Source organism: Hyla sarda, chromosome 1 (genome assembly GCF_029499605.1).
Source record: "Hyla sarda isolate aHylSar1 chromosome 1, aHylSar1.hap1, whole genome shotgun sequence".
In the NCBI taxonomy this organism is placed as follows: domain Eukaryota; kingdom Metazoa; phylum Chordata; class Amphibia; order Anura; family Hylidae; genus Hyla; species Hyla sarda.
The window spans coordinates 511,112,317-511,234,864 of NC_079189.1; the positions used below are offsets into that span (position 1 = coordinate 511,112,317).

A 122,548-nucleotide genomic window follows, 5' to 3' on the forward strand; every position below is an offset into this window, starting at 1 on the left:
GTCTGTAGTTTTATTGGTATAATTTTTGTTTTGATTGGACTTTGTGATCACTTTTTTTCTGGTATATGAAGAGACCAGAAATCAGCAATTATGGACTTAGGTATTTTTTTATGTTTACACCTTTTACCACGCAGTTTCATTAACTATATATTTTAATAGTTCTGTCATTTCCACATGCGGCGATACCAAATATGTTTATTTTTGTTTACACTTTTATTAGGGGAGGGATGTGATCACTGATGTCCGGCATTAGCAGTAAATGAAGAGCGCTCAGCTTGTAAGTGCACTTTATACACCCAGGCTATTACCACGGCATACATGTACACCCTGTTTTGCCAAGGTGTCAATGGTGCCTACACTAACCCCTCTTCCTGACTGCACACACAGCCTTCCTCCCACAGTCCTGACAGATCCCTATCCCTTGAATCCCCTGCTCCCTGAAGGTACCGGTGATGAGAAGCCTGTATTGTCATGCAAAATTGAGTGACCCTGTCCCTTTTAGTCCCTCACCTTTTCTGGCTCTGCCTTTTTCCAAAGCCACACTCAGTTACAATGCTATCCCCCCAGATTTGTGCAGCTTCCTACGCCCCTGCATCACACATGCACACAGTGCCTCCAGCAGCTTCACACACACACACACAGTGCCCCCAGCAGCCTCACACGCGCACACAATGCCCCAGCAGCATCACACATGCACACAGTGCCTCCAGTAGCCTCACACACACACACACACACAAAATGCCCCAAGCAGCCTCACACACACACACAATGCCCCCAGCAGCCTCACACACACACAATGCCCCCAGCAGCTTCACACACACACACACACACAGTGCCCCCAGCAGCCTCACACACACACACACACACACACACAATGCCCCCAGCATCACACACACACACACAATGCCCCCAGCAGCATCACACACACACAATGCCCCCAGCAGCATCACACACACACACACAATGCCCCCAGCAGCATCACACATGGACACAGTGTCTCCAGTAGCCTCACACACACACACACACACACACACACAATGCCCCAAGCAGCCTCACACACACACACACACAATGCCCCCAGCAGCCTCACACACACACACAATGCCCCCAGCAGCATCACACACACACACACACAGTGCCTCCAGTAGCCTCACACACACACACACACACACTCACAAAATGCCCCAAGCAGCCTGACACATGCACACAATGCCCCAGCAGCCTCTCTCTCTCTCTCTCTCTCTCTCTCTCACACACACACAATGCCCCCAGCAGCCTTACACATGCACACAATGCCCCCATCTTCCATATTTATGCACTGAGTAGCATTGCATCAAATTCTGATACATGTGCTATTAGTCTTTATATACATATCTTTTGGAATACAGTATCTCTTGTGGTTTCTTTCCCAATTACCTAGGTTTCCTTTGTGACCTTATCTCGCTGTGTTTGCCCTTTGTCACAGCATGATGTCCTGTAGTAAGCACTTTCCATTGCTCTCAGTTAAATGGCCCATAGAACACTGAACAAACAAAGGCAGATTGGTTGCTATGAATGAGAAGGCTAAAGTTTTCTTTCTAACTGCTTCCTGTTTGCAGGAGCTATAGGCAAGAAGCAATATAAGCTGCTGTTAAAATCATATTCATTTCCAGATTTGGCATTTATGTCTCATTTATACACATTTCTAATGTATCTTGTTATGGCCATATATAATCACATTACATTTTATTGTGCGTACGAACGTCAGCATTCCAGGAACTAAATTTATCTACTGTGATGCAGCAAATGGATATCAGGTCAAACTGCTCTAAAAACTATCACAGTAACCTAGACCACTGTTATAGTCAGTACCCAGAAATCACTGTGATGTTCATCACAGCCTCTTCATTGGGCAAACAGTGCACATATGCAGAAGCCTCAGTTCTTAGTATCAATATATAATTAAAGTTATTGAAAATCTAAAGTTTATTTATTCAACCTGTATTGTCTGTTCAATGTGATATTTTATTTAGTGCAGCTCCAGAGCGATATACAGTAAATATTTTGCAAAATATCATGCTAATATTCTGTGTGTTCAGGTCTATATTGTTACGCTGAGCGCTCCGGGTCCCCGCTCCTCCCCGGAGCGCTCGCTACACTCTTCCCGCTGCAGCGCTCCGGTCAGATCCACTGACCCGGGGCGCTGCGATTCCGCTTCCAGCCGGGGTGCGATTCGCGATGCGGGTAGCGCCCGCTCGCGATGCGCACCCCGGCTCCCGTACCTGACTCGCTCTCCCTCGGTCCTGTCCCGGCGCGCGCGGCCCCGCTCCCTAGGGCGCGCGCGCCCCGGGTCTTTGCGATTTAAAGGGCCACTGCGCCGCTGATTGGCGCAGTGATTCCAATTAGTGTCTTCACCTGTGCACTTCCCTATATCACCTCACTTCCCCTGCACTTCCTTGCCGGATCTTGTTGCCATTGTGCCAGTGAAAGCGTTTCCTTGTGTGTTCCTAGCCTGTGTTCCAGACCTCCTGCCGTTGCCCCTGACTACGATCCTTGCTGCCTGCCCCGACCTTCTGCTACGTCCGACCTTGCTTCTGTCTACTCCCTTGTACCGCGCCTATCTTCAGCAGCCAGAGAGGTGAGCCGTTGCTAGTGGATACGACCTGGTCACTACCGCCGCAGCAAGACCATCCCGCTTTGCGGCGGGCTCTGGTGAAAACCAGTAGTGGCTTAGAACCGATCCACTAGCACGGTCCACGCCAATCCCTCTCTGGCACAGAGGATCCACTACCTGCCAGCCGGCATCGTGACAGTAGATCCGGCCATGGATCCCGCTGAAGTTCCTCTGCCAGTTGTCGCTGACCTTACCACGGTGGTCGCCCAGCAGTCATCTCCTCCGCCAGCTCCTGCACCTCCTCCGCAGCGAGTGGCCGCTCCTGGTCTACGCCTATCCTTGCCGGATAAATTTGATGGGGACTCTAAGTTTTGCCGTGGCTTTCTTTCCCAATGTTCCCTGCATCTGGAGATGATGTCGGACCTGTTTCCCACTGAAAGGTCTAAGGTGGCTTTCGTAGTCAGCCTTCTCTCTGGAAAAGCCCTGTCTTGGGCCACACCGCTCTGGGACCGCAATGACCCCGTCACTGCCTCTGTACACTCCTTCTTCTCGGAAATCCGAAGTGTCTTTGAGGAACCTGCCTGAGCCTCTTCTGCTGAGACTGCCCTGTTGAACCTGGTCCAGGGTAATTCTTCCGTTGGCGAGTATGCCGTACAATTCCGTACTCTTGCTTCAGAATTATCCTGGAATAATGAGGCCCTCTGCGCGACCTTTAAAAAAGGCCTATCCAGCAACATTAAAGATGTTCTGGCCGCACGAGAAATTCCTGCTAATCTACATGAACTTATTCACCTAGCCACTCGCATTGACATGCGTTTTTCCGAAAGGCGTCAGGAGCTCCGCCAAGATATGGACTCTGTTCGCACGAGGCGTTTCTTCTCCTCGGCTCCTCTCTCCTCTGGTCCTCTGCAATCCGTTCCTGTGCCTCCCGCCGTGGAGGCTATGCAGGTCGACCGGTCTCGCCTGACACCTCAAGAGAGGACACGACGCCGCATGGAGAACCTCTGCCTGTACTGTGCTAGTACCGAACACTTCCTGAGGGATTGTCCTATCCGTCCTCCCCGCCTGGAAAGACGTACGCTGACTCCGCACAAAGGTGAGACAGTCCTTGATGTCTACTCTGCTTCTCCACGTCTTACTGTGCCTGTGCGGATGTCTGCCTCTGCCTTCTCCTTCTCTACTGTGGCCTTCTTGGACTCTGGATCTGCAGGAAATTTTATTTTGGCCTCTCTCGTCAACAGGTTCAACATCCCAGTGACCAGTCTCGCCAGACCCCTTTACATCAATTGTGTAAACAATGAAAGATTGGACTGTACCATACGTTTCCGCACGGAGCCCCTTCTTATGAGCATCGGATCTCATCACGAGAGGATTGAACTTTTGGTCCTCCCCAATTGCACCTCGGAAATTCTCCTTGGACTTCCCTGGCTTCAACTTCATTCCCCAACCCTGGATTGGTCCACTGGGGAGATCAAGAGTTGGGGGCCCTCTTGTTCCAAGGACTGTCTAAAACCGGTTCCCAGTAACCCTTGCCGTGACTCTGTGGTTCCTCCAGTAACCGGTCTCCCTAAGGCCTATATGGACTTCGCGGATGTTTTCTGCAAAAAACAAGCTGAGACTCTACCTCCTCACAGGCCTTATGATTGTCCTATCGACCTCCTCCCGGGCACTACTCCACCCCGGGGCAGAATTTATCCTCTCTCTGCCCCAGAGACTCTTGCCATGTCGGAATACGTCCAGGAAAATTTAAAAAAGGGCTTTATCCGTAAATCCTCCTCTCCTGCCGGAGCCGGATTTTTCTTTGTGTCCAAAAAAGATGGCTCCCTACGTCCTTGCATTGACTACCGCGGTCTTAATAAAATCACGGTTAAGAACCGCTACCCCCTACCCCTCATCTCTGAACTCTTTGATCGCCTCCAAGGTGCCCGCATCTTTACTAAATTGGACTTAAGAGGCGCCTATAACCTCATCCGCATCAGAGAGGGGGATGAGTGGAAAACGGCATTTAACACCAGGGATGGACACTTTGAGTATCTGGTCATGCCCTTTGGCCTGTGCAACGCCCCTGCTGTCTTCCAAGACTTTGTTAATGAAATTTTTCGTGATCTGTTATACTCCTGTGTTGTTGTATATCTGGACGATATCCTAATTTTTTCTGCCAATCTAGAAGAACACCGCCAGCATGTCCGTATGGTTCTTCAGAGACTTCGTGACAATCAACTCTATGCCAAAATTGAGAAATGTCTGTTTGAATGCCAATCTCTTCCTTTTCTAGGATATTTGGTCTCTGGCCAGGGACTACAAATGGATCCAGACAAACTCTCTGCCGTCTTAGATTGGCCACGCCCCTCTGGACTCCGTGCTATCCAACGCTTTTTGGGGTTCGCCAATTATTACAGGCAATTTATTCCACATTTTTCTACCGTTGTGGCTCCTATCGTGGCTTTAACCAAAAAAAATGCCGATCCCAAGTCTTGGCCTCCTCAAGCGGAAGACGCCTTTAAACGACTCAAGTCTGCCTTTTCTTCGGCTCCCGTGCTCTCCAGACCTGACCCTTCCAAACCCTTCCTATTGGAGGTTGATGCCTCCTCAGTGGGAGCTGGAGCTGTTCTTCTACAAAAAAATTCTTCCGGGCATGCTGTCACTTGTGGGTTTTTTTCTAGGACCTTCTCTCCGGCGGAGAGGAACTACTCCATCGGGGATCGAGAGCTTCTAGCCATTAAATTAGCACTTGAGGAATGGAGGCATCTGCTGGAGGGATCAAGATTTCCAGTTATTATTTACACCGATCACAAGAACCTCTCATACCTCCAGTCTGCCCAACGGCTGAATCCTCGCCAGGCCCGGTGGTCTCTGTTCTTTGCCCGATTTAATTTTGAGATTCACTTTCGTCCTGCCGATAAGAACATTAGGGCCGATGCTCTCTCTCGTTCCTCGGATGCCTCAGAAGTTGAACTCTCTCCGCAACACATCATTCCACCTGACTGCCTGATCTCCACTTCTCCTGCCTCCATCAGACAAACTCCTCCAGGAAAGACCTTTGTTTCTCCACGCCAACGCCTCGGAATCCTCAAATGGGGTCACTCCTCCCATCTCGCAGGTCATGTGGGCATCAAGAAATCTGTGCAACTCATCTCCCGCTTCTATTGGTGGCCGACTCTGGAGACGGATGTTGTGGACTTTGTGCGAGCCTGCACTATCTGTGCCCGGGATAAGACTCCTCGCCAGAAGCCCGCTGGTTTTCTTCATCCCCTGCCTGTCCCCGAACAGCCTTGGTCTCTGATTGGTATGGATTTTATTACTGATTTACCCCCTTCCCGTGGCAACACTGTTATTTGGGTGGTCGTTGATCGATTCTCCAAAATGGCACATTTCATCCCTCTTCCTGGTCTTCCTTCAGCGCCTCAGTTGGCTAAACAATTTTTTGTACACATTTTTCGTCTTCACGGGTTGCCTACGCAGATCGTCTCGGATAGAGGCGTCCAATTCGTGTCTAAATTCTGGAGGGCTCTCTGTAAACAACTCAAGATTAAATTAAATTTTTCTTCTGCATATCATCCCCAGTCCAATGGACAAGTAGAAAGAATTAACCAGGTCTTGGGTGATTATTTGCGACATTTTGTTTCCTCCCGCCAGGATGACTGGGCAGATCTCCTTCCATGGGCCGAATTCTCGTACAACTTCAGAGTCTCTGAATCTTCCTCCAAATCCCCATTTTTCGTGGTGTACGGCCGTCACCCTCTTCCCCCCCTCCCTACCCCCTTGCCCTCTGGTCTGCCCGCTGTGGATGAAATTTCTCGTGACCTTTCCACCATATGGAGAGAGACCCAAAATTCTCTCTTACAGGCTTCATCACGCATGAAGAAGTTCGCGGATAAGAAAAGAAGAGCTCCTCCCGTTTTTTCCCCTGGAGACAAGGTATGGCTCTCCGCTAAATATGTCCGCTTCCGTGTCCCTAGCTACAAGTTGGGACCACGCTATCTTGGTCCTTTCAAAATTTTGTGTCAAATTAATCCTGTCTCTTACAAACTTCTTCTTCCTCCTTCTCTTCGTATCCCTAATGCCTTTCACGTCTCTCTTCTTAAACCACTCATCCTCAACCGTTTTTCTCCCAAATCTGTTCCTCCCACTCCTGTTTCCGGCTCCTCGGACATCTTTTCTGTCAAAGAGATCTTAGCTTCTAAAAAGGTCAGAGGGAAAACTTTTTTTTTAGTGGACTGGGAGGGTTGTGGTCCTGAAGAGAGATCCTGGGAACCTGAGGACAACATCCTAGACAAAAGTCTGCTCCTCAGGTTCTCAGGCTCTAAGAAGAGGGGGAGACCCAAGGGGGGGGTACTGTTACGCTGAGCGCTCCGGGTCCCCGCTCCTCCCCGGAGCGCTCGCTACACTCTTCCCGCTGCAGCGCTCCGGTCAGATCCACTGACCCGGGGCGCTGCGATTCCGCTTCCAGCCGGGGTGCGATTCGCGATGCGGGTAGCGCCCGCTCGCGATGCGCACCCCGGCTCCCGTACCTGACTCGCTCTCCCTCGGTCCTGTCCCGGCGCGCGCGGCCCCGCTCCCTAGGGCGCGCGCGCGCCGGGTCTTTGCGATTTAAAGGGCCACTGCGCCGCTGATTGGCGCAGTGATTCCAATTAGTGTCTTCACCTGTGCACTTCCCTATATCACCTCACTTCCCCTGCACTTCCTTGCCGGATCTTGTTGCCATTGTGCCAGTGAAAGCGTTTCCTTGTGTGTTCCTAGCCTGTGTTCCAGACCTCCTGCCGTTGCCCCTGACTACGATCCTTGCTGCCTGCCCCGACCTTCTGCTACGTCCGACCTTGCTTCTGTCTACTCCCTTGTACCGCGCCTATCTTCAGCAGCCAGAGAGGTGAGCCGTTGCTAGTGGATACGACCTGGTCACTACCGCCGCAGCAAGACCATCCCGCTTTGCGGCGGGCTCTGGTGAAAACCAGTAGTGGCTTAGAACCGATCCACTAGCACGGTCCACGCCAATCCCTCTCTGGCACAGAGGATCCACTACCTGCCAGCCGGCATCGTGACATATATTTTGTCCAAAGGTACTACCTAATGGTAGCTAGTTCTACTGTAAACAGAATTTCTTAACTTGGTCAAGTCAACAGCTCAGTATGCTTGAAGCTGTCATGAAAAAGTCTGTTCCTCATGAGGAAGCATACTTTCTTTGTTTTACAAAAGCATACTTTCTCTGTCCGAGTCATGTGATGACAATGCATCAATGCGGACAGCAGCATCTAGATAATTAAAAACCACATCAGGAGACAGTAATGAGTTTTCTTGTGAACTCACAAGAAATTTGTTCCAGCAAAAAACAAACCCTCAAAAATGAGTTATGTCTAGGGGGAAAAAATGCCAGCACTAACCTGTTGGTACAAGCAGATAACGCGGGTGACACTGATAATAACCATACTTACCTGTCCTCGTTCTGTGGTCCCGTTATCTTTCTCTGTTTCTTTCGTTCGGGCAGCAGGTTTAGGGCACAGGCGGAGCTTCCTGATGTCACCGTTGCTGTTTCCCCAAGCCTGCTCACAGACGGACCCAGCAGAGAAGCAGAAGTGGTGATGTCAGGAAGCTCCGCCCATGCCCCAAGCCTGCCAATCGAACAGAGAAGTATAACTGAAGAATGGGACCACAGATCGGGGACAGATAAGTAAGATTATCGCTCAGCCACCATATCTGGAGGCCAGGACTTGTGGTACCGTGAATGATGCATTTGGGATAACATTTCATGTTTGGGATACAATTGCCTGAATGTATCGTGTCTTTTCATGGTTGCGCCTTTGTGCTTTATATGTTATCCCAGTTAGTGAACACGATCATGTAGGGTGTCCATGGGCCTTATATTAATCTTAAAAAATAATTACGCCGTCTTTTTGTATTTATTTAACTGGCTGTGATTTATTATCTTTTGAATGTAGTCTATCTATTACTTGTCTCCTGATGAGGCCAGGGTGACCCTGGTGGAAACACGTTGAGACTTATTGTCATATTGTGACACTTGGAGGATTTGTCATGGTTATATACCTATCCATCCATTAGGTTTTACACAACACAAGATAGACTACTTATTGTTATTGGTAACGATACTTATTTGTAGCGACACCACTGGTCCACAGCACCCAGACACAATTACCTTTGCACATACAGGGTGGTGCATTGCATTTGCTCATTTCCCTGTAGGAGTTTCTGCCCCCTTGGGGTTATATATGTGTGGTACAGATTTTTTCTTTTTTCGATAATTATCTTTTAAATATCTTAAGTAAAAGTTATATTTTAGCCACATCTGTCTTTATTATCATCAGGTTACCAACAGGTTAGTGTGGTGACACTGATGACAGTTTTCCTTTAAAGTTTTAAAGCGTAAGTGTTATTAATATAAACTTTTGACATGTTGTCCAGACATGTCAAAAGCTTAGATCTCACTAAGTCTCAGTGCTAAACCCGCAATAATCGCCAACTATGGGGCTCTCTCACTCTAAAGACTAATGCAATGAAAAAAAGTTAGATTTGACTGACAGCCGGGGAGTGAAGAGCGATGTCTATTATTTAATCGTCCATGCAAGAATTGACCATGGAGGTTGCACATGTAGGTGTCATAATATAAATTCCGGCCATGTAGAGACAGGTCTTCCAGATGACCACTCATGAATTTCTCATTGCACAAGTCTCTGCCTGTGACGCAGAAGTAACCCATTACATTACCTGCTTCAGATGTCAGTGAACAAATAATTGGAATGGAAACCGTGACATCATGTATGTGTAAAGAATACAGTATGACTCAGACTGTATATAGGAACGGTCGAATGTGCTCTGGATCCCTGCTCACTGACCCTTGCCTTCCTATAAGCCTGGAATCCAAAAATGCATATTGTGATCTGTGATGTTTCAGTTAGGGGCTTGACTAAGGGCTGGCCTCACTTACATAGAATATACCCTACTTCTAAACCTTGCAATATTCCTCACAAGTACAAGCATTTGACTGGAACATTGCAAATATTTTAGATCCAAGGTTTGTTAATAAACCACCAGAGCAAGCAGCTGCAGCCGCCTGATGGAGTTTGAGGCGATTCCTATGCTGTCCAGTGCTCTGGTGCTGAAATAGCTCTGCTTGCACAGCCAGATGGACTTATCATATGCTATTATCCAGTGTTTGCCAACCAGTGTGGGCATGCTGTCCGGGCATGCTGAGAGTTGTAGTTTTGCAACAGCTGGAGGCGCACTGCTTGGAAAACACTGCTATAGTCAACAAACCTGACACTAAACCTGAAGTCTGTCTTATCTACATTACTTTTCCAGTTAAATACAATCTATTGTTCCATGGTATTAGCCATTTTCTCCCAGGGACAGATTGACTATGGGTTGACTAGGTGTCCTTATAGGAGATTAGTGATGAGTAGTCAAAAAAAACATGTCTGACATAATGGTTGCTCCTTTCTCTCCCTTATCTCAGAGCCTCCATATACATTCCATGTATATGTGTGTGAATGACATCAGCAGCTCCTATTGTACAATCTTCAAGCCGTGTTCACACGTTCAGGTTTTTTCATTGCAATTATTGAATTCAATGGCATCAGCAGCTTCTCTTGCAGAAACTCTAGACTATGTTCACACGTTCAGGTTTTCTCATTGCAATTATTGAATAATAACACCAATACACACACATTTAGTAGACATTTATTGGTTATTTCATTCTGGCATTTGAGGCTGTGTGCATTGTCAGGCTGTGTTCACACATTACACATTATTTTAACCATGATTTTGGTCATTCACTAAAAGTAAAAAACAAAAAGAGTAGTACTGCAACACAGTAATGTAACATGTGAACAAAGCCTTAAAGGGGTACTGCAGACAGAATTAACTTCTTCCCTAGGGGATAAGTTGCTGACCGCCATCTCAGTCAAGAGCGCGTGCCGTATACCTCTAGATGGAATACACTCCATTAATTTTAATTAAGCGTATGCTGTCTAGAGGTAGATGACACGCGCTTCTTACTGAGCGGGACAGGAGGGGGAGCAGTGGTCAGACCCCCGCAATCAGCTACTTATCCCTTATGCTGTTGATAGGGGCTAAGTTAATTCTGGCGGCAGTACCCCTTTAAAGGAGTACTCCGGCGTGCACTTTTTTCCTTTTATCCCGTCCGGGCTGCAAAATAAAAGAAAACACACTTTCTCTTACCTGCCAACGAGCCCCCGGAGCTCCGGTACACTCCGGTACAGGTGTTCGGTCCCCAGGCTGTATTCTTCTTACTTCCTGTTAGCCCGGCACGTCACACGGAGCTTCAGCCTATCACCGGCCGCAGCGATGTCCCGCCTCAGCCAGTGATAGGCTGAAGCTCCGTGTGATGTTCCGGGCTAACAGGAAGTAAGAAGAATACAGCCTGGGGACCGAACACCTGTACCGGAGTGTACCGGAGCTCCGGGAGCTCGTTGGCAGGTAAGAGAAAGTGTGTTTTCTTTTATTTTGTAGCCCGGACGGGACAAAAGGAAAAAAGTGCGCGCCGGAGTACTCCTTTAATGAATTATGATAATGCTAATGGAACATAGAGTACAGAGATACATTTAGCAGATATAACAGAGCTAAGTCTGTAATTTGGAAAACCCTTTGTGATGTCACAATGTGTTATAAATAAGACTGCAATGCAATGCCAAAGAACTCAATCAATGACAAATGTTCGGTGACACTACAAATAATGCATTGTATTATGGGGATGAGTTATGGAATTGTATAGATAATGCATGATATCAAAGAATATTACATGGAAAATTATTCACATCTATCTAAATTATTCACATCCTTCTATCTCTATCTATCTATCTATCATCTATCTATCTGTCTATCATCTATCTATCTATCTATCTATCTATCATCTATCTATCTATCTGTCTATCATCTATCTATCTATCTATCTATCATCTATCTATCTGTCTATCATCTATCTATCTATCTATCTATCTATCTGTCATATATCTAATCTATATATCTATGTACCATATGTATCACATAACTCCTGATACCATATATCTCTTATCTCTCCATATATACATATACATAAATGTATTGAATTTAATTTTTTGTGATCCTGGGCTGTTAGTCATATGACATACTAATTGTATTAAATTTGATTTCTCGAGAAATCAGTAGATATGTATTAAAGTAGATATTTCTTATATATCTAATCAATATATTTATGTACCATATACTGTATCTCATATCTTTCCATATATTCATATACACAAGTGTTGTATTGCATTTTATTTCTCGTGATCCTGGGCTGTTAGTCATATGACATGGTAGTGTAGACTCATGTAGAAAAACATACAGTTGTCTGTGCCAGTGGAGCTTTCTATTGACACTCAGTGGAAGCAGCTGATCTGGAGCCTGTTTGAGCATGATATTGCTGTTTCCTTCAGTCAGTGTGGGCGTCTCCTTGTCTAATTACACGGACTGATCTCTCCGTGGGCAGTGGAGCTACGTGAATCCCTGCTTCCTATTTTAGCATCTCTCCTCCCTTGGGAATACCGTATAGATTTAAGACGCTGCAAGTGTGCTTGACGTAGTTTTGACGTGTAAATACTCATTTCCATTGACTGTGGAGAAAGGTTCTTGTTGGTTGTTTTTTTTTTCCAGCCACAGACTCCACACGAGAAACCTGCTCCTGACATCTGCTCACTAGGCAACAAGGCGAAAGCGAAGGGTTTTATATTTAATACAGGTTTAAAGAGCAGTAATATCCTTGGTGAATATTGCACAGATACGTGTTGAAATGGAAGGAGGATGCTGGCCTTACAAGTGCATTGCTGTGGTGTCTATCTTCTCGTCATGCTGCTTACTATTCGTGTCTGGCGTAGAGAGACGATATGTGAATGAATGGGCGGCAGAGATCCCGGGTGGTCCAGAAGAAGCAGAGTTGCTAGCAAAAGAACTGGGCTATGAATTACTTGGTCCGGTAAGCCAAAACATTTTTCTATATTGATTATTCTGTTACTGTATACATGCTGTAGAAATTCATATAAGCTGGTGACGGTCAGTGGGGGAGTGCTTGCTATTAGTTTGCCATGTTCTTCCAAATGTTACCTGGCACATCCCACCTGTACTGTGCTCTCATTGTATTAAATTGTCTCTCCACTTTACCTAAACAGATGTTTACAGCCTTGCAGAAAATGGCATCATTCATTCATAAATACTGCACTCATGACTAGCACCTTGTTCCCCCTCTGTGCTTACATCACTCTTAGGAGTGCAATATACTGCATATCAGCTTAACTGTATGTAATATTTACACTAAACTATATGACTTTTCAAATGGTAACCTCATATAATATTCGGATTCTTATTATGCAGTTTGTGACATGTGATTTCTGTAACCACACATTTCTGAAAACAATATGAACTCCAAAGGTTTATCTGCATGAGACTGACTGACTGCCAATACACCCATTTCCCTTAGTATCTCCTTTCATGCAGTGCATGCATTGAAGGGGTTAAATGATGCAAACAGGTTTCCATTGTAAGGGCAAAGTCAAATGTTTAACCTCCTGGATAAGATTGGGATATTTCGTCATAGATTCATCATGAGGATTTAGGCATCTGCATGTAATACTGATGCTGGCAGATGAGAGAATGGATTTGGTAATGTGAGTCATACAGTTACCGAGCTGCCACTGGAAATCACAATCTTTTTATTGCGTATGTTGGGTAGGGGGTTCAGTCAGGTGGCATCACAGCTCCTTATACTCACTGCTTTCCAGCCACATTATAAAGAGAATTACAATATGAGAGCCCACAGCTTACAAGACACACATCAGTATCATTAACATTATTCTCTGGAGAAGTATTTATCACATTTTATTTCTCTATTTTCAATATGGCTGTTGCTTTTTTACCAGCATCTGTTAGCTAGAGCCACTGAACTGTGTCACACATAAGCCTTATGACATCTAGGCACCAACACAATGGGCTTACATTATATAACCCGTCATCTGTCCAAGGCATTCTGTTAAACCAGAATGTTGACTACACACAATTTATCTTTTTTAAGTATAGAGTCAGCATCAAAAATAACTTTTATAAACAATACATAAACAAATAAATAAATAACATTAATACAACAAACAGAAGATGATTGAAATCAGGTCTGTTTGTCCAACAATTAGGCTATCACTTCACTGACAGGACATAAAAAAGATGTTTTGATTTAAGGTCCCCATACACTTTAGCGAAATTCAGCCGACCCATCAATTACAGCAGGGCCAGTAGACTCTCTAATGTAAAGAGTAGGGTCGACCATGTTGGATTTAATTGCCCGACTCTCTGTCTAGCAATAGCTTATATCACCTCTTCTCTGTTGGCTGAATGAACACTTGGCCAACAGGTATTGGAAGCTGCATGGGCACCTTAGTGTTTTAAGGCAGACCTGTCAGAAGGAAAACATGGGTGTAAGTTGGCACAAAGCAAGATATGGCTAGTCATAGATATAAGCCTTTTTGTTATGATGTCTGGCATTTCTCTTTCTCTAGTGTAGAAGTAGAAAAAAGAGAGACTGATACCGGCACCTCGTGTATTACCCTCAATAGCACCACAAATTGAGCACAGGGAGTACCCGTGTTTGCTGGTGAATGGCCACTCACCTCAAGTTAGTAGAAAAAGAGCCTATCACCCCAATAATGGGGTACAGATGCCCTGGAACTGTTGCCATGCCAACGGGTTACAGGAAGCAAGAACACCTTGTCCTGGGAAACATGAAGATGTTGTATAGGAAAGAACCCTTTGGTGTCAGGCGCTGCAGACTCTGAGACATCAAATGGAGAATGGAGCCAGAGGTGGTATCAGAGATCCTCAGCAGGACCGTTTATTAAATATAAAAATAATAAAAATAGTTCAAACCAAGAAAGGCTATGGCACAGCAGGTGTAATGAATTACTCGGGAGATAGCCTCAGGGTCGGCGTCTGTGGGTGGCGGGGTGCTGACTCTATATGAAAACCATGTAGTACGAGAATATATCAATCACAAGAAGAAAAGAACAGAGTCGCAACTCACCGCACTGTACTGTAAAACTTCAGGCTTTAATGCAACATGCCACAGGGTCCATAAACAAAGACGTCCGACCTCGGGAGAAGACGGGGAGGGTGCAGGGGAAAAACAGAGTAGACAACAGACTGTTTCACATCCAGTGATGCTTCATCCAGTCTCTAAAACTCAGGTGATCCTGTGTGTTTAAATCACCTGAAGTCACGTGATACAGGTAAAACAAATATACAGCATATGTATATATATTAAACACAAACCTTTCCAAAAACACTCAAATAGTGAAAATAAGGTAAAAAATAGGATCTAACCTAGCGTAAATGCGATTATATGAACGGTGAAAGGTCATTCCTTTCATTAAGTCCCATTGGACCTATTTCGTTCAGTCTACTTATCCAGTAGATTTCTCGCTGTGCGAGCCGTAGCTCCTTATTCACATCGCTCATATTGTCATATATGCATTCTATGCCCGCAAAGTGAAGTGCTCTCGGGTCATTATTGTGTACAGTACGCATGTGTGCAATAAAACGGGATGCTCCTACTCCTGTTTTTAGAGAGTACAGGTGTTCTCTAATACGTTTAAACAAATGTCTTTTTGTTTTACCCACGTAGTATAACCCGCAGTTGCATATTATGCAGTATACCACGTGGGTGCTGCGGCAAGTTATAAACTGCTTTACATAAATATTATAACCACCTAGATTGAATGTACTTTTAGCTAAATTAAGGTTACATTGGGAACAATTTCTGCATGGGTAGTTACCATTTGGGGCTATATTGCTCAACCAATTCTTTTTTTTTCCAATCATTATTTCTTTGTCTTCTTTTAATAAAACCTCCTATAGTGTTGTTACTTTTATAGGTAACAATAGGTTTGCGCTCAGCTACTTCTTGTAAATCTACATCATGTTCCAACAAAAACCAGTTTTTATGTATAGCATTACGAATCGCATTGTTCATGTTGGTATTCTGAAAAGAGAAGATACATTTTTTATTTTCTACAGTATTAATGGCTTTTTTCTTTGGGCTTTTTAAAATGTCTTCTCTACTTTTGTTATTAACCTTTTCCATGGCACTTTAAAGAACTTTTTCTGGATACCCCCTAGCTCTAAAATCTTTGAGCATGGTCTCTGCTTGGTTTTTAAACTTGATGGGATCATTATTAATTCTTTTCAGACGCATTTACGCTAGGTTAGATCCTATTTTTTACCTTATTTTCACTATTTGGGTGTTTTTGGAAAGGTTTGTGTTTAATATATATACATATGCTGTATATTTGTTTTACCTATATCACGTGACTTCAGGTGATTTAAGCACACAGGATCACCTGAGTTTTAGAGACCGGATGAAGCATCACTGGATGTGAAACAGTCTGTTGTCTACTCTGTTTTTCCCCTGCACCCTCCCCGTCTTCTTCCGAGGTCGGACGTCTTTGTTTATGGACCCTGTTGCATGTTGCATTAAAGCCTGAAGTTTTACAGTACAGTGCGGTGAGTTGCGACTCTGTTCTTTTCTTCTTGTGATAAAAATAATAAAAAGATTGCCCTCCCTTCCCTTCCTCAGATCAGTATATCAGTATTTCTCTAGTGGCTGTCGGTCACAATGAGGAAGCAAGTAGTAAGATGCAAGTGGGCCAGTGGGTGGTAATAAAGCAGACATGGGCCACAATTTGGTTGTCAGGTCTTTTCTGTCGGATTTCCATTCTGCGTGGAAAAAGAGGTAAGAGCTTGGGAGAAAGATCTGATGTTGTTAACAAAAGATTGCAGGATGCTTCTCCATGTAAAGTTGCTGATGGCAGGCAGTTCTTAACAGTCAAAATTGTACTTTCACATTCATATAATAGCCACAGCCTTAGTTAGTGGAAAAGGGGCAATGGGCCCTGTCTGTTTCAATAGATGGAATTTCAATGATGGGACACCTACTTATATTAGACTGTTGATATGACATATGTCTAGGTTGGGAAGACCCCTTATCTATGGAATGATTCAAAACCTGAGAATTGTTTATAACATATTGACAGCATAACATTATTAAACAGCCCCATTATTTCATAGGCAGGTACAAGAAAATGTAATATACCTCTGAGGACTCAACTACACATCTTCATCTATCCATTTCAGTGTAAAATGATGGAGTGTGTAGGTTGAGTGAAGTAGGGCCCTCACAATCCTCCAACACTCATGCCCACTCGGTTCTGCTGAGTTTGCCAGTACTCTGAATGGGCATAAAGGAAAAGCTACTGCCAGACACCTCTGGGGGCAACTTACTTCCCCTAATACAAAAGGATTGGTCATGATGAAATCTAACATGGTCAACTGTTCCATGACATCTGCCATCGTGGAGACTCAGGCGGCCCTATACATCCTAAACAATGGCATCTTCAGTAGTGTTGAGCGGCATAGGCCATATTCGAATTCGCGAATATTTGCGAATATATGGACGAATATTTGTCATATATTCGATAAATTCGCATATTCGTAATCTTCTTGTTTTATTTTCGCATATGTGAAAATTCACGTATGCGAAAATTAACATATGTAAAAATTAGCATATACAAAAATTAGCATAAGCGTAAATTCGCATATGCGAAAATTAGCATATGCAAATTTTCGCACACGACAGTCTCACACAGTAGTATTAGAGCCTTCTTTACACCACACAAGCTGGAAGCAGAGAGGAGTGATGTGTACTGTGAAAAAAAAATGAATATTCGTAATTACGAATATATAGTGCTATATTTGTGAATATTTGCGAATTTGCGAATATGCGATATTCGCGAATAAAATTTGCATTGCGAATATTCACGAGCAACACTAATCTTCAGCAGAATTTAATCTTATGTATATAGCCAGCCAAGGGCTCAAATACTTGACACAAAATATTTAATTTATCTGTATTTCTACTTGTCTATAGGTTTGGGAGTTAGTTCATATGGATTTGAAAACTCACACAGATAGTGTGTTATTTGCAAACTTGCCATTTATCCGGTCACTTTGTTACACTTGAGTGCACATTAAATTCTAAGTGAAGATAAACAGGAGAGGCAACAATACATATTTACTTTATAACACTGAAAAATACTGTAACTTATTGTAATTTCTGACAATGGAGACTGATTAGCTGGAGGCTTATCTTGTGAAAAAATATTATTAATCTATACACAGTAGAATAGATACTATAAATACATCATAGTTAAATTGTTCATGCAAATACAGGTGTGTGACAACATCACAAAGCCGTCTTTCCCTGAAATCTAGATCCTTCAGCCGATTACAGTCTCCTGGTTATGGCAGAATGTAATCTGTCAATATACGGATATAATCTCTTAGGTTTGACAACAACCTTTATAATACAATTATATAATAATGTAACAAACAAGCAATGTTCCAGCAACTAAACATTGCATTTAACTTAAGAATGCTTAACCATAATTTTAGTAAAACTACATAACTAGTACTAGTTATGTCTTTTTCATATTGCTATAACAAAATTATTATTATTATTGTTTGTTGCTATTAATATTACGAATAATAAATAGTCAAATCTGCACATATACATTATATTGGTAGAATTTAATGGTCCTAAAATTTAGAAAGGGAAAAATGAAAAAAACTGCAACATATGTAAATGTTACCATATATTAATGGAACCATAGGTGTTTTACTATTGCTGTTTGTGTGTTTATGTTTGTAATAAACAACTACAGCAAACAGAGCAGCAAAGTAATTGGAAGACTGCAATATATAATGCCTTATACACGTAGTAGAGCTATATGCATGGAACCTGTACAGTGTCATAATTGATGTCCGCAATTCTGCGCATTGAAAAAATAAACCCTTCATATGACACTGTAGTATAGATACTATGGGGGACTTTATCATTGTAGGTGACACATTTTTGTACACCTTTATTTTGTGTGCTGTTAATGTGTAGGTGCACTAAATTTATTAACTGGTCGCAGGGCATTTGATAATTTTGTACAGATACATTTCCCGACATTTACGTTTTTCTCTGGTTTACTCGTGCATAATTTTGGGACTTTTCTACACACACACACACCAAAAAGCTAAGCCATGTCTGGATTGGTGTATATTTGCAACTTTATGGAGGTGTTTGCACAAAAATTTGCAACATTTTTAAAAAATTGCAGTTGATAAATTAATTGACACTGCAAAAGTCAAAATCAAAACATTGTACAACACAGACATTTGGGAAAACATGTGGACCCACAAAAGCTGCAAGAAAAAAAACTTCCACGTGCAGCAGTGCGCCTAAATAGCAACCGGTATACACCTAAAAACAACTCCAAAGCCAATGATAAACCTTCCCGTATATTCTTTCTTAATTATTCTCAATGGCTTCAGGTTACAGTCAGTCAGTCTGGATCCATGGCATGTGTAAAAACCAACCAGAGTAGGCATTTTAGGGAGGGAAGCACCTGTATTACTGAAGTGCATGCACTGACTGGCTTTCTAGTAGAACCTTTCTACAGTATAATGAGGTATTTTACTGCTCCTTACCAGTGCCAGGATGAGCTGCTGTTTTGGACAATATGAGAGGGCAGTTCCATTTAATTAACTAGTACTCTGTGTTGTGTTCTGTTCATGACCCTAGAATAGTGCCTGTCCTCTACACAGCTTCCAGAGGCTCTTTCTGATGTTTATGTAAAGACTTTGTTTATTTATGTTAGTTTTCTGGTTAATGTCTACTTTTTCTTATTTTGTTTTATTTTGTGGGCTTTAATAAATATAATAGTGTATGTAATAGTTTCAACTTAACAATTAATAGTGTATTTTGAGGGACCAACAAGGGTTTAAGGAGCATGGTTGCAGGGGGTGCGCCTGCAACTGTGCCGATGGGGGGGGGGGGGTCTAGAGATATGGGACACCTGTCATTGATCTCTGGCTGAGCACAGATATCAACTGCATTTGTAAAGTGTAAGCAACAGTATAAAGCCAGTGGCCCCCTGCTCTGTCACTTAACAGGAGGAAGCAAGGATTTCTTATCCAACCAGATTTTAGTTATTCCCCTGTGGACCACTGTGAATTTTATGATGCCTAAGAGTTCTTATGCTGCCTGAATAATAAGTCATTAGGGCAGTCCCCTGTGGTTTTCTTGTGCCCTTCCATCCTTCATTTATAGATTTCTTCTTGTTTGGGTATAGGGAGAGGTCTATCAATCAAGGCTGGTGGGCAGGCAGAAAGCATTGGGCACCTCCCTGATGCCTCAGGCATCATGAAAGTGTTAACAGATTCCCTAAATAAGTCTAAATCATTGTAAAAAAAAAAGAGTTTACTAAGCAGACAATTCAGAGCAAGACTTGTGGTCCTAGAACAGCAAAGCTAATGCAGGAACAGAAGTCTTAGATTTGTAGTTCTGGAAATGGAGGTTTCAGGTTAATACCCTAAAATGACCCTTTCCTTCAACTAAGCACCTAAGAATGAGTTGGAATTTACATGTAAAAGTTAATGGCTCTGGTACAGGTTTCGGGACGCAAACTCAGATTTAGGGTTCAGAATACAGGTATAGGATTTACGGAGCAGGCTCAGATTAGAGTTTAGGGTCGAGTGCAGTTCAGACAAACACCTGTGTGGCTACCATTACCTCGACCCAGACTGGGGGGTTAGGAGAGATCATTACACCTATTTTTCTAGTCTCCAATAAAATCTGCCTAGCAACGGTGAAATTATAGAGCAAGTGGTGCCTGAGATGTTTGTCAATTGCTATTCTCTCATCATTATATTAATGTAACTTTAGCCAAACCAAGTGTATGTCTAGGACTCCCAAATCTTTTAGCATGGGAAGGTCTCTGACATTTCCTTCAAATTATCTAGATTTTTTTCCATTTTATTTTGGAGTCTGTATAAAGGACCGAAGACAGTATATGGGGGGAGCATTATAGTAGTTATATTCTTGTATATAAGAAAGAGTGTTATAATAGGGGGCAGTTAAAGTTTTATATATACAGGAGGCAATATTTTGAAGATATATATATATATATATATATATATCTAAAGTGGACACATAGATGTTACCTTTCCTGTACTGTATCAGTGTAAAATGACAGGTTTTACCATGTCCGATGTATTCTCCATTGTTTTCTTGTATAGTTCATTCAAGTATCTAAATCATCCATATTCAGAAATGATGAAATTTCTGAATATGGATTATAGTAATAATATTTAGTTTACATTCAAATTTTGGTGGTTGTGAGGTCTCAGTCACACTAGTAAATAGCATTACAATTCTTTATATATTTTATATCCAAGATTAAAACTATACAAGTATACTTTTGAGGGAGAGGGTAATTTAGGAACAATACTGTTTCAGTATAATGCATTTTTAAAATCAATTGTTCATTCTAAATTACATTTATAGTAAATTCACTTTGGTTGATCTGACCCCTTAAATATCCAGTTTATGCAGCAAATGCAGGGAACCAAACCTTTTAAAACTAACTTTGATGTCACTTGATGATTTTGGAATTGAATAATCCTTATTATGAATTTTGTCTATTGTTGTGATATCTGTATAAGATTATATCACTGTGCCCTGTCAGAGCTTACAAATATAAAGGGTCTATTGCAGTAATTCCCAACCAGTGTGCCTCCAGATGTTGCAAAACTACAACTTCCATCATGCTTGGACAGTCAAAGTTGGAGGCCCACTGGTTGGGAAACACTGGTCTACTGCAATCCAGGTCGCCTAAATAATTGACAGGTGATAAAGGTCTACAGTAGTCAGACCTTTTATGTCCAGACCTGTGCCCATGCCTATAGGATCCTGTGGTAATGGTCCATGTTTAGATTTGAGAGAGTTATGGATTTGGATAGGAATATTAGTAAAATATTGCACTTAAATGGGCACTGTCAGATCCAAAACCTTTTTTATGTTGTACATCTTCGCAAAACATTAACCTTTCTAATATACTACATAAGAAAATTTTCTTTCCTTTTTTTATAGAAATCATGGCTTATAAAATCATGGCTTTGTCCAAGCTGAAGCACAGGCATGGACAAAGGCCAGTAAGTGAGGGTGGGCTAGCACTCCTCTGTGCTCTCTCCTGTCTGATAGTACTCCTCTGTGCTCTGTCCTGTCTGATCGTACTCCTCTGTGCTCTTTCCTGTCTGATAGTACTCCCCTGTGCTCTCTTCTGTCTGATAGTACTCCTATGTGCTCCCTCCTGTCTGATAGTACTTGTCACGATTCGGCAGGCTGGATGTGGATCCTCTGTGCCAGAGAGGGATAGGCGTGGACCGTGCTAGTGGACCGGTTCTAAGCTGCTACTGGTTTTCACCAGAGCCCGCCGCAAAGCGGGATGGTCTTGCAGCGGCGGTAGCAACCAGGTCGTATCCACTAGCAACGGCTCAACCTCTCTGACTGCTGAAGATAGGCGCGGTACAAGGGAGTAGACAAGAGCAAGGTCGGACGTAGCAGAAGGTCGGGGCAGGCAGCAAGAATCGTAGTCAATAAAGCAATAGCAGGAGGTCAAGTACACAGTAAGGACAAACACAGTAACGCTTTCACTAGGCACTAAGGCAACAAGATCCGGCAGGGGAGTGCAGGGGCAGTGATCAGATATAGCCAGGGAGCAGGTGGAAGCCAATTAAGCTAATTGGGCCAGGCACCAATCATTGGTGCACTGGCCCTTTAAGTCTCAGAGAGCTGGCGCGCGCGCGCCCTAGAGAGCGGAGCCGCGCGCGCCAGCACATGACAGCAGGGGACCGGGACGGGTAAGTGACTTGGGATGCGATTCGCGAGCGGGCGCGTCCCGCTATGCGAATCGCATCCCCGCCAGCAATGTCAGTGCAGCGCTCCCGGTCAGCGGGTCCGACCGGGGCGCTGCAGGGAGAGAAACGCCGCGAGCGCTTCGGGGAGGAGCAGGGACCCGGAGCGCTCAGCGTAACAGTACTCCTCTGTGCTCTTTCCTGTTTGATAGCACTCCTCTGTGCTCTTTCCTGTCTGATAGTACTCCTCTGTGCTCTCTTCTGTCTGATAGTACTCCTATGTGCTCCCTCCTGTCTGATAGTACTCCTCTGTGCTCTCTCCTGTCTGATAGCACTCCTCTGTGCTCTCCTGTCTGATAGCACTCCTCTGTGCTCTCTTCTGTCTGATAGCACTCCTCTGTGCTCTCTCCTGTCTGATAACACTCCTCTGTGCTCTCTCCTGTCTGATAGCACTCCTCTGTGCTCTCTCCTGTCTGATAGGACTCCTCTGTGCTCTCTCCTGTCCTATCAGACAGCAGAGTGCTAGCCCACCCTCACTCACTGGACTTTGTCCATGCCTGTGCTTCAGCTTGGACAAAGCTATGATTTTATAAGCCATGATTTTATGAAAAAGGAAATAAAATGTTCTTATGAAGTATATTAGAAAGGTTAATGTCTTGACCCCTTAAAGGAGTACTCCGGGATAAGAAAACATATCCTCTATCCTAAGGATAGGGGATAAGTTTCAGATCGTGGGTACTCCTTTAACCCCTTCCCTTTTTTGGGGATGTTTACATTTATGCACTTTAGTTTTTTCCTCCTCACCTTCTAAAAATCATAACACTTTCAATTTTCCACATCCATATAAGGACTTGTTCTTTGTGTCAACAATTTTACTTTGTAATACTATTAATAATTTTACCGCAAAATCTACGGCGAAACCAGAAAAAAAATATTTGTGTGGCATTTGTTTATTCTGTAGGTCCATACGGTCGCAAGGATACCAAATTTATATAGGTTTAATTTTATTTTACTACGAAAAAAAAAAAAATAGATCTTTGTGGGGCAAAATTGAAAAAAATAAATGCCATTTTGTAACTTTGGGGGGCTTCCGATTCTACACAGTGCCCTTTTCGGTAGGTCTGTAGGTGAATACTTAAAAAAATAATATATATAACTTTTTTTTCTTACATGTACTGCATGGAGTTTTCCTGCATCTTTGCGTAGATTTCCTCCCACACTTTATAGACCATAGTAAGGTTAACAGGCTTCCTATGACATTAGCCATAGATTGAGATCATTTATTTGTATGCGTATGTATGTGCGTATGTACTTGAGATAGGAAAATCACATTTCAAGCCTCATCACACATTGGATTCAAACCTAATCAATTAGTTTGCAGAATTCTGTGATCTTAATACAGAATATATATTTATCTCTTATTATATTTAAATGTATATAATAATAATTATATATATACATATACATTTATCATTGTAAAATTTACCACTGTACCTGAGGTTGCTAAAGAAGTAGGGACGTGGGCAGATTTTAACAGATGTATGTTTATCTCACATCATTTTACATTTCTCAGCTTGCAGTTATGTTATTTTACTATTTGAGTGAGGAATGAAGTGTTTGCTTTTGCATACATTCATCTAGTGCCAACACACATTGATAAACCATACCATGAAATCCACCTGCCTAATATTGGATAGGTCCCTTTATGTCACCAGAAGGCTTTTTTTCAGGCTTTTTTTTTTTTTAAACTGCAACTGCACGTTTTGAGCCAATGCCAGAAGTGTATTCAAAAGAAACAGGAAATATAAATGAAGGACGTATACTTCTCTTTCCTACTGGATCCACTTTTGACTTTGGCACAAAAACTGCAGGGGCAGTTTTGCAAAAAAACGGCAGAAAAAACCCTGTGTGGAAACCTAGCCGAACAGTTCTGTCTTGTCCTATGATATCTGACAATACGACATTAGCAGTAGATTCTTAGGGCTAGGTTTCCACACAGGTCAGAAGTGGATACAGCAGAAAGCCCTTCCTTTATATTTCCCATTCCTTTTCATTACACTTCTGGCTTTGGCCAAAATTGCATTGGCAATTTTCCAAAAAACGCCAGAAAAAAACCTGTGTGGAAACTTAACCTATAGGGGTAATCCAGGATTAGAAAAACAGAGCTGATTGTTACAACAATTAGCACCACACTTGTCCTCAGGTTGTGTGTGATATTGCAGCTCAGTTCTCTTGATATGAATGGAGCTAAGTTATAATACCATACACAGCCAGGTGTGATTCTGTGTTTGGAAGAAATGAACTATGTTTTTTTTTTTTTCTTAATAACCCCTTAGGTCCTATAGGTTGTGAGGTGTACCATCCTGGTACCAGCTCTACCTTAGGTAGGCAATGCACAAGCTACTTGCCGTCCACATGATGTAAAAGTAAATGTGATTCATCAGACCAGGCCGACTTCTTCCACTTTGCCATGCTATAGTTCTGTTTTACACTTCCGTTTGGTAGGAGCTTTCACCAATGAATTGGCATCAGCATTGGCATTCTAACTGGTCTGCAGCTAAGCAGCCCCATATATAGAAAGTTACTATGTACTGTCTTCTAACACCAATGTATCTACACTGCTCAAAAAAAGAAGGGAACACTAAGATAACACACCAATTTTGGTGTTCTCTGGCAAATGCCAAACGTCCTGCGCGGTGTTGGGCTGTAAGCACAACCCCCACCTGTGGACGTCGGGCCCTCATACCACCCTCATGGAGTCTGTTTCTTACCGTTTGAGTAGCCACATGCACATTTGTGGCCTGCTGGAGGTCATTTTGCAGGGCTCTGGCAGTGCTTCTCCTTGCACAAAAGCGGAGGTAGCGGTCCTGCTACTGGGTTGTTGCCTCCTCCACGTCTCCTGATGTACTGGCCTGTCTCCTGGTAGCGCCTTTATGCTCTGGACACAACGCTGACAGACACAGCAAACCTTCTTGCCACAGTTCCCATTGATGTGCCATCCTCGATGAGCTGCACTACCTGAGCCACTTGCGTGGGTTGTGGACTCCATCATCCTGCTACCACTAGAGTGAAAGCACCGCCAGCATTCAAAAGTGACCAAATTATTCTTGGGCACTTTTGATTCTGTTGCCAGTTCCCCTGTTGTCCTTCTTGCACCACTTTTGGTAGGTACTATCCACTGTATCCTGGGAACATCCCTCAAGACCTTCCATTTTGGAGAGACACTGACCCTGTCATCTAGCCATCATAACTGGCCTTTGTCAAAATCTCTTAGTTACTACGAACGACCATTTTTCTTGCTTCTAACACATGAACTTCAAGAACTAACTGTACACTTATTATATGGGCAGCACAGTGGCGAAGTGGTTAGCACTGATGCCTGGCAGCTCTGGGTCCTGTCTTCAAATCTTACCATGGGCAACATCTATAAGGAGTTTGTATGTTCTTCCCATGTTTGCATAGACTTTCTCTAGGTACTCTAGTATCCGCCAGCACTCCAAAAACATACTAATAGATTAATTTGGAATTTAAATTGTGAGCCCCACTGGAATATGAGCCAATGACAAGCTCTGTACAACACTGCAGAATATGTTAGTGCTTTATAAAAAAAAAAAAAAAAGGAATTTTATTGTGTGCTATTCACCTTGACAAGCAATATAGTTATGAGATAATGTTACAGATATGGCCTTTCTTATTGTTACTCTTGGCATGACATATCCTGGGATTAATGGCACAAGATGACCTGCTTAAAAAAACATAGCTTCACCATAGGAGGTGTATATGCTATATGTGTCTATATGTTGCTATCCAATAGTTAAGATGTGAATTGCAGATTGTAGACCATTATGTATCGCCGCCCATGTAAAACTGGACTGTATTGCAACTCCCCGCTTCATGTGGGTGTGATGGCTGCAGAATGGAAGTTTTATCTGCATTGTTAGGTCATCTTGATAGCTGAAGCTATTCGTTCTTTCTTTCTTATAAAAATACACATAAACATCATGCATCAATTTCATACACATACACAGTACCACCATATGACACACATTACAGTTATAGTACTACTATATAAGACATATTACACCTATATACACGGGACAAGTGGAGTAGCGATGATACCTTTATTGGCTAACTGAGAGGATATAGATTGCAAGCTTTCAAGACCTCTTAGGTCCCTTCATGAGGCATGTGCCTTGTCCCCTGATGGAGTGCATGTTACAAGGGACATGCCTCATGAAGGGACCTAACGCTGTCCTGTGGGCTGCGGATCTTCCCGTGCAGGTCTGCTGCACTTGTGTTGGGCCCATTGTTGCATTGTTTATCATGTTCATGCACTTTATCATATTCACTGTGTTCGCTTCATTCCTTATGTTCTTTATGTACTGTAACTTTGAGAGAGAGAGGTGCAGTAGTAACCAGGTGACCCTGTCTGTCCAATGGGAACCCACAAATTGTCCTGTATATAGTTAAGGGGGGAGGAGTGGCCCCAGTCTAGTTGAGGTCTGGACTAGTTCCAGTTAAGACCTGTTCCTGAGCAGAGTTACATGTGAGCTGCAGTGTGAGAAAAGAGTTGGAAGTTTGAGGTGGATCCAGAGGGAAGCCTGAAGAAAATATCTTCTCAAGTCAGCCCCGCCATTCTGCAAGTGTTCCCCTGTACAGAAGTTGGTGAGTCATACTCTGGCGGTGATAGTAATTGGACCTTACCAGAACCCTAGTCAGCATCGGATATCTTCAAGTCTCAAATCTCAAGTCTAAATCATTCAATGGGTGAAAAGCACCATAAGTCCTGGCAAGGCAATACTGCGTGTGTTGTACCAACTACACCAGCCTCAGTAAAAGACTGTAACCCGTAACCCAGCGCCGGTTTGATAAATGCCCCGTGCCTGGCCCAGGAGAAGCTGTCTCCACAGACATACATTACACACACATCCAGACCACATTATACACACATTCATATACACGTTACACAAAATAAACATATGCATACAGGTTACATACACATACAATTTCACACACATTGCATACATAATCCTTACATACATATACACGCACATTACAAATACATACATTACCATTACATACTCATTGTCCCACACATAACACATACTCACCATTCCTGCAGTTTGTTGTCCCAGTTGAGAGAGAGCTGTAATGATCAGGGCAGAACATGTCTTTTGCTCAACTGTCTGTCCTAACTGAGCCGCATAGACCAGGTTACAACCGTCAGTAAGAAGATGCCGCTATTGGAACTTAAAGCAGCAGAAAAACAAAAGGGAATGGGAGACTTCTTGAGACCCATGCCCTGTGCCCCTCTCCATATCTCTACTTGAGTGTTCCAGAGCCCTAGCTCCTTCCCCATAGATATACCTCTGACTCTTGTGATGACTCTTTGTGATAATGCTAGAGATGTATATGTCCTTAGTAAATTAAGCTATAAAGTAACAAAATATTGTAATAAGCAAATAAAAAAATATATATATCTCCCAAGGCTTTATCCATATGATATATAAAGCATAATAAATATATGAGATTCTGGTTCTATGTTCTAGGCTAGATTATGTGTTCTTTCCATTATCCTAATTGTCTTAAGCTACCTCTTCTCTTTCCCTCTGCTTTTAAACCACATTTGTTCTCGTCTGATGTATTTGCTCCAGTCTTTTGTCAATATAGACTGAAAACAGAGTTATTGAAAGACATGGTAAACATGCTTGAACTTTGCCCATGGGAGGACACATGAGCAGGAATAATGTTCATTGGTGCAAATTTATAATACTGTTCGTGAAAAAGCTAGAAAATAGAATATTTTTTGTGTACCTAACTCTATTCTTTATATGTCACATGCAGATTTTTAGATTGTACATTTATAGCTCATATGATCCAAATGATTAAATAAAACATATTATTATTAGTAATGCTATACATATCTATCCCTACCAGTGTGTATTTATAAATTTACTCTGGGTTAATTCTCAAATTTTTGAATGATAAGACAAAAATAAAGTTTCCGAATAGCAAAACAAAGTTTTAGAAATCCCCATGAGGGTCCAATGACACTTCTTTGGATGTCACATTGAAGATGGGGCTGCACCATGGATGACTGTGGTAGTAGTTCCTACAGGGTACTTCCTGTATAGGGTCTCCTGGCTGGTTTAAAATAGGGTACTCTGTGTTAATGTCCCTTTCTTGGCATTTACAATGCAATATGGAGCAACATTCCAAAATTGGGTTTGCTGAGCTGGAGCAAAGGATCAGAATTTCACACAGGCCCGGCGCTATAATAAGGCAAGCCAAGGGGCTGCTTTGGAGCACAAAGATTACAGAGCCATGGGAGGGGCTGGGAGGGGTTTAAAAATGAAGCTTTGCTTGTGTAAGCAGAAATCCTTGCACCCGCCCTGGTTTCACAGCCTTTTCAAATTGTACTTTTATTCTCTGTGAAGTTTTCCTAGACTGTATGATTTATAGTCTATATACAGGATAGGCCATCAATCATCGCTTCTCTGCTTTTTGGCTAAGATTAAGTGTAGTATCTGTTCTTATCAGTTTAATATCTGATACATCCCCTATCTGGGGACCATATGTTAAATGGATTTTTGAGAAGGGGGACCGATTTCAAAGCTTGCTTCTATCGCCCTATGCATTGACCCGATATGGCAGGTGGTGTTACTGATATCTTGCACCCTTACCAATCAGCGATATGGTGCCCCACAATGACGTGAATAGAAGCTGAGCTGCAGGTACTCAGCAGGACCACTATGGAATGAACAGTGCACAATTTCAGGCCCCATTCACTGTTTAGTGTGAAGTGTCAAACAGCTAATATATGGTTCCCAGCAATTGGATAGGCCATCAAGCATATACCGTAGTTCTGGAAAATCCCTAAAAAGGCATTAGGTTCTACAAATTAGGTTCATTCAAATGCTTGAAGGGGTACTCCGGTGAAAAACTTTTTTTTTATTACTATTATTTTTTTTAATCAACTGGTGCCAGAAAGTTAAACAGATTTGTATATTACTTCTATTAAAAAATCTTAATCCTTCCTGTACTTATTAGCTGCTGAATACTACAGCGGAAATAATTTTCTTTTTGAAGTGATTTCCCCTGTCTGCCCAGAACAGCATATGTTTGCTATAGGGATATCCTTTTACGCTGGCAGTTCCTAAAATGGACAGAGATGTCAGCAGAGAGCACTGTGCTCATGATGTCAGCAGACAGCTCTGTGTTTCAAACGGAAAAGAATTTCCACTGTAGTATTCAGCAGCTAATAAGTACAGGAAGGATTAAGATTTTTTAATAGAAGTAATTTACAAATCTGTTTAACTTTCTGGCACCAGTGTGTAATTAAGGGGAGGGAGGGTGGGGAAGGAGGGGGGTGTAATTAAGGGGGGGTATAATTGGGGGAGGGAGTGGGGTGTAATTATGGGGGGGTGCGGGTGTGGGGTGTAATTAAGGAGGGGTGTGGGTGGGGGGTGCCAAACAAAGGGCCCACCCCGGGTGCCAAATTCTCAAGGTACGCCCCTGCTCCTCTGTGCTCTCTTCTGTCTGATAGTACTTCTCTGTGATCTCTCCTGTCTGATAGTACTCCTCTGTGCTCTCTCCTGTCTGATAGCACTCCTCTGTGATCTGTACTGTCTTATAGTACTCATCTGTGCTCTCTCCTGTCTGATAGTACTCATCTGTGCTCTCTCCTGTCTCATAGTACTCCTCTGTGCTCTCTCCTGTCTGATGGTACTCCACTGTGCTCTCTCCTGTCTGATAGGACTCCTCTGTGCTCTCTCTTGTCTGATAGCACTCCTCTGTGTTCACTCCTGTCTGATAACACTCCTCTGTGATCTGTCCTGTCTGATAGTACTCATCTGTGCTCTCTCCTGCCTGATAGGGCTCCTCTGTGCACTCTACTGTCTGATTGTACTCCTCTGTGCTCTCTCTCCTGTCTGATAGTACTCATATGTGCTCTCTCCTGTCTGATAGCACTCCCCTGTACTCTCTCCTGTCTGATAATACTCCTCTGTGATCTCTCCCGTCTGATAGTACTCCCCTGTTTTCTCTCCTGTCTGATAGTGCTCCTCTGTGATTGGTATTGGCATTTGAGCATTTACATGCTTTTTACCTGTCGAACCTAATACATTTTTAGTGATTTTCTGGAACTATATCATAGATGGCCTAACCAATTGCTGATCGGCCACTAATCAGCTATGGTAGCCCACCCTAACTTACTGGACTTTGTCCATGCCTGTGCTTCAGCTTGGACAAAGCCATGATTTTTTAAGCCATGATTTCTGTAAAAATAAAATAACATTTTCTTATGAAGTATATTAGAAAGGTTAATGTTTTGCCAAGATGTACAACATGTAAAAAGTTTTTGTATCTGACAGTGCCCATTTAAGCACAATTTTTCAGATGTGGGGTGCAATTCTGCCAGGTGTAGATCTTCCTCAGAGACAGCAGGAAAGACTGCCTAAGACGGCCTAAGTTGCATTGATATTAAAGCTTTTATAAATGGATGGTTCTAAATAATGCTAACGTAAGTCAATGGTCATGTTACCACATACATTTTTTTATAGCGAAAGCTTTCATATTAAGGTCAGTAGGAAAGAGGTTACGAATGTTTAAATATGTCATATGCACTTAAAAAAGCAGCAAGCCTCAAAACAATGCATTTTCAGCCACATTATGAAAATATGACTGCAGAGTGCACATTAGTGGGGTTACACATTATATGGGGAATTTGTAGTGAAAATGTTTTTTTATCTTAGGCTACTTTTTTCAACATAAAAACCTATTGTGAAACTAATTTTTCTGTGTTATTGCTTCATCAATTATTGCAAAAATCAATCATTTTCTAACAGGCTGCAGTAAACATTGCGCTCCCCTAAATGAGATTTACAATTTCCTATATACTCTAGTGATGAAGTTGCCAAATCTCAGGGATTCTCCTGTACAGAGGTGCCATCTGTTTTAGAAACCTACATGTAAATACATAGTCTGTGGGCAGATTGCATGTAATAGAGAGTGTACTAATCAAAGTCTGACAGTGGGTACTGTATGTGTGTACTCTGCATTGTGATCACTTAACACTGTACTTGCTCTAAGCCTGTGGATGAACTTAGAGCAAATTGATAAAGCAACAAAAAAAATACTGACCTACTTAAATTTTTGGACATTGCTAAAATAAAAAAAAATAAAAATAAAAAAACGTAAAATTATGAAAGTGTTTAGTAGACAAATTATATAAACATTCTACATTAAATTGATCTGGCTGTATTTATACCAATCCGGTGTGATTCTGATCTGTATAAGTGGAACCATTGTGTGATTTCTAGATGTAATTTACATAATTAGGATTTTGAATACACCGAGCCTGTCAGCCACTGTTCAGTAGAAGTGGAATCGTGATTTAAAGAAATTAGCTTTTTGTTAGGCTGGCATGAGTCAGAGAGTGAACGGCAGTCATCCATTGTGTAGTAATGTATCCTTTCCATGAAATGATTCTCCTCTCATAAACTCATGACGTCAGTGCAGTTCCGAATGACTAATTGGCTTTATGTAAATATGAGGGCAATATCACTTTGCTTGGAGATAACTGACTGTATTATTTATGAGCATTCTTTGCCTGTAGCTAGCAAAAAAAAGAATGAACCCATGGAAACAGATACGGATAGAGGTCATGCAATGCAACCAACATTATCCATTTAATGACGCTTTACAGGTGTTTACCATTTTATTATGGCATATATAATGCTTAAAGTTAGAGTTATTATAGGTAATGGTGCACTCTGGATTATTTATTACAATCAATCAATTTACATCATAATGCAAAGGGAATCTGTCAGCTATAGAATATGCTCAGAGCTCAAGTGTCACAGAAGCTGTGCTGAGCCGCAGAATGCCCACCCCCACTCCCTGTCTTACATGATTGACCTGCAGAGCCTAGTGATGGAAGACAAGCCCTGTACATCATTCAGTCAGGACTGAGGGGTTGGGGGAAGAGAAAGAATGTATGCTGCAGCTCGGCACAGCTTCTTTGACACTTGAGCCTAAGCATGATCAAGAGCTGACAGATTCTTTTTAAATATTACAGTCTGGTAGATATCTTGGTCGGCACAGCTTATCTAGCAGTACACACCTGAATGGATCGTAGGTGCCTCAGCTTGTTATCTACAGCATTCCTTGGTCCAGCTGAACGGTGCTCTGCGGCAATAGCACAAAAAGAAGTCCATAGCATACACTTGCACATAGAGCAAAGAAAGCCAAGCACTCGGAATGCTGGAAATCTTCTTATCTTTATTAGTTCATGGGTATACATGGACACCGGGAGTGAAGACGGAAGGATGGGACGACAGTCAAGACAGCCTGATTCTCAGATTAAACCCCTGGCAGAAATGATGGAATCTCTACACTTAGAATATGATAACCCAGCTACCAGCCTCCCCATTATCTAGAGGGCAGGATCTGGTGTAGACCAGTTTGTCAGTTTCTGCCAGCACCCAAGGCTGAGAAGTTTTAAGTTAATAAGTACCTGCCAGCTCTGGCTGTGCAGATGTAGTCTTGCTGAGCTTTCATAGCTAGGCCTAAAGAAACTTAATCCAGGAGTGCATGGAAATAACTCACAAACCCTTGTGAAGTATCTATTCCTAGTGAACTTTTCAGTCCTATCTAAAGGTATTTTAAGATACTTTCCCTGCCTCTGAAAAGGCATATTTAGTCACAAGCACCTCTTTGCATTCCTGGTCCCTGCGCAGGCTACAGGCTGGGGCCAGGGCTTTGTGTCATGCTATGTACAGACCTACATCCAGTGATAGGACACTGCAGCTCAACCTTCCTAAGTATTACTGTAAATTCATATACAATTCACCCATTGGGGGCCAACCAGTAAAGATCCATGTAGTGAAGCTTTTCAGCAAAGTTTTTTTTCTTATATCTGCACCAAATTTAGAGGTGAAAATTATCTTAATTATATTCCCCACACATGCCTGCCTGTACTATGGCTAGTAAGGGGTACTTCATCATATGCTCCATTACACTACTGTATACAAATGACTGTTTCTACAAAAGCTTGAGAAGGATTTCTACTGACATGTTTAGCTCAGTACAGAACTGTTATGTTATTTCGTTAAACCTGTGTCTGGTTATATAGATAAAATACCAGCACTATGTAGTTAATAAATATATTTTATTCAAAGACAAGGGAATAGCAACAGGAAGGGTTGATGTAGGGCTCGCTTGGCCAGTGATACTCCAATTGGTGATAGAAGTGTAGCTATAAAAAATAATAAGGGATTGTATAAATATGCAGCATGGTAAAAATAGATATAATACTATGTAGCTATAAGGGTATGTGTTACATACCTATTGAGATGATGAACTCTTGTGAATGCTGTTGTCCCTATCAAGGATGCTGTATATAGGAGGAAGGTGCAAAAATAGAACAAACCTGGATAGAGAAATAAATAGATATAAATATGCACTATTCACCTAATATTATAGGCAAGAGAAAAAAAATTAAGAATATATTTTAAAATTGTCAACCCAAGACTGCAAACCGTACCTGTTGCTGTCGCTAGAAGATAGGACAACAACAGAAACAGCCCCTCTCCGATTTTTAGTAGTTGCGATGTTCTGCAATGGGTTTGTTCATAAATAACATTGGATTTTTAGATGTTTAGATTTTTAAATAAAATATAGAAAAATAGGGAGTTAGAGAATACTTCCCAATAGAGATGTACTGTGACTCCAATAATTATCCAGCTCACCCAATGTTATTTAGCAGTATGTGGATAAATTTCCAGATTAAGTTCCTTTCAATAAGGTGCAATGTGCTGCTGACTGTGCTTTTGAAAGTACAAGATAAAGGAATACAATAAAAAATTGGTAGTTATTTGGTTATATGCTTGCTGAACACGTGTAGTTTTTGCACTGTGGGTGTAATAGTCTGCCGTAATGCAGTTTTTTCCCAGTAAGCATGCCTCTCCACTGGTTGCTATAGATGCGTGCGGCTCACTGCTATGGCTCACCGTTACTTGCTGTATATGCGCGTGGCTCGCTCCCGATCGCAATATTAGAATAGAGGTACCTGTTGTTAGGGATTTTTGTCCCGGAATATCCTCAGTGGGGTCATGGACCTCTGTTCTCTCGGTGTGGAGCGGTCAGGGAGATAGCCCTGGCCAGTGGCGTCTCTACCAAAGACCGTTCCTGCTATTTAGTATGGACGAGGTGATCAAATGTGCGCGGTGTCAGTGACGTCACTACACGTGCAAAAATGGACCAAAAAGCTCCTGGTTATATCATTGCACCTTGAACACAGTGGGCACCCCATCTATCATCCACCAGACAAATCTACACAGGGTGCACCCTGGAGGGAGAGAAACTATCACTACCAGTGCAACCCCAATTATCAGAGCTGTGTCAGAATAGTGTACTCAGGTCAGAGGTTTAAGGCTGGGTTCACATATATCAGGCATCTGGTATAGTTTCCCTAAGATGCACGCCTGAAACTGATGCTAGAACTGATCCCATTCATTTGAATGGGACATTTCACAATCATCCAGCTTCTCAATTTTGACACTGGATGGTTGGACACACCGGAGAGCACCGGAAAGGGAAATAATGGACGCCGGATGCCATACAACTGATGACAACTTGTCATCAGTTGTGTCATCAGTTGAGTCCAGATCTAGGCTGAGCGCCAGACCTATGTGAACCCAGCATAACTCCTGTCATTGTGATAAGATTTGGGGTGAGGGAAAGCTCTACAACTACCAGCAAACTTTTATAATGCACTAGCCCCAGGGTCACCACACTATCCAGGTTGCATCTATATCTATATCTATCTATCTATCTATCTGTCTGTCTCACACAAATAAACATTTCTTGCATTATATATTTTTCACAGATTGGATCTCTTGAACATCATTATTTATTCAGACTCTCATCACATCCAAGGAGAATGCGGAGGAGCATCCCACACATAACAAAGCGGCTTACGGATGATGACCGGGTAAGTTATCGTGTTATGAAAAGTGTATTTTTTGTTTGTATGTATGATTGCCTACAGACTATGGCAGTTTAGGAATATAGAGATACATGTCTTCAAAATATAGTCATAATAATAAAAATAGTCATTATAGTGAAGTTTATTTTCCAAATTTACCCAGTTACTTTCTTTAGCCAACCTGTATTAATCCTATATTGATCAGGTCTAATTTGGCCATAAAGTGATACACCAACCAAAAGATTTTTCCTCCTCCCAGCATAAGCATGAAGATGGTAATGGCTGCTCTGCTCCTCCTTTTAGCAGGTGGCTCAGCTTCCCTGATTTGACTCCGGTTCCAGACCTCAGAGCTCCCAAATAGACTAGCCAATTCCCCAAGCGCTTGTCTCTACCGATTATGTACATGAGCCTGATTATTTGTTAAAAGGTTAAAGTAATTGTTTACAATGGAGAAGGGTACCCATAAATTAGCTGATAGCAGGGTGCTCTGATATAGGGTCCCTGGGAATCTATCTACAGTGGCACCTGGCAGCAGTCATTCAGTTCCCTAGCTGCCCCACACCAGGGAGAGCTTTATCTGCTGCCTATCTATATACTATCTGTGCCATCCAAAGAAAAAAGAGAAAGAGAGAGTGAAAGCAATGTTAGAAGCCATAGTTAACTGGCACACAAACATAAGTCCCAAATCTCTTCTATACTGCCTCTTCTCCATTAAAGGGGTACTCCGGTGAAAAAGTATTTTTTTTTCTTTCTAATCAATTGGTGCCAGAAAGTTAAAAAGATTTGTAAATGACTTTTATTTAAAAATAATCCTTCCAGTACTTATCTGCTGCTGTATAATCCAGAGGAAGTTGTATAGTTCTTTTCAGTTTGACCACAGTGCTCTCTGCTAACACCTCTGTCCATGTCAGGAACTGTCCAAAGCAGGAGAGGTTTGGTATGGGGAATTGCTCTTGCTCTGGACAGTTCCTGACGTGGACAGAGGTGTCAGCAGAGAGCACTGTTGTCAAAGAGAAAATAACTATACAACTTCCTCTGAAGCATATCACAGCTGATAAGTACTGGAAGGATTAGGATGTTTAAATAGAAGTAATTTACAAGTCTGTTTAACTTTTCTGCACCCGTTGATAGTACGCCTTTAACTAACTACCCTTCATAATTTGAGTTTTTTTTTTTAGACTAAACAACCCATTAAAGCAACTAGAATCTTATTTTTGGCCAGTGGGAGCTGCAGAGATTTTTAGACAAATATTACAAAATAGTAAATTACCATAAACATTTGGAATTTTGTGTCTGGCCTAATTTTAGTTTGCATGAATGGGTTTAATATGGGTGTTTAGTTCCAAACGTTGAATGGTATCTGTCTGATATCCTGACCTTACAGAAAATAGTGCAGAGAAGGTTGAAAAATCTGCCAATAATATAGATGTCACATGATGCATTTCTGTCTAATATCCCTAGGTATCATGGGCAGAACAACAATACATTAAAGAGAGGAATAAGCGCTCTGTTCTCAAACCAAACACGGAGGATCTTTTCGATGATCCTATGTGGAATCAGCAGTGGTATTTGGTAAGTAAATTGAACATTGCATTACAGCAACGGTACAGAAAAGCAGTTAGGCTAAGTTTTGGGGGGGGGGGGGGGGGGGGGGGGCGGGGGGGGGACGCCAAGAATAAGCCAATTCTGACGCTTTGTTTTTTTTCTGCCAAAAAACGCTGCGGACAGATGTTAGCTGTAAATCAATCACTAAATTCTTTTTCCACTTTGCGTTTTTCAGTTTGGTGTTGTTTTTTTTATCCTTTTGGCAATTTTTCACAATTTTTTGGCATTTTTCAGCTCCTTGGTGGTTTTGCAAAGTCGCAGCATGTTGAGGCTATGGTGTTTTTTCCCCTGAAATTGTGGCGTTTTTCTCCCATAAAAGTCTATAGCAGTAAAAAAAAAAATGGCAAGAAAAACGACTTGTGGGCTTTTATTCTTTTTTGGACTTTGGCGATCCAAAAAAGAGATACCTTTTATAATAACATTTCGTAAGGTACCATTAAAAAAGATACAGTAGTGATGGAAAAAATAGTATTTAACAAAATTTATCTTTATTATAACAAAATTTTTATTCATTTTTAATCAGGGATCAATTTATGTAAGCGGGCAGGGCACTAAAAATGTAGCCGACAATAATAAAAATGTAGTGTGTGTGTGTTTTTCACTTAAAAAAATTTTTTTTTTTAGATAGTACTACTACTCCCAGCATGGAACACACTGTTCCATGATGGGTGTAGTAGTACCTGTACTAATTGACAGATCGCCGATGTCACTTCTGACCCGTTGCGATCCTCCTGTATAATGTATAGATGCCGCCGGCAACTCTTCTATGGTCTCCTGCACTGCCGTATGTATACACCTATTCATGTTTCCCACAGAGAGCTGTGATTGGCCAGATGGTTCCAGCCAATCACAACTCTCTGTGGGAAATATGTATAGGTGTATATATACGTCAGTGCATCTATACATTATACAGGACGATCTCATTGGGTGTCAGAAGTGACACTTGCTGAGATCTGTCTATTAATGCAGGTACTACAGCTCCCAGCATGGAGCAGAGTGTGCCACCATCCAGCTAATCCCCACTCTGGGTGGAAAATATGAATGAGTGATGTGAATTTCTATTCACATCACTGGCCGGAGTATAGTGCATAGATGCGGGCGCTGTATAGAGCCGCACCGCATCTCTGCTATATTATGGACGATCGCATCGGGTGTCAGGAGTGACTCCCGGGCGATCTGTCTTTTAGTACAGGAACTACAACTCCCATCATGGAACAGTGTGTTTCATGCTGGGAGTAGTAGTACTACCTAATAAATATTTAAAAAAAAAGAAAAAAAAGTGAAAACACACACACACTAAATTTTTATTATTGTCGTCTACATTTTTAGTGCCCTACCCACCCACATAAATTGATCCCTGTTTAAAAAATTTATAAAAAGTTTGCTATAAAAAATATTAATTTCATTAAATAATTTTTTTTCCATCACCACTGCATCTTTTTTTTTTTGGTACCCAACAAATGTTGAAAAAAACGCCAAAGGGGACAAAAATGCAATTTCCACACAAGTGTGAAAAAACGCTTTTTCACATAAAAAAAACGCAGGGAAAAAAAACAAGTGGAAACTTAGCCTAAATCAGGTAACATTCTCCTGGCATTCTCCAAACCCAGACTTGCCCATTAGAGAGCAGATAGTATAGTATAGTACATAGAAGTTGCCAATGCTCTACTAACTCAATAACTCAGTGGCCTCAAACTGTGGCCCCCCAGATATTGCAAAACTTCAACTCCCAGCATGCCTAGACAGCCGTCGGCAGTACGGGCATGCTGGGAGTTGACGTTTTGCAATATCTGGAGAAACATCCATATAGTGCCCATATAGTGTATCAGAAAGAAACGCATTTGAAATTAAATGATCATTAAAGGGGTACTCCGGTGCAAAAACTTTTATCCCCTATCAAAAGGATAGGGGATAAGATGTTAAATCTCCGGGCCAGCAGCAGCGGCGTCCGGAACACGGGAGCGTGGAGCTCCTGTGTTCATGACTTCACGCCACGCTCCCTCCATTCATGTCTATGGGAGGGGGCGTGACGTCTAGTTGGTAGCTGTCACGCCTCCTCCCATAGACCGGAATGAAGGGCGATCGCAGGGGTCACCAGCGGCGGGATCCCTGCGATCTAACATCTTATTCCCTATCCTTTTGATAGGGAATAAGATGTTTTACGCCGGAGTACCCCTTTAAATCTCTCAATATAGCACAAAAGACACAAATATTTCTGACACTTTTTTCGCAGACCTTAGACGTCAAATATTCAGTTTGAGAGATGACATGTGCATCCAGGCTTATGTTTTTTTTTTATTCTCAGCAAGACACAAGAGTGAACCCTTCAATGCCAAAGCTGGACCTCCATGTCATTCCAGTATGGCGGAAAGGAATAACAGGAAAAGGAGTCGTTATCACTGTGTTGGATGATGGATTGGAATGGAATCATACAGACATCTATGCAAATTACGTAAGTATAAGGTTTAGTATTCAGACAAATTAATGATAAATTGTGGATGTTGTTACAGTACATGTGTCTTTAACGTGCACTTGTCATTATTTAAGAATAAAAACAAAACAAAAAAAACCTTTTAACATGTCCTAGGGATACGTCAAAGGCTTTTACTGGTCGGGGTATAAGAAGCGAGTGACACTGAGTCGGGAGAGAAAGGGTTAAGTGCGCATCTCTCCTGACTTGTTTTATGGATTGGTAGTGTGTCAACCACTGCGTGTTAATAGACGTACCTGATCACTTTGAGAAGCCAGGGCACCGTTTATCCGATCCACAGTCCGAAGGTGGGAAGCAGTCTTCCTGAGCCAGACACAATGAGTCAATAAACGCACCGACGTCAGGTTACGGTTAACTGCTTTTACCGAGCTTGTGATGTTGGTATAACACAAACAGCTGGACTTGGTATGAGAGTGCAGCATACCCCTTGCTAGCCTTGTTGCCATTCTGAGATTTGTGGTGCTTTTCACCGAACGGAATTGTAGAATTTGTGATTCTGGTAGCTTGGGTCCTTCCAAGGCACTGTAGACTATTCTGCAGGGACATGAATCTTCCCCGCTAGTGATACTTGTAGGATGACCAGGAACGGAGTGTAGTAGGCCTCTGCTTAGGACACACGACACAGCACACCTGAGCTTAGCTGTTGCTCAGGAGCATAATCTAGGGTGAACTAGCATGAACTAGCCACTAGAATGAACTGACTAACTCCTCCCCTGTACCTTACTATACAGAGGGGACTTTTGGGGTCTCATTGGCTCACATGGTCACAAGGGGCTCACTGCTCACATTTTTAAAGGCACAGTAATACATTAAACTTACATACATGGAACAATAACAAAATGAATTTAAAGAAAATATATTACTCTTATTTTACAATATTCACATAATTACTATACTAAAGAATGTCAGTGGCCCCAACACTCTGTGCTGACAGGCTGCCCAAGTCAATCCTCAACAACGGGACAGCCAATTGTGCTGGAACACCACAGTAGGCATTTGCCTTTATGACATATCAAATGTTTTTTTTTTTTATTATTATTATTATGACAGTGCCCATTTAAATAGTAACACAAATTAATGTTGTTTCTGCTTTTTTAGGATCCAGAAGCAAGTTATGACTTTAATGATAATGATAAAGACCCTTTTCCACGATATGACATCACAAATGAGAACAAGTAAGTATGTAACACACCACTCTTTCTATGTAGCATAGTCTTATGGCATAGTCTTTTTCACAGATATAGCTGCTCCCACCTACATTGAAAGGATGCTACAAGGATGTGTCAAGTTGTGCCATGCTAAGGGTATAACGTGCATTGGAAACTACATACAGGAGCAAGGACTCCTGTCTTTGACAGGAATCCCTGCTCCTGTAGGCACTTTGGGGGAGATTTATTAAAACCTGGGCATTGTTAAAGTTCACCAGTTGCCATAGCAACCAATCAGATTGCATCTTGAATTTGCCAGATGCCTTTTTAAAAATGAAAGAAGTGATCTGATTGGTAGCTATGGTCCACCAATAAATGTTTTCCACAGCACAGGTTTTATTAAATCTCCCCCTTTCTGTGGTGCTTTTTTGGCATAAGGTGCCACAAAAAGTATAAATAGGAGTCCCTGCTCCTGTAGATACTTTCTGTGATGCTCCAATATAATGGCATAAGGTGACACAAAAAAGTATATACAGAAGTCCCTGAGCTGGTAGGTGCTGCAGTAGCGGATCCAGAGGGGGGAGGGGGGGTGGAATGGGGCAATTTTCCCCCATGCAAATACAGCCTGATGGTGCCCCTCCCAAGATTAGACTTTGGATCCGCCCCTGAGGTGCTGAATGGTGAAGCATACTCTGCTGTGCCATGGTATTTGTTCTAAGTTTTCCCATTTAAGGTGCAGCAAATTGCAATAGCAAAACATTGATACATTCTGAATAAAGTTATATAATTTTTGAGAATAATTTCCTTCAGTATACATGTGATAACTGATCTTCATTTCTTTACTGGTGACTCAGTATCTTGGAGTTCATGATCATTTAGGAAGTTGAGCAGCCCATCTGTGCACAACCTAAGGACATATGTGGTGCTGTTTTTAAAGAAATATGCATTTTTATTTTTAACTAGGATAACCCCTTTAAACTTAGAATAATTTTACTATACATATTTTAGACTTTAATGCTATTATAGCATCTGATGCTTCCATAAACTTGTTGTGGAAGGAAAGATCAGGAGTCTTATCAACTTCTTCAACTATTAGAAATGCATGAGTTCTATACATTGCCTTGGAAATATATTTGGTTATTAACATTTTACTTTGTGTGGCAGACACGGCACCAGATGTGCAGGAGAAGTTGCAATGGTTGCAAACAACAAAAAATGTGGAGTTGGAGTAGCATATAATTCTAAAATAGGAGGTAAAAGAGGAAATTGTGTTAATTTATTGGTTTCTGTATTAAATTGTGATATATCGATGATTATATACAGTATTTGAATTTTGTCCTGCTTCACTAAAGGGCACTCTTGCTGGGGGTGTGAGAAGTCAGTTATGGGGGTGTTGGGTTCTCATACATTTAAACTTGTTGGTTTATTGTCCGTTCCTCTATTTTGAGAAACAGTGGAAATATGGTACACTGTTGTTATGCTGTTACAGCCTCAATATTAATAAACTGAGAACTAAACATACCGTATATATTGACTTATAGTTAAAATTTAAGGACATATTCAGAAACTAGTGAATTTTATAATAATACTAGCTGAGTACCCAGTGTTGCCCGGTTTTTCCTTCCTAATCCTTGTTGGGGAGGAAAATAAAGAAAGGAGGAAGCTTTTGACTTCATATCCGTCCTCATATATTGTTGTCATATCCCAACGCCATATCCTGTCCTCATATCCCGACTTCCTATCCCGACCTCCTATCCCGTCCTCTTATCTCAACCTCCTATCCCGTCCTCCTATCCTGTCCTTCCTATCCCGTCCTCCTATCATCATATCTCGACCTCATATCCCGTCCTCATATTCCAACCTCCTATCCCGTCCTCCTATCCCGTCCTCCTATTTTGACCTCCTATCCCTACCTCCTATCCCGTCCTCCTATCGCGACCTCCTATCCCGACCTCCTATCCCATCATCCTATCCCGACCTCCTATCACGTCCTCATATCCCGTCCTCATATCCTGTCCTCCTATCCCATCCTCCTATCCCGACCTCCTATCCCGGTCCTCCTATCCTGGTCCCCCTATCTTGACCTCTTATCCCGTCCCCCTAACCCGTCCTCCTATCCCATCCTCCTATCCCGTCCATCTATCCCACACCTCCTATCGAGTCCTCCTATCCGTCCTCCGGTTTTTCCTTCCTAATCCTTGCTGGGGAGCAAAATAAACAAAGGAGGAAGCTTTTGACTTCATATCCCGTCCTCATATATTGTTGTCATATCCCAACCCCATATCCCGTCCTCATACACCGACCTCCTATCCTGACCTCCTATCCCGTCATCATATCTCGACCTCATATCCCATCCTCACATCCAATCCTCATTTCCCGACCTCCTATCCCGGCCTCCTATCCCATTCTCCTATACCATCCTCCTATCCCGACCTCCTATCCCGACCTCCTGTCTCGACCTCTTATCTCGACCTCCTATCTCGACCTCCTATCTTGACCTCCTATCACGACCTCCTATCCTGACCTCCTTTCCTATCCTCCTATCTCGACCTCCTATCCATACCTCCTATCCCGACCTCCTATCCTGACAACTTATCTTGACCTCTTATCCTGACCTCCTATCTCGACCTCCTATCTTGAACCTCCTATCCTGACCTCCTATCCCGACCTCCTATCCCGTCCTCCTATCTCGACCTCCTATCTCGACCTCCTATAACAACCTCCTATCCTGACCTCCTATCCCGTCCTCCTATCTCAACCTCCTATCCCATCCTCCTATCCCATCCTCCTATCCCATCCTCCTATCTTGACCTCCTGTCCCAACCTCCTATCCTGACCTCCTATCCCATCCTCCTATCTCAACCTCCTATCCATACCTCCTATCCTGACCTCCTATCCCGACATATTATCTTGACCTCCTATCCTGACCTCCTATCCCGACCTCCTATCCCATCCTCCTATCTCGATCTCCTATCTCGACCTCCTATCACAACCTCCTATCCTGACCTCCTATCCCGTCCTCCTATCTCAACCTCCTATCCCGTCCTACTATCCCATCCTCCTATCTTGACCTCCTGTCCCAGCCTCCTATCCAGTCCATCTATCCCAACCTCCTATCTCGACCTCCTATCCCGTCCTCCTATCCCGTCCTCATATCCCGTTCTCATATCCTGTTCTCATATCTTGACCTCCTCTCCCGCCCTCCTATCCCGTCCTCCTATCCCATCCTCCTATCCCGACCACCTATCCCGACCTCCTATCCAGACCTCCTATCCCGTCCTCCTATCCCGGTCCTCCTATCCCGGTCCTCATATCCTGTCCTCCTATCCCGTCCTCCTATCCTATCCTCCTATCCCGACCTCATATCCCGTCCTCCTATCCCGTCCTCCTATCCCGTCCTCCTATCCCGTCCTCATTTCCCGTCCTCCTTTCCCGTCCTCCTTTCCCGTCCTCATATCTCTACCTCCTTTCCCATCCTCCTATCTCGACCTCCTTTCCCGTCCTCCTATCTCAACCTCCTTTCCCATCCTCCTTTCCTGTCCTCCTATCCCGCCCTCCTATCCCGTCCTCCTATCCCGTCTATCTATCCCATCCTCCTATCCTGTCCTCCTATCCTGTCCTCCTATCCCGTCCTCCTTTCCCATCCTCCTTTCCCATCTTCATATCTCGACCTCCTTTCCCGTCCTCCTTTTCCGTCCACCTATCTCGTACTCCTATCCCATCCTCCAATCCTGACCTCCTATCCCGACCTCCTATCCCGTCCTCCTATCCCGTCCTCCTATCCCGGTGCTCCTATCCCGTCCTCCTATCCCATCCTCCTATCCCGACCTCCTATCCCGACCTCCTATCCCGTCCTCCTATCCCGACCTCCTATGTCGACCTCCTATCCCGATGTGTACCAGTTATTGAAATATCTCCAGCTGTACGGAAGTTATGTGGGAACATACATTTCCCATTGATTTGCATGGGACTTTAAACAAAAACCCCGACCCTCACAAATGGGGGTAGTTAAGGGTTAAATTAACTATCCTATATTTTAAGTGGATATATAAGTAACATGTGACCAAGTATTATCTAAATATCTCTAGCCGTTTGGAAGTTATGCAGTAACATATATTTCCCATTGACTTGTATGGGACTTTAAACATAAACCCCGCCCCTGGCACATGGTGGTGAGTAAGGGTTAAATCACCTATGTTGACATATGAGTAACATGTGTGCCATCTTCATGTTAATATCTTTAGCCGTTTGGACGTGATGCTGGAACATACACACATACATACATACACACACGTTGAGTTTTATATATATATATATAGATAATGTCAGGGTTATTTTATATATATATATATATATATATATATATATATATATATATATATGTATTTTTAAAGGTTTCTGTAGTAGCTTGAAAAAATCAAAAGTGCAAAAATGAAAAATCTCTGCATCCATAAGGAATTAGAGATTACTACAGTGCAAATCTGTCCATGTAACAAGAGGTAGTCAGAGTCATGTTGATGGGAGAGAGAAAAAATGGGAAGAACCGTTATTGTTAATGAGTTTCAATAATCCAGACTTTAAAAAGGTTGGAAACAATATTACACATATGATAGATTCTACAATTCTTGACTAAATAGCCAGTGTCAGTACGTTCCTTTACATACTGTAATTTACCTGAAACTTGAATTTAATTCAGACATATGAACCAGTGATGCTGATAAACTGGAGGACCAAGGTCAAAAATGCTGGGCTTTTTTCTGTGGGATCTGGGCAAGGAAAATATTGAGACGAGAAGAATTCCACAAGACACCAAGTCCAGCCAAGAATGAGCTTGTGTTTTGCAGATAAGTGATACTGGATAACAATATTTATTAGGGTTCAATTTATTCAAGAGGAGGATAAAGTACACCATCTGCCCATAGCACTAAAATGTGCTTAATATTCATTGAAGGCCTGAATGCATTACTCAAGAACACTCAAAGACAAATCATGTATACATTTATGGGATATGGCAAATGATAAGGTTTCTTCATGATTATCTTGCCTGCTGTGTTCTCTATATATAATGTTAAATTATGTCTATTTTAGGGATTCGGATGCTAGATGGTCTTGTGACTGATGCCATTGAAGCAAGTTCTATTGGGTATAATCCTCAGCATGTGGACATTTACAGTGCCAGCTGGGGGCCTAATGATGATGGGAAAACTGTTGAAGGCCCTGGGAGACTGGCCCAAAAGGCCTTTGAGTATGGTATTAAACAGGTAAGAAACTGTAAAGATGAATAATCATCTGGGATTTTCCAAGTTACTATACTAAAAGTGTTTTTTGACAAAAAAGGATTAATGTCTGCAGGGCTGATCGGAACTACGATGTGAATGGGGCCAGAATCAGTTGACTCTGTTCACTGCATGGTGGCTGTTCCTGTAGGTCAGTTTCCATTGAAGTGAACGAGAGCTGAGCTGCAGTTTTCAGGCATGTTCCATTTGCAGCCTACCCACTGAGCTCGCTGGAGTGTTGCAGTTTTTTCTCTACACTATCTAACACAGCTCCATTGTCTTCTATAAAGTTCTATAATTCTATTGACTATTCCATAGATAGCTAACCTATGTTAAATCCTGGAAAAACACTGAAGAGAGACTAATGGACCAATATTTATGTCACAGTCTATTTTGGCCGTTCCTAATCTGGTGATCAGACATTTTCTAACATCTAGCGATTCATACATAATTTCATCATAATTGGTAGCATACCCTTATGTATTGCTATAGATGCCTGGGTTCATAATATAATACCTTCTGCACCTCTACTCCTTACTAACCCTTCCCTTGGTTTTGACAAAAGTAAATATTGCTGCCAGCCTGATCTTTTCTTTTTTTCTGGATAACAAATCACAAAAATCACAGCAGCCAGCATTTTCTACGGACACATTGGAAAACCATAATAATTCATAAAGGTCATAAATGATATATTACTTTAGCTCTGATACAAAAAAACAAAAAAAACATTAAGACATCCATTTTATTATGGTCAGTAGGATAAAATCCTAACTTTACAGACTAAAGACAAATTTACTCATGGTTGGCAACCTTGTCACTAGTCAAAGGATGTTGGTGCAGAAGGCAAATGAGAGTGCAGTCGGGAATATATGTCTCATACACATAGAAGGGTATAATTATAGACAAATACTGAAAATGTATGCGAAAAATGGTTATCATCGAAAATGGTGATTATTTTAAATCAGTTAATGTACACAAAATATACCTATACTGAAAGCCATAAAAAATATGGTCTAGATTGGAGAAGGGCTGCTAATCTCCAAGAAATGGTTTTTTGGAAAGGTTTTATGTTATACCCCATCCATGTATAAGACACTAGGGAATAAAAAAAAATTAAAGTTGATTCATGATCATATTTATATTTCGGCCTGATCTAAGATCTCCAGGTATCCTACAGTACATTCATAAAACAACATTTTGACCCAACTTTGTGATCTCAACACAACAAGTCCGCGATATGGATGTATATGAAGAAATAGCATTGGGGTACATTTTAGTCAGTTTAAGTATTTTAGTAAATCAACATAATGCACTTAATATAAATACAGTTTTGGAAAATGTTAACTGTAAAATGCACATTGTCTGCAGTTGAAAAATTGAATTTCCTAAGCAGGGAAATTAGATATATCAATGAAAACTGTGCCGTTGAAATACACTATTGAGATTCAAGAGAGTATGATATAAAAGCAAGAGCCTCTATGAAAAAAAACTCAATAAATGGAGCATAAAAAGGAAATTATGACATAAAGCAGTGGGAAGGATAAGAACAAGATGACACAAAGACCTTCTACTAACCCAATTATAAGAAAAATAATGGTGAGCAGAATAGGCCTCTGAAGCGAGAAGAAGTAAAAAGCACTTGGGCAGCTGGGTGATGTTGTGTAATATACTTCAATTAATAAGAGCAGAATTAACCAGGTCACAGCAAGGTTTGCAGTTACTCCAGCATTGCCTGCAAGAATATATATATATATATATATATATATATATATATATATATATATATATAATACAAGAATATGGGTGCACTACTGTGGTAGATGTAAACAATACATTGGCTATCCCTCAACACTGATGTTAAAATTGAGACATTCGCCAGTGTATCCTTATATGAAGGACACACCAGAGCCCGCACACCAACGCCAAGGTTTCTCAATTTGGTGCGAGACCTAACGCTAATCCTACCTGTGCTTGATAAACAGAACAGGGGCCAGTGGGCAATTACGGCAGCATTCGGCTGGCTCACAACTTCCTTCCAGATACACTCCAGTCAGGGGCGGACACAGACAGCAGAGGGCCCCTGTGCAAAGAGTGTGCCTGGGCCCCCCCCCCACAGCACTGTGCCCCCTCATGTACCTAGACCCCACCGGAGGGCCTCCACTTACCCCGCGCGTGTAGTGTCGCCACTTGCCTATTTCACCACAGGTGGATGGAACGGCTCCTGAGGTGGGCTCCGGGTGGCCCCTGTCCCTCTCAGTGTGCGGCCCAGTGAGTACTCCCCCGGGTCAGCCTGACCCGTATCTAGCTGGGAGGCAGAGGGCAGTCCTCCCCTTTATATTCGCACCCCTGGACTTAGCACGACACCCCTTGGCAACCCCATGTTCCTTGGCTTCTTATCCTTAGTGATAGAAGTGACTTACAGGCAGGGCCAGACTGGGACCAAAAATAGGCCCAGGCATTTTAAAATAAACAGTCCATTTTTTATGGTGGGGGTCTGACTCATGGGACCCCCACCAATCACCTTGGTTCAAGTGGCTCCCCAGATGTTGGAAAGCTGCAACTCCCATCATGTCTGAAGTGACTACAGCTGATGGGACAGTCAGGAGACTACACAATGATATCAGTGACTACAGCTCTGATGGGACAGTTAGGAAAATACACAATGATATCACTGACCTGAGTGACGTCTTCTCTGTTGTCTTTACTTTTCTTCTTCATCTGGTCCAGACACCAGGATTTCTTCCATCTTCTCTGCAGAGTCTGACACCTGGACATCATTGGTTCCTTAATTTGTCAGTAGATCCTCATCCTCTGTATGATGACAATAATCATTATAACCTTGCCAAATACTGTACCCCCTGAATATAATACTGCCAACCACTGTACCCCCTGAATACTGCCAACCACTGTACCCCTGAATATAATACTGCCAACCACTGTACCCCCGAATATAGTACTGCCAAATACTGTACCCCTGAATATAACACTGCCAACCACTGTACTCTATTAATATAATACTGCCAACCACTGTACCCCCGAATATAGTACTGCCAAATACTTTACCCCTGAATATAATACTGCCAACCACTGTACCCCCAAATATAGTACTGCCAAATACTGTACCCCTGAATATAATACTGCCAACCACTGTACCCCTGAATATAATACTGCCAACCACTGTACCCCTGAATATAATACTGCCAACCACTGTACCCCCGAATATAATACTGCCAAATACTGTACCCCTGAATATAATACTGCCAACCACTGTACTCTATTAATATAATACTGCCAACCACTATACACCACTGAATCACCCCATACACCCCACGCACTCCATCCTCAGTCTCCTCATCACCCCATACACCCCACGCAACCCATCCTCAGTCTCCTCATCTCCCCCATACACCTCACGCACCCCATCCTCAGTCTCATCCCCCCATACACCCCACACAACCCATCCTTAGTCTAATCATCACCCCCATACACCCCACGCACCCCATCCTCAGTCTCATCACCCCATACACCCCACACAACCCATCCTCGGTCTTCTCATCACCCCATACACCCCACACACTCCATCCTCGGTCTCCTCATCACCCCATGCACCCCACGCACCCCATCCTCAGTCTCATCACCCCCATACACCCCACACAACCTATCCTCGGTCTCCTCATCACCCCATACACCCCACGCACTCCATCCTCAGTCTCCTCATCACCCCATACACCCCACGCAACCCATCCTCAGTCTCCTCATCTCCCCCATACACCCCACGCACCCCATCCTCAGTCTCATCCCCCCATACACCCCACACCACCCATCCTTAGTCTAATCATCACCCCCATACACCCCACGCACCCCATCCTCAGTCTCATCACCCCATACACCCCACACAACCCATCCTCGGTCTTCTCATCACCCCATACACCCCACACACTCCATCCTCGGTCTCCTCATCACCCCATGCACCCCACGCACCCCATCCTCAGTCTCATCACCCCCATACACCCCACACAACCCATCCTCAGTCTCCTCATCACCCCATGCACTCCATCTTCAGTCTCCTAATCACCCCATGCACTCCATCTTCAGTCTCCTAATCACCCCATGCACTCCATCCTCAGTCTCCTCATCACCCCATACACCCCATGCACTCCATCCTCATCACCCCATACAACCCATGCACTCCATCCTCAGTCTCCTCATCACCCCATGCACTCCATCCTCAGTCTCCTCATCACCCCCATACACCCCACGCACTCCATCCTCAGTCTCCTCATCAACCCATACACCCCATGCACTCCATCCTCAGTCTCCTCATCACCCCATGCACTCCACCCTCAGTCTCCTCATCACCCCATACACCCCATCCTCATCACCCCATACAACCCCATGCACTCCATCCTCAGTCTCCTCATCACCCCATACACCCCATGCACTCCATCCTCAGTCTCCTCATCACCCCATACACCCCATGCACTCCATCCTCAGTCTCCTCATCACCCCATACACCCCATGCACTCCATCCTCAGTCTCCTCATCACCCCCATACACCCCATGCACTCCATCCTCAGTCTCCTCATCACCCCATACACCCCATGCACTCCATCCTCAGTCTCCTCATCACCCCCATACACCCCATGCACTCCATCCTCAGTCTCCTCATCACCCCCATACACCCCATGCACTCAATCCTCAGTCTCCTCATCACCCCATACACCCCATGCACTCCATCCTCAGTCTCCTCATCACCCCATGCACTCCATCCTCAGTCTCTTCATCACCCCATGCACTCCATCCTCAGTCTCCTCATCACCCCATACACCCCATGCACTCCATCCTCGGTCTCCTCATCACCCCATGCACCCCACGCACCCCATCCTCAGTCTCATCACCCCCATACACCCCACACAACCCATCCTCAGTCTCCTCATCACCCCATGCACTCCATTTTCAGTCTCCTCATCACCCCATGCACTCAATCCTCAGTCTCCTCATCACCCCATGCACTCCATCTTTAGTCTCCTCATCACCCCATACACCCCATGCACTCCATCCTCAGTCTCCTCATCACCCCATACACCCCATGCACTCAATCCTCATCACCCCATACAACCCATGCACTCCATCCTCAGTCTCCTCATCACCCCATGCACTCCATCCTCAGTCTCCTCATCACCCCATGCACCCCACACACTCCATCCTCAGTCTCCTCATCACCCCATACACCCCATCCTCAGTCTCCTCATCACCCCCATACACCCCATGCACTCCATCCTCAGTCTCCTCATCACCCCATACACCCCATGCACTCCATCCTCAGTCTCCTCATCACCCCCATACACCCCATGCACTCCATCCTCAGTCTCCTCATCACCCCCATACACCCCATGCACTCCATCCTCAGTCTCCTCATCACCCCATACACCCCATGCACTCCATCCTCAGTCTCTTCATCACCCCATGCACTCCATCTTCAGTCTCCTCATCACCCCATACACCCCATGCACTCCATCCTCAGTCTCCTCATCACCCCATACACCCCATGCACTCAATCCTCAGTCTCCTCATCACCCCCATACACCCCAAGCACTCCATCCTCAGTCTCTTCATCACCCCATGCACTCCATCTTCAGTCTCCTCATCACCGCATACACCTTAAGCACCTCATCAGTATTACACAGCTGACACCCCCCCCCCCAGTCCTTCTCATCAACATTAAACCCCCTAATCACTACACCCCTGACCCCCCCCCCTCTGGTCCTCCTTATCAACACTACGCTCTCCCAGACCCCCAATCCTCCTTATCATTACACCACCAACCTCTTCAACACCCCTCCTGTCCTCTTCATCATCATTACAATCCCTCCCTCCCTCCCCCACTGCCCTGCACCCGACCGTCGCTCTCCTCACCTTATCTGCTCAGCGATGCGGCCGTGTGAGGCGGGAGGGTTTGCTGCTCCTGTCGCTTCTGCCGGGGTCAGAGGCCATGACGAGTGATGTCAGGGGCTTGGAACAGACGTGCGTGCCTGCGCGGGGCACGTCTGTTCCCATCAGCCCCTGGCCTGTCCTCTCGCCCGGTCGGTTTAAAGGTAAATTACTGCTGTCAGCGGCAGGTCCGGGACCTGTTGCTGCAGCATTTAGTAAGAAGTACTGGCAGGGGACCAGACTGTGAGGCCCAGGCTGTGACCTGGGCCACTAGGTGGGCCCCCTAACACACTGGGCCCCTGTGCAGCCGAACCGGCTGAACAAGTGATATGTCCGCCCCTGCCTCCAGTGTTACTACGCACACATGCAATGGGAGGAGGGAGGCAAGCTGCAAGCCCCACCTGAGTTGGCTATTATGGGTGCCTGGCCTCACAGGTGCTACCTTAATGCTGCCTGGTAGATATTCAAGGCGCATTAATGTTGGAGTTTACACACCTCCAAATTTAAAATTTAAACAAACAACAAAAAACGTGGTCTCAAATGGCTGGAAGTGCTCAACCCCAAATGCGGTTGTGCATTTATACTGGGGGAGCAGATCCTGCCCTTGTAGTCCGTTGCTAGGGGCGATCCCCAGCATAAAAATGCATACAATGGAGGATGCCTGCAGCGGACTACAAGTGCCACAATAGAATCCTACACCAGATAAACGGTGTGGATATGTAACAATTAGAATACAATACAAGAATATGGGTGCACTACTGTGGTAGATGTAAACAATACATTGGCTATCCCTCAACACTGATGTTAAAATTGAGACATTCGCCAGTGTATCCTTATATGAAGGACACACCAGAGCCCGCACACCAACGCCAAGGTTTCTCAATTTGGTGCGAGACCTAACGCTAGTCCTACCTGTGCTTGATAAACAGAACAGGGGCCAGTGGGCAATTACGGCAGCATTCGGCTGGCTCACAACTTCCTTCCAGATACCCTCCAGTGTTACTACGCACACATGCAATGGGAGGAGGGAGGCAAGCTGCAAGCCCCACCTGAGTTGGCTATTATGGGTGCCTGGCCTCACAGGTGCTACCTTAATGCTGCCTGGTAGATATTCAAGGCGCATTAATGTTGGAGTTTACACACCTCCAAATTTAAAATTTAAACAAACAACAAAAAACGTGGTCTCAAATGGCTGGAAGTGCTCAACCCCAAATGCGGTTGTGCATTTATACTGGGGGAGCAGATCCTGCCCTTGTAGTCCGTTATATATTTCTAAGAAAAGCAATGGCACAGCACTCCAAAAATGGTGAAAAAAAAGTGGATTTATTGGCTGACATCACAGCCAATAAAGTGAGCCAGCTGTAATGTGAGCCAATAAATCCTTTATTTTTTCACCATTTTTGGAGTGCTGCGGCATCGTTTTTCTTATGTTGGATAGACTTTGATTGAGTCTGGGCCACTGGCACCAAGCATGGACTTGGATGAGTCCCTAGATGAAGGAATATTTAAACTAAGGGTACAGATACCCACTGATACTTGGATAGGAAGTGTGTCTTGATAAGCTGTAATTTGGAAAGAAAAATGTATTCCTACATAATCGTAGAGGATTGTGGAAATGTTGGATAGCAGCAGCTTTTTTTGTCACTTTAAAGATATTTTTCCACGGAGACATATTAGGGGATTTGGATGTCATCAGAGAGGAGTCCCCATCTGAAACTACCTTATGTAGACAGAATTCGGAGCTGTTATGTGAGAGCAGCTTCCATCCTTGGCTAAACCAGCCTATTCACACAATTGACACTATTACACATTTGACCATTGTTTAGAGAATAGATTGTCTTTATGTAAAAGCCACTTGAAATTTAAATAGATGTTTTGGGTCATATATGAAATAATGTCAGTGATGCAAACTACTGTAAGTTTTCAAAAATGAGTCATATGTTAAAATGAAAAGAGAGAAGCCCTGAAAAATGTAAAATGTTTTGAAAATGTTTTTATAGTAATGGGAAAAGATAGCTAACAGACTAGCTATAATTTTTTATTTGTAAGAAGCCTTTAGGTGTTTCACAGGAATGGCAGCAAAGTGATGGAGAAAATTCAAAATCTTCGTTTTTTACACTCACATGTTCTTGTAGACCCAGTTTTTTTTTATTTATTTTTTTACAAGGGGTAAAAGGAGAGAAATCCCCCTAAAATTTGTAACCTGATTTCTCTTGAGTAAGGAAATACCTCATATGTGGATGTCAGGTACTCTGAGTGTGCACTAGAGGGCTCAGAAGGGAAGGAGCGACAATGGGATTTTGGAGATTGAGTTTTTCTGAAATGGTTTTTGGGGGAAGTGTGACATTTAGGAAGCCCCTATGGTGCCAGAACAGAAAAAAATATCCCACATGGCATACTATTTGGGAGACAACACCCCTCAAGGAACGTAACAAAGGGTACAGTGAGCCTTAACACCCCGCTGGAGTTTGACAAATTTCCGCTAAAGTTGGATGTGAAAATTAAAAATTTGTTTTTTTTCACTAAAATGCTGGTGTTACCCCAAATTTTTCAGGAATTCAGTGCCTGCACTTCAGGAACACAGGGGTTTTACTAGTAAAATGCCCATTCTGATTGGTCAGTTCTTTCAGCCATTGACATCGTTCACAGATCTGGACTGTCCGTAGCATTGTATGTTGAGTCTGGTTTCAAGTTACAATGGTTCAGAACAGACCATTGTATGTTGAAAATATTGTATGTTGAGGCCTTTGTAAGTTTAGGGATCACTGTATATGTGTCACGATTCGGCTAGCTGGATGTGGATCCTCTGTGTCAGCGAGGGATTGGCGTGGACCGTGTCGGTGGACCAGTTCTAAGATGCTACTGGTATTCACCAGAGCCCGCCGCAAAGCGGGATGGTCTTGCTGCGGCGGTAGCAACCAGGTCGTATCCACCGGAAATGGCTCAACCTCGCTGACTGCTGAGAAGGCGTGGGACAGAAGGACTAGGCAGAGGCAAGGTCAGACGTAGCAGAAGGTCGGGGCAGGCGGCAAGGTTCGTAGTCAATGTGGATAGCAGAAGATCTGGAACACAGGCTTTGGACAACTCTAAACGCTTTCACTGGCACAAGGCAACAAGATCCGGCAAGGAAGTGCAGGGGAAGTGAGGTAATATTGCCAGGGAGCAGGTGGAAGCTAATTAGGCAGATTGGGCTAGGCACCAATCATTGGTGCACTGGCCCTTTAAATCTTAGAGAGCTGGCGCGCGCGCGCCCTAAGGAGCGGAGCCGCGCGTGCCAGGACATGACAGCCGGGGGCTGGGACAGGTGAGTGACTTGGGATGCGATTCACGAGCGGGCGCATCCCGCTATGCGAATCGCATCCCCGCCGGCAGTGTCAGTGCAGCGCTCCCGGTCAGCGGGTCTGACCGGGGCGCTGCAGAGAGAGAAACGCCGCGAGCGCTCCGGGGAGGAGCAGGGACCCGGAACGCTCGGCGTAACAGTACCCCCCCCCCTTAGGTCTCCCCCTTTTTTTGTCCGGCAATTGCTTCACGTGGGACGAGGACACTGGGAGCGATTGTAGGGTTTCCTCATCAAATGCAGGCAGTTCAGCAGGAGTGGGAATGGGGAGGGAGGGCAGAGGGTGAAGCTTGGCACGGGGCAGAGTGTTACCAGGACAGGGGCTATGAGGAGGCAAAGCATAGTCCTGATAGGCTTTGGGGAGACCAGGTGTAGGAGGAGGCACCGAGGCTTGCCTGACGGGACTGGGAGGAGACGTGAGGCATTTATTGCGGCAAGCAGGGCCCCAATTCTTGATCTTCCCGGTGGTCCAGTCAAGGGTGGGAGAATGATGCTCGAGCCATGGCAGACCCAGGAGGACTTCAGAGGTACAGTTGGGAAGGACGAACAATTCAATCTTTTCGTGATGGGGTCCAATGCACATTAAGAGGGGTTCTGTGCGGTAACGCACGGTGCAGTCCAATTTAACTCCGTTGACCGAGGAAATGTAGAGCGGCTTGACGAGACGGGTCACCGGGATGCAGAACTTATTCACCAAAGATTCCAGAATAAAATTTCCAGAGGCAGCAGAGTCCAAGCAGGCCACGGCTGAGAGGGAGGAGTTGGCAGAAGGAGAAATCCGCACGGGCACCGTAAGACGTGGAGAAGCAGACTTCGTACCAAGTGATGCCACACCCACGTGAGCTGGGTGCGTGCGTGCGTTTCCCAGACGTGGAGGACGAATAGGGCAATCCACCAAGAAATGTTCGGTACTAGCGCAGTACAGACAAAGATTTTTTTCCCTACGGCGAGTCCTCTCTTCCTGGGTCAGGCGAGACCGATCCACTTGCATAGCCTCCTCGGCGGGAGGCACAGGGATAGATTGCAAAGGATACTGTGGGAGAGGTGCCCAGAGATCAAGGTCTTTTTGCTGGCGGAGCTCCTGGTGTCTCTCAGAAAAACGCATGTCAATGCGGGTGGCCAAATGGATAAGTTCTTGCAGGTTGGCAGGAATCTCTCGTGCGGCCAGCACATCCTTGATGTTACTGGATAGGAATTTCCAGAAACAAGACTCACTACGAACGCCACCTTAGACCGTTCTGTGGCAAATTGGTCCGACAACATCTCCATATGTAGGGAACATTGAGACAGAAAGTCACGGCAGAGTCTAGAGTCCCCATCAAATTTGTCCGGCAGGGACAAGCGGAGGCTAGGAGCGGCCAGTCGCTGCAGAGGAGGTGCAGGATCTGGCGAAGGAGATGGTTGCTGCTGTAGCAGTGGCAGAAGTTGCTGTAACGTGGCGGTCAACTGCGACAGCTTGTTACGCCGAGCGCTCCGGGTCCCCGCTCCTCCCCGGAGCGCTCGCAACATTCTCGCAATTGCAGCGCCCCGGTCAGACCTGCTGACCGGGTGCGCTGCGATACCTCTCCCAGCCGGGATGCGATTTGCTATGCGGCAGGCGCCCGCTCGCGATGCGCATCCCGGCTCCCGTACCTGACTCGCTCTCCGTCGGTCTTGTCCCGGCGCGCGCGGCCCCGCTCCCTAGGCGCGCGCGCGCGCCGGGTCTCTGCGATTTAAAGGGCCAGTGTGCCGCTGATTGGCGCCTGGTTCTAATTAGTGAATTCACCTGTGCACTTCCCTATATAACCTCACTTCCCCTTCCCTTCCTTGCCGGATCTTGTTGCCATCGTGCCAGTGAAAGCGTTTCCCAGTGTGTTCCTAGCCTGTGTTCCAGACCTCCTGCCGTTGCCCCTGACTACGATCCTTGCTGCCTGCCCCGACCTTCTGCTACGTCCGACCTTGCTCTTGTCTACTCCCTTGTACCGCGCCTATCTTCAGCAGTCAGAGAGGTTGAGCCGTTGCTAGTGGATACGACCTGGTTGCTACCGCCGCTGCAAGACCATCCCGCTTTGCGGCGGGCTCTGGTGAAAACCAGTAGCAACTTAGAACCGGTCCACTAGCACGGTCCACGCCAATCCCTCTCTGGCACAGAGGATCCACCTCCTGCCAGCCGAACCGTGACAGTAGATCCGGCCATGGATCCCGCTGAAGTTCCACTGCCAGTTGTCGCCGACCTCACCACTGTGGTCGCCCAGCAGTCACAACAGATAGCGCAACAAGGCCACCAGCTGTCTCAACTGACCGTGATGCTACAGCAGCTACTACCACAGCTTCAGCAATCATCTCCTCCGCCAGCTCCTGCACCTCCTCCGCAGCGAGTGGCCGCTTCCGGCCTACGACTTTCCTTGCCGGATAAATTTGATGGGGACTCTAACTTTTGCCGTGGCTTTCTTTCACAATGTTCCCTGCACTTGGAGATGATGTCGGACCAGTTTCCTACTGAAAAGTCTAAGGTGGCTTTCGTAGTCAGCCTTCTGTCTGGGAAAGCTCTGTCATGGGCCACACCGCTCTGGGTCCGCAATGACCCCGTCACTGCCTCTGTACACTCCTTCTTCTCGGAAATTCGAAGTGTCTTTGAGGAACCTGCCCGAGCCTCTTCTGCTGAGACTGCCCTGCTGAACCTGGTCCAGGGTAATTCTTCCGTTGGCGAGTACGCCATTCAATTCCGTACTCTTGCTTCCGAATTATCCTGGAATAATGAGGCCCTCTGCGCGACCTTTAAAAAAGGCCTATCCAGCAACATTAAAGATGTTCTGGCCGCACGAGAAATTCCTGCTAACCTGCATGAACTCATTCATCTTGCCACTCGCATTGACATGCGTTTTTCCGAAAGGCGTCAGGAGCTCCGCCAGGATATGGACTTTGTTCGCACGAGGCGTTTTTTCTCCCCGGCTCCTCTCTCCTCTGGTCCTCTGCAATCCGTTCCTGTGCCTCCCGCCGTGGAGGCTATGCAAGTTGACCGGTCTCGCTTGACACCTCAAGAGAGGACACGACGCCGCATGGAGAATCTTTGCCTGTACTGTGTCGGTACCGAACACTTCCTGAAGGATTGTCCTATCCGTCCTCCCCGCCTGGAAAGACGTACGCTGACTCCGCACAAAGGTGAGACAGTTCTTGATGTCAACTCTGCTTCTCCACGCCTTACTGTGCCTGTGCGGATATCTGCCTCTACCTTCACCTTCTCTACTAAGGCCTTCTTGGATTCCGGATCTGCAGAAAATTTTATTTTGGCCTCTCTCATCAACAGGTTCAACATCCCAGTGACCAGTCTCGCCAGACCCCTCTACATCAATTGTGTTAACAATGAAAGATTGGACTGTGCCGTGCGTTACCGCACGGAACCCCTCCTAATGTGCATCGGACCTCATCACGAAAAAATTTAGTTTTTGGTCCTCTCCAATTGCACTTCCGAAATTCTCCTTGGACTACCGTGGCTTCAACGCCATTCCCCAACCCTTGATTGGTCCACAGGAGAGATCAAGAGCTGGGGTACTTCTTGTTTCAAGGACTGTCTTAAACCGGTTCCCAGTACTCCCTGCCGTGACCCTGTGGTTCCCCCTGTAACCGGTCTCCCTAAGGCTTATATGGACTATGCTGACGTATTTTGCAAAAAGCAAGCTGAGACTTTACCCCCTCACAGGCCTTTTGACTGTCCTATTGACCTCCTCCCGGGCACTACTCCACCCCGGGGCAGAATTTATCCTCTGTCCGCCCCAGAGACTCTTGCTATGTCTGAATACATCCAGGAAAATTTAAAAAAGGGGTTTATCCGCAAATCCTCCTCTCCTGCCGGAGCTGGATTCAAGGTGCCCACATCTTTACCAAACTGGACTTAAGAGGTGCATATAATCTCATCCGCATCAGGGAGGGGGACGAATGGAAAACTGCATTTAACACCAGAGATGGACACTTTGAGTATCTGGTCATGCCCTTTGGCCTGTGCAACGCCCCTGCCGTCTTCCAAGACTTTGTTAATGAAATTTTTCGTGATCTCTTATATTCCTGTGTTGTTGTGTATCTGGACGATATTCTGATTTTTTCTGCCAACTTAGAAGAACATCGCCAGCATGTCCGCATGGTTCTTCAGAGACTTCGAGACAATCAACTTTATGCCAAAATGGAGAAATTTCTGTTTGAATGTCAATCTCTTCCTTTCCTAGGATACTTGGTCTCTGGCCAGGGACTACAAATGGACCCAGATAAACTCTCTGCCGTCTTAGATTGGCCACGCCCCTCCGGACTCCGTGCTATCCAACGTTTTTTGGGGTTCGCCAATTATTACAGACAATTCATTCCACATTTTTCCACTATTGTGGCTCCTATCGTGGCTTTAACCAAGAAGAATGCCAATCCTAAGTCCTGGTCTCCCCAAGCGGAAGACGCATTTAAACGGCTCAAGTCTGCCTTTTCTTCTGCTCCCGTGCTCTCCAGACCTGACCCATCTTAACCCTTCCTATTGGAGGTTGATGCCTCCTCAGTGGGAGCTGGAGCGGTCCTTCTACAAAAAAATTCTTCTGGGCATGCTGTTACTTGTGGTTTTTTTTCTAGGACCTTCTCTCCGGCGGAGAGGAACTACTCCATCGGGGATCGAGAACTACTGGCCATTAAATTGGCACTTGAGGAATGGAGGCATCTGCTGGAGGGATCAAAATTTCCAGTTATCATTTACACCGATCACAAGAATCTCTCCTATCTCCAGTCTGCCCAACGGCTGAATCCTCGCCAGGCCAGGTGGTCGTTGTTCTTTGCCCGTTTTAACTTTGAAATTCATTTTCGCCCTGCCGACAAGAACATTAGGGCCGATGCTCTCTCTCGTTCCTCGGATGCCTCGGAAGTAGAGGTCTCTCCGCAACACATCATTCCTCCTGACTGTCTGATCTCCACTTCTCCAGTCTCCATCAGGCAAACTCCTCCAGGGAAGACCTTCGTTTCTCCACGCCATCGTCTCGGGATTCTCAAATGGGGTCACTCCTCAGGCCATGCGGGCATCAAGAAGTCCTTGCAACTCATCTCTCGTTTCTATTGGTGGCCGACTCTGGAGACGGATGTTGTTGATTTTGTGCGGGCCTGTACTGTCTGTGCCCGGGATAAGACTCCTCGCCAGAAGCCTGCTGGTCTCCTTCATCCTCTGCCTGTCCCCGAACAGCCTTGGTCTCTGATTGGTATGGACTTTATTACAGACTTACCCCCATCCCGTGGCAACACTGTTGTTTGGGTGGTCGTTGATCGATTCTCCAAGATGGCACATTTCATCCCGCTTCCTGGTCTTCCTTCAGCGCCTCAGTTGGCAAAACAATTTTTTGTACACATTTTTCGTCTTCACGGTTTGCCCACACAGATCGTCTCGGATAGAGGCGTCTAATTCGTGTCTAAATTCTGGAGGGCCCTCTGTAAACAGCTCAAGATTAAATTAAATTTCTCTTCTTCTTATCATCCCCAATCCAATGGGCAAGTAGAAAGAATTAACCAGGTCCTGGGTGACTATTTACGGCATTTTGTTTCCTCCCGCCAGGATGACTGGGCAGATCTTCTACCATGGGCCGAATTTTCATACAACTTCAGAGTTTCAGAATCTTCTGCTAAGTCCCCATTTTTCGTGGTGTACGGCCGTCACCCTCTTCCCCCCCTCCCTACTCCCTTGCCCTCTGGTTTGCCCGCTGTGGATGAAGTGACTCGTGATCTTTCCACCATATGGAAAGAGACCCAAAATTCTCTTTTACAGGCTTCATCCCACATGAAAAGGTTTGCCGATAAGAAAAGAAGAACTCCCCCCATTTTTGCTCCCGGAGACAAGGTATGGCTCTCCGCTAAATATGTCCGCTTTCGTGTCCCCAGTTACAAACTGGGACCACGCTATCTTGGTCCTTTCAAAGTCTTGTGCCAGATTAATCCTGTCTCTTACAAACTCCTTCTTCCTCCTTCTCTCCGTATTCCCAATGCCTTCCATGTCTCTCTCCTTAAACCACTCATCATTAATCGCTTCTCTCCCAAATTTGTTTCTCCCACTCCTGTTTCCGGCTCTTCTGACGTCTTCTCCGTGAAGGAGATTCTGGCCTCCAAGACGGTCAGAGGAAAAAAAATTTTCCTGGTGGATTGGGAGGGCTGTGGTCCTGAAGAGAGATCCTGGGAACCTGAGGACAACATCCTAGACAAAAGTCTTGTCCTCAGGTTCTCAGGCTCCAAGAGGAGGGGGAGACCCAAGGGGGGGGGTACTGTTACGCCGAGCGCTCCGGGTCCCCGCTCCTCCCCGGAGCGCTCGCAACATTCTCGCAATTGCAGCGCCCCGGTCAGACCTGCTGACCGGGTGCGCTGCGATACCTCTCCCAGCCGGGATGCGATTCGCTATGCGGCAGGCGCCCGCTCGCGATGCGCATCCCGGCTCCCGTACCTGACTCGCTCTCCGTCGGTCTTGTCCCGGCGCGCGCGGCCCCGCTCCCTAGGGCGCGCGCGCGCCGGGTCTCTGCGATTTAAAGGGCCAGTGTGCCGCTGATTGGCGCCTGGTTCTAATTAGTGAATTCACCTGTGCACTTCCCTATATAACCTCACTTCCCCTTCCCTTCCTTGCCGGATCTTGTTGCCATCGTGCCAGTGAAAGCGTTTCCCAGTGTGTTCCTAGCCTGTGTTCCAGACCTCCTGCCGTTGCCCCTGACTACGATCCTTGCTGCCTGCCCCGACCTTCTGCTACGTCCGACCTTGCTCTTGTCTACTCCCTTGTACCGCGCCTATCTTCAGCAGTCAGAGAGGTTGAGCCGTTGCTAGTGGATACGACCTGGTTGCTACCGCCGCTGCAAGACCATCCCGCTTTGCGGCGGGCTCTGGTGAAAACCAGTAGCAACTTAGAACCGGTCCACTAGCACGGTCCACGCCAATCCCTCTCTGGCACAGAGGATCCACCTCCTGCCAGCCGAACCGTGACACAGCTGCTGTCCTTGTTGGGCAATTTGCTGCGATTGCTGAGCGACCACCGTGGATAGGTCAGCGAGACTCGGCAGCGGCACCTCAGCGGGATCCATGGCCGGATCTACTGTCACGATTCGGCTAGCTGGATGTGGATCCTCTGTGTCAGCGAGGGATTGGCGTGGACCGTGTCGGTGGACCGGTTCTAAGATGCTACTGGTATTCACCAGAGCCCGCCGCAAAGCGGGATGGTCTTGCTGCGGCGGTAGCAACCAGGTCGTATCCACCGGAAACGGCTCAACCTCGCTGACTGCTGAGAAGGCGTGGGACAGAAGGACTAGGCAGAGGCAAGGTCAGACGAAGCAGAAGGTCGGGGCAGGCGGCAAGGTTCGTAGTCAATGTGGATAGCAGAAGATCTGGAACACAGGCTTTGGACAACACTAAACGCTTTCACTGGCACAAGGCAACAAGATCCGGCAAGGAAGTGCAGGGGAAGTGAGGTAATATAGCCAGGGAGCAGGTGGAAGCTAATTAGGCAGATTGGGCCAGGCACCAATCATTGGTGCACTGGCCCTTTAAATCTTAGAGAGCTGGCACGCGCGCGCCCTAAGGAGCGGAGCCGCGCGCGCCAGGACATGACAGCCGGGGGCTGGGACAGGTGAGTAACTTGGGATGCGATTCGCGAGCGGGCGCGTCCCGAAATGCAAATCGCATCCCCGCCGGCAGTGTCAGTGCAGCGCTCCCAGTCAGCGGGTCTGACCGGGGCGCTGCAGAGAGAGAAACGCCGCGAGCGCTCCGGGGAGGAGCAGGGACCCGGAGCGCTCGGTGTAACAATATTATGACTTTGGCCTTAGTCTCATCTCTAACCCCAAATTTAACATTTAACATATTCCTCATATACGGAATGTGTTTATTTTAAAATTTTACATTAATGTGCATTTTAATGTTAAAAAGCATTTTTACCTGACCCGAAGTATATTCTTGGTAGATAAAGTTGTTCATTATTTCCTTTAGCACTATGCATGCATGCAGAAAGTACACACAAACTAGTCAGGTAACCTGTATTTGTCATGCTCATTTCAATGTTTTCACATACTCAATAGAAGACAATCCTGTTGTATGTCCTGAAAGATCCTGGTTATATGTCTTTAAGGCCTGATATAATGTATGTCTTAAAGGCCTGAGATAATGTATATCTTAAGGGCCTGACATATTTGTTTACAATGCATAATGCATAAGAACATCTTATTTAGATATAACCACAATATATAATTTATGACTATCAGGGTATAATGTGGTGCAATGTTTGTATTGAAAGGGACGAAATGGAAAAGGTTCCATCTACGTCTGGGCTTCTGGTAATGGTGGCCGTCAAGGGGATAACTGTGATTGTGATGGATACACAGACAGCATCTACACCATTTCGATCAGCAGTGCCTCCCAACAAGGGCGGTCACCCTGGTATGCAGAGAAGTGCTCCTCCACATTAGCAGCATCCTATAGTAGTGGGGACTACAAAGATCAGAGAATTGTAAGTAAAGAAAAAATATAACATTATTCCTACAATAAGCAAATAGGAACAAATATCTATTTATTTTTTAATGCATGGATAAAAATGGGTCTGTTTCTGGTCCTTTATTAAGCTAGTTTTTATACATAGCAGTTTTGGTTTACCAACTTACAATACATCTCCTTTACACCAAGTAATCAGAATAAAATATTTCTTCTCCAATCATACAGTTTGTCATAAAAAAAAAGCATTAGGAATAAAAATAGAAGTGCTGTTCTCAATTTTTTTCAATATTTTCTCATTAATTAAATATTGACACGTCCTCATATTGGATCTCACATTTAATTTGTATAAACTGAGATACATATTTTGTATTCCATTTAGGTGTAAATATTTAAAGAGGTACTCCACTGGAAAAGATTTTTTTTTTTTTATCAACTGGTGCCAGAAAGTTAAACAGATTTGTAAATTACTTCTATTAAAAAATCTTAATCCTTCTCGTATTTATAAGCTGCTGTTATGGTCCACAGGAAGTTCTTTTCTTTTTGAATTTCCTTTCTCTCTGACCCCAGTGATCTCTGCTAACACCTCTGTCCACGTCAGGAACTGTCCAGAGCAGGAGAGGTTTGCTATGGAGATTTGCTCCTGCTCTGGACAGTTCTTGACATGGACAGAGGTGTCAGCAGAGAGCACTGTCGTCAGACAAAAAGGAAATTCAAAAAGAAAATAATTTCCTGTGGATTATAACAGCAGCTGATAAGTACTGGATGTATTAAGATTTTTTTAATGGAAGTCATTTACAAATCTGTTTAACTTTCTGGCACCAGTTGATTTAAAAAAATGTTTTTCCACCAGAGTACCCCTTATAATGTGTTACTATGTTGCTTTTTCTTTTGTCACACTTTAGATAAGTGCAGATCTACATAACGATTGCACTGAAACTCACACAGGCACCTCTGCATCTGCTCCATTGGCTGCTGGAATCTTTGCATTGGCTTTGGAACAAAAGTAAGGACTTAACATAGTTTGAAAAATACCCAATCATGGGTTACTTATACCTTCATGATACTGTACCTGTAAATATATGATATATGTAATTCTTCTACCAAAGATGATATTTATCCTTTGAAAATCTGTTGACCCTTTACTTGGACCAGATTTTTTGGGATAATTTTTTTTGTTTCATCATATACCATGCTATTTATGGATTAAATTAACAACTCTTCTGCAGCCAGCACTTTTGAATAAAACTTCACAAATTTATTTATGCATCTTTAAAACAAAAAAGGAATCACAGAAATTAAAGGGATATTCCAGTCTGATCGCGGGGGGCCCGCTGTTGAGACCCCCCGCGATCTCCCTGCAGCACCCGCATTCTATGCGGGTGCTGAATCTCCAGTTTTGGAATCCTCCGGGTTTCCGGGACTGGGGAAGTGACGCCACGCCCCCTCCATTCATGCCACGCCCCCTCCCATAGACATGAATGGAGGGGGCGTGGCGTCACTTCCCCAGTCCCGGAAACCCGGAGGATTCCAAAACTGGAGATTCAGCACCCGCATAATATGAGGGTGCTGCTGGGAGATTGCGGGGGGAGATTGTGATCAGACATCTTATCCCCTATCCTTTGAATAGGGGATAAAATGTTTTTGCCCGGAATACCCTTTTAAAACTTTTGTGGCGTTCATTTGTCACACGATTTGTCGCAGCTGATGACTTTTCATTGGTACGTTTGCTTTAGATGCTTTGTCTAATATAGTGTAGCTATGCCATAGTCTGGTGTCTTTTTGCCCTGGTCATGAATTTATCATGTGTGATTTGTCACACACTTTGTCACAAAGCCCTCAATTTGTTGCAAATCTACACCAGCCCAGACATGGCTTACAAAACTGGCTGTGGACAGCCTGTGTAAAAAGTCACACATTTGTGTGCAACGGGTTAAAAAGTGGAAGAAACCATAAAAAGTGGTCTACTTAAGTGTAATTAAAAAAAAATGTGTATTACCACCATATTTATCACATGCCTCTCAGTAAATTTGGCACACGTTCCCATTACCAGCACACGAATTAAAGATGTACACCTACGTCACCCTTGAGAAATGTCCCCTATAGTCCATTACATATTTGGTTTTGGATGCTCTCGGTTCTTACTCATAGTCAGACTATAAATAAGGACCAATGGGGAGATTTATCAAATCCTGTCCAGAGGAAAAGTTGCTGAGTTGCCCATAGCAACCAATCAGATCGCTTCTTTCATTTTTGAAAATGCCTCTGAAAAATGAAAGAAGCAATCTGATTGGTTGCTATAGGCAACTCAGCAACTTTTCCTCTGTGTAGGTTTTGATAACTCTTCCCCAAGAGCATCTGGTAGTCCTATGTGTGTTTTATCTGGGATATGTAATGAATAGGTTTTAAGTCCTGGGATTACAGCATTGTTTTGAAACTGTATAAATAAAGTTGTGAAGTTTTATACAAGAGTGCTAGCTGCAGACGAATTGTCATGTACTTGGTTGCTGAACATACATGACATGGCCAATCAAAGTCCTATGGTATCATTTATATGAATGATCAAGACTAAACTGGCAGATTAGGTTGCTTTCACACTATGGGGAGGCTACATTAGTATTTGTACTACTACCCCCATGATGGAACATAGGCCAAGAGTGAGGCTGCATACAAATTAATGGCTGAATTTAGAAGGTCATATCAAAGACTGATTTTTTATTCCAACCATCCATTACATTTATGGTACACTAGAGTCTGCCGCTGATCATCATGCATGATTTGTACACAATGGACAGGCAAAATATCCAGAATCGTCCGTTTTTGCCAACAATTATCTTATCTTATATGTATGGCCAATTTAACAAGCTTTATTATTTCATGACTGTCATAACTGGTGTTATATATTGAAAGAAAATATATTGAAAAAATATAAAAAATATTGAAAAGCTATTGTGATGGTCTTCAGAAGACTTGAGTCTCACAAAGTTTATTTTCATTTATTAGTCCTAATCTAACATGGAGAGATATGCAGCATCTTGTGGTCTGGACAAGCGAGTATGATCCATTAAGCAATAACCCTGGCTGGAAAAAGAATGGAGCAGGTCTCATGGTGAACAGTAGATTTGGATTTGGTTTGCTCAACGCTAAGGCACTTGTCGATTTAGCTGATCCTAAAACATGGAAAGGAGTTCCTGAGAAAAAAGAGTGTATTGTAAAAGACAGTGACTTTGCACCAAGGTAGGATTAAATAAAAAGAGACTGGAATGTTCCATAATGGCATTACATATGAGTCATGTATTCTCTGGCTGTCAATGTGTGGTGTCCCGTTACCGTATTGCATACCTTACCTTGGTAGAGGTCCCCAAAGTCAGAGTTCCTAGGAACGTCGGGGTCCCGCTTTTCTAGTTAGCACCTCGTCACGCCTCAGTTAGTTAATAGTCATCTAAATATAAATATGTATATTTATATGCTTACCTGTTAGCGTTGCAGGACCTTAGGTCATGTGACTCGGTGTTCAGAACTCTATGGTTTGTTGAAGGACCTTTGGTGGTTCTTGTGTCACGTGTTCACCCACAATGCAATGTAACGGTGAGTGACAGCTGTATGGACCAATCCAAAACCGCTCAGCCTCTGCCCATATAAGGGAGCTGCAGCCATTGATCTCTCTCTCTTGGGTTGCTGACATTGGATGAGGTAGGACCTCCGCAACTTACAAAGACAATTACTAGGCCTAAGCCTTGCGGCCTCAGCCTACGCTAAAGACTGTGAGTTCTTACAATTCTTCGCTATCTCCGCAAGATCACTGGACCTAAACCTACCCCTAAATCCAGCGGATCTATGCTACAAAATTCCTCCTAAACTAAAGAGAACTTACAAGGTCCCAACCACCTGTCAATCGCTGCTTCAGCTGTATATAGACTCTGTTATGTGGACTGTTGCATGCTGTTACTGCTGCATGTTACAGAAAATCTTCAGTAAAGTTTCTACAAGTTTTCAGCTAAGCACTGGTGGTGGACAATCCGTTATTCTGCACTCACCTATCGCTCTTGGGAAGGGTGGCGATAGGCCCAGCATTACCTCAGCATTTAACCCTCACCCTGGTGTCATGATTGACAAGGGTTAATAAACCCCTGATACCTGATCAGCAACACCCCAGCTACCCTACACCCCCCGAGGCGTACCACAAATGTTTTCAGGGTCCTGTGGCTTTTGCTTTTGTTGTGTATACTGTGGCAGTCAGGTATAAGAATACCTAAGCATTCAAAACCCCATCCAAACATTCCCCAACATTGTTATAGGTATTGGTAAATATTTAGAATATAGAATTGGCCTAAATTATTACATCTCTATCAGAATAACATATGTACCAAAATAATATGGTCTGGAACATATTTAGTAGAATTGGTATGGCATTATTCATTTAGTTTAATTCACAACAAGTCTATCATTGTGTATTCACAAGCTAGAAATAACTATAGAAGTCAAACAAAGATGAATGACTTAATGATCTTTGTGTTTACATTCCCATAATTCCATGTCATGGGGTAAATTAATGTCATGGAAGTTTGTAACATTTCATTAGTCTTCAAGGCTTAAAATAAGCAGCTGACACAAAGTGAATGTGATCAGCTGTGCCACAAATAGTCCTGAATATCATATTGTAGTAAACAGTTATTCAACCACTTAGAAGATTGTTGACAGAAAAAGGCCACCTGGTCCGTCTAGTCTACCCTTAAAAAGATTAGATTGCCCTTAGAAAAATTTCTGTAATTCTAATTAATTGGAATTAATGACTTATTGTAAACAGCGTGTGCACTGTTAATCAATTTTCCATAAGCTTTCATTGTGCACAGTCAGATAAAAATACACCCGAATTTTCTTCCTATTGTGTGAACATAACTCATGTTTCTACCAATTTATTTTTCTATTGTTCGGTTGGGCATTTTTTTTTCGAGGCATAATGCTTTGAAATTGATATCTTGAGGCTTTTTTCGTGTTCTTTGGTCTACTTGTATGGTTTCCTTTTATTATCTTCCACTTTTGTTTATGCATGCATTACATTTTACATATAGCAGACTGTGAACAACCAGCATCTTTTGCTACACTCTGCAATGAATTTCCACCTCTATAAAGTTTTACAGCTCTTTCTATTGTTTAATTGAAAACTCTCATTTTGATGCCAGATTTTCTTTTATGTAGCCAAGACAACATATTGTAAGGATTATTAGCACTTTCCCTATTACCTACAAACTTATTTATATTTTTAGAGTTGTGCCTGTATTTATTTTAGAACATCAAAATGCAAAGTGCTTCCAAAAATGTTCTCTTCTTAATCTTGAAAACATATACCAATAATTTAAACTCGTTCTTTTTTTGAGTTATGCTTCAGGAAGCCAGAATGTTCAACTATTAAACAAACATTGTTATGTTACACATCTGTGAGCATTTGCTGTGAAGTTAACCCATAAGGACCCAGGGCGTACAGGTAGGCCCTGATGTCCTGGGACTTAAGGACCCAGGACATACCTGTACGCCTGTGGGAATTCCGGGCACCGCCGCGTGGGATCAGACTGGGATGCCTGCTGAAATCATTCAGTAGGCACCCCGCGCAAACCCCTGAGGGGGTCCTGCGACAATCAGGAGGTCAATTCAGATCAGCGATTTGTGGCGATTCCGGGCTGATCGGGTCTCTGGTGACCCAATCGCCCAGAAAATATGGATGATCGGAGCTGTCAGAGACAGCTCCGATCATCGTGAAGGATAGGAGTGAGGTGGCAGGGGTGCCACCTCCTCTTATCCCCTGCGATTGGACGGTCAGGACTGACCGGCAAATCGCAAGGCAGGGGTGGGGGGTTACAGTTGAGATCCCCCGCTCTGCCTGCCCCTGGAAGTCCAGGCAGAGTGGGAAGATGGCGGCGACAGTTGCGGGGGCCAGAGTGGTGGGGTGGACCGGCGGCAGATACCTTAGAACCGGCAGCAGGCAGTGGGAGACCAGGGACCAGCGGCAGGCAACTGTAGGCAATGGCGGCGTCAGAGGCAGCAGTGAAGATCGCTGTAAAGTGATCTTCACTGCTGCTTCTAGGAGTTTCAAAACTACAACTCCCAGCATGCCCAGACAGCCTATTGTAGTTATGCAACATCTGGAGGGCCACAGTTTGTAGGCCACTGTGCAGTGGTCTCCAAACTGTGTCCTTCCAGATGTTGCAAAACTACAACTCTCAGCATGCCCAGACAGTCCAGGCATGCTGGGAGTTGTAGTTCTGTAACATATGGCCCTTCAGATGTTGCAGAACTACAACTCCCAGTATGCCTGGACAGTCTCGGCATGCTGGGAGTTGTAGTTTTGCAACATCTGGAAGGGCACAATTTGGAGACCACTAGACAGTGGTGTCCAAACTGTAGCAATCCAGATGTTGCAAAACTACAATTCAAAGCATGCTGAGACTGTCCAGGCATACTGGGAGTTGAAGTTTTGCAACATCTGGAGGGCTACAGTTTGAACACCACTACACAGTGGTCTCCAAACTGTTCTCCTCCAGTTGTTGCATAACTACAACTCCCAACATGCCCTTCGGAAGTCTGGGCATGCAGGGAGTTGTAGTTTTGCAACAACTGGAGGCACACTGGTTGGGGAACAATGTCTGTTTCCTAACTCAGTGTTTCCCAACCCGTGTGCCTCCAGCTGTTGCAAAACTATAACTCCCAGCATGCACTGACAGACCATGCATATTGGGAGTTGTAGTTTAGTTTTGTAAAAGCTGGAGACACGCAGGTTGGGAAACACTGACTTTTTTGCAACCAGTGTGCCTCCAGCTATTGCATAACTACAACCCCCAGCATGTACGGACAGCCAAAGGGCATGCTGGGATTTGTAATTTTGCAACAGCTGGCCAATTTTCCGCTGCAGCTCAAACTCCCAGCGGGAAACTCACTGTGAACCCCGCTCGTGTGAATGTACTCTAAAAACACTACACTACACCTACTCAAAATTAAAAAGTAAAGTACACCACACCGTCTAGTGTCCCCTCAGCCGTCACCTTGGCTCTGGGGTCTCATTCCGGTGCCAGAACGAATCCCTTCTTGCAGAAAGGCTGCGCCGTGAACTGATCTTTCCGAGAGTTGGGGACAAATATACGCTGCGTTGTCAGTGTGAGGGGAAGGCAGCTGTAGGCGATACATGCTGGTCAATAATAAACAAAAAACTAAAAAGGTAAAGCACTACATATACACATACCCCTACACAGTTACCCCCCCAACAAAAAGGCAAACAGTCTGGTATGGCACTGTTTCCAAAACAGAGCCTCCAGCTGTTGCCATACAACAACTCCCAGTATTGCCGGACAGCCATTGACTGTCCAGGCATGCTGTGAGTTTTGCAACAGCTGGAATCACCTTGTTTGGTAAACACTGCCGTAAGGTAATTTTGGTATTGGAGGCAAGTGTAATTCTTGCATCTGGGTCCGTCCCATGTAAATCCCTAATTTAGGCCTCAAATGCGCATGGCATATGTCACATTTCAAGGCAACAGTTTAGGGCCACATATGGGGTATTTCCGTACTCAGGAGAAATTGCCAAAAAACTTTTTCTCCTTTTACCCCTTATTAAGTTGGGGTCTACTCCAGCATGTTATTGTAAAAATGTTTTATTTTTTAAACTGACATGCTGGTGTTGCCCCATACTTTTCATTTTCACAAGAGGAAAAAGGAAAAAAATGACCCCTAAAATCTGTAACGCAATTTCTTCTGAGTACAAAAATACCCCATATGTGGGCGTAAAATGCTCTGCGGGCGCACGACAAGGCTCAGGAGTGAGAGCGCACTATGTACATTTGAGGTGATTTGCACAGGGGTGGCTAATCATTACACCCCTCATGGACCGTAACAAGGGATATAGTGAGTCTTAACACCCCACAGGGGTTTGAAGAATCTTCGTTAAAGCTGCACTAAAATGCTGGTGTTATCCCAAATTTTTCATTTTCACAAGGGGTAATATAAAGGAAAAAAAAATTATTTGTAGCACCATTTCACCATTATATAAATACCCCATTTGTGGATCTAAAGTGCTCTGCTGGCGTACTACAATGCGCATAAGGGAAGGAGTGCCATAAGTCTTTTGGAGAGAGAGAATGTGTCTGGAATTGAAGGTCCCCATGCTGCCAGAACAGTGCCCCCCCCCCCACATGTGACCCCATTTTGGAAACTACATCCCTCAAGGGATGTAACAAGGGGGGGGGGAAGCATTTACACCCCACAGGTGTCTGACAGATTTTTGGAACAGTGGTCCGTGAAAATGTAACTGTAATTTTTCACTTGCACAGCCCACTGTTCCAAAGATCTGTCAAACGCCAGTGGGGTGTAAATGCTCACTGCACCCCTTATTACATTTTGTGAGGGGTGTAGTTTCCAAAATAGGGTCACATGGGGAGGGGGCTTTTTCTCCTATCACTCCTTGTAAAAGTTAAAAATTTGGGGTAACACCAGCATTTTGGTAAAAAAAGATCAATTTTTTCCTTTTCACATCCAACTTTAGCAAAAATGTGTCAAACACCTGTGGAGTGTAAAGGCTCACTGTACCCCTTGTTATGTTCCTTCAGGGGTGCTGTTTCCCAAATAGTTTGCCCTGTGGGGCTTTTTGTGCTGTTCTGGCACCATAGGGGCTTCCTAAATGCGACATGCCCCCCAAAAACCAAATATAGCTCCTTCTCTTCTGAGCATTGTAGTGCGCCAGCAGAGCACTTTATGTCCACACATGGGGTATTTCCATACTCCGAAGAAATGGGGTTACAACTTTTGGGGGGAAAAATGCATTTTAGTGGGAAAAAAAATTTCATTTACACTTCCGAATTTACTGAAAAGTAGTGAAACACCTGTGGGGTATAAAGGCTCACTGTACCCCTTGTTACACACCATGAGGAGGTGTAGTTTCCAAAATAGTTTGCCATGTGTTTTTTTTTTTTTTTGCTGTTCTGGCACCATAGGGGCTTCCTAAATGCGACATGCACCCCCAAAAACCATTTCGGCAAAATTCACTCTCCAAAATCCCATTGTTACTCCTTTGCTTCTGAGCCCTCTAGTGCACCCACAGAGCACTTTACGTTCACATGTTAGGTATTTCCTTACTCAAGAGAAATTGGGTTACACATTTTGGGGGGCTTTTTCTCCTCTTACCCCTTGTATAAATTCAAAAACTGGGTCTACGAGAACATGTTAGTATAAAAAATGAAGATTTTGAATTTTCCCCTTCACTTTGCTGCTATTCCTGTGAAACACCTAAAGGGTTAACAAACTTTCTGAATGTCATTTTGTATACTTTTTAGGGGTGCAGTTTTTATAATGGGGCCATTTGTGGGGTATTTCTTATATGAATGTCCCTCAAATCCACTTCAAAATGGAACTGGTCCCTGAAAAATTCCGATTTTGAACATTTTGTGAAAAATTGGAAAATTGCTGTTGAACTTTTAAGCCCTCTGATGTCTTCCAAAAGTTAAAACATGTCAACTTTATGATGCAAACATAAAGTAGACATATTGTATATGTGAATCAATATATAATTTATTTGGGATGTCCATTTTCCTTTCAAGCAGAGAGTTTCAAATAAAAAAAATGCTAAATTTTCACATTTTTCATAAAATTTTGGAAATGATGCAAGTATTGACAAAAATTTACCACTAACATAAAGTAGAATATGTCACGAAATAACAAACTAAGAATCAGAATGAAAAGTAAAAGCATCCCAGAGTAATTAACGTTTAAAGTGACAGTGGTCAGATGTGCAAAAAATGCTCGGGTCCTTAAAGGGGTACTCCGCCCCTGGCATCTTATCCCCTATCCAAAGGATAGGGGATAAGATGTTAGATCGCCGCGGTCCCGCTGCTGGGGACCCTGGGGATCGCCGCTGCGGCACCCCGCCATCATTACTGCACAGAGCGAGTTCGCTCTGTGCGTAATGACGGGCGATACAGGGGCCGGAGCAGCTTGACGCCATGGCTCCGCCCCTCATGACATCACGGCCCGTCCCCTTAATGCAAGTCTATGGCAGGGGGCGTGACGACCGCCACGCCCCCTTCCCATAGACTTGTATTGACGGGGGCGGGCCGTGACGTCACGAGGGGCAGAGCCGTGACGTAACGATGCTCCGGCCCCTGTATTGCGCGTCATTACGTGCAGAGCGATCTCGCTCTGCACAGTAATGATAGCGGGGTGCTGCAGCAGCGATCTCAGGGGTCCCCAGCAGCGGGACCCCGGCGATCTGACATCCAAAGGATAGGGGATAAGATGTCTGGGGGCGGAGTACCCCTTTAAGGTGAAAATGGGCTGGGTCCTTAAGGGGTTAAAAAGCTGGGAAAACATGGACACGGGTGAGAGAGGTTGTATCACATACACTATTGACTTACAGCTATATATTTCAGAAAATAATACATCACTAAGAATAAATATGCTTGTTGTAGGATACTTTACTATTTATATAACTTGCATACCCTTTTTCTTTCAGTTTGTAATTGTTAATGTATATATTTTTTTTTATAGAATTATAAGATCAGAAGATGGGATTACAATTGAAATTCCCACAAAAGCTTGTAAAGGTCAAGATAATTATGTTAAGTCTCTAGAGCACTTACAGCTGGAGGCCACTATTGAGTATACCCGCCGGGGAGATCTTCACATCACGCTAACGTCACCATCAGGTATATCATAAAACATAACAAGAAAAAAAGAGAAAAAAAATGCTCACCACTATACAGCCATATAAATGATATCAGAGACATCCGTAGAATACGAGTAGTACGAAATACTGTCCAATCTGCATACTTGGTGTGAACAGATACTAAGAGGACAGGTGCAAAAAACTAGCTCCTCAAAGAAAAAATATTATAAAAATGGCAAAAATGTATTTTAAGATGATTAAAAATAAGTAGAAAAAAACCAAGGGTAAAAGCTAGGTAGAAACGACGAATCACTTTGAACCAGTCCGGTTCTTAGTCATGACTAAGAACTGGACCGGTTAAAAATACGTTGGCGTTTCTACATAGCTTTTAGCCTTGTTTTTTTCTACTTATTTTTTAACCATGTTGAAATACATTTTTGCCATTTTAATACTATTTTTTCTTAGAGGAGCTGGAGTTCTTTTGGCAAGAAATATACAATTTTTTGCATCTGTCCGCTTAATATCATAAAAAACATGCAGTATGAGTTTGACATTCCATCAGGTATGGGACTTAAAAGGTATATAAAAGGTCAATGATTTTTTTTTTTTTTTATACATATGTCTTTCCTTTAGAGATTTTCCAATTTAAACTTAATGTTATAACACCATTGTCTAAAGGAAAGATGTTGGCACAGATGCGCATTCTATGTCCAGGGGTATAGTTATAGGGCTGTTGAGGTAGCAGTCATCCATGGGCCCTGGTGCATAAAAATCATTTGTATTAAAAATGAGACAATAGAGTTGTGGTCCCAGATTTTACATTGGGACCAAAAAATGTAAAGTTGTGAGTATCATCATGTTTATTCTGACTCAGATTGTTGTGATAGCGATCTATCCCTTGTAAGACCTCTATGCCTGGCCTGAATAAGCAGATATAACCACTGCAGACAATCCTTATCAGATAGCTGAACTCACCAATACTGTTTTCATCCACAAGTTGGTTTATTCTGTACATCAAACAAGAGGAATACAGCAGAAATAATGGATTTCAGTATTATGCGATCAAAAGATGATGCTTTCTTTAGCTTAGCATGCAGAATACATGAGTCCCTGTTACATGTGGCAGATAAAGGCAGCCATGATACAGGAAGTGATGCACTAAGCAGGGGTGGGGTTACATACAAAGGAAATGAGTCATAATTTCAGGAGAGAGAAACATAAGCATTACCAAAAAAAAGGCTACAAGGTGGCATCAAATAACTAACCATAGAAAAATCCATAGGAAATGGATCAAAGAAAAAACTATGTAAATTCCATCTACAAAATGAGAATATTAACTGTGTAACAGCATAATGTTACTTCTCTAGGAAGTGGGAATGTCTCTGTGAAGCCTAAAGCATAACTCCGATGTTGGTCAGGCAGGATACATATCTTCCAGAAGTCCCTTGCACGTCTATTGGACTTCTGAAAAATACGTATCTTGATCCCTTTAGCAAAATCTCTGACAATAAAGTTGTTGAAGATTTAAACAGGTATCTTGCTGCCAGACTAAGGCTGCATTCACATCTCATTTTTTACATACGGGCGCCGGATCAGGCTGGGGGAGGGGCAAACCGGGCGCTCCCGTAGCCCCAGCTGGATCGGCCCGTGACTCCATTTACTTAAATGAGCCGACCGGAGTCAAACGGGGACTCCGGTCAGCTCAGTTTTGACCCATATGCGGTTTCCTGACCGGACCTAAAACCGTAGTATACTACGGTTTTAGGTCCGGTCCAAAACCGCATACGGGTCAAATCTGAGCCGACAGGAGTCACCGTTTGCCTCCGGTCGGCTCATTAAAGTAAATGGAGTCTCGGGCTGATGCGGCTGGGGTTAGGGAGCGCCCGGTTTGCACCTCCCCCAGCCGGATCCGGCGCCCGTATGTAAAAAATTAGATGTGAATGCATCCTAACAGCATTATGCTTAGATTAATCTAACCATTGTATCATCTAGTAACATGAAGAGAAGTGAAGGGATCTAATATTCACTGTTTTAACATGCAGGAACAAAATCTGTTCTTTTGACTGAACGAGAGAGAGATACATCTTCTAATGGGTTCAAAAACTGGGCCTTTATGTCTGTCCACACCTGGGGGGAAGACCCAGCAGGAACATGGACTGTTAAAATCACCGATGTGGTAAGCAGTAAAAAGATCTGCTAAAACCTGAAAAAAATATTACCTACAGTATGTATGTTGTTACATCAACTGCAATACGTTAGACCTTGTCACAATGTAGAGCTGGGAAATTTGTTAGGAAAATGTAAATGTAGATTTTTTTACTACATTATAGTCTGGAAGAAAGCAAAATGAAGGAAGAATTGTTAGTTGGAAGCTGGTGCTGCATGGAACATCCACTCAGCCAGATCACATGACTAAACCCAGAGTCTATACTTCCTATAATGTTGTCCAGAATGATCGGAGAGGAGCTGTGGAAAAGGTAGGTAATCTTTGTGTGTTGTGTAAGCTGCACAGATAGAAGGATCACTTACATGCAACAAATACTTGCTCACTGATGTGCTGAATTTTTATTGATATGTATTGTTTTTTTATAATAACAACTTTTTTTGTGCAGTTTTTACCTGCTTTTTTTTCCTGGAGAAACACTGTAGTCAAATGTAGTCAAGAGGGAAATTGGCCAAATTGGTCTGTGGCAGCTTTTCACGAATTTAGCATGCTCCAGGTATGGCATTTTTATACCTAGTTAGTGGCATTATTCTCACATTGACCACCATTGTTTTTTCTCTCTGTTTAACCCCGAGACGACAATAGATGTAAATGTACCCACTCTCTCCCAGAGGAAGTGGTCATGGTAAACTCAATAAAAGAGTGCAAAAGAGGTCTGGATGCATTTCTGGAGAGTAATAACATTACAAGTTATGGATACTAGATTTATAGGGAAAATCCGCCGCAAGCCCCATTGAAGTCAGTAGGGACTGCGGCGGATTTTCCGCAGCGTAAATTCCGCCGCGGACAATCTGCTATGGACAGCCGAGAAGAGCCTGCCCCTTTCAAATATGCAGTGGAAAACCCGCAAAAACAAAGAGCGTGTGAACGCACCCTAAATCAGGGATTTATTCTGATGCCATATTTGGAGTCGGAAAGTACCGTATTTATCGGCGTATAACACGCACTTTTTAGGCTAAAATTTTTAGCCTAAAGTCTACCTGCGTGTTATACGCTGATACACCCCCAGGAAAGGCAGGGGGATAGAGGCCGTCGCTGCCCGCTTCTCGCCCCCTGCCGTTCCTGGGGTCTAGAGCCCTGCTGCCAGCCCTTCTCTCCCGCTGGCTATCGGCGCCGCTGCCCGTTCTGTCCCCCTGACTATCGTGCCGGCGCCCCATTGCCGGCGCCGATAGCCAGGGGGAGAGAAGCGGCGCCGACAGCCAGGGGGAGAGAAGGGGCAGCGGCACCCATTGCCGGCGCCGCTGCCCCGTTGCCTCCCCCCATCCCCGGTGGCATAATTACCTGTTGCCGGGGTTGGGTCCACGCTGCTCCAGGCCTCCGGCGTGCGTCCCCTGCGTTGTTGCTATGCGCTGCACGGCACGGCGCATGACGCCAGCGGGAGAGAAGGGCCGGCAGCAGGGCTCTAGACCCCAGGAAAGGCAGGGGGAGAGAAGCCGGCAGCGACGGCCTCTCTCCCCCTGCCTTTCCTGGGGGTGTATCGGGGTATACACGCGCACACACGCACCCTCATTTTACCATGGATATTTGGGTAAAAACTTTTTTTACCCAAATATCCTTGGTAAAATGAGGGTGCGTGTTATAGGCCGGTGCGAGGTATACCCCGATAAATACGGTAATTGGCATCAGCCTCTAAAGGGCTTTTGCCTTCCTCTGGATCAACAGAGTAGGGGCACAGTATGGATATAGGTTGAACTTGGTGGACATTTATCTTTTTTCTGCCTTATGAACTTTGGGGGAGATTTATCAATATGTGCCTGTGTGCAGCCACTTCACAGCCTTTTTTTTTGGTTGTGTTTTTTGGCTTAATGTGTGCCAAATTTATCAAAACGGCGCAAGGCTTTGATACATTTTGAACAAATAAAAAATCACTTCAGAACTTGCTGTAGGATCTCACTTTTCTAAGGCAAGTCAGAGTGTGGTATGAATTATTTTTGGAACTTTGCACAGTATTTTTGTGCCTTTTTTAAAAAAAAGACACAGTTAATAAATCTCGACCACTGCATAGTAAAGATTGAAGAACTGAATATCACAGTCACTTTTGCCAAAGTTGTCTATTTTGAAATTGCGCAAAATTTTTGCACAAAACTAGGAAGGCAATAATAAATCTCCCCCAATGTTACTATGTAAGATCCTCAGGATAGGCCATAAATGTCTGGTTGATGCATTGCACACTGTACATTAGCTAAAAGCCTTAGCTCTGTACATTGTGTAGTGGTAGAGCCGAGTTACTGCAGCTCAGCTCCCATTCACTTCAGTAAGAGTTGAGCTGTAGTAAGCTGGTGACACCACTACACAATGTACTCAGGTGCTTCTTCCAGTTGATATATATTGCCTACATCCAGGTGCCACAGATTCAAATACAGTATTGACATATATTGATATAAAATTGGACAACCCCTTTAAATGGGCACTGTCACTTTAAAGAACTTTTGACATTTTGTGGAGACATGTCAAAGCTTTTAATCGGTTGGGGTCTGAGTGGCTGGACCCTGACCGATTACTAGAATGAGCTGGGAGAAGAGCGTGCTAAGCAAGACAAACTTACAATGTAAATCTTTGGATTGTCTTGGTCAGCGGCGATTGCTCCAAGCCCTATCTGTCAAATGACAATCAAAACTTTTAACCTTTCTCTGGGACACATCAAAAGTTATTTATTTATTTATTTAAAGTAACAGGTACACTTTAACTACCTATGTATGAAGGGCATACAGGTACGCCCTTGCGTCCTGTGACTTACAGGATGATTGCTGATATCAGAACTGACCGACCAATCGCAGATCGGGAGCGGGGGGGTGGTGTTAACAACAGTTAAGCAAATGACGGCTCCGATGCAGTGGGCAGTGGGTAGCAAGTTTGATACAGCAGGCTGTGGCTTTGATGCGGCGGGCATTGCTGGTGAGGAAAGCACCTCTCTAGAAGTTGCAAAGCTACAACTCCCAGCATGCCCAGACAGCCGTTCCACAGGAAGTTGTATTTCTTTCTGGAATTCTTTTTAGTCTGTCCAGAGTACAAGCAAATCCCCATAGCAAACCTATCCTGCTCTGAACAGTTCCTGATACAGACAGAGGTGTCAGCAGAGAGCACTGTGTTCAGACTGAAAAGAAATTCAAAAAGAAAAGAACTTCCACTGTAGTATACATCAGCTGATAAGTACTGGAAGGAATAAGATTTTTAAAATAGAAGTAATGTGCAAATCTGTTTAACTTTCTGGCTCCAGTTGATTTTTCACAATTTGTTTTCCACCGGAGTACCCCTTTAAGGTCAAAACGGGCTATGTCCTTAAGGGCTAAGGAGTTAAAGGTGTACCCTGCCCCTACACAGCCACTGGGACACCATCGACCCAACTCCCCCCCCCCCCACGCGATCTCTGGGCCAGTGCTTCTGTGTTCATGAATGCAGCAGAGCCGGTCCAGGGGTCTGGCCCCTGGGATAGGCCCTTTGGATAGGGGATAACATGTCTAGGGGCGGAGTACCCCTTTAAACAGCCAGCATTAGAATTCTCACCAATCCTTTCTGTTGTTTTGGATGGTGGATGTCAATGACAGCTTCTGTGCCTCATGCAATCAAACAAGTATGTAACATTGCAGAAATATTTGATATGTTATGTTTATATTCCAATACATCAATGTACCATTTAACATAAGACATAAATAAGCCACTTCTCATATCATTTCAGGAACCCAGTATTGAAAACATAGCCACAGCAAAACCAACAGCTTCCCCCAAAAGTGATGAACTGGAAGAAAAGGTGAAATCGGAAGCAATCCTCCGTCTTCTGAAGAACGCCTTTGATAGAGAGGAAGCGTCATACGCACAGGGACAGACTGATATTCCTATGCGCCATTATTATTATGCTCTGGATAAAATAAGCCAGCAGCCAAATGTTAAAGACAGAGAGAACAGCTTATATAATGACTATATTGATCGATTCTATAGAAACAGGTCTTACAAGCATAGAGATGATCTTCTATTGCAAGCTCTCCTGAATATTGTAGACAAAGAGTCATAGAATTGACTTTGCTTTTTAATGTTGGAATCGTGCCATTATCCATTCTGTTTTAATCTTCACAATCCCAAATTTTCATGAAGTTCAAAAAAATGATCACTGTAAACATAACTGTATGTACTGCAGGAAGAATTCAATTGACAGATAAAGCATAAAACCCTGATATAGTCAGTAATAAAACCCTTGATCATCTAATTACAGTGTTTCCCAACCAGTGTGCCTCCAGCTATTGCCAAAGGCTGTCCAGGCATGCTAGGAGTTGTAATTTTGCAACAGCTGGAGGCACCCTGGTTGAGAAACATGATCTAATTACCAAGTTCTGTAGATCTTCAGTGCAGGTAAAAAATATGACAAGTGGTCCATAGGACCCCCCCCCCCCCCCCCCCCCCCAATTTCCTAAACAACAGATTAGCAAAAAAAAAAAAATAAATAAATAATAATAATCCATCACTTAAAAAAGTTGACCAGTTGCGGATAACAACCAATCAGATTGCTGCTTTCATTTTTCAGAGGCCTTGTTAAAAATGAAACAAGCAATCTGATTGGTTTCTATGGCCAACTGGTCAACTTTTCCTCTATGCAAGTTTTGATAAATCTCCCCCATCAGTTCGTTCTTAAAAGACTTGCTTAGAATATTATATAAGATGAACAAATAGTTTTGTATCCTGCAGAATCTATTGGGTATTGTCTACATTTTTCATGTTATCAGATAATATACATAAAATATAGGGGGAGTGGAGGGGGGTTTATCATTGGTCCTTATTTGTAGCTTTGAATTTCACATTTTTTTCACAAAGAAAATTAATTAAATGTTCGCACGATGTGTGATAATTTTCACACAAGAGCACTAAAGAAGGCTGTGAGATTAAAATTGTGTAAGAAAGCCTTTTTCTAGAGCTCTGCTTGTGGTTGCAAATTTTTTTGGACCATTTGCGTTGTATTTTTTGGGAATTTTTCACAAAATTAGCATTTGATGAATTTTTGACCACGCATGCACCACCAGCGAATAATGTCTACCAAGTGAGTTATGCAAAAAATCATTTGAGATACAGGGAAGGTAAAAATTCACAACATTTTTGTGCAAAAGGGCATGCACAAAAAAAAATGCCAAAAAAATATACCAAAATGAAGACAAAAGACAATGATAAATCCCCCAATGATGCTTTTTAGTACACAATTATACAGTCCAAGTCATAGGACAAGGCAATGACAAGGTGGTAAGATCATAGGGAGATTTATCGAAACCTGTCCAGAGGAAAAGTTGCCCAGTTGCCCATAGCAACCAATCCGCTTGCTTCTTTCATTTTTAACAAGGCCTCTGCAAAATGAAAGAAGCAATCTGATTGGTTGCTATGGGCAACTGGGCAACTTTTCCTTTGCACAAGTTTTGATAAATCTCCCCTATAGAGCCTCTGCCGTACAGATTCATGTGTGTAAATGTATTCTTTAAAAATAATGGTAGGGCATTTAGCCAATCCTCTGTAGAGGAAAAGTTGACCAGTTGCCCATTTCAACCAATCAGATTGCTTCTTTTATTTTTCAAAGACCTTGTTAAAAATGATGGAAGCGATCTGATTGGTTGCTATGGGCAACTGCACTGCTCTTCCTCTACACTGGTTTTGCTAACGCTCCTTCAATTTGGGCAGAATCCAACAAGAAATCTTCCATTTGTCTTTGTATGATATCTGACACAGGCAAAGGAACAGCACTTTTATAAGGAATCTCTTAGAGTACTGCAGTCCCGGGGCCCGTACAGGAGATGGCGGGGGTCCTAGCGGTCGGACCCTCCATGATCAGACCTTAATCCCCTCTCCTAAGGATAGCGGATATGTGTTCTATGGCTGCAGTACTCCTTTAAGGTTCCGTACAGAATTGTGCCATGTGCATAAGCCTTAAAATGGGAATTGAAATATATTTATGACCTGGGTGATACTCAGGAATACGCTTATCTTGTGGTTTCATTGACTATATCACTGTTTCCCACCAAGCTTGCCTCCAGCTGTTGCAAAACTACAACTCCCAGTAGCTGTCTGGGCATGCTGGGAATTGTAGTTGTGCAACAGCTGGAGGCACACTGGTTGAGAAACACTGGAGTACAGTATATACTGTAATATGTATAGAGCTATATTAAAACTGTATTATTTTTGTACTACTCTCCACATAGCTTGGAAAAGCTAGCTATTCTAGTACATGTTAATGAAATGTATACATTTTACCTTTGAAATCCTATTATACTATGTCAATGAATACATGTATACATTTTATTCATTTTCCAGTGTTTCCTAACAGCATTTAGAGCAATTTTCACAATTATTTAAATAACACATATAAAAAAAAACTATTTTTTTAAACAAAAATCAATTTATGGTGAAAATAGGCGAGAAAAACTTTAAATGGTTATTTTATTATTAAAGAGATATTCCCATCTTATAATTTCTGCCTGTTTGCAGCTGCTGGTCAGAAAGCTGAAAACAGCCGACAAGGGGAAGTTATGCAACCTGTGTATTTCTCATTGGCTCCAATCTGATTTGTGCAAACAACTTGGCCCACGAGCTACACTTTTTATCCAAACTGTTCTAGGTGCAGACTTTATTTAATACCCCCCCCCCCCCCCATTGCTGCTTTCGTCCAAAAGAAACAGTGCCACTCTTGTCCTCAGTTTGTGTGTGATATTGCAGCTTAGTTCCATTGAAGTAAAAGAAGCCAAGTTGTATTACCACACACAACTAGGCGTGCCTCTGCTTTTAGAAGAAAATAAATATATATATGTAGAATTTTTTTTTTTTCTTGGATACCTCTCTTTAATGCTTCAATTCACTAAAGCCATTTTCCAGCTAATCCTATAGGGCTCCTATAGGATTAACACCCCCTGCATATGCCATTTGTTACTTTTTGTAAGGGTCCACATATGCAACCATCTTATGGATCTGTGAAGAATAGATGTGTCGGACCCCAACATGCTATGTGCTCATACTTTGATGTACTGCAGTGTACCGTATATACTCAAGTTTAAGCCGACCCGAATATAAGCCGAGGCCCCTAATTTCCCCCCAAAAACCCAGGAAAAGTTATTGACTTGACTATAAGCCTAGGGTGAGAAATACATCATCCCCCATGTCATCATCCAGACCTCCGTCATCATCCCCCCCCCCTCCCTTCATCATCACCGCCTGTTAATCCCTTCAGCCATTGGCTGTCCGGGCATGCTGGAAGTCGTAGTTTTGAAACCTCTGGAGGTCCGCAAGTTGAAGACCATTGTGGCCTTCGTCATCATCCAGACCCCCGTCATCATCCCCCCCCCCTTCATCGTCACTGCCTGTCATTCCCTTCATCAGTGGTCTTCAACCTGCAGACCTCCAGATGTTGTAAAACTACAGCTCCCAGCATGCCCGGACAGCCATCAGCTGTCCGGGCATGCTGGGAGTTTTAGTTTTGAAACCTCTGGAGGTCAGCAGGTTGAAGACCACTGCGGCCTTCGTTATCATCCAGACCCCCCTTTAGTTTTCTACTCCCCTCCCCTCGGTGGGAAGGAAGGGTGAGCTGGTCCAGGCCATCTACGCTGCAGGGACCGTCCGATGGGGAGGGTTAGTCGTTCCGGGCTGTCCATCTTCAACGGGGGGCCCTCTTCTCCGCGCTCCGGGCCTGCCCCGGACTAGTGACATTGCCCTGACGACGACGCACAGGGACGTTCATGCACAGGTGAGAGGGTCATGTTTATGGATACATGTTAGATATATAACTGTAAACTGGCACACTGCCCATGGTGTAGATTTTAAACTCTTTTCAAAACTTTGCATAGTGATATAAGATATACAAAGCAAGAAATATGCAATGCTAGTAGAACCTGTGATCAAGGGTTTCATTTAAGTGATATTGGGCAAAAATATCCAATATTATTTAAAACGTTTAAACTTGTGGCACCAAACAAATTTAAGACAGCAAAGAGACAAATAAATATAACTATAATCTCTTTACTACATAGTGTTTATTTACCTTTACCATCTAATATTAGTGAAGGCAGCCTATTTGTGATCCAAACAATTGTATTAACAATGTTATGTATTGTCAAGTTGGTTCCTGATGACATACTAATGTGTTAGAAGCATCAACATGCTCTGCTCCCAGGGAGAGTCGGGGCCCATACAAGAGATCGCAGGGGGCACCAGCTGTTAGACCCCCTGCGATCTAAAACTTATCCCTTATCCGCAGTATAGGGGATACGTTTTTGTACATGACACTTCTACTTTAAGGAAGGAATACTTCTCCTTCAAGTTGGATCCACTTTTGGCTTTGGCTCAAAAACTGTACGGCTATGTTCACACGGTGGAATTTCCGCAATTCTGTACAAATTCCATTCAGCAAAGCTTGATAAATGGAATTGAAGAATTTCGGTGTATGAACCCAAAGGGTTAAACATCCCTGAGCTTTTGTTTAGTTTTGTTTCTGTGGCTACGTCTAGCTAGCTGGGCTGGTCAGCTGACCTTGTTTAGCCTGCATCTGTGTAGCTGGTTATTTAAACCTCAGTGTGCCTTTAGTCTTTGCCAGTGAAAGAAGTTTCTTCCAGTAACCAGCAATATTATTCTCTGTATTTTTGGCTATTGATTCGGGCTCTGCTTTGTGACCCCTATCTTGCTTAGTGATTTAGTACTTTGTATTTTTCTGTTACCGACCCGACCTGTCTGACCTTGCTCTTCTGCGTGTTTGTTTAGTTTTCTTTTTGTTAGTTGTGTGCATCGAGCTGTTTCCCTACCTTGTCAGTTTTTGTAGTTTATTATTTTGACATTTGTCTGTCCCTCACTTATTTAGGAAGGGACCGTCACCGTGGTTGTGGTTGCATACCCGTTGTCTAGGGCGGGTATGCAATAGGCAGGGACTGAGGGAGTGAGCAAGTTCAGGGCTGTACTCTATCCCTGCCTGACGTGACATTCGGCAAAACTTCTGTGCTCTGAAAACACACAATTCTGCTGAAATTAATTGCCCCATTCACTTCAATGGGATTCCACCACAGAATTCCGCAGAATTTAAGACAGGCCTTAAAATTTTGAAGAATGTAGTAAATTTCCACTATATATGGGATAATGGAATCCCAATGGGCAGTACATTTCGAGTAGAATGGGCAATAGAATTATTTTGTGGAATTCTACATGGAAATTCCGCCATGTGAACATAGCCTAAATCTGCACATATTGCCGGGGTCAAAATACATACTGCCTGTATTTATAAATATCTCCTATTGTATATTCAAAAGATCCTATGGTCTTTTTGCTCATTCATCTAAGATAGTGTTTCCCAACCAGTGTCCTTCCAGCCGTTGCAAAACTACAACTCCCGGCATGCCCAGACAGCCTTCGGCTGACCAGGCATGTGGGGAGTTGTAGTTTTGCAACGGCTGGAGGCACATTGGTTGGGAAACACTGATCTAAGGCACATAGGCATAACTTGTAGTTTGTGGGCCCTAATGCAAAATCCGTAACGGGGCCCATGTCTACCATGTGCCATTCATATTACTTGTGTCTGCTTATGGGGCAAAGGTGTCAGGGGGACCCCTTAGTCACAGGGGCCCCGATGCAACTGCTACCTCTGCATCCATTATAGCAGTGTTTCCCAACCAGGGTGTCTCCAGGTGTTTCAAAACTACAACTTCCTGCATGCATGGACAGCCAAAGGCTACCAAAGGCTGTCCAGGAATGCTGGGAGTTGTAGTTTTGCAACTTCTGGAGGCACCCTGGTTGGGAAACACTGCTCTATGGTTATGCCCCTGCTATGGCAAATGTCACTTCAATCTCATTATCACATTAGTCTTCTTTCTCAGGAACCAAAAAGATGTCTCTCCCCATTATGTGTATTATGACATACATTTTACAGGGTCTGCTGTATATATTGAGAAAACAAGTTTAATTTTGTGATCTCCTCTGACCTTCATTTCACCTTCGGATTTATTATTTGAAAAATGATTATAATTTGTCAAGAAAAAATTCCATTTAAAAATGACATTTCATTAAATAAAGCTTTTGAAAATGGCATGTTCCAACAATAGTACAAAGCTATGTGATGTGATGTGATACTTTATTGTGTCTAATAAGCCTAATACATTGTGGAAGCAGTCATCCTAGTGTGTGTTTTTGACAATAAAATGAATGAAAAATAATGCGGGTGGGAAAATAAGATAGTGGGAGCATGATGAGTATGCAGCGTTTTAACATTAGTGCGGATTTTGGTTTTACTAAATATAACGAAGCATACTCTGGGTTAATTGAGATAAATGTAGCTAAAATAGCTAAATAAACCTTATTCATTTCAACATATGATAACAACTGGGAAACACAAATGCAACAGAATATACAATAGAAATTATATTTATTAAATCATTCTAGAGAAAAATAGTTATGTCTTTCTCAACCTTTGGTGACCATTTAAGTTATATATATATATATATATATATATATATATATCTTAAATGGTCATCAAAGGTTGTAAAATAGTAAAAGAAGTCAGGGTGCTTTAAAAATTACAATATATATATATATATATATATATATATATATATATATATATATACACACACACACACACAGTGACCCCTCGACCTACGATGGCCCCGACATACAATAATTTCAACATGCGATGGCCTCTCAGAGGCCATCGCATGTTGAAGGCAGCATCAACATACAATGCTTTTTTATGTCGGGGCCATCGCATAAACGGCTATCCGGCAGCACTGACTGCTTCAGATGCCGCCGGATAGCCGTATACGGTGCCCCGTGAGCTCCGGTGATGGTCACTCACCTGTCCTCGGGGCGCGTCCTCTTCGGGATCCTCTGCATCGTCGGCGCTCTCCATTGACGTCATCACGTCGCTGTGCACGCCATCCCGCACATCCAATAGGAGCGGCGTGCATAGAGACGTGATGGCGGTGAGGGAGAGCGCGGTTACCGGGGAAGCAAAGGTCTTGCCGGAGCGTCAGGGACACCTCGGGGACGCGGCGACAGCGATGGATGGCGACATCCAGGGCAGCGGTGACGAGCGGTGACAATCCGGAGCGGCGGGGACAGGTGAGTACAACTTTCTCTAACAGTGGTCTACAACCTGCGGACCTCCAGATGTTGCAAAACTACAACACCCAGCATGCCCAGACATGTGACTGTCCGGGCATGCTGGGTGTTGTAGTTTTGCAACATCTGGAGGTCCGCAGGTTGTAGACCACTGTCCTATACTTTACATTGCACGGATCCCTCAACATACGATGGTTTCAATAAACGATGGTCCGGTTGGAACGGATTACCATCGTATGTTGAGGGACCACTGTATATATATATATATATATATATATATATATATATATATTTATACTGTAATTTTTAAATTAATTTTTAAATGACTTCTTTTACTATTTTTTCCCATCTGGAAAAAAACCTTTATTTAAATACAAGTCTGCTAGTTCAGTTTACACAATGTATGAAGTGAGGTTGGATGGAAAGCCTTATAAATTAGGACCACGTTTGCAGTTCCAATATAATGAATTTAGCAGTAAGCAATGGCTTATGCATATCAGGTTTTGGCTATGTTAATGCAGAGGAGTATTTTGGGCTGTTTTGAAGTCTTCAATGGACGAAGACATGCACCAAAAGCAAAAAAAAAAAAAAAATGCTAAAATAAACTGAGTGACTGTGTGTGAACATGGCCTATGTGTTCATGTACAGGAAGAAACCAGCCCCAGTGTTAGTGGAAAGTGTACTTAAATGTGTAATACTGGTAAAGGAGAGGCAGGACACAAAAGCCCCATAACATGATTGGACATAACTAGGAGTGGGTTTGAAACACAAGATGCAAATCTTTCCATTTTTAGTTTTCCGTCTGCGATGTTTGTTAGTTCCTGGTGTTGGCATACAATTACTAAAGAAAAATGCTGGTCAAAATATTGCTATGTGTAAGTGGCATGCAGATATGTAAATGAGTAGAAGTGTGGTCTGATTAGACACTGGGTCTTGCCTCAAGAAGATGTGAAAGTGTCTCCTTGTGCTGACTTCTAAAAAGGCTCTCAGAGGCTACTTTAGGTAGTGTACCTCTTGGAGAGAGATTGTCGAATTTGAATAAGACATAGCTCCAGATCAGAAGCGAGCATAACAGATTTATTTAACCTCTTAAGGACCAAGGACGTATCAGTACGTCCTTGGTCCCGCTCCCGTGAAATAACGCGGGGTCCCACGGTGACCCCGCATCATATCATGGCAGGCCCGGCGTCATAGTGAAGCCGGGACCTGCCGCTTATAGCGCGCGACACTGATCGCAGTGCCGCGCGCTATTAACCCTTTAGCCACGTGCTCAAAGCTGAGCCACGCGGCTAAAAGTGAAAGTAAAAAGTGCCGGTTAGCTCAGTGGGCTGTTCGGGATAGCCACGGCGAAATCGCGGCATCCCGAACAGCTTACAGGACAGCCGGAGGGTCCCTACCTGCCTCTTCGCTGTCCGATCACCGAATGACTGCTCCGTGCCTGAGATCCAGGCATGAGCAGTCAAGCGGCAGAATCATCGATCACTGGTTTCCTATGAGAAGCCAGTGATCAATGTGAAAGATCAGTGTGTGCAGTGTTATAGGTCCCTATGGGAGCTAAAACACTGCAAAAAAAAGTGGAAAAAAAAGTGAATAAAGATCATTTAACCCCTTCCCTATTAAAAGTTTGAATCACCCCTCTTTTCCCATAAAAAAAACCACAGTGTAAATAAAAATAAACATATATGGTATCGCCGCATGCGGAAATGTCCGGAGGGTCCCTACCTGCCTCTTCGCTGTCCGATCACCGAATGACTGCTCCGTGCCTGAGATCCAGGCATGAGCAGTCAAGCGGCAGAATCATCGATCACTGGTTTCCTATGAGAAGCCAGTGATCAATGTGAAAGATCAGTGTGTGCAGTGTTATAGGTCCCTATGGGAGCTAAAACACTGCAAAAAAAAGTGGAAAAAAAAGTGAATAAAGATCATTTAACCCCTTCCCTATTAAAAGTTTGAATCACCCCTCTTTTCCCATAAAAAAAACCACAGTGTAAATAAAAATAAACATATATGGTATCGCCGCATGCGGAAATGTCCGAATTATAAAAATATATCGTTAATTAAACCGCAAGGTCAATGGCGTACGCGCAAAAAAATTCCAAAGTCCAAAATAGTGCATTTTTGGTCACTTTTTATAAACAAGTCCTATCAATGCAAAAATGGTACCGTTAAAAACTTCAGATCATGGCGCAAAAAATGAGCCCTCATACCGCCCCATACACGGAAAAATAAAAAAGTTATAGGGGTAATAATAATAGGGGTATATAGGGGTAATAATTCATTTTCCTGCATGAAGTTATGATTTTTTCCAGAAGTACGACAAAATCAAACCTATATATAGGTAGGGTATCATTTTAATCGTATGAACCTACAGAATAAAGATAAGGTGTCATTTTTACCGAAAAATGTACTACATAGAAACAGAAGCCCCCAAAAGTTACAAAACTGCGTTTTTTTTTAAATTTTGTCTCACAATGATTTTTTTTTTCCGTTTCACCTTAGATTTTTGGGCAAAATTACTGACAGCATTACAAAGTAAAATTGGTGGCGCAAAAAATAAGCCATCATATGGTTTTATTGGTGCAAAATTGAAAGAGTAATGATTTTTTAAAGGCAAGGAGCAAAAAACGAAAGTGCAAAAAAGGAAAAAAAAACCCCTTAAGGGGTTAAAGGGGAGCTCCAGTGGAATTTTTTATTTAAATTAACTGGTGCTAGAAAGTTAAACAGATTTGTAAATTACTTTTATTTAATTATCTTAATCCTTCCAGTACTTATCAGCTGCTGTATACTAAAGAGGAAGTTCTTTTCTTTTTGAATTTCTTTTCTGTCTGACCACAGTGCTCTCTGCTTATACCTCTGTCCATGTCAGGAACTGTCCAGAGAAGGAGAAAATCCCCCATAGCAAACCTATCCTGCTCTGGACAGTTCATGACATGGACAGAGGTTTAAGCAGAGAGCACTGTGGTCAGACAGAAAAGAAATTCAAAAAGAAAGGAACTTCCTCTGTAGTATACAGCAGCTAATAAGTACTGGAAGAATTAAGATTTTTTTAAATAGAAGTAATTTACAAATCTGTTTAACTTTCTGTTGGATTACAGCAATCACACTCCTATCACCCCCAAGCAGCAGGTACAGCTCTGGAGGTGACTGCAGTATAATGCAGCAGAATAGTGAGTGCAGCTCTGGAGGTGACTAGAGTACAAGATATGATGCAGGAGCAGAATAGTGAGTGCAGATCTTGAGGTGACTGGAGGATAAGACATGATGTAACAGAAGAATAGAGGCTGCAGGTCTGGAGGTGACAGGAGGATAAAAACAGAATGTTACAGAAGAAAAGTGACTCTAGCTCTGGAGGATCAGGCATGATGTAACAGCAGAATAGTGACTGCAGCTCTGGAGGTGACTGGAGGATCAGGCATGATGTAACAGCAGAATAGTGACTGCAGCTCTGGAGGTGACTGGAGGATCAGGCATGATGTAACAGCAGAATAGTGACTCCAACTCTGGAGGTGACTGGAGGATCAGGCATGATGTAACAGCAGAATAGTGACTCCAGCTCTGGAGGTGACTGGAGGATCAGGCATGATGTAACAGCAGAATAGTGACTCCAACTCTGGAGGTGACTGGAGGATCAGGCATGATGTAACAGCAGAATAGTGACTTCAGCTCTGAAGGTGACTGGAGGATCAGGCATGATGTAACAGCAGAATAGTGACTTCAGCTCTGAAGGTGACTGGAGGATCAGGCATGATGTAACAGCAGAATAGTGACTCCAGCTCTGGAGGTGACTGGAGGATCAGGCATGATGTGACAGCAGAATAGTGACTGCAGCTCTGGAGGTGACTGGAGGATCAGGCATGATGTAACAGCAGAATAGTGACTGCAGCTCTGGAGGTGACTGAAGGATCAGGCATGATGTAACAGCAGAATAGTGACTCCAGCTCTGGAGGTGACTGGGGATCAGGCATGATGTAACAGCAGAATAGTGACTCCAGCTCTGGAGGTGACTGGAGGATCAGGCATGATGTGACAGCAGAATAGTGACTGCAGCTCTGGAGGTGACTGGAGGATCAGGCATGATGTAACAGCAGAATAGTGACTGCAGCTCTGGAGGTGATTGAAGGATCAGGCATGATGTAACAGCAGAATAGTGACTCCAGCTCTAGAGGTGACTGGAGGATCAGGCATGATGTAACAGCAGAATAGTGACTGCAGCTCTGGAGGTGACTGAAGGATCAGGCATGATGTAACAGCAGAATAGTGACTCCAGCTCTGGAGGTGACTGGAGGATCAGGCATGATGTAACAGCAGAATAGTGACTCCAGCCCTGGAGGTGACTGAAGGAACAGGCATGATGTAACAGCAGAATAGGGACTGCAGCTCTGGAGGTGACTGAAGGATCAGGCATGATGTAACAGCAGAATAGTGACTCCAGCTCTAGAGGTGACTGGAGGATCAGGCATGATGTAACAGCAGAATAGTGACTGCAGCTATGGAGGTGACAGGAGTGTAAGATATGATGTAACAGTAGAATAGTGACTGCAGCTCTGAATGTAACTGGAGGATAAGGAATGCTGTAACAGCAGAACAGTTAGTGCAGCTCTGCAGGTGACAGGAGGGTAAGACATGATGTAACAGCAGGGGCGTAGCAAGAAATCACAGGGCCCCCATGCAGAAAATTGTCCTGAATATAATACTGCCAGAACCTGTGCCCCCTGAATATAATACTGCCAGAAACTGTACCCCCTGAATATATTATTGCTGCACACTGTACCCCCTGAATATAATACTGCCACACAATGTACCCTCTAAATATATTATTGCTACACACTGTACCCCCTGAACATAATACTGCCACACGCTATTCCCTCTAAATATATTATTGCCACACACTGTACCCCCTGAATATAAAACTGCCAACCAGTGTACCCCTTGACTATAATACTACCACCCACTGTACCCTCTAAATATATTATGCTACACACTGTACCCTCTGAATATAATACTGCCAACCAGTGTACCCCCTGAATATGATACTGCTACACACTGTAACCCCTGAGTAAAATACTTCCACAAACTGTATCCTCAGAATATAACCCTGCCACATACTGTTCCCATAATAATAATACTGTCACACAGTGTTTCTCCATAGTCCAGCTAAATCCCACCCCTGCACTGTCCTCCTCCAGACCCATCTATCCTCCTCCAGGCTTCTGTCAACCCCCCCCCCCCCAAGACCCCTATGTCTTTACCCAAGTAATTACCTCATACACCGCCACCCTCGACCCCCCTGGCACCCCATCCTCAGTCTCCTCCTTATCACCTCATTCATCACCACCCAGCCCCCCCCCCCATACCCCATCCTCAGTCTCCTTATATGCTGCCACCCAGTTCAACCCCCCCTGTAGCCCATCCTCAGTCTCCTCATACGCCGCCACCAAGTTCAACCCCCCCCTGTACCCCACCCTCAGTCTCCTCATTATTCAATCCCCCCTGCACCCCATTCTCAGTCTCCTCATCACCTCATACACCACCACCCAGTCCAACTCCCCAGCACCCCATCCTCAGTCAATCCCCCTGCACCCCATTCCCCCACCAGGCCCCCCCCCATTTACGGTCTCATCAATCCATCACATCCCCCCCACACACACACCCCATCCTCGGTCTCTCCATCAATCAATTAGGCTCCCCCGCCCTCTGTCTCATCAATCACCCCCTCCCCCCCACCTGCACCCCATCCTTAGTCTCCTCATCAATATCCCCCCCCCCCACCATCCTCGGTCTCCTCATCAATCACCCCTCCCCCCCCCACCTGCACCCCATCCTTAGTCTCCTCATAAATCAACCCCTCCCCCACACACACACACACACCATCCTCCGTATCCCCATCAATCAATCAGGCCCCCTGCCCTCTATCTCCTCATCAATCACCCCCTCCCCCCACCTGCACCCCATCCTTAGTCTGCTCATCAATTCCCCCCCCCCCCCCATCCTCGGTCTCCTCATCAATCTCCCATTCTCGGTCTCCTCATCAATCACCCCCTACCCCCCACCTGCACCCTGTCCTTAGTCTCCTAATCAATTCCCCCCCCATCCTCAGACTCCTCATCAATCAATCTAACCCCTCATGAATTTATTACCCCCAGCATCCCCCTCCGGCAGCCCGTCCCGTGTCTCCTCACCTTCCTGGAGAGGGCTTGGAGCAGACGTGCGTGCGTACCTCCGTGGAGCACGTCTACTCCCATCATACCCCTGGCCTCCTATCATGCCCCTAACCCTGTGCTGAATTTTAAATGGCCGGCGGGCAGGTAATTAAAAGAGCCGGCGCGCTGGCAGCGGCGGGACCGGCTGTGCCCGAGTGGCGGACCTGTTGCTGCAGCTGCATAGTGTACTGGCAGGCCCCCCAGACCATGGGGCCGGGTCACAATTGTGACCCCTGCGACCTCTATAGCTACGCCACTGTGTAACATAACATAATAGTGACTGCAGCCCTGAATGTTACTGCTTCCTGATCTTGTGCAGCAGCAAGTCCTGCCTGATTGTCCGACCTGTCAGTCCGGGGACAACAATAGTTGTCCATAGCCTTTCAGGTCTACTAGGACAGACGTTGCAATAGATTTGGCTCTGGGCTAAGAGATTCCAGAATTTTTACCTTCTAACCCTTAACCCCTTAAGGACGCAGGACGTAAATGTACGTCCTGGTGAGGTGGTACTTAACGCACCAGGACGTACATTTACGTCCTAAGCATCACCGCGGGCATCGGAGCGATGCCCGTGTCATGCGCGGCTGATCCCGGCTGCTGATCGCAGCCAGGGACCCGCCGGCAATGGCCGACGCCCGCGATCTCGCGGGCGTCCGCCATTAACCCCTCAGGTGACGGGATCAATACAGATCCCGGCATCTGCGGCAGTTCGCGATTAAAATGAACGATCGGATCGCCCGCAGCGCTGCTGCGGGGATCCGATCATTCATAACGCCGCACGGAGGTCCCCTCTCCTTCCTCCGTGCGGCTCCCGGCGTCTCCTGCTCTGGTCTGTGATCGAGCAGACCAGAGCAGGAGATGACCTATAATACTGATCTGTTCTATGTCCTATACATAGAACAGATCAGTATTAGCAATCATGGTATTGCTATGAATAGTCCCCTATGGGGACTATTCAAGTGTAAAAAAAAATGTAAAAAAAATGTAAAAGTAAAAGTAAAAAAAAAGTGAAAAATCCCCTCCCCCAATAAAAAAGTAAAACGTCCGTTTTTTCCTATTTTACCCCCAAAAAGCGTAAAAAACATTTTTTATAGACATATTTGGTATCGCCGCGTGTGTAAATGTCCGAACTATTAAAATAAAATGTTAATGATCCCGTACGGTGAACGGCGTGAACGAAAAAAAATTTAAAAAGTCCAAAATTCCTACTTTTTTAATACATTTTATTTAAAAAAAAATTATAAAAAATGTATTAAAAGTTTTTTATATGCAAATGTGATATCAAAAAAAAGTACAGATCATGGCGCAAAAAATGAGCCCCCATACCGCCGCTTATACGGAAAAATTAAAAAGTTATAGGTCATCAAAATAAAGGGATTATAAACGTACTAATTTGGTTAAAAAGTTTGTGATTTTTTTTAAGCGCAACAATAATATAAAAGTATGTAATAATGGGTATCATTTTAATCGTATTGACCCTCAGAATAAAGAACACATGTCATTTTTACCATAAATTGTACGGCGTGAAAACATAACCTTCCAAAATTAGCAAAATTGCGTTTTTCGTTTTAATTTCCCCACAAAAATAGTGTTTTTGGTTGCGCCATACATTTTATGATATAATGAGTGATGTCATTACAAAGGACAACTGGTCGCGCAAAAAACAAGCCCTCATACTAGTCTGTGGATGAAAATATAAAAGAGTCATGATTTTTAGAATGCGAGGAGGAAAAAATGAAAATGTAAAAATTAAATTGTCTGAGTCCTTAAGGCCAAAATGGGCTGAGTCCTTAAGGGGTTAAGCTGTCATTTGGACTTCTTCATCGATAACAGGTGACAATTGTACATCCAAAGCACGATACCAAAATGAAATACGAGTAGAGAAATCAGACAGGCCAAGGTCAGGGCAGGCTAAGCTCATACACACATGGAAGACAGATAGAAGGTCAAGGCTGGCAGAGAAACAGTCAGAACAGTTTGAACAGACACTACTGAAGCTTAGTAGTCAGAACTGTAGAATACCTTTGCACAAGATGTATGCATGTAGAAACGTACTGTAGGGACCATATTACTAAGGTAACGAATGATGGGAGATCAATCCTGAGGTAGTCTGAAAGATGATTTGTAGTAGAAGCCCTCCCTTAAGAAGCAGAACCAGCATCTGAGCAGTACACTGTCCAGCACAGCTGGAGGAGGCAAACGGATGGGGAGTGACCACAGCCATGTGACACTTAGCTATCGTGATAAAGAGTATTAATCCAAAATAAGTTTAAGTAAGGCAAGTGTGGTGAGGGGTGTGATGAAGGGCAAATGTTGTTACCCTTAGCACAGATGTTATTAACCCTTAGCATTCGTGATGCCAGGGCGTGGTTATCATCTACGCCACTCGAGGTATGGCCGCTGGTTCCTGGGCCAGGCGCAGGGTAAATAATCCCTCCTATGCAAGGTTACAGAACAATGACAGCTTTACTGAGGCAGACAGATGTTAAGGTCTTTACAGCTCAGTTTAGGCCCAAGGAGGTGACCATTGGACTTTAGGAGACTTGTGGGTTCGCTGGGACTTGTAGTGGACTTGGACTCAATTATGCAGTCCCACGCTGACTTTAGACTTGACAGACTTGACTATGCTGACTTGACTTCTCCCCTGTATTTAGGCTTACCAGGCTTTGACTTTCACCTAAAGGGGGTTCCACAGATAGTGGCTGCGTGACTAGGCCTTGGTCTCCCTCAGGGCACCAGACAACTCTCAGGTCTTCACTTCACTGAACGGAACTGAACTAGGCTGACTCCTCCCTGTTATATATGGGAACAATTTAGAGGGGTCCCATGGGTCACCAACAAGTCACCTGGTCACTGGCACCTTTCTTTGTTACATAGACTTGACAACAAGATTTAAAGATATATCAACATTAATATAATACATTGACTCTTTATATAACAGATGGTGTAATGAGAGTCCTGAGGAGTGTGGAGGCCAGGGGACTGGGACTGAGTCCACCTGATAGGACCAATAGTTTACAGAAGGGCAACTTCTGTACTGGGCCACCACACAAGTATAACTTAAAACACATTTACACAAAAGTAAAAAGAGATATAATGAGAAATTATTGAATTAATATTCAATGATAACATCATGATAACAAAAAAAGGAAGATAATATAAATATGTTTAGCAAATTAGTAGTGCCTTCATATATAAAGTGGTTACATGTACAGTATTTACTGAATATATTGGCTGCTAGACTTCTTATAACTTTAGACACACTGATTATCCTAATGGAGATCAAGCTGGTAGGAGGGAGTCTTACAAAAATAATGACTACTTATCAGAAAAGCTGTAAAAGCTTGGACTACAGTGCCCTCAAGTGAAATCTATCTGCCACAGTGTTGTACACACTATTTACTTGTTTAGTGAATATTAAAACAAGTGAGATACAGTTGACTACATTGACTACAATAGGACGCGCTGCATTATTAAGGAGCTTCTTTGTCCCTTACAGCTCACGAATACTCCTGAACAACACCGGGAATCCCCATGTGTGTGTATGCCTATTAACCTTTTTACAGTCAGGAGGGAAAAGATGCTTCGCGGAGAGGTAAAAATGACTGTGCTCTAATACTATCCGATCTGCAGTACATCATCACAAGCCAGTCCAAAATCTCATCTATGTGCCATTGCCTTTTAGTTTTGTGTTTCATCTGACAGGCTGCACATCAGTCAAGGAGGGTCCAGGAGGTGAGGGCTTATTTTTTGTGGGACACCAGCACAGACGGGGGTTTCTACACCACACCATTATCAGAATTAGGGTTATTTAGTTTAGAAAAAAGAAGGCTTAGGGGAGGCCTAATAACTGTGTATAAATATATCAGGGGACCGTACAGAGATCTTTCCCATGATCTATTTATATGTATCTATAACAAGGGGGCATCCTCTACGTCTAGAGGAAAGAAGGTTTCTACACCAGCACAGACGGGGGTTCTTTCCTGTAAGAGCAGTGAGACTGTGGAATTCTCTGCCTGAGGAGGTGGTCATGGTTAACTCAATAACATTAAAGGTTAAGGATTCTAGATTTATAGGGACCGAACGTTGATCCAGGGATTTATTCTGACGGCCATATTTGGAGTCGGGAAGGCATTTTAACCTCTAGTATGAGTTTTTTTTGCCTTCCTCTGGAACAACTCAGTAGGGACTCATTAGGGTTATAGGTTCAACTTGATGGACTATGGTCTTTTTTCAACCTTATGAACTATGTTACCATGTTACTATGTAACACTGACATACCAAGTTAATTCTATGGGTACAATTCCAATGATACCAAATTTGTACTCACTTTTGTTGCGAAGGTTTTAAACATTAACACCTTAAGGACTTTTGATGGAACTTTTTAATCACTTTTTATTAAAAAAAATTCTGGTACATTAAGTGTTTAAAAATGCACAATTTTTGACTTTGATATTTTTTATACGCATATCCCAGTGACTGTGCGGTTTAATTAATGTTATATTTTAAAAGTTCAGACATTTACACACATGGCAATACCACATATGTTTATTTGTGTTTGCAGTATTCTATTTATAAAATGGGAAAAGGTGATTTAAACTTTTATTAGAGAGGGGGCTTATTCACATTTATTTATTATTTTAAAACATTTTTCACACTTTTTTTTTAGTCAACATATGGGACTATTACATGCAATCTTTGAATTGCACATACTGATCAATGCTGCTGCAAAGAGCAGCATTGATTAGTGTTATTGCCACTTTATTGCTTCAGCCTGCCATGGCTGAATGGAACATAGGAGCACCGAATGGACAGCGAGGAGGCAGGTGAGGACCCCCCCACTGTCCTCTCAGCAGTCTGGGACACCGCGATTTTGTTGCGGTGGTCCCAATCAGGCCATTGAGCTAACCGGCAATGCTATTTCCCGCATTGCGGCATCTAAAAAATTAATGATGGACATGGGATTGGCAATGTCTGGCATTAACTGTGAGCCCTGGCTACTGACAGTAACTGGGACCCTCGGGGTATGCATGCCTCTGGTTCCCGCACTTAGAAGCTGAGTGCGCTTCTTAGTGCGGGACCAGAGGCAGGACCTAGAGTGCCCTGTGTCCTCTAGGGGTTAATGTTTGTGTGTTGAGCTATTTTGAGACACAACATTACAAACTGTTATACACTCACTACTTTACATTGTAGAAGAGTGTCATTTCTTCAGTGTTGTCACATGAAAAGATATTTTCAAAAATTTACAAAAATTTAAGTATACAGGCTTAGACATCACCCCTATATTGCCTCCTGATTGGCTGGGAGAGCTGAGAGGCATTATAGGATATCATAAGGTCACGTGATCCCTCCTTTTTCTCCTTCATGTGGGTCATATTATTTTAGCATGTTCCGCCAAACCAAACTGCCCAAAGTTCGAGTTGTAGCCATACCCTATTTTCTACGGAATTGCTTCTGCAAGTTTTGTGCTGTTTAATTAATATAAATCAATAGTTAACCTTTTAAGATCAATGGGGGGAATTCCTCAAGCCGTTAAAACCTTAGATTTTTTCATATATTTGGTGGCTTCATATAGAGAGGGGGGAAGGGCACCGGAGCAGAAGGCTGAAGTATACATGTCATTCAGAACCGGTGAAAGGAGTTCAAAATAATGGAGGTATACCTCAACCGGGAGCCTGTCGGGTCCTGGCGCATTACCTGTGTCCATGTCTTTAATGGCCTGCTATAACTCTTCAAGAGAGATAGGGGCATCTAAAAACTCCTGGTGGGTATCAGAGAGTGTGGGGAACTGGACGCCATGCAAGTAGGCCTGCAACTGTAAATGATCAGATTGAACTTTAGAACTATATAGATCCATATAGAATGAGAAAAATTGTCTAGAAATTGCTTCATTATCAATAAGAGTCGAGGCATCCGAGGCTCTGAGTTTCAAAACAACTGAAGAGGAAGAATTTTTGCGGACCAAATGGGCCAATAGTTTACTAGACTGATTACCGTGCTCAAAATAGTGTTGTTTAGTAAAGAACAATTTTCTATTTATTTTCTCATTCAAATGTAGCATACACTGGCGGCCAGCTGAAAGCCAAGCCCCTTTATGAGCCTCTGATGGGTTCTCAACATACAATGCTTCCAATACAGAGCACCTGGCTGCCAATTCTACCTCTCTACGGAAGCCCTCCCTCTTTATGTAGGAAATAGTATAGTGGAGACAGCCCCGAAAAAAAAAGCCTTTAAGGTTTCCCAAACCAACCTTAATGGGGTATTAACTACATTCACCTGTAATGACAGCTGCAACTGATCGGAGATCATATCTGTGGGGCCGATAAGGTCTAACCAAAAAGGATGAATCTTCCAACGGGGACGACCGCAGGCCGAACCCATAGATAACGTCAGCTGTAATGGGGAGTGGTCAGAAACACTACGGGGAGCATAAACAACATCAGATACCAACAAAGTAGCTAAAGCATTACAAAGTCCTAAGTCTTTACAAGAGAGGGCATTGTTACCTGGGGAGTGGCAGGAGTAAACTCTTGAGAGTAGGATGACAGGTCCTGAAGACATCTATCCAACCTACTTCCTCCAGTAAAGAGGCGAATGGTGTGGTCTGTGTGGTAAGAGGTGGAGCAAGGGGAATACCCTGTGGACTATGTCTATCTAGGACAGGGTCTACTGGTAAGCTAAAGTCACCAAGACAAATGGTCCTGGCAGTGGGATAGTCAGCCGCAAAAACGACTGCCATGTGTATTATGTCTAGAGAAGCAGAAGGTGGCACATACAGGAAAAGTAAGACATATGGGGCATTGTGTATATAGGCATGAATAAACAAATATCTACCCTGAGGATCTCTACAAGTAGTAATGGGCTCCCATCTGAGTGGCCTATGTATCGGGACAGACACACCCCTAGAGTATGACGTATGGAAAGAGTGGAGGGACCACTATATACACGGGCGGGAGAGTAAGTGTTTCTTATCTGATGTAAGATGGGTTTCCTGGAGGGAAACAATGTGGGGGTTAAAAGTTCGTATCTGGTTAAATACTAGCGCCCTTTTCCTAGGGGTACCCAAACTACACACATTCCATGACATAAGCTTCAGAGTGGCCATGAGTAGAAACAACACATAACACTACAGGGAATACAAACTGGCAAAGAGGGGAAGGGAAAGACAGGCAGCCTTTACCAGTCAAAGAACAGGAGAAGGGGAACATACAAAAAGAGTAGGCAGGACCAGACGGAGAAATCACAGTATTGTAAATCCCACTGCATAACCAGTACAGTAGGAGAGAGCAGGAACAAAATAAACCAATAAAGAACAAGGTAATCAAAAAACCTATACATAGTTATGGCACCATCTAGTGGGGTGAATTTGCTATGACACATGAGAACAGGCTAAACCAGACCAGAACACAGGGGGAGAGAGATAGGGAGCAGTGAGGCAGAGAAAAAAAAAGGGGCCAAAATAGCAAAAGGTAAAAGGAAAAGAGAAGTGAGTCTCAGAGGAGCAAGGAGCGAGAAGGAGTCTGGGATCAGAGTAAGGGTCGGGGGTGTAGGAGGGGGGTCAGGGGGTGGTGGAAAGAACGGGAAGAAGAAGGAAAGAGGAAGGGAGGGGGGAAGGGGGGGGGGAGAAAAAAAGGGGGCTAGAAAAAGGAGGAGAAGGGATAAACATAGCGGCAATCAGCCAGAGAAAAGTGAGGAGAGGAAAGTAGTAAAGGCAAAGGAAAGAGGCATAATGAGCAGCAGCAACAATAATAATATACCCTGTATACCAAATCATGACACAAATTAGGACCTGGAGGAGCAGTCCACACATTAGGAGGTCCAGGGTCTCAAAACCCACAGAGTATCACTGGGCAGGTGGACCATCAGAACTTAAGGAGCATATCCCTCCAAAGGATGGGGGGGGGGGGGGATTGGACAGAAGAACAGCAACAGAAGCAAGGTCCAGGGTGTCTAGGCGGGGAAGGGGAGTTGGAAACGGAGCTCCGTCCAGCAGATGGTAGGGCAGGGGGCGTTCTCCTGGAGCTGGGAAAAGTTCTTGATGGCAGGCAGTCCCATACATGGAGGAACTCACGGAGAGACATGGATGAGCACACCATCTACCCAGTTACAGTCCAGCATAGCGTCCCAGAGAATGAAGGGAGGGATGAACAAGAAAACCGTGGCGGGTCCAGGGTGCAGGATCACAGGGCTAGGGATGGGATGGGAAAAGGAATCTCTGTCCAGGAGGTCGGGGGGGGGGGGTATGGAGGGACAAGGTAGCCACAGAAAGACACAGGGAGGAGGGAGAGACTGGGGCCAATTCCTGGGGCTGGAAAAAGGCAGGATAGTCCCAAACTTCAAAAGAACTCACAGTACCATGTCCGCAGTAGTGCAGGGTAGGACACTTACTCAGCTCCCGACCAAACAGAAAGAAACACCAAGCATGTTACGTATGGTTGCTAGTCTTCAGCAGGGTCCACGGTCTGTCGGTCACCTCTCCGACGGCGGGATAGCCACTCGTCCGCCTCCTGCGGGGAGGTGAAAAACAACACCCGGTCACCATCAACGATCCGTAACCGGGCAGGATAGGCCATGGAATGCAGGATACCTTTGGCTTTCGGCCGACCTTTCACAACAGCAATGGTGGCACATCTGCGTTGAAGATCTGAGGAGAAGTCGGGGAAGATGGACACCCGTGCGTTATCAAAGGTGAGATCCGGGATCCTTTGGACAGCCCGATGCACCACATTGTCGTTACAATTCAGGAGCCTGGCGATAAATCGCCTCGGTGGAGCTCTGGGTGTCGAGGGCCAAGTAGGCACTCTGTGTGCCCTCTCCACTGCAAACGCTGAGGAGAAGTGTGCATCAGGGAAAAGTTCTTTCAACCATCGCTCCATAAAGGCACTAGGGTTCTGGCCTTCAGCCCTCTTTCTCAGAAGGCCTATCACCCACAGGTTGTCAGGTTCCGGAGCCACCATGTCCTCCACCGCAGAGATGCAACGTTCAGTCTCAGACACCCGGTCTCTCAGTGTCTGGAGATCATGGAATAGCAGGCCCACATCTACCTTCAGCTCCTCCAGTTTGCCCATCAAAGAAGTATGGGAGGCTTGGATGGCCGATAGCAGGAATTCACTGACTTCCTTAAGGGTAAGTTCCTCTAGTTCTTCGGAACTTGCGGCCGGGGAGCCAGGCTGCGCTGCATGTGTAGGAGAGGAGCTCGCCGCATGAGGGCCCGCACCATTTTGTTTATCAGCACGTGCAAACTCCCGGTGTCAATTTATGGGAATTCCAGTTTGGATCCACTTTAGGGCCCATCTTCCCGGTCTTGACCCTCTGCCTAGTTGTCCGGTAAGCCAGGATTTGCAGTCAGGATAGAATATTACCAAGTTCGGAGCAGGAGCACTCACAGTATGCGACCGCTCATACCAAACGCCAGGCACGCCCCCCAAGTGTCTACCATATCTAAACATGTTTTCCATCAATATTGGGATGCTAGTTTATTGTGTGAGCCTGATGATGGTAATTTCAGAGTAGTTGCAGGTAATGGGCAACCAGTCCCCAGACATGGATACTTGGAGCCAACTATTCAATTGAGGGAACATGTACTTACCGGGCAGGGAGTGATTGTAACTAATGTGACAGATAAGGGGTCTGCAGAATTTATATTGGGGATGAACATTATGAAAAATTGTTTCACTGAGATACTAGATGCCTTGTATGCCTCTCTTCCCCATATGTCCCCTTCAGACCAGCGGGCTGTGCAGCACCACTTGAGAGTCCTACAGGTGGAGCAGAAGTTTGCCAACAAGCAAGGGGAAATCTGCAGAGTACGAGTTCAAGATATCATGTCGGTGACCTTGTAACCCAACACTGAAACCATCATCTGGTGCCATGCATGTCCCGGAGTCAAGAATAGGGACTATCAGGCCCTGCTGGAACCTATGCAGTTAGAAGATCATCCTCTAGACCAAGCTGCGAGAAGTCTCATCACTGTCACCAACGGGAGAGTCCCACTACAGTTAGTTAACCTGTCTGATTCTGCCACTGTCTTACCCAAATACACTCCAGTGGCTCAGTTGTACCTCCTAGAGTCGAAAGATATTGTGACAGAATGTCTGGTGGCCCGACAGCGTGCAGCTCAAGATACCAATGGATCCAGTGCTAACCTCCCAGAGCCCTGGTGGGTCCCCAGGTTGGGGACGACACTACCAGGTCAATGGAATCATCAATGTCACCAAAAGGTATTAAGAAGCTTTCAGCAAACACCCCACAGACTTCGGGAAGACTTCGATGATCCAGCACTGTATCCTCACAGGTGACAGCCCGCCTATCAAGGAGAGACACCGTCCGGTCGTGCCAGGCATGTATCAGACTGTCAAGAAGATGCTGGCCGGCATGAAAGAGGCGGACATGATACAGGAAAGTCAGAGTCTCTGGGCAGAGCCACTTGTCCTGGTCAAGAAGAAAGATGTAACCATTCGCTTTTGTGTCGACTACAGGAAACGGAACAATTTCACCCATAAGGACGCTTATCATTTGCCAAGGATTGAGGAGTTGCTTACGGCCCTTGGGCCTGCTGCTTACTTCTTTACCCTGGATTTAATCAGCAGTTACTGGCAAGTGCCAATGGCTGTGGAGGATCTTAAGAAGACCACCTTCATGACACCCATGGGGTTGTTAGAGTTTAAAAGTATGCCGTTTGGGCTATGTAATGCATCCGCTACGTTCCAGCTTCTGATGGAAAGGTGCCTGGGCCATCTGAATTTCCAATGTGTCTTATTGTACCTGGACGATGTCATTGTGTATTTTAAGTCTTACCAGGAACACCTCAGTCATCCGTCAGACACCTTTCAAGTCTTGATCAAGCATGGGTTGAATATTAAACCCTCAAAGTGTCTCTTGCTCAAACCTCAAGTCCATTACTTGGGCCACGTTGTCAGTACAGAGGTAGTTCAGCCAAATCCTGAAAAGGTGGATGCTGTCAAGAACTGGCCTACCCCGCGCACGGTGAAGGAGGTCAGGAGCTTCCTGGGATTTGCCGGCTACTACCGCTGCTTCATTCCACACTTCCCCCAAATTGCAGAACCTCCTACGGGGTACAACAAAGGAGAATTACAATGGAAGACTACCTATTGAATGGGCCGAAGAGCAAGAGACAGCATTCTGAGTTCTTAAACGTCTGTTAGCAGAACCACCCATCTTGGCGTATCCAGATTACAGTCAGCCATTCAGCCGCTATATACTGAAGCAAGTTTTGAAAGTCTGGGAGCTGTCCTGTCCCAAGTTCAACATGGACAAGAGAAAGTGATTGCCTACGCCAGTCGTAACCTGCAAGGAGCAGAGAAGAATGATGCAAATTACAGTTCATTCAAATTGGAACTTCTCGCCCTGGTAGGGGCCTTGAGAGAAAAATTCAAAGATTATTTGGCTGCCACGCCATTAACTGTCTATACGGATAATAACCCGTTGGCCCACCTGAACACTGCCAAGTTGGGTGCCATTGAAAAGCAATGGGCTTCAAGATTAGCTTTACCATCAAGTACAGAAGCAGCAAGGTGAACATCAATGCCTATGTACTGTCTCGGATGAACCCCAGCGAGGAACAACCTGTCGAAGACGTGTGGGAAGACATTGTGATACCCCCATTTTACTAACGGTTTGTGAACCATAATGTTGTGACTGCCCTCATGGACTGTGAACCCAGGTCTGAAAAGGTTAAAGAAGACCTGTACACCTGGAAGACTCTCCAAGATGAATTATGGGGGATCTGTTGGACTACCTTCTGGCGAAAAAGGTACCAACCCATCTACACCGGGCCCATTGTGACTGTGAGTTTATGTCTGTGGCAACAGAGGAAGCGACTGTTTGTGCACAAAGTACTGTTGTACCAAAATTCTTTGGATCCGGTCTCTGGTGATCGACTTCTGTTTCCCCAAAGATTCTGGTTCCCCAAAGATGCGGCGATGGTCCTCAACACATATCATGACCATTCGGGACACTTTGGAGTCCACAAGACCGAAGCCACTGTCAGGCGGAGATTCTATTGGATTGGAATGCGGAGCGAAATTGAGAAATGGTGCAGTGAATGTTCCGTCTGTAACGTCACCAAGAATGTGCGCAAAGACGCTAGAGCACCCCTCCACTCCATCCAGAGTGACAGACCCAATCAATTGGTCGCGCTAGACCATGTGAAGTTGTCTCCTACCCGGTCCGGGTATACCTATGCTCTCACCATGGTGGATCATTACTCCAAGTGGGTTGTCGTGGTACCTGTCAAAAATCCCACAGCCAAAACAATGGCCCAGATGTTCAACTCTGTGTGCAAACCCTTGAATGTCCTGAGTCTGTCCTAACTGACCGTGGAACGGCCTTTGAGGCCCAACTCTTCCAAGAACTATGTCAATTCCACTACTGAAAGAAACTCCGATCCACCGCCTATCACCTTCAGGGAATGGGCTCTGTGAGAGCATCAACCAAGTCTTTATCCATATGCTGTGAGCAGCCTCTGTGTCAAGACAAGAAGAATGGCCCAGGCTATTGCCCAAATTACTGGAGATTTACAACCATACAGTACACTACTCCACTGGGTACACCCCCTTCTATTTGATGATGGTCAGAGACCCACTCGAGGGATGCTTGTGGAGAATTGTTGTTTGGAGCCTATAACCCGAACGTCCAGTCTTTAGGCAGTTGCCCGTGTCGGGCAACTGCCTAAAGACTGGACGTTCGGGTTACAGGCTCCAATCAACAATTCTCCACCAGCATCCCTTGAGTGGGTATCTGACCATCAGAGGAGGATTCAAGAGGCCAAAGAGATTGTCAGTAAGAAAATGGGCGAGGCTCGACATAGACAACAAGAGGATTACAACCGCCATGCCTCAGCCAAACCACTCCAGGTGGGCGACAAAGTTTGGCTATGGAAGTTCCCAAGAGCCAACAAATTGGATTCCATCTGGGAGACAGAACCCTACACGGTGACGGCTATACCCTATCCTAAGTCCGATGTGTACGAAGTCCAGAAGCCTGGGTATGAGCCACAAGTCGTCCACCGAAATCGTATAAAGGTCTTTTTTTCCCCCCTTTTTAGATAATTTTATTAACCATTTTATCACAGAATTACAAAGATCCATTTACTGTCCTTCCTTATTCCTATTTTTTCCCCAAAAAACGGTGTATAATAAAGTCTATATACTATATTAAATTGTATTATCTTGTGATTCATAATTAACCATCTTCAATACTACATCCCACCCTTTCTCTCCTATGTATTCAACCATCTCCTGCCACTGTTGGAAACTCCAATGTACTAATTTATTTTTCGGTAAACTTATCATAGCTTTATAAACCTATGAAATATGATTTTTTGTTATATTACCTCCCATAATTCTATTCAAAACTACAGGATACGCAGCCTGTATTTTGACCCCTTTATTAATGAACTCAAGGAAAGTTCTTCTTATACTATTATATTCCAACCATTTAGATTTAATCTCTTCAGGACCCAGGGCGTATGGATACGCCCTCACACCCTGGGCCTTAACCCCTTAAGGACACATGACGTTCTCATACGTCTCCATTTCCGAGTCCTTAAGGACACATGACGTATGAGAACGTCATGTGTTTTACCGGCCCCCCGCAACCATCTGGAGCGGAGCCGGTCCCCGATGCCTGCTGAAATCGTTCAGCAGGCATCGGGACATATCGCCCAGGGGGGTCATTATGACCCCCCATGTCGGCGATGGCCGCAGATCGCTGGACAATTCAGTCCAGCGATCTGCGGCGGATTCCGGGTCAATCGGGTCTCCAGTGACCCGGTGACCCGGAATTATTGGCTGATCGGGGCCGTCATAGACGGCCCTGAACAGCCAGAGCCAGCAGGGGTGAGGTGGCACTGGTGCCACCTCGCGATCGCCCTGATTCGTCGGCCAGATTACCGGCCGACCAATCAGGGCGCCTGCTGCGGGTGTCACTCCCGCAACCCGCTCCGCCCCTCTTCCGGAGGACGTGAGCGGGTGCGGGACGTGCACCCCGGGTGCTGGGGACCCCGATCCCCGGCGCCCCTGTTGGGATCGGGGCCCCAGGAGCAGCGGCGGCGGCGGAGACGACGAGGGACTGACCTGGTGCAGCGAGGATCGTTGGAGGTGAGTGACAGCCTCCTGCTGTTGCTTAGCAACAGCTCCCAGCATGCAAAAAGGGCATGCTGGGAGCTGTAGTTATGCAACAGCAGGAGGCAGACCACCACAACTCCCAGCATGCCCTTATGGGCATGCTGGGACTTGTAGTTTTGCAACAGCTGGAGGCACATTCTTTCTATGGAAAAGTGCACCTTCAGCTGTTGTGTAACTACAACTCCCAGCTTGCACAATCAGCTAAAGTGCATGCTGGGAGTTGTAGTGGTGCATCTGGTGGTTGCATAACTACAACTCCCAGCATGCCCGTTGGCTGTCGGTGACTGCTGAGAGTTGTAGTTTTGCAACAGCTGAAGGCACACTGAGTTAAGTAGCAAACCAGTGTGTCTCCAGCTGTTGCATAACTACAATCCCCAGCATCCCCAGCCAAAGTAGTATGCCTCCAGCTGTTGCATAACTACAACACCCAGCATGCCCTTCCGCTGTCCGTACATGCTGGGGGTTGTAGCTTTTGCAACAGCTGAAGGCACACTGGTTGCAAAACACTGAGTTTGTTACCAAACTCGGTGTTTCACAACCAGTGTGCATCCAGCTGTTGCAAAACTACAACTCCCAGCATGCACTGATAGACCGTACATGCTGGGAGTTGTAGTTTTGCAACAGCTGGATGTCCCCCCCCCCCCCCCCCCCAATGTGAATGTACAGGGTACACTCACATGGGCGGAGGATTACAGTAAGTATCCGGCTGCAAGTTTGAGGTGCGGCAAAATTTCTGCCGCAGCTCAAACTGCCAGCGAGAAACGACTGTGAACCCCCCGCCCGTGCGACTGTACCCTAAAAACACTACACTACACTAACACACAATAAAATAAAAAGTAAAAAACACTACATATACACATACCCCTACACAGCCCCCCTCCCCAATAAAAATGAAAAACGTCTGGTACGCCACTGTTTCCAAAACGGAGCCTCCAGCGGTTGCAAAACTACAACTCCCAGCATGCACTGATAGACCGTACATGCTGGGAGTTGTAGTTTTGCAACAGCTGGATGTCCCCCCCAATGTGAACGTACAGGGTGCACTCACATGGGCGGAGGATTACAGTAAGTATCCGGCTGCAAGTTTGAGCTGCGTCAAATTTTCTGCCGTAGCTCAAACTGCCAGCGAGAAACTACTGTGAACCCCCCGCCCGTGTGACTGTACCCTAAAAACACTACACTACACTACCACAAAATAAAATAAAAAGTAAAAAACACTACGTATACACATACCCCTACACAGCCCCCCTCCCCTCCCCAATAAAAATGAAAAACGTCTGGTACGCCACTGTTTCCAAAACGGAGCCTCCAGCTGTTGCAAAACAACTACTCCCAGTATTGCCAGATAGCCGTTGACTGTCCAGGCATGCTGGGAGTTTTACAACAGCTGGAGGCACCCTGTTTGGGAATCACTGGCGTAGAATTCCCCTATGTCCACCCCTATGCAATCCCTAATTTAGGCCTCAAATGCGTATGGCGCTCTCACTTTGGAGCGCTGTCGTATTTCAAGGCAACAGTTTAGGGCCACATATGGGGTATCGCCGTACTCGGGAGAAATTGGGCTTCAAATTTTGGGGGGTATTTTCTGCTATTACCCTTTTAAAAAATGTAAAATTTTTGGGAAAACAAGCATTTTAGGTAAAAAAAATATATATTTTTTTACATATGCAAAAGTCGTGAAACACCTGTAGGGTATTAAGGTTCAAATTACCCCTTGTTACGTTCCCCGAGGGGTCTAGTTTCCAAAATGGTATGCCATGTGTTTTTTTTTTGCTGTCCTGGCACCATAGGAGCTTCCTAAATGCGGCATGCCCCCAGAGCAAAATTCGCTTTCAAAAAGCCAAATGTGACTCCTTCTTTTCTGAGACCTGTAGTGCGCCAGCAGAGCACTTTTCACACCCATATGGGGTGTTTTCTGAATCGGGAGAAATTGGGCTTCAAATTTTGGGGGGTATTTTCTGCTATAACCCTTTTTAAAATTGTAAAAATTTTGGGAAACCAAGCATTTTAGGTAAAAAAAATATATATTTTTTTACATATGCAAAAGTCGGGAAACACCTGTAGGGTATTAAGGTTCACATTACCCCTTGTTACGTTCCCCGAGGGGTCTAGTTTCCAAAATGGTATGCCATGTGTTTTTTTTTTGCTGTTCTGGCACCATAGGGGCTTCCTAAATGCGGCATGCCCCCAGAGCAAAATTTGCTTTCAAAAAGCCAAATGTTACTCCTTCTCTTCTGAGACCTGTAGTGCGCCAGCAGAGCACTTTTCACCCCCATATGGGGTGTTTTCTGAATCGGGAGAAATTGGGCTTCAAATTTTGGGGGGTATTTTCCGCTATTACCCTTTTTAAAAATGTAAACATTTTGGGAAAACAAGCATTTTAGGTAAAAAAAAATTATTTTTTTTTACATATGCAAAAGTCGTGAAACACCTGTAGGGCATTAAGGTTCACGTTACCCCTTGTTACGTTCCCCGAGGGGTCTAGTTTCCAAAATGGTATGCCATGTGTTTTTTTTTTGCTGTTCTGGCACCATAGGGGCTTCCTAAATGCGGCATGCCCCCAGAGCAAAATTTGCTTTCAAAAAGCCAAATGTGACTCCTTCTCTTCTGAGACCTGTAGTGCACCAGCAGAGCACTTTTCACCCCCATGCGAGGTGTTTTCTGTATCGGGAGAAATTGGGCTTCAAATTTTGGGGGGTATTTTCTGCTATTACCCTTTTTAAAAATGTAAAATTTTTGGGAAACCAAGCATTTTAGGTAAAAAAAATATATATTTTTTTTACATATGCAAAAGTCGTGAATCACCTGTAGGATATTAAGGTTCACTTTACCCCTTGTTACGTTCCCTGAGGGGTCTAGTTTCCAAAATGGTATGCCATGTGTTTTTTTTTGCTGTCCTGGCACCATAGGGGCTTCCTAAATGCGGCATGCCCCCCAAAAACCATTTGTCGCTCCTTCCCTTCTGAGCCCTCTACTGCGCCCGCCGAACAATTAACATAGACATATGAGGTATGTGCTTACTCGAGAGAAATTGGGTTTCAAATACAAGTAAAAATTTTCTCCTTTTTACCCCTTATAAAAATTCAAAAATTGGGTCTACAAGAACATGCGAGTGTAAAAAATGAAGATTTTGAATTTTCTCCTTCACTTTGCTGCTATTCCTGTGAAACACCTAAAGGGTTAATACACTTACTGAATGTTTTTTTGAATACTTTAGGGGGTGTAGTTTTTATAATGGGGTCTTTTATGGGGTATTTCTAATATGAAGACCCTTCAAATCCACTTCAAAACTGAACTGGTCCCTGAAAAATAGTGAGTTTGAAAATTTTGTGAAAAATTTCAAAATTGCTACTGAACTTTGAAGCCCTATGGTGTCTTCCAAAAGTAAAAACTCATAAATTTTATGATGCAAACATAAAGTAGACATATTGTATATGTGAACCCAAAAAAAATATATTTTGAATATCCATTTTCCTTACAAGCAGAGAGCTTCAAAGTAAGAAAGGATGCAAGTTACCATAAAATTTTACCACTAAGTTAAAGTAGAATATGTCACGAAAAAACAATCTCGGAATCAGAATGATAACTAAAAGCATTCCAGAGTTATTAATGTTTAAAGTGACAGTGGTCAGAATTGCAAAAAACGCTCCGGTCCTTAAGGTATAAAATGGCCTGGTCCTTAAGGGGTTAAGGACCCAGGGTTTATACATACGCCCTGGCGTTTTCCGGTCTCCGCCGCTCGCTGATATCGTTCAGTAGGCATGCTGTGCAAATGCCGAGGGGGGTCCCGGGACCCCCTTATGTCGGCGATCGGTGCAGATCGCGGACGAATTCACGTCCGCGATCTGTGGCGATTGCGGGTATTCGGGTCACTTGTGACCCGATGACCTGGAAAAGGAAGGTGATCAGCGGTGTACGATACACCGCCAATCACCTCCAGTTGCTGGGGAGTGGTGACAATACTGTCACCGCCCCAGCAACGCTGCTATTGGCCGGCGATCGTCGGCCAATGGCAGTGCAGCAGAGGAGGGTTTAACAGTCCCCTCACGCAGCTTTGCGTGCTCGCTGAGTTCAGTCAGCGGGCAGAGCTGTGTGAAGAGGACCGGGATCCCCCCCATCGGAGTGCCGGAGCCCCCTCAGAAAGAAGAAGAGCCCCTAGATCAGGGTCAGCTTGTTGCAGGGAAAGGTAGGGTAAAACAGTAAAACAAAAGTGAAAGTAAAAGTAAAAAAAAAAAAAAAAAGTAACCCCTCCGACCTATTAGGTCCCCAAAGGTCTGCCGTCACCTGATCCGTGTGACCCCGGGCCCTATTAGGGGTTCAGGGTGCTGCGTGTGCCACCACATTTTTTTTTTTTGGCCGCAGCTTTTTTTTTTTCTGTTACAGTTACACCAAGCACCACACACTACATATTTCCCTTCTCCTTCACTTTGCTGCTATTCCTGTGAAACACCTAAAGGGTTAAAATGCTGACTGAATGTCATTTTGAATACTTTTTTATAATGGGGTCATTTGTGGGGTATTTCTAATATGAAGACCCTTCAAATCCACTTCAAACCTGAACTGGTCCCTGAAAATTTTGTGAAAAATTGGAAAATTGCTGCTGAACTTTGAAGCCCTCTGGTGTCTTCCAAAAGTAAAAATTCATCAATTTTATGATGCAAACATAAAGTAGACATATTGTATATGTGAATAAAAAATTTTTTTATTTGGAATATCAATTTTCCTTACAAGCAGAGAGCTTCAAAGTTAAAAAAAAAATGCAAAATTTTCAAATTTTTCATCAAATTTTGGGATTTTTCACCATGAAAGGATGCAAGTTACCACAAAATGTTACCACTATGTTAAAGTAGAATATGTCACGAAAAAACAATCTCGGAATCAGAATTATAACTAAAAGCATTCCAGAGTTATTAATGTTTAAAGTGACAGTGGTCAGATGTTCAAAAAATGGCCTGGTCCTAAGGTGTAAAATGGCCGGGTCCTTAAGGGGTTAAAAGGGTTTTTAAATCAACTGGTGCCAGAACGTTAAACAGATTTGTAAATTACTTCTATTAAAAAATCTTAATCCTTCGAGTACTTATTAGCTACTGAAGAAATTCTTTTCTTTTTGGAACACAGAGCTCTCTGCTGAATCACGAACACAGTGCTCTCTGCTGACATCTCTGTCCATTTTAAGAACTGTCCAGAGAAGGAGAAAATCCCCATAGCAAACATATGCTGCTCTGATCAGTTCCTAAAATGGACAGAGATGTCAGCAGAGAGCACTGTGCTTGTGATTCAGCAGAGAGCACTGTGTTCCAAAAAGAAAATAATTTCCTCTGTAGTATTCTGCAGCTAATAAGTACTGGAAGGGGTACAAGGGGTAAAAGTAGAGAAGTCTTCCTCAAATGTGTAACCCAATTTCTCTTGAGTAAGGAAATACCTCATATGTGTATGTCAAGTGCTCTGTGGGTGCACTAGAGGACTCAGAAGGGAAGGAGTGACAGTGGGATTTTGGAGAGTGAGTTTTTCTGAAATGGTTTTTGGGGGGCATGTCACATTTGAGAAGCCCCTATGGTGCCAGAACAGAAAAAAAAAAACACATTGCATACTATTTTGGAAACTACACCCCTCAAGTAACGTAACAATGGGTACTGGGAGCCTTAACACCCCACAGGTGTTGAAAACTTCATAAAAGTTGGATGTGTAAATGATTAGTTTTTTCCACTAAAATGCTAGTTTTCCCCAAAATTTTTACACGGGTTAATAGGAGAAAATGCCCCCCAAAATTTGTAACCTCATCTCTTCTGAGTATGGAAATACCCCATGTGTGGACATCAAGTGCTCTGCTGGCGCACTACAATGCTCAGAACAGAAGGCGTCACATTTGGCGTTTGGAAAGCAAATTTTGCTGAAATGGTTTTTGGGGGGCATGTCGCATTTAGGAAGCCCCTATGGTGCCAGAACAGCAAAAAAAAAATTAAAAAAACTTACATGGCATACTATTCTGGAAACTACACCCCTCAAGGAGCGTAACAAGGGGTATAGTGAGCCTTAACACTTCACAGGTGATTGATGACTTTTTGTTAAAGTTGGATGTGTAAATGAAAAAAATAAATATTTCACCCCCAAATTTTACATTTTTACAAGGGGTAATAGGAGAAAATGACCCCCACAATTTGTAACCCCATTCCTTCTGAGTATGGAAATACCCCATAAGTGGACATCAAGTGCTCTGCTGGCACACTCAGAAGAGGAGGAGCGCCATTGAGCTTTTGGAGAGAGAATTTGTTTGGAATGGAAGTCAGGGGCCACGTGCATTTACAAAGCCCCCCATGGTGCCAGAGCAGTGGACCCCCCCCCCCCCCCCCACGTGACCCCATTTTGGAAACTAAACCCCTCACAGAATTTAATAAGGGGTGCAGTGGGCTATGCAAATGAAAAATTTTATTTTTCATTTTCACGAACCACTGTTCCAAAAATCTGTCAGACACCTGTGGGGTGTAAATGCTCACTGTAATCCTTATTACATTACATGAGGGTGTAGTTTCCAAAATGGGGTCACATGTGGGGGGGGGGTTCCATTGTTCTGGCACTATGGGGGCTTTGTAAACACACGTGGCCTTCAATTCCGGACAAATTTTCTCTTCAAAAGCCCAATGGTGCTCCTTCTCTTCTGAGCATTGTAGTGCGACAGGAGAGCACTTTACTTCCACATATGGGGTATGTTCTTACTCTTTTTTCTCCTCCTATTTTCCTTTAAGAAAATGAAAAATTTAGGATAACACCATCATTTTAGCGCAATTTTTTTTTTCATTTCCCCATCCAACTTTAATGAAAATTCATCAAACACCTGTGGGGTGTTATGGCTCACTATATCCCTTGTTGCGTTCCATGAGGGGTGTAGTTTCCAAAATGGGGTTACATGTGGGTATTAATTTTTTTTCGTTTATGTCAGAGCCGATGTAAAATCAGCCACCCCTGTGCAAATCACCAATTTAGGCCTGAGCCTTTCTGTGCATCTGCAGAGCATTATACGCCCACATATGGGGTATTTCCGCACTCAGGATAAATTGCGTTACAAATTTTGGGGGTCTTTTTTTCCTTTTACCGCTTGTGAAAATAAATAGTATGGGGCAACACCAGCATGTTAGTGTAATTTTTTTTTTTTTTTACACTAACAGGCTGGTGTAGCCCCCAATTTTTCCTTTTCATAAGGGGTAAAAGGAGAAAAAGCCCCCCAAAATTTGTAGTGCAATTTCTCTCGAGTACGGAAATACCCCATATGTGGCCCTAAACTTTTTCCTTGAAATACGACAGGGCTCAGTGGCTGTCCAGAAATGCTGGGAGTTGTTGCTTTGCAACAGCTGGAGGCTCCGTTTTGGAAACACTGCCATACAATACTTTTTTATTGGGGGGGGGGGACAGTGTAAGGGGGTGTATATGTAGTGTTTTACCCTTTGTGTTAGTGTAGTGTAGTGTTTTTAGGGTACATTTGCTCTGGCGGGTTTACAGTGAGTTTCCCGCTAGGAGTTTGCACTGTGGCGAAAAAATTGCCGCAGCTCAAACTTCAAGCAGGAAACTTACTGTAAGCCCGCCCGTGTGAATGTTTCAAAACTACAACGACAAACTGTTCCAAAACTACAACTCCCAGCATGTACTGACAGGCCGTGCATGCTGAGAGTTGTACTTTTCCAACACTAGTTGGAAAACCTTCAATTAGGTTCTGTTACCTAACTGGGTATTTTCCAACCAGTGTGCCTCCAGCTGTTGCAAAACTACAACTCCCAGCATGTACTGATCGCCGAAGGGCATGCTGGGAGATGTAGTTATGCAACAGCTGGAGGAACTACAACTCCCAGCATGCCGAGACAGCTGTTTGGGCATGCTGGGATTTGAAGTATTGCAATATCTGGAGGGCTACAGTTTAGAGACCACTGCACAGTGATCTCCAAACTGTGGCCCTCTAGATGTTGCAAAACTACAAATCAAAGCATGCCCAGACAGCAAACTGCTGTGTGGGCATGCTAGGAGTTGTAGTTTTGCAAGTTCTAGAGGGCCACAGTTTAGAGACCACTGCACAGTGATCTCCAAACTGTAGCCCTCCAGCTGTTGCAAAACTGCAAATCCCAGCATGCCCACGCAGCAAACAGCTGTCTGGGCATGCTGGGAGTTGTAGTTTTGCAACATCTGGAGGCCTACCATTTAGAAACCACTGTATAGTGGTCTCAAACTGTAGCTCTCCAGATGTTGCTAGGCAACTCACCAGATCTGTAGGATCCAGGGAGCCGCATCGCCGTCCTCTTCTGCCGCCGATCACCACTCGCTGCCACTGCTAATGGGTAAGAGGACCTTCGGTGCCGGTCCTCGACGGTTTCCCCGTTCTGCCCAGCCTAGTGTGGATGGGCAGAATGGGGAAACCAAAAGTTAACCCCCGTCCCCCCGTCCCCAATCTGCTATTGGTCGTCGCTTCTAGACGAGCAATAGCAAGTATAGGAGGGGTGGCACCCCTGCCACCTCACTCCTATCCCTTCAGGGGGATCGTGGGTGTCTTGGACAACCCCGATTCCCCTCATTTTCCGGGTCACCGGAGACCTGTATGACCTGGAATTGCCGCAAATCGCCGGTTTGAATTCACCGGCAATTTGCGGCGATCACCGACATGGGGGGGGGGCTTTCCCCTGGGCATTTGCGCCAGGTGCCTGCTGATTGAGGGGAGGGGACCGAAATACCCATGGGCGTACAGGTATGTCCTGGGTCCTTAGTCCCTAAGTACCAGGGTGTCAGGATGTACACGTATGCCCTGGGCCCTTAACTGGTTAAATTCCTCTTATAATACTATCCATTACTTGAATTTACCTCTATCCCAAACATCTTTTATTCTGACGCATCCCTTAGTTTTAAATAAATAAATTTTCCCCAATTTGCTCATCTGTTATATTTTTGTTGTCAAACACCGATGCCACATCCATTATTTCTTTTACATTTATCTCTTTCCTACATAACCTCCATGTTTTAACCAGATTTTTAACCATTATAACTTTCTTCCACTTCTCCTCTTCCAACTTCCCTGATTCTAACAATTGAAAAAAAATCTGTAAATTCCCCATCAGTACAAGACAGCAGAAATTCAAATAGGGCAACTTTCTTCCATTCAATCAGAAAATAAATCTGTCCTGCCAAAAAATACTTATATATATCTGGAAATTCTGTTCCACTATTTCCCTTGATCTGACATAGGTACTTTAACTTGATCCTTTTTCTACCCCAAATAAATGAGTTAAATATTGAGACATTTTAAACAATTTAGTCTCACACCAAGTTGGTGCCGATCCAAATACATGAAGAATCCTTGGCATCAAAACTGACTTGATTAATATAATTTTTTCTGCTTTAGATAAGTTTAAATCATTCCATATATTTGCCTTCTTTTCCATTTCCTTCATTACTTTTAGGGTATTTATCTGATGATAGTCCCCTATCTCATTTGACAGATATATCCCCAAATATTTAAAATTTTCTCCTTTTTTTAATGACTTTTAATCCAAATGTCTGTCCTATATTCTCTTCTCCTAACGGCATAATAACCAACTTTGACCAATTAATTATTAATCCTGAAAAACTACCATATCTACTTATTATTTCCATTACTCTCAACAAAGATCTTTTAGAGTATGCCAGGAACAAAAAAATGTCATCTGCATACATTGTAATCTTTTCCCCTCTCTTCCCTGCTCCCAATCCCATTATCATTGGGTCATTTCTAATAATGCTCGCCAATGGTTCTTTAACCATTGCGAACAGCAGGGGAGAGAGGGGACAACCCTGCCTTGTTCCTCTAAACAATTTAAAACCTCTCAAACTTCTGCCGTCTAAATGTATCTTTGCTGTGGCCCCTGAGTACATCAATTTAATCATTTTTATCAATTCACCACTCATCCCGTTTTTTCCCAATATTCCCCATAGGAAGTCCCACTCCACCCTATCAAATGCTTTAACTGCATCGAGAGACAAGATGGAGTGGGACCCCCCTCTATTACTTAACTGTATATTCGTGAGCACTCTATGATCAAGATCTTCACTCTATGATCAAGATCTGTCTTAAAGAAGATTTACTCGTACTCCCACCTCCAGATATCAGACCTGCAAAGGAGTTTGTTGCTGGCAAAAGGATCCACCCATCCATAGATTTTCCTATATTCTCTCCAAGTCAGCTTCTGTTTACCTCGAACTCCGGGACTAATCCAACCAACGTTAGTCAATACGCCAGTCCCTGCTCTATCACCATTGGCTCCAGCTTATACACCTGTCTCCTACGTGCCAGCAATGGCTCCAGCCTCTCCAATACAAGTGCCAGCGGTTCCAATTCCAACAACTCCTGAGCAAATTCCAGCTCCACTTTTTGCTGAAGAAGAGCCTGCTGAAGTTCCAGAAGTTCCATCAGTTCCTAGCTCCCAGAGGTGGTGTTGCACAGATCCCAAAGGTCCACACAGGGACAGTTACAAGACAGATATAGGGAATAACAATGCCCTTGTATAAAAGTTATTTGTCCATAGTATACTAATGCCTAGTTAGGATAGCATAAGTACCTCAGATGTTATTTCATGTACAGTTAGTAATGCACATAGCGCTTATGTATCTAAATAGCCAAATGTCATATAACTAGCTAGGACTGTAGCTAACAAGTTTAAATATTAAGTCCATAGTAGTCATTTAAAGGGGTACTCCGGTGGAAAACTTTTTTTTAAATCAACTGGTGCCAGAAAGTTGAACAGATTTGTAAATTACTTCTATTAAAAAATCCATCCAGTACTTTTATTCATCCAGTACTTTTTAGCAGCTGTATGCAACAGAGAAAATTCTTTTATTTTTGAATTTCTTTTTTGTCTTGTCCACAGTGCTCTATGCTGACACCTGATGCCTGTATCAGAAACTGTCCAGAGCAGGAGAAAATTCTCATAGCAAACCTATGCTACTCTGGAAAGTTCCTGACACGGCCAGAAGTGTCAGCAGAGAGCACTGTGGATAAGGCAAAAAAGAAATTCAAAAAGCAAAGAATTTCCTCTGTAGCATACAGCTTACTTACTGTAAGTACTGGAAGGATAACTATTTTTTAATAGAAGTAATTTACAAATCTATTTAACTTTCTTGCACCAGTTCATTTAAAAAAAAAAGTTTTCCACCAGAGTACCCCTCGTGTTCCATCGTGTACAGGGTACTCTTGTGGCCAGAGAGAGGTCTCCTGGAGGTGTAAGTTACATGTACAGTGACAGAGCTACTGTGTATATAGGTAACATTCGAATGTGTAATCAAAATGAAAAAAAGAAAAATGTGCATTTATTTGTATAATGTTATGGGGAGAGGTAGCTAATGCCCATTAGCAAAGGCATTTGGGTAGAAAGCCTCCGGCAGCCCGATCCGAATTCATCCTTATTCTCCAGTAAGCAGTTACGAATCCAAAAATTCTCATATGTTTACACATTATTGTCCCAATTATTAATACCCTCACAAAATGGAGCATGTATGGACATTAAGAGCAATGCTACATGGACTCTTCCCCAGTTTATTTGTTTAGCAGCCCTGTGAAGGACATTTATGACATGCCCCAGGAACTGTTTGTTGCTATCACCAGGCCTCAGTGGCCGCTTCATGTTCGCCCGCCCTCCAGGACTTGGCGCCGAAGATGGCTGTTATTAAGAGGGGGAGTTTGTGGTGGCCCAGTACAGGAGTTGAATCCCTGTTCCTTTATCCCCTGTCAGACAGACTTCATTCAGTGAACCCTAGCCCCCCCCCCCGTACCTATGTTCCGTGAATAGTGTTCAATGTCTATGATAATTAATGTAAAGTGTATATAGTGTTATGTACCTTTAAGTAATGTATTACTATGTATTGTAACCAAGGAAGGTACCAGTGACCTTGTGACCTACAGGGTGACATATAGGACCCCTCCTGAGTCTCCCCCTGGAGCTAGTTCACTCTCTTTTTGAGTCTTTGCTGAGATTCAGTACAGTCAAGTCCAGAGAGAGTGTCTGGTGTCCTGAGGAGGCCAAAAGCATACCAAGCAGCCACGCATCCACAAGTCTACTGCCCCACAGGTGAACGTCAAAACCTGGTAAGCTATAAACAGCATGACGTCTGTCTAGTCAAGTCAAGATTTATTTGTGTCAAGTCAGCATGGGCCTGCAGCAAATTGTCCAAATCCACTACAAGTCCCAGCGAGCCCTGAGGTCTCTGAAGTCACTGGTCACCTCCTTGAGCCAGGGTAAGCTGTTAAGACTGTTACACCTGTCTAACTCAGTAAAGCTGCCGTTGTTCCATAACTTGGTGGCAGTCATTATTTGCCCCTGTGCGTCACAAACATAAGGGATTAATGCCATCTGCCCCTCGGGTAATTCCATCTGCCCTCATCACACCCTCACCACACATATATTTCCCCTTGCACACATTGGCCTTCATTTACTATTCTAAACCCGACTTGTTTTGTCGGGTTTTTTTGTCGCATCTTTGTCTGCGACATGTCGCAGACATCATGCGCCAGTCTGCGACACGATGCAACATTTTTTCACGACGCCAACAAAAAAGTCCCATTGGGTTATGGGCTCTACTTAATAAATCTCCAATCCCCTTCAGGAGGGGAAACCCCCCTTTGCTGGGGAAATACCCTTACTAATAACCCAGTTAAAATTTAACTTTTATTATTATTTGTTAAAATGTCCATAGAAAACATGAAAATTAAATGTGGTGATTTTAAAACTTTCAGGAGATACAGAGTGTCTTATAATAGTTGCCCACTAGGTGGTGCTACAACGTTAGTTGTGGAGCTGTCCTATTTCTCACTATGCCGTTTCTCTACCGCTGCATAGTAACTCCACACTTAGACACAAACTGTATTCCTGTCTAAAAGGTGTATGGATTGCTCTAACGTTTCGTTTGCGACCAAACTTCTTCAGAGAGCTGCCTAATCTGGCGTTCAGCGTGCTGGCACTGTCTTTTATAACCTTACATCTGCGCATCACTTCCGATGCGCCGGTGAAGGGTCTTGATCCAATCAGGCTATGGTTGGCGTTCCGTTATTTCCGGCTGCCATCTGCGCGCATGCCCATTGATATCACGGCATCGGGCCTTTCCATCTGTCTACTGCGCACGCTCCTATACTCGCACCTGCGCTGTATACAATCCTCCTCTTCGTGGAACACAAGCTCCATCTCTTGGAACGCAGTATCTCTTCCTCATCAATGCGCGTGTGCGTGCCTCCCTGGATCTCCTCTTCACGGTACCTGTATATGCATCTTTTATACATCAGGTTGCTGCCTTTTGTAACTATTCCCTATTATAGATCTTCTCCTCCTATTCCTATTAGTCTGATCTTTTCTGGATATTTTCTTATGTATTTTTATATAGCATATTTCATATGATACACCTTGTGTTTCACATTTCGTACTATTTTTAGGTTTTTATTATTTATTTTTATTATTATTAATCTATTTTACTCCAGATTATTATACCTATATGTCTTAGTTGCCATCTTCCCCCATTCCCTATCCTCTCCCCCTCCCTTCCAATTTACTATTAACACTAATAGTAAATTGGAAGGGAGGGGGAGAGGATAGGGAATGGGGGAAGATGGCAACTAAGACATATAGGTATATTAATCTGGAGCAAAATAGATCAATAATAAAAATAAATATTATATAATAAAAGCGTAAAAATAGTACGACATGTGAAACACAAGGTGTATCATATGAAATATGCTATATAAAAATACATAGGAAAATATCCAGAAAAGATCAGACTAATAGGAATAGGAGGAGAAGATCTATAATAGGGAATAGTTACAAAAGGCAGCAACCTGATGTATAAAAGATGCATATACAGGTACAGTGAAGAGGAGATCCAGGGAGGCACGCACATGCGCATTGATGAGGAAGAGATACTGTGTTCCAAGAGATGGAGCTTGCGTTCCACGAAGAGGAGGATTGTATACAGCGCAGGTGCGAGTATAGGAGTGTGCGCAGTAGACAAATGGAGAGGCCCGATGCCGCGATATCAATGGGCATGCGCGCAGATGGTGGCTGGAAATAACGGAACGCCAACCATAGCCTGATTGGATCAATACCCTTCACCGGCGCATCGGAAGTGATGTGCAGATGTAAGGTTATAAAAGACAGTGTCAGCACGCTGAACGCCAGAATAGGCAGCTCTCTGAAGAAGTTTGGTCGCAAACAAAACGTTAGAGCAATCCATACACCTTTTAGACAGGAATACAGTTTGTGTCTAAGTGTGGAGTTACTATGCAGCAGTAGGGAACCGGCACTATTATAAGACACTCTGTATCTCCTGAAAGTTTTAAAATCACCACATTTAATTTTCACGTTTTCTATGGACATTTAATAATAAAAGTTACATTTTAATTGGGTTATTAGTTAGGGTATTGTTCCCCAGAAAAGGGGGGGTTTCCCCTCCTGAAGGGGATTGGAGATTTATTTTTCCCGACAGACCAGATGTGGATTCTCCCAAACCCGAAAAAGGGGCGTAACCCAACATTTGAGCTTTACCACGTATTTATAAAGCTTTCCAACCCGAATTTGTTCAATTGTTGTGGATTTTTTCCCGACAACTGAGAGGAGTTGGAAACCAAGCCAAAAAGACGAACAAGCGACAAACAGGATGCGACATAATAATAAATACCAGGGGAAAAAAGCAATCGGGTAA

The 122,548-nt window shown here is 44.1% G+C and overlaps 1 protein-coding gene, 1 long non-coding RNA gene and 2 other non-coding genes across 5 annotated transcripts; 3 read left to right on the top strand and 1 right to left on the bottom strand.

Annotated features, from left to right (window-relative positions):
* Positions 1-11,982: 11,982 nt before the first annotated feature.
* Positions 11,983-80,833, top strand: PCSK1 (proprotein convertase subtilisin/kexin type 1). Of its 2 annotated transcripts, none has more exons than XM_056537634.1 (14): positions 11,983-12,554; positions 35,250-35,354; positions 36,810-36,920; positions 39,259-39,405; positions 40,543-40,619; positions 41,757-41,845; positions 45,681-45,853; positions 63,391-63,603; positions 64,490-64,590; positions 66,588-66,821; positions 74,111-74,268; positions 76,271-76,404; positions 76,559-76,705; positions 80,129-80,833. In XM_056537634.1, exons 1-14 carry the CDS (start codon positions 12,372-12,374, stop codon positions 80,459-80,461), a joined length of 2,205 nt encoding a protein of 734 aa, XP_056393609.1. In that variant the 5' UTR covers positions 11,983-12,371; the 3' UTR covers positions 80,462-80,833. The 2 variants fall into 2 exon arrangements, with proteins under 2 accessions (XP_056393609.1, XP_056393620.1); XM_056537645.1 differs by lacking the exon at positions 11,983-12,554 and adding an exon at positions 34,434-34,570.
* Positions 28,849-29,042, top strand: LOC130337448 (U2 spliceosomal RNA). Its single transcript, XR_008878330.1, has one exon. It is a non-coding gene; the product is annotated as a U2 spliceosomal RNA (small nuclear RNA).
* LOC130290279 (uncharacterized) lies at positions 33,512-34,568 on the bottom strand. Its single transcript, XR_008847550.1, has 3 exons — positions 34,431-34,568; positions 33,707-33,791; positions 33,512-33,617 (listed from the first exon to the last, which is right to left on the bottom strand). It is a non-coding gene; the product is annotated as an uncharacterized LOC130290279 (long non-coding RNA).
* Positions 70,591-70,715, top strand: LOC130345764 (small nucleolar RNA SNORA35). The gene has a single exon (XR_008884296.1). It is a non-coding gene; the product is annotated as a small nucleolar RNA SNORA35 (small nucleolar RNA).
* Positions 80,834-122,548: the final 41,715 nt, after the last annotated feature.

What these genes read in the sequence shown, in the direction of transcription:
- PCSK1 (XM_056537634.1), top strand. Translation starts at nt 12,372, where the DNA reads ATGGAAGGAGGATGCTGGCCTTACAAGTGCATTGCTGTGGTGTCTATC. An exon ending in GGCTTACGGATGATGACCGG is followed by an intron (nt 35,355 to 36,809) that starts GTAAGTTATCGT and finishes TAATATCCCTAG; the next exon opens with GTATCATGGGCAGAACAACA. An exon ending in GGAGAGGAGCTGTGGAAAAG is followed by an intron (nt 76,706 to 80,128) that starts GTAGGTAATCTT and finishes ATATCATTTCAG; the next exon opens with GAACCCAGTATTGAAAACAT.